Source organism: Armigeres subalbatus, chromosome 3 (assembly GCF_024139115.2).
Source record: "Armigeres subalbatus isolate Guangzhou_Male chromosome 3, GZ_Asu_2, whole genome shotgun sequence".
Lineage (NCBI taxonomy): Eukaryota > Metazoa > Arthropoda > Insecta > Diptera > Culicidae > Armigeres > Armigeres subalbatus.
The window spans coordinates 246,962,650-247,106,828 of NC_085141.1; the positions used below are offsets into that span (position 1 = coordinate 246,962,650).

Here is a 144,179-nt window from a genome sequence, read left to right on the forward strand (position 1 = left end):
CAATTTTCTTGAATTTTATGATCCCAGAAAACCAATTGTTGTAGTCTCTGATGCTTCTGGCTATGGTCTTGGCGGAGTTATTGCGCATTCTTTTGACGGAGTAGAGAAACCCATTTGTTTCACGTCTTTTTCACTAAATTCTGCTCAGAAGAAATATCCGATTCTTCATTTAGAAGCGCTGGCACTAGTATGCACAATTAAAAAGTTTCATAAGTATCTGTATGGACAAAAGTTTACGGTATTTACCGACCATAAACCTCTAGTTGGAATATTCGGAAAAGAAGGTAAAAATGCGATACTTGTGACAAGGCTTCAGCGTTATATACTTGAGTTGTCGATATATGATTTCGATATCCAGTACAGGCCGTCTGCAAAAATGGGTAATGCTGATTTTTGTTCGCGATTCCCATTGGAGCAGTCGGTCCCAAAAGAGCTTGATTTAGATTGCATCAAAAGCATTAATTTTAGCAAAGTTGGTCCAGTTGATTTTACTATTATTGCCAAGCATACAAAAACTGATGGATTCTTACAAAAAATTATGAGTTTCTTGCTCCATGGTTGGCCCAAACGAACTGAAAAACAATTCATGAATATTTTTGCCAATCAGCATGAATTGGAAGTGGTAGACGATTGTTTACTATACCAGGATAGAGTGATAATACCACAACAATTACAAAATGAAATCTTGAAATTGTTGCATGTCAACCATGGTGGAGTCGTATAAATGAAATAGCTGGCAAGATGCTCGGTGTACTGGTACGGAATTAATGCTGATATAGGAATGTTTGTCAGTGCATGTGATGCTTGTGCTGGAATGGCAGTACATCTAAAACAGAAGATAGACACAAAATGGATTCCTTCCACAAGACCCTTTGGTAGAGTACACATAGATTTTTTCTACTTCAAGCATCACGTTTTCTTGTTGATCGTTGATAGCTTCTCAAAATGGGTGGAAGTTGAGTGGATGAAAAATGGAACTACGTGTAAACAAGTTGTAAAAGTATTGTTAGCATATTTTGCTAGATTCGGGTTTCCAGACACTCTAGTGTCAGATAATGGTCCTCCGTTTAATTCTCATGATTTTAAAAACTTTCTTGAGAGGCAAGGAATACGGGTCCTAAACAGTCCTCCATATAATCCTGCTAGTAATGGCCAGGCGGAGAGATTAGTTCGTACTGTTAAAGATGTTTTGAAAAAATTCCTACTTGACCCAGAATATTTGAGTGTAGAACTGGAGGATCTTATAAGTCTATTTTTAATAAATTTTAGAAATAATATGACGACGGATGGGTATTTTCCTTCCGAAAAAGTTTTAGGCTACACACCTAAATTGTTAATCGATTTGATTAATCCTAAACGACACAATAAAAAAGTACCATCAACTAAAAGCAATGATGAAATAACCACTAGATCTAAAATCAATACAGAAAGAGAACCTACTAAAGATCTTTTGGATAGTCTGATGGCGGGTGACGCATTATGGTACAAGAACAGCAATCCTCACCATCAGGCTAAATGGTTGAAAGCGTATTTTCTAAAACGAGTTTGTAAAAATATTCTACAGATTACAACTGGAAACGGAATAACTACCACGGCGCACCGTAGTCAAATTAAGATCATCGACGATGCGGACGGTCGTACGCGGAGACGGATGGTGGTTTATGTCGATCCTATTGTCGATACCGATCCATTACCACCACCACCTAGTACGTATAACGAGGAACCATGCGAGGAGCCCTTCCGGGGATTCTCGGAGAGCGACTTGCGGGGACGAGAAGACGAGATACAAACGGTTAAGCCGAATCGAAAACGAAAGATGGATGAACATTTGGCGCTCGATGGCCTGCCGAGGCGTTCGAAGAGAACGCGGAAGAATTACCATAAAAGTGAATTTCAATATTTTTGAATCGAAATGAATTTTGTTATTATTGTTAATATTTGTTAACTATATTTTTAAAAAATTTGAAATACTATCGAATAACTCCCGAAGAGGGGAGGACTGATGTATATCCTAAAATTGATTATTCCTATCTAAGCGTGTATATGCTATAAATTTATTTATAGCATTCGATATGTCAAAAGATTATAAAATAAACAGACCGATCTCTGTCGGCCTCTTTCGTATCTCAGCATCCAAACGAATAACAGTGATTATTCTAAGCTCCTCCGAAAACCAGTTCAATATCCCGTTATCTACTATACAGTGTCTCGGTAGTTTCACAGTCCGCCTTGTGCTTTACCCCACCCGTACCGTATATAATAAAAACCAAATCGTTGGATGTAAACACGGTGACTCCTTCTCGTTTCACAGTAGCCGGGCAACCAGTGGAGAATGTTGAAAGCTTCCAATATCTTGGTAGCCAAATGGCGTCAGACGGCGGTACCAAGATCGATATAAGCGCACGGATCAAAAAAGCAAGGGCTGCCTTTGCGAGTTTAAGAAATATCTGGAAAAACAGGCAGATAAGTGAACGCACCAAAATACGAATTTTCAACTCTAACGTGAAATCTGTGCTGTTATACGCTAGCGAAACATGGTGTGTATCAGTGGAGAACACTCAACGGCTGCAGGTGTTCATTAACAGATGCTTGCGGTATATAATTCGGGCCTGGTGGCCTCACAACTGGATCTCAAACAACGAGCTCCATCGTCGTTGTCACCAGAGGCCGATAGCAACTGAAATTCGGGATCGGAAGTGGGGCTGGGTGGGCCACACTCTACGTAGGGGCGGAAACGAAATCTGTAAGCAAGCATTAGACTGGAACCCAGCGGGACATCGCAGCAGAGGCAGACCCAGAGGCTCATGGCGGCGAAGCCTCAATAAAGAAATAAAAGAAATCGACCGAAATCTAACCTGGCAACAGGTTAAAGCGATAGCCGGGCATCGCTCAGGATGGAGATCTTTCAAGTCGGCCCTTTGCACCACCGGAGGTGTACAGGATCCATAAGTAAGTAAAAAAGAATTCTTTCAAAAAGATACAATACCAAATATTAATTCGTTTCGTAGTTTATTTTCTTACGGATCGATAACAATAAAAATAACATTTATGTACATTTACAACGTCGATACATCGAATACTACATGGAACATATTACTTTCTCGAATCACAATGAAGTTTTGTAGGATTGCCGTACTTCCAAGAGCGTTTGGCACGTAAAAACGAAACATAGGGTAAAACGAAGCTTGTTCAAAGGATAAACTGTAGGATAGTAACTGAGACTTTGAAATATTAGTACGCAGGGGTGACTTGTATGAGCATGTTAGTAGCACTAAACGTAATAAATAAATAATGATATGCGGCACAATGTAATCGAGTGAATGACGGCTTCGCTATTGAATGGCTGGTGATGGGTAGAAGTTTGCAGAATAAATTATTAAAAATATTAAATAAATAGTTTTGCCTAGGTTCTCCTCAGCGTGGTACAGAGAGAATCATTTACGCTTGGATCTATCGCTTTTTGCACTTGAAGTGGGGTTTCTTCCGTGGAATCCCCGTTGGGCCGTCCGTTAATTCGCATATGTGCAGTCCAATCCGCTTCAATGGGTGACATCGATTTTTAGGATTTCCCCATCTTCCATTGAACTTCAACCATTTTGGATTCCGTGCTGTTCGTCCTGAAAATATAGTGGGCCCAAAACGGAAATCCAAATTTAAAGATCTGGTACTCTTCCGGTCAAACATCTCACCCCTGGAATCGTTTTCGTGGATGATTTCGACACTTTTCCACGTGGTCCACGGTGTTCCGAAACCGTTCACGTCGTACAAACGGGGAACGCGGACATATTTGTGCTTCCCGGGAGCGGTCCACAGGCCGTGGGAACCCTCGGCAGCGAACAGCACCGGGTGATTTCCCGAAGTGATGACCGTCTTCGGAAAGGTTGGCCTCTGTAGTATTCCCTTCCGCGTTTCTTGGCTGCGATACTCGAAAGTCCCCGTTAAGCGTTCGTAGGAGTAATAGGCCCCGGCGTCGTGCGCTGATACATACATTTCCTGAAATATGGATGAACAATGAAGTGAGTAATCTATGATCCATACAGAAAAAAATTGTAGTGTGAAATTCTTGAATACTCTGTATCCCTCGCTCTTTAAGCCCTCTCCTAATTAGTACTAGACTTATGGCTTATTATGAAACGTAATAAGCATAATTCCCCGTGAAAATTTCTTAGTCGTAGTCTGAGTAGCATATTATGTAGAACTGCTCAATAGATATGGTAGGCTTTTAAAATTCAGTAAAAAATTTAGAGGTTTCAAAGTACACAAAACTAGAAGAGTTTCATCAACAAAATTTGTGACCAATCTAAACAATCATATAGAATCTGTGAATTAAAGACAGAATGGTTGGTCTATTGATATATCGATAGATTTCAAACAAATCTGTAAGTGCTTAAGAGTGAAGGTAATACTGACTATACTCCCTTGGGCCCATCATTTCCCCCAGGAACTGTCTCCCAGCATTACTTCTGAGGGATAGGCAGGCAGTACTTACTGTACTCGCTCATTCACGCTCACACAGGCACTCATCCCGTATGAGGATTACTCGGATGCTCATCACTAACATACCATGTGAGTCTAACTTGGGTGCTCACCCTTTACGCACCATCACCATGTGAGACTAACTTGGTTGCTCAGGCTCACCCTGTCGCTTGACACACGCTCTAGCACACCAATTTGAGATTTTTTTGGGTGCTCACACCAGCACAACCTGCCATTCCTCCTGACACATGCTCTGACACATCATATGGGTTCTCTCTTCTGACATGCCATGCGAGGCTGACTTGGGTGCGCACTCTACTCTCCTCTGCAATGCCTCGAGGTGTCGGTAGTGATAGGTACCAACAGTTCTACGCTACGACCATCCTACCTCGGCATGTGCAGTCCATACTCACACCTATGCGCTCACTCTTCTGCCATGCCTCGAGGTGGTGACTGCGGTGGTCAACCGCTGCGACACTCTTACATAATGTGACCAGCAAGCGTCCTGTGAAACGCGGGACGCCTATCTGGATTGTGTCACTAGCTTGAAATTGGATCCTCCGAAAGAGCCTTTTGCATAGATTTCGGCTCAAAAAAAAAAACTGGAAAAATATGTGTAACGTCTGGTCACATTACTCTTACATCGACATGTGCAAATCTCTTATTCACTTCCTCGCGCTCAGCCTGTTTTCGCTCTACCTAACTTATCACAAGTTAGTCATGTAGGCAATCAAGCTGTAGGCAACCTGAGTGGTTGCAGTCGAAACTGCATTCCACTTCTCCACCGCTTGGTACATCCTCTGGATAAGGATATCCGGGATTGTGTCCCGACCGCAAACCGTCGACCGTCCCGACCGCATAGCTCTTCTTTCGACGTCGAAATGATGACGTACGATGTGCTTTGCAGTTTCATCAACACCTGAGCAGTCAGGGTAGACGGGGCCCTCCGCGTGCCTAAACCGGTGGAGGTACTGCCGGAAGCAGCCATCACAGGCACCACAGGGAAAAACTATAGACACAATAGATTCCATAGACGGGTGCAGGCACGGTTGGGTCATTTCGATTGTGTTTTTCCACTTTTTCACAGTGTACCACGTGAATTTGACGTCTCCGTTGAGATGACTCTCCGTTGTTTGGATTGCAATTGTGACGTCATGCTCGTTTGGCTACACTGACGTTAATTTGGCTACACTCGCCTTTGCCTCAGCTCGTCTATGGAACCTATACTGCCGTGAATCGCATATCTGTCCCATCTTTGCTGCGTTTCCTATTCATATGGGACAAATATGCGATTCACGGCAGTATAGTGTCTATAGGAAAAACTGGTTACAGCAACTTTGTAGTAACTAGGGGAAATGACGGCTTTGGCAGGTTTTGTTCTATTATTGTCAGGAGGGTTTTCTAATTATGCTCAAATTTGGCCATAACATTCTTTGCATTTCAAAGAATATTGTGGCCAAATTTCATGACATTTGGTCAACAAAAACCCCCCTGAAAATAATAGAACAAAACTTGACGAAGCCGTCATTTCCCCTATTATAGCCACGTAGAAACACTCCTCGTCTTCGCGGATGACCAGTAGGGTGGCTCAAATTAGTATGGGAAAAACTTTTTTAAATTTTTTTGATGGGCCGCCCTCTTATTCGGCTCTTTTTGATGCCCTGATGCTCTGGACAAAATTTCAGCCAAATCGGTCAACGTTTGGGCGGTGCTAAACTGGTTGGAAGTTTATATGCAAAATTGTATGTAGAAACATCCAAAAACAGTGAATTGCAGTTGGACGGCACAACTTACGATGCAGAACTATGATACTCATTCAGATCTTGAAGAATTTAATACAGAATGTTATGCAGAAAACCGCGAGAAGATTAAAGTTTTCCCGGCTAAGTTATTAGCATTTCTCTGAAGTGGGGTTTGAGCAAATTTCGTTTGAAAAGAAGTTAATTCACCCCTACAACACTCCAGAAAATTCTAATATCATTGTCTAATAAACTCTAATCTTCTCGCGGTTTCCAGCATAACATTCTGTATTTAATTCTACAAGAACTGAAAGAGTATCATGATTCTTGATCGTAAATTGTGCCGTCCAACTGCAAATCACTGTTTTTGGATGTTTCTGCATACATTTTTCCATATAAACTTCCAACGAGTTCAGCACCGCCCAAACGTAGACTGATTTGGCTGAAATTTTGTCCAGAGCATTAGGGCATCAAATAGAACCGAATAAGAGGGCGGCCTATCAAAAAATTCGAAAAAGTGTTTTTTGAGCCACTCTAATGACCAGCCTGACTGGCATCATGCTTGCTATCATGCAGGCTGGATCGTGTGATATCGTGTGGTAGGCAGATATCACTCTGAGACACATCAAGCGGTATGTGCTCTCCACTAGCTTACGTCTACTGGCACACACCTTGGAACTGTTAGAGATCTTGCACACATAGTCGACATGGCTGCCGAATGTCAGCTTGTCGTCTATCAGAATACCAAGGAGCTTCAATTTCCGATTTGATGCGATCGCTGGGACAGAGCCGCCTCGCAGTTCATTCAGCACTCCAACATTTATTAACTGCGAGATTTCTAAGCCAAGTTACCATTTTTGCATTCGTATATCATGAGGCTAATACGATGATACTTTTATGCCCAGGGAAGTCGAGACAATTTCCAATCCGAAAATTGCCTAGACCGGCACTGGGAATTGAACCCAGCCACCCTCAGCATGGTCTTGTTTTGTAGCCGCGCGTCTTACCGCACGGCTAAGGAGGGCCCGGCGGTCTTCACCGCCGAGTGAATAACGTCCCTTACGAAAATCAAACTGATTGCTTGACAGGCCGTCCGTATCTTCTTCGTACGGGGTCAGCATGTTGAGAATGATCGTCTCTTGCAATTTGCCCGTTGTGTCTATAAGACAGCTTGGTCTATACGCCGATGGGTCGGCCTTTTCCATCTTTCGGGGAATCTACACTCATCAAGGCATCTCTGCATAGCTATAGCCTGAACATGTTCGCTACGATTGCTACCTTGAGATAATCGATAATCCTCGCAAACCTCTTCGGGGACTGTTATTGGTGGGTGAAGAGCCCAATTTGGTCTTGGCCATCACTATCCTTCAGGCGTGGCCCTACGGATTCGCATTGGCACCTTCACATACGTTGTCGAAACACGCTCTCTTGCTGTTCTTGATGGTCTTGTTAAAGGCCAGTTTCCCAGCTCGAAACACTTCACGGTGGTTCGCTCTTTCATCTTCGATGCGGGCACGTTGTATCATTGGTCTAGCATTGAGGCAGGTTGTTCGGAGGGGCGCAATAACGGCACTCCGCCAGTATACCGGGTGTCTGCTATTTCCCGGCAGGCCTTTCCTCGGCATGGTGGCGTTGCAAGCATGGCGCGCGGTGAAAACTTCGCTGTCGAAGTGATTGGTCATCCACCCACGGACCTGACAGGGATCCCTGGACCTCGGATGTTGCACGTCATAGTTGATATTGAAGCGAATTGCTAGATAATTACTATGGGTGTAACCCTCATCCACCCTCCAGTCCAAGTCTGGTACCAGACCAGGACTGACAAACGTTACATGCAACCACACATTCACATACATACACTAATGGTCATAGGTGTTCGTCATATTTTCATAGTAATCTATATGAAAACAAGACGAATACTTTTGTCTATGGTTCATGTCCTATTCGATCTAGTGAACTAAATTGGATATGCCCTAAATAGCTGTTCCTCTACAGTTCATCCAAGATTTCCCTGGAGTATGGACCTTGAGGTCTACACGCGTAAAAAAGGATTATTCTTTCTATTTGAAAATGGTACATGTCTTTTTCAATCCATAGAAAAAAAATTGATGCATCTTAAATAACTGTTCCCCTTCAGGTCATCTAAGAATTCCCCTGGAGTATAAGCCTTAAAGCCTATATGCACCATGAAAGGGCTAATGTCTCTTTTTTGAAAATGGTTATGCCCTTTCCAATCCGTAGAATAAAACCATGAACGCCTCCAATAACCGTTTCATCCTAGCTTAAATTCTACACGCGCAACCAAAAAGGTTGTTACCTCTTTTTGAAAATGATCCATGCAATTTTCAATCATGATATACAAATGCAGAAATGGTAATTTGGCTTAGAAATCTTGCAGTTAATAACTGTTGAACCGCTTAATGAATACTAAGCTGCGAGGCAGAAATGTCCCAGTGGGGGAATGCAACACAAAATACAAGAACGTCTGGCTACATAACGTTACGCGTGTTGACTCAAAGGCTTGTACTTTCAATGATCACTAAAAGCATGTTGCATATCTGAAAGCACCAGACAGATCTTTCGTAAGGCGTATTGACCTTCAGGCCTTGTATTCCAGTTCTTGGAATTCTTGGACGGTTTAGAATGTAACAAATGTTGAAAGCATGTCCAATTCGATTAAAGAATTGCAAGGCATATTGATGACCGATGCGAGCATGTACCATATCAAAAATTCCTATAGATATTAGTTTATGCGTGGAGGCTTTAGCCCCACCTAGGGCCAAATTAGCCTCCCCCTAGAAAATTCCAAGTGCAGTTGGTCCTCCACGAGCACCGTCCAGGTCTCGTGTCCGTAGATAACTACCGATCTAATGAGCGTTTTGTAGATAGTAAGTCTGGTACGGCGGTGAACTCTATTCGATCGAATCGACTTGCGGAGTCTAAAGTACGTACGATTTCCTGTCACGATGCGAATTTCTCTGTTGGTATCGTTATCGAAGGTCACACAAATTCTTCAACAACCTTGATTTCGCCTGATGGCTCAGTCTCATATAGGTTTCTTCCATCTTCTCGAAGTTACATGCCGTAATAACAATGACGCGTCATGACGTCGGTGAAACCAAATAGCTGAGCGAACTTCGTGAAAATCGTACCACTCGTGTCAATCCCTGCTATTCGTATTGTTCCCTCCAAAGCGTAACTTTCTGCGCGTTTCAAAGGGACTTGAGAATGCCCCTGAAACTCGAGCTACGCACATCACCCGATCCATCGTCGCCATGATCAACCGTATCAGTTTATCTGGAAATCCGTTATCGTGCATTAGCGGCCATAACTGGTCACGATCGATTGTATCATATGCGGCCTTGAAGTCAATGAATAGATGATTTGTGGGCACGTTGTATTCGCGGCATTTTCGCAATATCTGACGTGCGGCGAACACCTGATCCGTGGTAGAGCGTTCGCCCATTAATCCCGCCTGGTACTGCCCACGAACTCTCTTGCAATTGGTGTCAGTGGACGGGGCATAAAATTTGGACGAGTAGTTTCTAGGGGTCTCCAATAGAGTTGCGGGTAAAGGCGTAGGATTGCCAATCCGGAGATGGCGAGTTCGATTCTTGGTCCGGTTTATGATGTTTTCGGATTGGAAACATTGTCGACTCCCTGGGGATAGTGTATCCATTGTACTTGCCACACAAGATACATACTCATGCAATGGCGGGCATAGAAAAAGCTTTCAATTATTAACTGAGGAAATGCTAATTGAATACTAAGTTGAAAAGCAGGCCATGTTCCAGTTGGAGTGTAGAGTCATTGAAGAAGAAGACCTTGTAGGCGTTCAGCGATGTGATTGCGCGGTAGTTGCTGCACTCCAGCTTATAGCCCTTTTTGTAGATGGGATATCTTCCATTCACGCCTGCGGCAGAACCTCATTCTACCAAATATTGGTAATCACCCAGTGCTGTGCTCTAGCCAGTGACTCACCACCGTGTTTAAACAGCTCTTGTGGTAGTTGGTTTACCCAGGGGCTTTGGTTTTTTTTCAGCCGACCGGTCTCCTCCTTGATTTCCTGGAGATCCGGAGCCGGAAGACGTAAGTCCTGCGCACGTGCTTCGACGGAATCGACGCGTGTTGCACACCGTTGAGAGTTTTGAGCGCATGCATATCGTAACGAGGTAGTGGTCGGAATAAATATTCGCACTGCGGTAGTTGTGGACGCTCATGATGTCGATGAAGAATTTACCGTCGATTAGAACGTGGTCGATTTGCTTTTTCGTTTCTTAGATAAGTGGATGTTTTGGCGAGGGGAATAAAGTGCTTGGAACTATCATTCTGCGGGAGGCTGCAAAGTTTATGTATCGTTGGCCGTTGTCATTCGGTATGGTATGCAGACTGTTCGGTCCGATCACCGGTCTGTACATTTCCTCCCTTCCTATCTAAGCGACGATTTCGACGTCCCGCAGTGGGCATCCATCATAAGTCTGCCCCGCTGTGCATAGAACAATTTTTTCTTGTTTCATCAGTACCCGCTAAGCTGCGGTGGACGACGAAGGTCCTTCGTAGCTTAGTAGGGAAAGCACCTGTCATGCGAACTGGGGTCGTGGGATCAAAGCCCACCGAAGGGGCAGTTACCCTCCAATAACTTTTCCGAACTAAATCTATCACATGTTGTACATATGCATAATCAAGTTTCAGACATAGTAGGAAAATGTTGTTAAGTATCAATTCCAGTCATTTCACGACTAACTTTTGAAAAGGGCTTAATATTTTGACTCTTTTATCAATAATGTATATAAATTTCCAAACGACATCGAATTTTTATTCACAAAATATAAAGAACAAATAGGGAAGAACGTTTATTATAATAGAATATTGAAATTTGTGTTGCCATAATGCACACTAAGGAAAAACAGACAAGTTTTGGAGCACAAGCGTTTTTTTTCAAATCGTGTTTTCTCAAAATGGCGCAAGTTTGCGCAAGCTTTTCCGAATTTGAAAAGTACATATCCCAAATATGATCCCTAACTAAATATCTCCGCGGGGAAATGCGGGGAAAAAAAGTGGCTGACTTTTAAAGTTGAAAATACATCTATTTTTCAGTGTTTTCTCCGTATTTTGATTTTTTAATTTTTTTTCCTACATGATATCACGATTTTCGTTGTTACAATATGAAAGCTCTTTTAATTATCTTTAGTAAGATTCTTTACAATGCTATATGTAAACCTCGGTATCGTATGAGAAAAAAAAAACCTTTCAAAAACTGGTATGAAGTGCAGCAAGATTTTGAAGAGGAAAACCCCGTTTTTTACCTTTTCTCAACTTCGATAACGAATATCTAAAAAAATACACCTCGTAGGGACCTGAAATTTTGGGGTTTTCTTATCTTGTGTATCTACTTTCGAAAGAAAATTGTGAAAAAAATATTGGTGAAAGTGGATTTTCCGATTAAAGTCCGCCTAAATCCCCATAGTGCATTGGTATTACTTATGATTACGGGAAATACCTGCTATTAATGGGATGAGCGACCCAAGGCCTTCCATGAGACTACAGGCAGTGCGTGCTGGCAAACAAGGGCTGTCGTGAGTTTTCGGAAGTTGTGACCGGTTACCGAAAGGCTCAAGCGAGAATGTGACGGAAGAAATAGGTGCTCCTATAAGAAGAGTACCGCCCAGTGCCGCGTTTGATAGATATTTATTCGGTTGTTATGTGAATCAGTATGGGATTGAAAGCTGATGTTTAGATCTTGGTGGCCTACTGCAACAAGCTTTGCAAATGTTGGATGTGGGGGTAAAACGGACAGGGGTCCCGTTTGAGCTAAATCGTTACAAATTTGGCACTCTATCAAGTGGATCTTATTACTTGTTGCAAATTGTGAGTACAACATGTTCTACTACATTCAAATAATAAAAACTATTCTGTATATTAAACACTTAATGTAAATTATGGCTAAAATGCCATGGTGATGTAATTTTTGATGTGCAGTATTTAAGCTTTTAAAAAAGAAATCGGCAAAACTAATCCGCATGATCCTCGAGGATATCAAACTTAGTCTTTTCAAAGATTGTGTACGGGTTGAATTGATGATTTATCTCAAAATTCGATTTGTTGAATTTTTTGATAAATTGGATCATGGTGGTAAAACGGACACGTTCTGGTGTGGGTAATATGGACCATATGAAGTACATAAATTTTTCACCGAAATTTCATTTTGAAAAGCTTGTATTGTTTACCTCCGAAAACACCTAGCATTTATTAGGAAATTTGAATTTCCGAGTTTTGTTCAGACCAATGGCATGTTTAAATGATTTGTAATGATGTAACATGCTTTTTAGGTACCAATATATTAATTATTATCCAACGTTTTCCTTGTGGAAATGACGCGATTCTTCAGGTTGTCCATATTACCCCAAGCCCCGTACACGCTCTCTTGGACCATGATTGTTGATGGAATCAAATCATAAATTCCCAGAAATACTATACCAATAAATAATCAATCAAATTATAAATACTATACCATCAAATGATGATTTTACCTTGCGATTCTTAAGAACTTACTTCCCATCTGGTTAAATCAAGCCTCGTTGAACATCTTCGCATGTTCTACTTACGTTGGCATATATCTGAATGTTCTACTCACGTCAGGTTCTTTCCTTCCTCTAAAGAACAAACTCATATGCTCCCAGTCGCCGACGTGGCTGCCAAACTCCTTTTTCGTTCCCAGACACATGCCGAATATGAGGGGAATCGGCCATGGTCCCAGCGGTCCCAGGTTGACCGTGCATATCACTTTACCCTGAAACAAGACCAAGTTTGCATATGTTGCTTTCCCATGGAACCAACGTTACCTGGCTGTACGGATAAAACATCCAGTAGGTGACATGAAAATGTGGGTACTCGTTCGAGTCCTCTCCGTTCTGAATGGCGATGTCGTCTCGACGCTCGGTGATCGTTTCCCAATCATCCGACTCGTTGTCGCTGCTGCTGTTGTCTTCTTCGTCTGCGTCCTCGGCTCGGCCCTCGATACTGTGATCGAACAACAGCCCCTCCGTGCTGGGGCTGTCGGTGCTGTCCTCAGTGGTTTGCACGCTCGGAGGATCGATAATCGAGATTCCCCGCCGACGTCGTCGTTTTCGTATCAGGCGTATGCTCTTTTCAATTTTGTTGATGTCTGGCTTCAGTTCTGGCTGCAGTTCGAAGATGTTCTTGTGAACTGGCACGTACTGCGGCTGGCGTTTATAACCGATGCGGTCGATTGAATTGTATACGACTTCTGTAAATAGAAAAGAACGGGTTATGTTATAATTGCAATAATTTTGCCCACATATACATAATCTCCTATATTAGTTTTTTTAAAGCCCTGGGTTTACTTTGCTCAGAGTGTTTTAACGCTATGAATACCGAAATCAGAATTGAGGGTGAATATAAAAATCAAATCGATATTTCCGATGACCGATCAGGGATCTCTTACGCATCTAATATACTTTTATTCTAGTGTTTCATTTTTATTTTTTAACAATAGAGAATGCATTCACGTACAACCCAGCACACGTGCTTAATAGTTGCCAAACTACCACATGGAAGTGCATTGGAGAGTGGGACTCCTCCAGTCTGGTAACTGGCCATTAGGGTGGTTCAAAAAATCGATTTTGCTCCACAGTGCTCATCTGATTCTTTATCGTGTTCTGAGTGTCCTCTGAAAATTTGAGCTCATTTGGATTAAAACTGATTTAGCACAAGCCGTTTCAAGTTTGCATGCAAATTAGTATGGGGAAATTTATTTTTTCATTATACTGATAATGACGCTTCCTCATTAAGCGCAGGTTAAAAGAAAACCTACATAGCTAGAAGGAATACTCAACAGCTTTCACCCAACGAAAACCGCATGTTGATTAATCGCCCCAATAATTAGTAATCGATTTTAAGACAGGATGCGAATCTTTAGTCATGATCGTTAAACTTCTTTGAGGGCATCACTGAAATGTGCAGTGCAACATAGTAGCCTGAATTTGTGTGTGCTATCTTTCGCGCCACGAGCAGCAATGTTGCCTGTTGAGGAGTTATGCAATTACCACGGTATACATTAAATTCGATTACTAATTATTGGAACAATTAATTAAGATGCGGTTTTCGTTGAGTGAAAGGTCTTGAGTTTTCCTTTTAGCTAGGTAGGTTTTCTTTTAACCTGCGCTTAATGAGGAAGCGTCATTATCAGTAGAATGAAAAAATAAATTTCCCCATACTAATTTGCATGCAAACTTGAAACGGCTTGTGCTAAATCAGTTTTGATCCAAATGAGTTCAAATTTTCAGAGGACACTCAGAACATGATAAAGAATCAGATGAGCGCTGTGGAGCAAAATCAATTTTTTGAACCACCCTACTGGCCATACCTACTCACCTTGGGCCCCACCATCGTTTCCCAGCATTACTTCTGGGCGATAGGCAGTACTTACTGCACTCACTCATTCACACTTACACAGGCTTACTTGCACTTGCACTTGCACTTACTCTGCACTCCTCTGTCATGCCTCGAGGTGTAGATAGCGATAGTTACCAACAGTTCTACACTATGAGCAGTCCATACTCACACCTATGCGCTTATTCTTCTGCCATGCCTTTAGCTGGCGACTGCGGTTGCCACCCGCTGAGACTCTCTTACCTCGGCATGTGCAGACCACTTATTAACTTCCTCGCGCTAGCCCTTCCGCTTCAATAATAACAAGTTAGTCATGCATGTCGACTGCTCCTCGGCGTGCTAGATATTATGCTGGCTCCAGGCAATCTGAATGGTTGGAGTCGAAACCGCGTTCCACTTCTCCACCGCTTTGCACGACCTCTGGTTGAGGGTACTGGGGTTGTGTCTTGACCGCAAACGTCTATCATTGCCTCCTCCTCGCGTCAAAACGAGGACATCGAACAGTATGTGCTCTGCATTTTCATCATCCCAGGTGGGCAGTCAGGGCAGTCGGGGTTTTGCGCGTGCCTAAACTTGTGGAGGTACTGTCGGAAGCAGCCGTGGCCTAACAGGAATTGTGTCAGATGGAAGTGCGCTTCCCCATGGAGTCCCCCACCCAGCTCGATATGTCGTCTTCCCCTCTTGAACACAAAGCCTTCTTGCACGCAAAGTCGACATGCCTTCCGGTGGTCAGCTTGTCGTCTATTATGACCTCAAGGAGCTTAAAACTCGGTTTTCATGTGATCGCGACTTCACCCACATGAATCACTGCATGTTGAACCGACTTGCGGTTGTTGATGATAACTACCTCCGTCTTATGTTGTGCGAGCTCCAGGCCTCTAGCGCCCATCCAATCCGCCACTGAAACCGACGATTTTGACACCAGGACGGAATTTCAGTTTCACATATATATCGGGCCCAGTATTGAACTTGTGATAGGAACGCTTTTCTGACCGGCATCGGTCTTTTATAATAGTACTCTGTTCTGGAAATAGTTTTCCAAAATCCGGTACGGGCCCACCGGCAGGCTAAGCGGTGTAGCAACAGCGCGCAACAGGCGCTGTTGAATGCATTCTTCACATCCAGTGTCACTAACGCGCAGTATCGAATACCTCGCCTTTTCCGTTGGATCACTATCTCAGCAGTCTTTACCACCAATGTGGATTTATGCTTGCAAAAACTAAATTGATTGCTTGACAGGTCGTCCGTATCCTCTGAGTACGTGGTCAGCCTGTTGAGGATGATCCTCTCCAGCAACTTGCCCGTCATGACAATTAGACAGATTGGTCTGTACGCCGAGGGGTTGCCATGCGGCTTCCCGGCCTTCGGCCTTCCATCTATCGGGAAACGGAAAACTACACTCATCGAGGCATCTCTGCATTGCTAGCCTAAACATGTTCGCTACGATTCCTGCCTTGAGAGCGCTGTTCGGAACTCCATCAGGCCCCGGAGCTTTGTTCGTTACCAGGGATTGGGCCACCGAGGGTAGTTCTGCGTTCGTCACCGGAGCCACCATTTCGGCCGCACCCAAAACACTGTGTGGTGCAGGAGACTAGGGACTTGTGGCTCGGAACGGGAAGAGTACCTCGATAATCCTCGCCAACCTATCTGTGGACCGTTCGGGTGCTGAAGAGCTTTTGGTATTGGTCATCACAATCCTGCGGGTGTCTTTCCATGGATTCGCGTTGGCACCTTTGCATAGGTTGTCGGAACACGCTCTCTTGCTTCTCTTAATGGGCTTGTTATGGGCCAGTTTCGCCGACGGAAGCACTTCACACATCACGTTGCATCCTTCGTCTAGCCTTAAGGTCACTCCTCACGGAATCCAAGTTTCAAAGCACTTTGAAAACGCGAGCACTTTGAAACTTGGATTCCGTGAGGAGTGACCTTAAGGCAGGTTGATCGAAGGGTTGCAATTCCGGACTCCACCAATATACCGGGTGTCTGCCATTACTCGGCAGGGCTTTCCTCGGTATGGTGGCATCTCACGCGCGTGGTAGGACCTGACAGGGATCCCCCGATTTCGGATGCTGCATACCATTCTTGATCTTAAAGCGAATTGCTAAATGACCACTATGTGTGTTGCCCTCATCCACCCTGCAGTTCATATCTAGTGCCAGACCAGGAATAACAAACGTTACGTCTATATACGACTCAACCCCTCGGAATGTGCTAGTGGAACTATCATTGACTTGCACTGCGTCGAGCGTCGCAAGCGCCTCATGTAACGCTTGACCCCTGCGATTGGTGAAGCGGCGCCCAAGCGTTTAAGTCTCCCGCTATGACAAACGGTTTCCGACCCACTATTTCGGACGATGGCCTGTCGATCATTTGGTTGAACTGTTCTAATGGCCACCTTGGTGGGGCATAGCAGCTACAGTACAATACACCATTGATCTTGGCTATCGCGATACCTTCAGCGAAGGAGTGTACCTCTTGGACCGGTTACCGTTTCGTCGTGCAAATATCCGCCCTAGACCCATGCGCACCCCAATTGGCGACACAGGTTGCTACGGTCTGGGCCCTTACAGTCATGGGACTTATGTCCGGACGCTAAGGTCCGATGTCCACGTAGCGGTTTGTCGCGTCCACGCAAGGTACCTAGAATCAAATGGGGTAATTCACACGTATACGTGTGCACGACTGAATTGATAATGGTTACACTGCGTGGACGCGGCGTGCACGCAGCTTGAAAAAACGCTACGTGGGCATCGGCCCTCAGTATCTATAGCACCTATCCACTGACGATGGCTTATTGGGCATACTGACCAACCGATCTTTACCTTCCCTCGCTTCAGAACATTCTTGAGTTCCGCAACCAGTACCCTGAAGTAGGCTACCTGCGTGCCAGAGGGTCTGTCTCTTAGGCGTACAGAGGCTTTATCCACCTCTACACCGCACTGCGATTTGACGGCAGAGGCCAAGTGTCCCAGTGCTGAAAGTTTATCGGCTACTCGCATCGATTAAGGCACAAAGCCTCACCTCTGTCCTTGATTTTCTTTGCGGTTCGAGATGCGTTCGACTTTCGCTTTACCCTACTGACCAGCTTCCAGGGATTTTCGGTCCCTTGTGCCCGGCGACTTATTTATTACCAGCCTAAGGTCGGAGTGGCCTGTGCAATACATAAAAGTCTTCTCCATTCAGCTCGGTCCATGGCTGCACTTCGCCAACCACGCAGTCTGCGGAGGGTCCGAAAATCGTTTTTAATCTGATCGATCCACCTTGCCCGCTGTACACCTCGCCTTCTTGTTCCCGTCGGATCGTTGTTGAGCACCATTTTAACCGGATTACTGTCCGACATTCTGGCTACGTGCCCGGCCCACTGCACTCTTCTGATTTTCGCGGTGTGAACGATGGATAGTTATCCCAACAGCTGATGCAACTCGTACCGTCCGCCATTTGCACCCCACCATAGATGGTACGCAGCACGCATTATTTTCTAGTTAGTTATTTTCTCGGGTTGATGCCTTTCGGGCTCCAATGCACCACGGTCTGCACCGTTCGGATAGCGTTTGGCCTTTATGGTCGCGCGTCATTTGGCTTTGCTTTGATAGCCTACGCCGGATTGCTGCCTGCGCCGTTTCGAGTTAGTCGCAGTTTTTTTCTCGTTGGCTGTCAGGGCGAAACCAATTGCCTCTTGGGCCATAGTAGCACCATCAAGCAGATCTGCGAGCCATCACCGTACCAATCACTATGTCATTCATGGTTACCAAAAATGCATCGCTTTTTCGTTTCGCTTTTTGACATTCCATCATTACACAAGTCTACCGCAGGCAGGTATGGTATGTCATTTAGCGTTAATCTTTCACTCACCTCTACACACAATCACAAATTAGGCAACTGGACACGCCCTTCCAATATTTTCAATTTTGAATGTCCGTCGTATGGCTTCAGTTAGTGAAGAATTATGCTAATAGCAAACAGATAATTCATCAGTCAATCTTTCCCACAGATAGCAAATAATGCATAGCCGAGTATTTGTTTACATTCGGTTCGCATACGAATAAAATCGCAATTGAGTGGTGAGTGAGGATTCGGCAGAAAGGTTCAAAAAAGCTCCGCAAAACGAATCATTGAGTCTAAATTGAATCAAGATCCTGAGTCCAACTCAGTGTTTTCTGCTGCACTCACTACAAATCGGTTCATTCTCATCTCTCGATTCCTTTTCGCATTATCTGTGGTTTCGCTTATTCCTGCTGGGGGCACTCGGTAAGTATGAATCGCTTGTTGGTTCGCTGTTGGGTTGAATAACATTCATTTTGCAATCGTGCATTGCTTTCGTTTTGTCGGAAACATATCAACATATATTGGAATGACTCTCATGGTGATCCATAGCACCATTCAACAACGGTTGTCGTTTGCTGCTACACCGAAAATGCAGTTCACTGTGAGGCTTGCTTGGTGACACGTACTTATGCTGTGTCATGTTGGGGAGTGACATTCAAAATTCAAATTTCAGCTAGGTGACAGTTAGCTAACATTCACGAAAATTTACGGGACTGGCACCAAGGAATTAGAAGACCTCGGTCTATTCTAGTATGTGTTTCATATTTTCACCACTTTAACGGGTGCTCCGGATCTTCACAAGAACCTTCGATAGCAATGCGAAAAAAATCTCGTCTATGTAGGAGTACGTCTGTGTTTTCTATGCTGGGGTACACTTTGCGATTACGAACATCGAAAAGCGTCACGAAATAATTATAGACTTTGTGCGTTAACGGGAAAAAGCACTGCCCTGGGTAATGCCGACGAAACGACGAAAAGACTATTGCTGTTCCTGCAGCAAACAAACCAGTGTAAAGAGAGAGCGAGAGGAAGTGTAAGAAGAAGCGTAGATGATATAGAGAAGATATTACGAGGCAAACAATGCAAAAATGTGAAACAAAAATCCGCATCCAACACGAATGCAGCCTCTGGTGTAAAATGTCGTAAATACACAAACAAACTACTGAAGGGCATGTCATTTCCATTTTTCATCGATTTTGAACGTCATTATCGTGGATCTGACAGAGGTTCAACCTCATACAAAGAAAAATCACTTAAATATCGTTAATTAAAATCCAAAAAGGTACTTGAGTACTCGGCCAGCCACTTAATGGACGACAGGTAATTTGTATTCGCGATGCTCTTGTGTTGCATTTGTAGTTCTCGATCTCTAAAATTGATTGAGAAAAATTCCGAGATTATTTGGTCACAAAGCAGAAAAGGGTTCGTCGCTTTAACAACGTAGAGGTCACTTGCATATTTGCATAATTGTATGGTCATATAAGTTAAAATACTGAGTTATCACGATAACCTAAGTTATTATGATATCTGTCCCCATGCATGTTTTTCAGGCAAAAATGGGCCGCCCAGGGGAAACGGCAGGTCGGGATTTTGAAAACTGTTCAGCAGCATAGAAGCATAAAAGCATATGGAGACGCATGGTACATTTACAGAACATGGTACAGAAAATTTCGGTTTACCAAATTCAATAAGAGTAAAACTTACCGATCATAAGAACTTCATAGCGGGAAGAAACCCATTGTTTACACAAACCCCTCAAGCCCTTGTGTATTATAATGGTTTGTTGCAGATGTTCTAGGTTCGCCAAATTGCTCCGGAGTTCAAATCAATTAATCTACCAGGTCAAGTCCGCCTGGTATCGAACCAAAATCAACCCAGCATGCCCATACAAGCCCATAGATCACTTGCGTATTATGTGTAGTCCAAATTATTCTGATGCAGATGTTTTAGATTCTCCACATTGTTCTGGAATGGTTGACCTCGACGCTCCGGAGACACCGACGTCACCAGCACGGTCGAACAAATCGTTCCCGTCGAACAGTTCAACGTCTTCGGCACCCCGCCGAAGAAACCTACGTCTTCGGCGCCCCGCCGGAAAGCTCACCATCTTCGGCACGTCGCCTGAAAAGTGTGCGTCTTCGGCACCCCGCCGGAAAGCCCTCCGTCTTCGGCACCCGCTGGAATCCCGCCATCGCACAGTGTTTTCTAACCCAGGAATTCGTGATCAAAAAAGTTTTGGCCATGAAAAGTGGATTTTAGAGTCTCAGTGACTTCGGAGAAAAGTTTCAGTATGTTAAGCTCCATATTTTAGAAAAAATTTTTTTTTTGACTAATCCCCCTAAAAGTGAGATAGAACTTCTCTTTCCTCCAAATATGAAGATACATCAGTGGTGTCTTTGAGAAAGTTGTAGAAAAAGTTTCTACGAAAAATTTTGCTATATAAACTTTATTTCTATCTCCTATAGAAGTCTAGATATGGGTCGTTATTTATGAACGACCACCAAAAATCAGGTTTTCCAAGATACTTTCGTCAATATATTTTTTAGATTTTTCAAATGTTCTACAAAGATGTCCGCGGCGATAAAAAAAACATGAACCTTTCAAAGACAGTTTCTTCTTATTTTCAATATTGACGAAGTTATTGACGATTTTCGGTTCAAAAATGAGCATTTTGACATTAACTGCATACATGTAGGGGCAAAATGGGGCAGAATTTTATTTAGGTAATGGAAAGTATAACTCATGCACTAATGGTTGCATTGCAACATATATGTGACATAGCTTGACATAAGTGCCGTATGAACATCTTTTTCTTCTTCTTCTTGTTATATATAAAAATGAATTGGTCTGTATTGTGCATAACTAAGAAACGGCTGGATAGATTTTCTTCATTTCTTCAGCAAATTTGTTTATCAACATGTCCGACGGATTTACAGAATATTTTCTCATGTAAAAATCTCGACTAAAATTGGAAAAAATATGAAAAATTGAAAATAAAATTTGTATGGAAATTTTAAAAAGGTAGATCACAACACGCATTCTCGCCTACTGTGTAGGACAACGTCTGCAGGGTCATATTTAGTCTTTACACTTACGCCAGACCTATGATTTAGCCAAATACAAAATTTTCCAAATGATTATTAGAACAAAAAATGTATTTGCGACCCCAGTGTATTTGGGACAATTGTATGATTTTAGAAATCATTATACAGCCAGGAATGTTGATGAGAGGAACTGCAGTATCGGGTAAATCAGTATTCTTTATTGAATGGAAACTATGGTTAGTGACACCTCAAACATCATAAATTTATGAAAACAATTCGAAGGTACTTGTTTTATCTATTTACTTTTCGAAATATCCCGGAATAATTAAAAGCCGGTTTGCTACGTCTAAAACATCACAATATTGCAAAACAGGTTAAAAGAAAAGTGTTCCAACAATTTTAGTTATTTGGACACTAGTGATACTCATGTTTCTTATGGAATCTTTATCCAGATTGCTATCGGAAATCAAGTTACCCTTGATTCCAATCTAAGATAAAAAATGCATAAGCATGAGGATTACTGCTCCCGGCCACGCCCATCTGTACCGTAACGAGGGATAGGAAAGGAAATGTTGATGTAGAACTTACTTAACGAGAGGCCCCCGACTTGGCGACGCCCTCATAAGTTCTACGGAGTTGGTGGTTGGGTAGGGTAAGGTAGGTCATGAAGTTGCCTCAAGTTGGCAATTCGACCCATAGACTATGTTGTTTACCTGTTTGTCTTGTCTTGTCTTGTCTTAGCACATGCACAGCCAGTATTGAAAAGCATCCTGGAAATGTCGGTTGTATTCCCGAGCATTTTCTTGTCTGCATTAATATTTGCAGCATATCATAAATATGACACAATTATTAAAACGGCCAGGCCCACCGTGCAGGCTTGAATTTGGGAGAAAATCCAGAGCTCCCCGGCAATCAGATTATTTAGTAATAAATAACATGATCAACGAAAAGTTTTGAATCTACGAAAGGAAGAAGCGGGGACAGCCGTACCAACCGTTTCACATTCAGGGGAAAGATGATTGACGAATCGTTGGGAGTGACTTTGCTAAGAAGATTAATGTACACTCCTTTGGTCTTCGACGTCTTGGGATGGGACAAAGTTTTAGTCTAGTGCCCTGGCTTATACACTGATGGGCAAAAGTATTCGCATTAATTCACATAGATTACTATGAAAACATGACGAATACTTATGTACATCAGTGTACATATAGGCCTAGGTTTAAGCGCCATTACTCGCTCTCTGAAACGAGACAATGAAAAAGAAACAAAAGCGATGAAAACCAAGCGAAAACTCAAGACGATAAAATTATACCAAATTTTTACTTACAACATCTCCATATTTTCCGTGCTTGGAGGCGTTTTTTTTTTATTTTCCCGTCAAAGCACAATTTATTGAAATTGCTTACCACAAATTTTCGCAAAAAGTGAATGAGGAATGAAAATGAAGAAACGGAAGAAAAAATAATCAAGAAAGCCGATTTTCCTTTATCTCCCAGGATCATTCAAGAGAAAAAAGGAATGATTCAAAAATGTTTTTCACCACAAATCACGAAACATTCTCCATCGACCAGAAAATTACATTGATACTTCGGCGGTACACTAGTCGAAGAAAACTGACGAAAAACTACGCAGAAAAAACTTTGATCAATTCCTCGTCCGATTCTGCAACTAGGTATGGTGATAGATAACGATGACAGATAAATGACGATAAATCACAGAATCATGATTCAAAATGTTTTTCAATGTAAGCAAAAAAACTACATTACAGTGATCACAGGTATAGAAGAATGATTATTCATTACGCTTTTATCATACATTCTTAAACTTTTTTCTTCTTTTATGTTTTTAGACAATTAAGGGCTTTTCAAAAGTTTTACCGGATTTTTTCCAAAGGCTTCCATAATCTTCAACGATTATATTTATGGAACTATGGCTGAATTTCACAATACGTGAATCATCATCAACATATTTGTCAAGAATGTGTTGTAATGTTCAATGATGAAAATATCTGAATATGCAAAGTATATAAAATTTATTACAAAATAAAAGGAAAGGAGATGAAATTCCAATGTTTGCGTGAGGTATGGATTTTCTCTGACATATCCAAAATTTAACCCTAATTCAATAGTAATGATTTATTATCTCGTCTTGTCTTGTCTTAGCACATGCACTGCTAGTATTGAAAAGCATCCTGCAAATATTTACTCCTCAACACTGAATGATGAAAGCAATGCAACTGTTGTTAGGAATGCCTGTCGCGATTTTTTCCAGCACACATATAGTTCCCATTCCCAAAAATTCAAACAAGCATTATCTTTCTGGTCACACTATGCTCTGCATACAAGAATAAGGATTTTGCTAGAACACATGTGCATGTTAAATGCAGTGCGTCACCGATACAACATTTTATAAGTAAAAAAATTGCCTCGCATTGCGTTAATTCTGGTATTCATATCAGTTAGGTTCGTCACAGCCATCACGCAATGATGCGCCCACATAAACAGTATTAGCTAATGACTAATAGCACTTGTCTTCATTATAAAATTATCCACCTACCTTGCGGGCACTATTCCTTCTAGGAGAAAAAGACTGTATAACTCACCACGATCGTGTAAGAAACTTATCCCCTAGAAAGTAGTCCAACCTGCTCGATAGTCATATTTTCTTGATGGTTTTATTATTTGCATTAATGGAGCCTGAAATGCCAATCCACCGATACACCTGCTCCAGAAACTGCTCAGCATGGCTCGATCCACGTTCCGTTTCATCAATGTGCAATGTCTTCATATAAACGCACTCATTCTTCCTTCTTCGGCTCCAGGCAGTGGCCTAATATTCACAAAGTTCGTTTTTTTATTTTTAGAAAACTAAGTCAAATTAAGGAATACTAAAATTTTCAAAAATTTGGCAGAACGTGGAAACAGTGCGTCCGTCTTCTTATGTAGCTTACTACGATCCCAGACTATGTTGTTTACCTGTTTTTATTTAAACTCTTGCCAGCCGGCTGTCGAAAGAGTATGCTAATATCGATTTTATTTACAGTTTATTCTTTAAATAATTTACATGCGATTTCTTAACCTTAACCTATCAACAACTATCCGTTGAACAAATCTAAATTTACCAAATTTGTACTTTCTGCTCAGTGAGCAAAACGATTCCTCTAGGTTCATCGAATACAAAAATCAACCATGCATTTTAAAGATAATTATACTAAACATTTTACAAAGTTTTATTTGAAGTATTTGACGAAGAAAACGACCTAAAAGGCTCAAAAACCAAATATAGAAAAATGTTTGCCCAAACTTAGTTTGCCCAAATGCCGAAGCGCAATAGCTATAGTCGGGGGGTTGCCTCAAGTGTAACGACCCATACAAACCTTGCGGATAGTTCACACGAATGTGACATAGAGGGGTAGGGGGATTGAAAATAGCCAATTTTTGCGTTAGGTTATTAATGGATCTTCTCTTATAGGAGGAAAAGAATATGAAATGTTACTTGTATGAGCCAGCCGCGCCCATTATGTATAGAAATTAGTGTGGAAAACTATGCATTTCTGAATTTTTGCTCTTGGAGATTAGGGCTGTTCGTGACCCCGAAAGGCTTTGAAAAGACATTGATTAGAAAAAAAAGTAACCCTACTCTTATATAGGTGTATTTGAAATAACAACTGCAAAAAACACATTATTGGGTTGATCTCACCTAAATTGATTCCTTTCCAAAACCAGTCATTTTATGGTCCGACCACCAAGATCCAGGAAACTTATAGAAGTATACACTTCACAGTAGCAGCACATACATTTCTTCTAATCTAAATCTAATCCTCAAAACGCGCGCCACTTGAACACAATAACACTATATGGTTTATCGGAATAATCGCAATCAGAAACGATAAAATATTTGCAAAACACAAATAAATGAAAAATGTAGGATTCTGAGACAGCCGAATGTTCCGAAACTACGCATAGGTCTGGCGTAAGTGTTATGCTCATGAACTAGATGACCCGGCAGACGTTGTCTTGCACAGTAGGTGAGAATGCGTGTTGTGATGTGCCTATACAAAATATCCATACAAATTCTAATTTGAAATTTTCATATTTTTTCAGTTTAAGTCGTGACTTTTACATGAGAAAATATTATGTAAACCCATCGGAAATTGTGATGAAGAAATTTGAACCCAGCCGATTCTCAGTTATGCGGAATACAGACCAATTCATTTTTTATATACAACAAGAAGAAGAAAGCATATCCATACGGTACTTACGGCAAGCTAAGTCACATATATGTTGCAATGCAACCGTTAGTGTTTGAGTTATACTTCCAATCTCCTAATTAAAATTCTACCCCATTTTGCCCCTACATGTATGCAGTTAATGTCAAAATGCTCATTTTTGAACAAAAAATCGTCAATAACTTCGTCAATATTGAAAAAAGAAGAAACTGTCGTGAAAGGTTCATGTTTTTTATCGCGACGGAGATCTTTGTAGAACATTTGAAAAATCTAAAAAATATATTGACGAATGTATCGTGAAAAACCTGTTTTTTGGTGGTCGTTCATAAATAACGACCCATATCTCGACTTCTATAGCAGATAGAAATGAAGTGCATATAGCAAAATTTTTCGTAGAAACTTTTTCTGCAACTTTCTCGAAGACACCAATGATGTATCTTCATAATTGGAGGAAAGAGAATTTCCATCTCAATTTTAGGGGGATAAGACAAAAAATTCGCCTCTAAAATCAACTTTTCAACTCGCTTGATAATAAAACATGTTGAATTAGAAGATCTGGATGCCAATTGATTTTATTTTCAGCCATTCTGTTTAGAACACACTGTTCACATTTTCGTTGGTAGATTGGTTTTTCAGACTTCTATTCCTCTGCGGTAAGTGAGTATTGGGTTGAACGAGCTTAAGTGAGTACGAGGGGCAATAAGGGATAAGCAGAGCGAGTTTGGGTTTCCGTTGGTTTGGCAAGTGGTTTGGAATATTCAGCCAGCAACCGTTCGAGGATTTCCCCTGAGGTATTGTCTCAAGAAAGTCGGGCAAATCAACAGACTGGTGGTCTCTCACACGTGAGAGTGGCGCTATAAGCCACCAAAGTTAATAATAACCTCATACGATTTTGCGAACGGTTACATTGATCTGAATTCCAGAACTATTTGGAGAACCTAGAACATTTGCATCTAATATGGAATATGGTAAATCGAAATGTTCTACATTCTAAATGACAGCATCCGTACTCCAGCTAATCTTTCTAAAAAATGAGGTTCCCTAGAAATATATTAAGCTAGCAAACTTCAGGAAATTAGATAGGTGGATAAGACAACGGTGAAAGAATTGTCACAATCGCTTAGAAGACACCCGGGAAGCATGATTCTAATGATTTCTTGAGCGCAGTATTAGACATTTTAACCAAAAACATGTATTTCGTTCTGGTTTCCCTTAATATAAGTTTCATGCAAATGCTTGCACACTTGTTCATTTTTTTAAATATAAAGCGGATGTGATGATATTTGCATAAAATATTTAGTCACAACATGAATCATCGCACAAATGTACCATGCGTGTCCATATGCTTTTATGCTTATAATATGCTACTGAACAGTTTCCAATATTCCGACCTATCCTGACCCTGAGAGGCCCATTTTTGCCTGTTTTTGCCTGGTTTCAGATATCTGGAGCAAGGTGGGTCATTCAAGCGGAAAACGATTTACGAAACCTGCACCTCCATTTGTTCTAACGTCCGTTTATTCATTGAGGTACGTATATCTAGTTTTCTTCATTAGGTTGTCTTCAAATTCGATTACATGCTCCAGGATTAAACGGAGCGTGATAGTGTGAGAAAACATTTCTGTCGAATCGATCTGGATTATAATAACTGTTTGAGCACTTTCCCTAGGGGCCCTTCTTAGCCGTGCGGTAAGACGCGCGGCTACAACGCACGACCATGCTGAGGGTGGCTGGGTTCGATTCCCGGTGCCGGTCTAGGCAATTTTTGGATTGGAAATTGTCTCGACTTTCCTGGGCATAAAAGTATCATCTAGCCTCATGATATACGAATGCAAAAATGGAAACCTGGCTTAGAAACCTCGCAGTTAATAACTGTGGAAGTGCTTAATGAACACTAAGCTGTTAGGCTGCTCTGTCCCAGTGTGGGGGGATGTAATGCCAATAAGAAGAAGAAGAAGCACTTTCTCTAAGATACCTTGAATCCAGGCGACCGGGAAAGCAACTGCGTCCAGCTAAATAGAAAACACTAGATTTGTTTCACAATTAAAAAAAAAGAATTCTTCAGCGACGAACCCTGTTGGGTAGATTTATATTTCACGAACAAAACAATGCAAATCGTACCCAGCCTTGTGTCTAAAGCTTTTAACCCATTATCATCGCAACATTGTTTCAATGCCACTTTTACTCTCATTTGTAATCTGAAACCAGTCTGAAAAAACTTTTCCCACGTGTGAACGTACTGCTTACACGTGCTCCGTTATAGTAATGTAAGAAGGAGTTCACTAATCGGAGCTATGAGAATCACCTGACTCATCGATCCAACTGCATCACGCCACCACATTTGCGGGGGTACTTTTTTACCTGAGTGCAACGGCCACCATTAGCAACCAGCAGGACCGTTCGATGCGAATTATAGTGCTCACATGCAACTCATGTTGTCTTGTTGTTAGTTTGACTCGACTGGTGGTGGTTGTTGCATTTCATATAGATAGTGTAAACAGTAATGGATGGCTGGCCAGCGAACATGGTCTAATGCAACGGATACCCTTTTTATCGGGGAATTTATTCACCAGACATACGAACTAATTTGACCCAGAAAATGAAAAGGTGAATATATTTTGCTACAATTTGTTCGACTTCAGCGAAATTGACAGATTCATGTTTCATTTTGGCAAACCCTCTTGAGTACCATATGTGTGTTCTTAAGGTTTGATACCTTCAAGATAAAAACTTTTTTTTTAGATTTTGATTATAGAAGCTGAATTAGACACGGTCATTGGATGTAACAATTAGAGGTGAGATTGCGTCATCGCTCTTTTGACAGTCTTTCGGATATCAAAACCATTCAAAAATTCTTAATCTAATATATTTTAGCTACATACATCAATCTAGGAGCAAAAATCCCTGAAGTGGAGGAAACTTTCTTTCGTTAAATTGTTTAATAAGACTTTTTTACATTTCTTTTGGAGAATACATCAGAATCAGGGCATCAATTTCGTACTCTAATTAATATTTTTGCCGCTTACATTGTTGGAAGAATCAAGACTATATCAAAATAAAAATATATTCTCTTATTGGCAAACCACTGAATAAGGATAAGGAATAAAATCAGTAATGATTCCGTTTCATCAGAAATTTTCGAACACTATTCTAGTTTGAATCTTGCGCAAAATAGAACAAGATTGCTGGTTTGTCCAGCAGTGTTCTGTTCAAGTTAGGACAAAATTTCAATTTATTGAAATAATCATATTGCTGCTAACCATAATTACATAGTGCATTGATCCGTAGATAAAATGACGCATTCATACACCAAAATAATTGAAACATGTTTGAATTTAGAGATTCATTTGTAGTTTAAGGAAATCTTTATTAGGGTTATACATTGGATAGGAGTTTGGGAATAAAATTGAAACTGTAAAAATGCCATCTTCAACAGTCGTTGTAGTTTTAAAAATTCGAAAATTTATAACTGGAATACTGCTCAGTTGTATTTTTGCACGAATTTGCAACAGAATTTACTCGAGTTATATTTTGTTCAAAACAAAAGTAGATCACTTTATCAGCTTAAAAAAAATCAGTTTCATCGACATCACAGCAGTTCGACATTTGAATTAGCATCGGAAGTTCATATTTTCGTTTTTCATATAAAACATGTCTGCTAGTTTGTAACTGCTACTGAAGGTACATTTACCGTTTTATACCTTTGAGAGTTGTAATCTGTAAATCGAGGAAAAAGTATAATTTGAACTGTAACATTACTAAGAGTAAAATTCGGGGGTGTCAGTTTGAATAATCTGAAACATAAATTTTCCCAGCAGCTGTTCTAGATTCATTTTTTACACCAGTCAACTGTCAAAAAATCAAAACTGGTATAACGCTCAGTTCTATTCACGAGATTCAAATATTTTTTAATTGTTTTGGGAATTCGTACTCTAGTCGAAATACCTTCCAAAACCTTTAGATGCGTGGAAATGCACTTGGGAAGAGGAAAGAACGACTATCAAATCCACAAGATTTTCTAGATTTCTAATAGATTTTCTCTAAAATGGGACAGAAATTACAAAGTTTCCAAATAGCTCTCCAAAAAATATTTCCTGAAGTTTTCAAATTTGGAAGTGATAATGAAAAAGCAGCTGAAACTTGTTTAATAGTGTACAAACCCGTGTTCCAGATTCCACTTAAAACATTATTCTGAAGCGTTTTCTCCAAAGATTTAGCCAAAGGAATCAAGAATTTTTGGATTCCTCAATAGATTCCATTAGATTCCTCTTGAAGATACTTCTTTAGTGTTTTTCAACTAAAGCTCATTATAGAATTTCTGTTTTCCACAAGCAAAGAGACAAAGGGTCAAAAAACAACAGGTCCAAGGGACACAAGGTCGAAGACAAAATGTCGAAAGACAAAAGGTCAAAAATACAAAGGTCGAAAGGACAGAACGTCGGAAGGAACAAAAGGTTGAAAACGGGAAAAATAGGACTTACTTCTTCCTTCTATTTTCTTCTATCTTTTTCCTTCTTCCTTCTCCCTTCTCCTTTCTCCTTTTATCCTTATTTTTTCTCTCTTGTTTGTTCTCCATTTTTCCCTTTTCCTACTTCCTATTTCTTTCTTTCTTGATCCTTCTACTTTCTTATTTCTTCCTTCTTCTTTCTTCCATATTCCTTCTTCCTTATTCCTTTTTCTGTTTTGCTATTTTCTTCTTTCTTCTTACTTCCTCTTTCTTCTTCTTTTTGCCTTTCTCGTATATAAAGTATACGTAAATGCTATATGTTCGCTCCATAAATTTTTATAGGAGGCTCGGAGACAAAAGTTGGCAAACATTTTAGCTCTTTTTTCAGGCACTTACCTTCAACTGATTTGCTTGTAACAAGTTGCATTTAACGCAGGATCCTGTCCCATTGTTTCCTATTAAAAATTGGTCAGATCGGACTATGGGCTCCGAAATTATAACCAAAAATACATTTTTTACAGGAAAAATGCGTAAATTCACACTTTTTTGGGAGCTTATTTTTCATCGATTTGCACACAACAAGTTGCATTTGACGCGGAATTCTGTTCCATCGTTTTCTATCAAAAATTGACCAGATCGGACTATAGATTAATAAATTATGGCCAAAATATTTTTTTTTATACACAAAATGCATTTCTAAAACTCATTCATTTTTTCCGGCGCTTATCCTCAACCGATTTACTCTCAACAAGTTACAATCATTGTTTTCTGTCAAAAATGAGCCAGATCGGATTGTGGGCTCAGAAGTTATGGGGAAAATACATTTTTTGGAAGGCAAAACACACTTCAAAATGCATAGTGCGAAATGTCTCACTTAGCTTAGCTTATACTGACTGTACATATCAATGGTTGCTACTCCGTGATTGATCCGAGCTTTTGTGAATAAAAACATAAATTCACATGAAAAACTGATTTAGTCATTTATCCTTAACCGTTTTATTGCAACAAGTTGCATTCGATGGTGCTTAGGGTGCCAATGGAATGTATGGGAAAACATTTCATCATTTCAAACATGTCATCGAATTTCAAAAACCGATATTGCTCACAAGTTTCGTTGCCCCAAAATATGACCCCATGCAAAATTTGAGCTCAATCGGACATGATTTAGAGGTGCCTAAAATTCATCAAAATTTTGAAATTTTTACCCATGAAAATTTTCCCAGGAAAAGTCGAAAATCGAATTTTTGTTTTTGATGCCAAATGGCTTAAAATGCATGAAACGTCGAGATCTGATGTAATTTAAAAAAAAAATTGGGAAAATTTTTTTTCTCTTAGAACATTTTTGGATGAGGAAAAAATTTTTCATCGGATTTTAACACCGGACGATACGCAAACGTTTTTGTAGCCAAAAATATCCCCCTATGCAAAATTTGAGCTAAATCTGACATGATTTAGAGGTGCCTAAAATTCATCAAAGTTTTGAAATTTATACCCATGAAAATTTTCCCAAGGGGGACCAAAGAAAATGTTGAAAATCAATTTTTGTTTTTGATGCCAAATTACTTAGAAATGCATGAAACGTCGAGATCTGACGTTACTAAAAAAAATTTTTTTGGAAAAATCGTTTTTTTTTTCTTAGAACATTTTTGGGATTTTTTTTCATCGAACACCGGACGATACGCAAACGTTTTCGTAGCCAAAAAGATCCCCCTATGCAAAATTTGAGCTAAATCAGACATGATTTAGGGGTGCTCAAAATTAATCAAAAAAAATTTTTCTCACAAGGAGGACTCAAAATGAAAAAACTTTGAGAATTATTTTTTTGAAAAAAATCAACTGTCTGTCAATTTCTTATGGCTTTCCGAAGCGAATTGTATCCAGAGCGGTGCCTGACGTGCAATTATACAACAACCCATGTACTGGCCCATGGGGGATCGTTTCCCATGTATCATCTTAGTACCTATAGCTGCCCGGAGCTGTAAAAGACTTCCAACGAATCCGTAGCCTGTCGCATGTCGCTCTTGAAGAATGCTGTGTCAGAGAGATATTCACGGGAAATAGACTGATTCAACTCTATTGGTATATTAGGAGGGTAAGAAAGTTTGGAACAAGGTAAGTGTATTTTCGTAATTTTTACATTATTTAGTAATTTACTTTAACTTGGTTATCACGTGCTAATATGAATTAGAAAACGTATGACCAAGAGAGCTTTCGACTTTTTTTATTATTATTTTTCAATTGAAAACTAACCTCCCTCATATTGGTGTGATCAGAAGGTTCACAGTTCAACACTATGGTTTCATAGAAATAAGGCATGATGAAATAAAATGAATCTGCAAAACAAATTTATTTTATTTCATGGTTGATACAACGTGATAATAAATGGTCGCAAGTGTGAGAAAAGTGTATTTATAACATGTAGAATAATACCTACATATTATCTATTTATAACATATTTATTGTTGCAGTATTATGCGACCCCAATATTTTAATTAAATCGTTGCATGAACGCTGAAATAAAGATGATCAATTCATTAATTCCTCTGATAATGCTACATTGATCAAACTCATCATATTACTCTGTCTCTTACGCGAATGGAACTTGAGGGTGTCAGTTCGAAAATAAAAAAAGTCACCCTGTCGTAACAGTGGTTACCAAGAGCAATAGTACATTTATCTTGCTCTGCGAGCGGAGTTGGTCAATGATTGTTGGACTGTCGCTTATAAGTTTGTATTGTATAGTATTACAATATTGTATATATATATTTAATTGTATATGTTTTGATATTTTTGTCTTAAATGTGATAGTGAAAGGTATTTATGGCGTTAAAAAATGTTATATATTATCAGGAATGTTGGAATTGGTGGAAAGTTTCTATATAAATCAAACTTTTCAATTTACAGGTTTCAAATATAAGAAATGAAAAACAGTGAATTTGACACGCTCTTCCTTAGACAGGTTAAGAAATGAAGTGCCCAACAAGTACTGTAGAGTGGAACCGCATGCATAACATTTTTTACGCCTGGATGGTGGCTGACTACTCATGTAAATTATTAAATATGTATGGTTTGAAAGTAATAATATTAATAATATTATTGTTCGGATTATATTTTCTAAATTCATTATCATTATCATTCATTAGAATGATTATTCTCCTGTAGTTTAGATTGATATATGTTGTCATATTATAGTTCTTTTATTTTGGGGAACATCATAAATTGCACAATGATATACGCAGGAGGAAGCAGTGTATTAACTAAAATTTGAGTTTCCACATAAAAAAAACTGACAAATGAGTTTGAAGTGTGCCTTGATTCGATTCGGACGTTTTTCCTCCCACGTGTCAAATTTTTGATACTTGCATAAGGGAAAAGTTTTTTTTTCATACAAGTGTTCGATCGCTAAATCCAAGGTGAAAAAAGTTCTTGAAATATCCTTTAAGTGCTGAGCATTTTTTCTTGGATCTTGGATTAGTTTTTGAAGAATTCTATACAAGTGCAAGTGCAAGCTTTTTCGTGTTGGACGCAGAACAAGCGAAATGTCCGATTCTGCAGTGCTGGCGAGAAAAATTATAAGAAAATGAAACAATCAGTTTCTTGTGCTTTGTATTTGACATAAAATGATCGCGCGATTATCTAAATGTCCGGTTCTTGTGTGCGAGTGGATACATTAATAAGAATGTGAACAATCAGTGCAGGTTTGTACGTGTTTTGTAGGACGTAGAACGCGTCCTTGTTTTCTTCATTAAGCAGAACGATCAGCCGGTCATCAAAATTGTGTTCTGCTTTGTGCGGTTAGCAGAAAGATCGGCCGGTCACCGAAATTTTGTTCTGCGTAGTGCGGGTGAGTAAAATAATTAGAAAGTTAAAGTCTACATCGCGTCCTGACATGTTTTCTTCAGGAAGCAGAACGATCGGCCGGTCATCGAAACTATGTTCTGCTTTGTGCGGTAAGCAGAACGATCAGCCGGTCACCGAAATTTTGTTCTGCTTTGTGCGGCCTTAAATTAAAATTACTAGTTTTGTTTTTATCGATCAAACTACACGCTATACACGGCATACCGTTTACCAAAACGAACCCTGCCACACTCCCTACCCCATATATCCAACATCCCAGTGATTTCTCGTGGAAGTGCAGATGACTCGTCGGCTTCTATCAAAGCGAGAATCATGTCAACATTCTCCTACCCATTCCTCAATTGACCTGCATTCGGACACGGCCGGCGCTGGTATTGCTTATTTTGGGTCACCAGTTCTTACACATTGAAGATGATGTTAGTCCCAAACTTCATCTGTTGGTTCTCTGTGTAATTACAGCTGACCTGGCAATAACGGAGTAGCAACCGTGGGCGGTCAATCATGCTCATGCTCAATTCATCCTAAAGGCAATTTTTCTAATAAGAAATACCTAAGGGGCAAGGCAGAGTAAACGCGATGTGCGATGCGACGCGACGCGACAGTGCAATTTGACAGCCTGTTGATAATGATTATTATTGTTTTGCGTGTGTCGCGTCACATCCCTCGTCGCGTTTACTCTGGCTTGCCCCAAAATGTTTGTTCAACAAGTATTTGAAGAATGATAGTGGACTTTTTGTTTTCTATCAAAAATTTTCATCGGATAATACCCACAGAATATCGTCCATGATGATGATGATGATGATACTACCATCTATTGTAGCAAGGCACCTGCCGATAGCACTGGTCATATCTGACAAACGATTTGATCATGATTATATTATTGTTTGTATTTCATCAAACTTCTGTATGAAGGGCCAAAATGGGTGGGGTGGTTCCATAAGCAGAGACACTTATGCGAATCCACGGGATGAATAAAGAATCTACTTCCAGAAGAAAGTTAGTACATACAATAATATAACCTAGCCCTCGTTTCCCAGATTGACCCAATAGATGGGGAGAAGAGCCCGCCCTTTATTCACGAGATGTTAACAATAGGAAGTTGGCGATTCCACTCTTCCTATCCAAATCGCTTCAATCGGGTGCCCTGATGGTTATTTATTATTTACGACGTTATTTTAACCCTTTATAAGGCAGTGGCAACTATATTGCCACCAACAAATAATATGTTTTTCTATTTATTAACAAGAGCTCTACCTATTATTTCACATGTAGTGACTTTATTTGCTTCCTAGTAACACCCCAGATGAATTTGAGCCATAAAAAAATTGAAATGTCAATTTGAGAACAGATTTTTTTACGAACAGATTGTAAGTTTCGAGTGGAAGAAGGATTTTCAGTTATAATTCGTTAAAAAAACGACAAAGATATATTTTTTCCCGTTGGTATCAATTATTTTGAATCTCCTGTGTTAGATTACTACGTGATTAGCGTGAAAAAAGCTTTGCCTTTCTGTATATTTGGATTTTTGACGAAATTGTGTTTTTTTTCCCAAAGGTCCCCCCTTGGGAGAAAAAACGCGAAATTTTATTTTTTCACTTATAATGTGTTTTCTGACTAGGACTCTTCACCAAAAAATGTAACGTACCTTGCTTTGACTGGTTCTACGTAAAACCAAATTTTTAAAAATCTTTTTATATTTTTGTTGTTGCCTGTTTTCCCGCTTGCCGGGGAGTGGCAACTATATTGCCACCAATGTTGTCCCGCTTCGCGGGCAGTGGCAACTATATTGCCACCAATGTTTTACCGCTTGGCGGGCAGTGGCAACTATATTGCCACCAATTTTTCAATGTTTCTGAACTGTTTAATGTATAACAAACATACATTTAAGTTTAATACCATGTCAACATTGTGTCCTATTGTTGTTTTTGTTAATTTATTGTTTAGATTCGTCTGCCTTATAAAGGGTTAATATAGTTTTTAATGTAAATGAATAATATATATTGGAATTGGCTCACCAAATTTCCGTTCTGGAGCAGTTGAAAGGCAGAACTAGTGTATCATAAAGGCATAATCAGCTTCAAGGACTTCAGGAAATCGTTGACAATCGCCACAACACACATGCAGGTTGATTGTGAGAATCACATCGTTTCTATCTATACTTATCGTATCTATTATACCCACAGAATATCGTCCAAAGCCTAAAATGTGTTGACATGAATATCTCGTTTTGAAGGAATCATGCGTTGTATTTCTTATTAATAGCATGCCAATAATGATCACCGATTTGCCAAAAAAAAAATCCCCACCCGGTGGTAGCTCATTTTTCTAATAACTTAAAGGTTGTAAGTTAAGTTACAGAATCTGTGTCTCTCGTAACGACCACAATAAGAACATACAGATATAATCATATATATGCTATACCTTATTTTAGGCTGATTCTTATGGTAAAATGATCCGTGGTTTTGATGGCCTCTGTTGAACTTCTTCTAAGATCTAATAATGTTGAAATACTTGGGTCATTCAAGTGAAAGAACCAGATCTGATCCATTCAACTGGCATAATTATTGGGTAAAGATTGCCTTTTACCAACTTGTTTTTTGTTGCATTTCAATTGCAACATCTACCATTACGCATTTGTCATAGCGAAGATATCCCCAGGGATACATGTACCCCATGTTAAGAACCGCTGTCTTAGGGCCAATTTCTTCACCTCCGCTTAACTCTTAAGCGGTGCTTACCCATACGCTTAAACCTGGTTTAAGCACTAAGCGGAGGTGAAGAAATCGGCCCTTTGAGGGTTAATAATGCAATCACCATCATTGAAACGCGAAAGAATAAATCTCAGTTAAGTCCGATTTGCACGGATTTGTAAATCGGTTGTTTCAAAATTCTCGAATCCATCATGACCGTGGCAATGGAACGGATACGTGTAAAATGCGTGTTGAAACTTAAAGTCAACTAACGGTCTCCATGTGATGTATTAAAATATAGACGCGCAGAATCAATGTACGGCAGGCCTTGTAACCACGTTGAAATTGGATAAATTGCAATTACAACACATAACGCGCTGTGACGTGGAAATAATGTCTATTGAGTTTAGAGCTCAACCAAGCTACGCATAAAATCGTAAGTAAATAAACACAGTGTGACTAGAATTACCGTTTTCGATGTGGCTAAAGTGATGCATAGCGGCCGGCGGCGTCGGAAAGGTGGTCGTCGGCGGCTGCAGTGGCACTGTGGACGAGAGAGGCAGCGGTTGCATGGTCACCGTGGACGAAGCGGTGGCGGTGCCATCCAGGGAGGCACTGACGAAGTTGCTGGAGGACGGTGCCGTTCGACACATGCTGACCACCGCATAGATTGGCACATTATGTTTTTGGGGGTTTTGTCCGTGTATGAACGAACTCTTATCGCTCATCAGCTCCTCGATGTCGTTATTGGTGACGAGATACCAATTTTTGGACTCGTTGCCGATCGGCAGGTCGAACAGTCGATCCAACGAAGTGGCCGGGTCGCGAAAGTTACGCTTGTTGCGGTTCCGCGCCTGCCGCACCGTCGGATCGTAGTAGGTCAGCTCGTTCTCGTTGTCATAGTAGTAGGGGTACTGATTCAGTTCGCTCACGTCCGATATCTCGTTACCGGGGTAGACCGTAACGATTTTCGCCTCCTCTGCGTGCACGTGCTCCAAAAACGTGGCCACCGATCCGGGTAAAAACTTTTCGTTCGGGGCAAGCCAAACCAAGGGGGCCCACTTTCTTACGAGTGCTTCCACTGGAAAATGAGGAGACAGAGAAGAGAGAAAAAAACATCAATTAATTATTCAACACTTTTCACTCTTCGCTTCACTAGATTTATCTTCTTCAATGGACAGAAATGCTTGACCTACGACAACAATGCAAATCGCAATTCAACAATGATGGTATTTCACCGTTGTCAGCTGATTGAAATAGCTACGGTGCTGAGCACTTGGTCACATGTCGCTGTTTACGGTCAATTTGGATATTGCTCCACTTGAGCATAAGCATTTACAAGTGTTATGGATATTACCCTGTACGGTAATATTCTTTTAATGGCTTTTCTCGGAAGCTAATATACAGTTAATAATAGCCTTAGCAACGTAATGCAGTCGAAGTAGGTATTAAGGTTGCTGCCTAATTCGAGCAAAATTCATTGGAAGCTTCGTGCTCCAAATATGTACAGAAAGCTGTTTTTCGGCTCAGTAAATCGGACTAGTTTTAAATCGGCACTTAAGAAGCTGAGTATAGCTTCGATGGGCTCCATGAAATTTTACACTGATCTAGATGTGCTCATGAGATACAGTAGAGGATTATATATACGTCAATTAGAAAATAGATTCGAAAATGGTTTATTTTTCAATTCAGAGTAAACAGCTCCTCAGTTCCTTAACAAATAGGGTCAAGGATGTTAACGATCATTCAGTAATTTGCGTTCGATCATTTAGTAGTTTGTCAATAACACATTCCAGAAGCTGAATTTCAAATCATGTTGTATGGTGGACTTCTAGTGCGAAGGTTTTTCTACAACTTTGCCTAATGGTTCGCCCTTTATCGTACCATGTGAGACTGCTCACCTCTTCCATTCAGTTCGCGCTGACACATACTACTCGAGTCATTCGACCTAACACTCCCTCTGACATCCCTTGTGGGACGTTTCGCTTAGGTTCCCACTTTTGACGTACCATGTGAGTCTGACTCACCTCGTTCATGCCATATGAGACTAGCTCAACTCGACTCAACTCATTCCTTTCGTACCATGTGAGACTGACTTGGATGCTCACCCACACTCCTCTGCCACGCCGCGGGGTATCAGTAGTCGTAGGAACAAACATTCCTGCGTTACTCCCAGCGCGGCGTGTGCAGTCCATACATACACCTATTCATTCACACTTCTGCCATGCTTCGAGGTGACGATCTCGGTTGCCACCCACTGCGCCAATACCTCTGCATGGGCAGACCATTCACACACTTCTTCGCGTTCGGCACTTTCGCTCTAACTAACCAATCACAAGTTAGTCATGCTTGTCGATTGTTGCTCGGCTCGCCAGATTCTCTGCAAGCTGCAGGCAATCTGAGTGGTTGCAGTCGAGACTGCGTTCCACTTCTCCACCGCTTGACACATCCTTTGGATAAGATTATCCGGAGTTGTGTCCCGGCCGCAAACGTCTAGCATTGCTCTTCTTTCGACGTCGAAACGAGGACATACGAACAGTATGTGCTCTGCAGTTTCGTCAACACCTGGGCAGTCAGGGCAGATGGGGACCTCCGCGTGCCCAAACCTGTGGAGGTACTGTCGGAAACAGCCATGGCCTGACAGGAATTGTGTCAGATGGAACTGAACTTCCCCATGGGGTCTCCACACCCAGTTTCCTTTTTTTTTTTTTTCCTCGTTTGTCGGGTGAAGATCACTGCGTCCAGATTTTAGGACTATTGTGATATACCCTTTTACTGTGAAATACGCAAGTTATCTCAGTAACATGTTTGTCACTGAGATACCTTGGTATCGACTGAACTCAAGACCATCTATTATTGATGAATAGAGATCCTGAGTTACAGTATGTGACTCCCCCATTCTGGCGAGACTAGCTTTATGAAGCCAACCACGTCCTTGGGGGATAAGATCCATATGTCAGCAGGCCCTTGCTGAGAACTTTGAACCTACGTTGGGTGAGTGCACTGCAATAGCAGAGGATGTGTTCTGATGTTTCTCTCTCCTCGTCACAGAAGCGGCAATTTGAGGTTTGGATTGCTCCGATCTTTGTAGATGGTATCTGCAGGGGCAGTGTCCAGTTATTAGACCGGTGTAGATGTTGAGATCCCTTTTGTTGAGACCTAATAGTTGTTGGGTTTTCTTGGGTTAATCGTTACGAGCCTTTTGGATTGGCTCGTATGGGGAAGTGCATTCCAGTTTGATGTGATTTGACTGACCATATATTTGTTCAGTTCCATTTTTACAGAGCAGTCTGAGATCCCGCAGAAGGGCTCAGGGCCAATGAACCTTTCATTAGATCCATTCCTGGCTAGCTCATCAGCAATCTCGTTTCCCTCTAGACCCGTATGTCCTGGGATCCAATATAGGTAGACTCGATTGCGTATGGATAAGTTTTTCAAAGCCAGAATGCATTCCCACACTAGCTTTGAGTTACAAGTGTAGTTATTAAGCGACTTAAGTGCCGCTTGGCTGTCAGAGAAAATACATATTTTTGCAAATCTATACTTTCTCCTCAGGCATAATAACACGCATTCTAATATTGCATATATTTCCGCCTGAAATACTGTGGGCCACTGTCCTAAGTGGACAGAAATTTTTGTTGTAGGGCCATAGATTCCGGATCCTGTCAGATTATTCATTTTCGAACCATCTGTGAAGAAATTTATAGAGCCTGTTGGAACGTTGGTCCACCTCCTTCCCACTCCTGGCGGGAAGGAATGAACACATCGTAAGGTAAGTCATAATTGACTACCGTTTCCATCCAGTCACTACAAATTCCTATTGCGGGATTTATGGCAAATTCATTCAATATGCTGAGGTGACCCGTAAGGTCTCCAGACAGCAGTGTTTTTGTTCTCTTTAACCTTAGAGCACTTTTTTCCGCTTCCAGCTTTATGAATTGATCTAACCGGGGCAGGTGAAGCATTGCGTCTAGGGCCAAAGTGGGTGTACTACGAACTGCACCAGTGATGGCTATGCAAGCGGTGCGTTGGATTTTGTTGAGCTTAGCCCTTGCAGCAGCCTCATTAGTTTTAGGCCACCAGACAAGGGAAGCGTAAGTTGTCCTGGGACGGACAATGGTTTTATATATCCACATGATCATACTTGGTTTTAGGCCCCATCTTTTACCAAGGGTTTTTGAACAAACCCAAAGTGTATTGAGACCTTTCTGCACAACTGATTGGAGATGAGAGTTCCAATTAAGCTTTGCGTCGAGTATGACACCTAGATATTTTACTTCACTTGAATAAACTAATTGTGTTTGATTCAAGAAAAGGGTTTCAGTTGTACCTTTCTCCGTTTGGTGAAAGGGATAATGGAAGTTTTTGTAGGATTTATGCCTAGTTGATACTTTTGACACCAGGAAAAAGTGTGATTTAGGGCAGATTGCATTCTTTCCACGATAACACTTTCGAATTTGCCTCGTACAATAATGACAACGTCATCAGCATATCCAACCACTTCGAAGCCTCTTCTCTCTAAGCTGTCTAGAAGCTCATCCACCACCAGTGACCACAACAAAGGAGAAAGCACTCCGCCTTGCGGACACCCCTTGTTGCTTTAACAGTGATGTATGAACCGCTAAGCTCAGAGGAGATTTTCCGATTAGCTAGCATAGCATGTACCCAGGTAACAATGCATGGGTCGAATTTTCTCCTCAACATTGCTGACCCTATAGACGAATAAGAAGCGTTATCGAATGCGCCCTCAATATCAAGAAATGCTACAAGAGCAATTTCTTTTGCATTAAGTGTTTTTCGATTTTTGAACTACCGTATGTAGTGCCGAGATCGTAGATTTTCCACTTTGATAAGCGAATTGGTTTTTTGACAAAGGCATTGCTTTCATAAATTTGTGATTTATGTACTCGCATAGTACCTTTTCCATAATTTTGAGCATTACAGAGGATAAACTTATCGGCCTGAATGCTTTGGGGTTGGTTTTATCTCTCTTGCCTGCCTTCGGAATGAAGACAGCCCGGATTTGACGCCAATCGTTAGGTATGTGCCCCAAAATCAGACTCGCCTTAAAAATCTCAACCAAGGGTGGAACCAGTGTTTTCTCCTCTTTTTGGATCAACGCTGGAAATATTCCATCCATGCCAGGAGACTTAAATGGCTCGAAAGATCTCACAGCCCTCTCAACCCTGGCCCGAGTGAAAGCTTCCTTTGCAACCTTTATTGCGTCTTTTTTAGACCCAGAAACCCATGATTGGATCTCTTGATCTCTGAGACAGCAATTCCAGTGCCTTGGTCGCCGATGCTCGACTCAGGGATTGAATCAGGGAAGTGGATCTTTAACAATTCGCTCAGTGTATCGCTAGGCTCTACAGTGAGCGAACCATCCGTCTTTCGGAGGCTACCCACACCATTGGAGTGGTCTTTTGAAAGAGTTTTTTGGAGTCTGGCCACTACGGGTGTATTCTCTATGCTTTCACACATTAGAATCCACGATTTCCGTTTGGCTGACCTTATTTCTTTGTTGTAGTTCGTCAGGGCCTTTCTGTATAGGCTCCAATCGCCGGTTCGCTTAGCACGATTGAACTCCCAACGCGCAGTTTTCCTAAGCTTCTCAAGAGTTTTATTCCACCATGGAACGTCTCTACTCGAACTAGTTGATTTAGTTGGACAGCTCTCTTGGTAGGCGTTGAGGATTTTGGTTTTAATGGATTTGGACGCATCTTCCAATTGTGTTATGGACTTGATGTGACTTTCTATGATGTACTCTTCGGATCGTAGGATAGCTGAGTAGGATTCCCAATCAGTTTTCTTAGGATCTTTAAACGTTTTTTCCATCGTTAGACCCCCTTCCCATTCGAAGATGATGTGTTTATGGTCTGACATTGATATTTCTTCAGAAACATGCCAGTTTTTTATTTTATCAGAGATAGCCCCACCCAGTAGGTCAAAACACTCCTCGTCTTCCCGGATGACCAGCCCGACTGGCATCATACTCGCTATCACGCAGGATGCGTCGCGCGATACCGTGCGGTAGGCCGATATCACCCTGAGACACATCAAGCGGTAGGTGCTCTCCAGTTTCTGCAGGTAACTGGTTACCCCCAGTGCTTTTGCCCAGGACGGGCCGCCGTACCTAAGAATAGATGCGGCAACGCCTGCCAGTAGCCTACGTCTACTGGTGCACACCTTGGAGCTGTTGGACATCATCCTCGATAATGCCGCCACAGCAGTTGAAGCCTTCTTGCACGCATATTCGACATGGCTACCGAAGGTAAGCGTGTCGTCTATGATGACCCCAAGAATCTTCAGACTCCGCTTTGAAGTGATCGCGACGTCTCCCACGTGTACAACTGCATGTTGTGCCGACTTACGGTTGCTGACGATAACCACCTCCGTCTTATGTTGAGCGAGCTCAAGGCCTCTCGCACTCATCCAGTCCACCACAGTGCTGATCGCGTGTTCTGCGGTTAGCTCTACTTCGGGGATTGACTCCCCGTAGACCTCTAGGGTTACATCGTCAGCAAAGCCGACGATCTTCACACCAGGAGGGAACTTTAGCTTCAGAACCCCGTCGTACATCAGGTTCCATAGTACCGGGCCCAGAATTGACCCTTGCGGGACTCCTGCGGTAATAGGAACACTTTTCTGACCGGTATCGGTCTCGTATAGCAGCACACGGTTCTGGAAGTAGCTTTCCAAGATCCGGTACAGTCCCACCGGCAGGCTAAGCCGGTGTAACGAGAGCGCGATGGCATCCCAGCTTGCGCTGTTGAATGCGTTCTTCACGTCCAGTGTCACCAACGCACAGTATCGAATTCCTCGCCTTTCCGTTGGATCGCTACCTCTGCAGTCTTGAGGACTGAATTGATAGCGTCCACCGTGGACTTACCCTTCCAAAAACCAAACTGGTTACTCGACAGGCCATCCGTACCCTCTGCGTACGGGGTGAGCCTGTTGAGGATGATCCTCTCGAGCAGTTTACCCGTCGTGTCGATCAGGCAAATTGGTCTGTACGCCGATGGGGCACCCGGAGGCTTCCCAGCCTTCGGCAGCAGTACCAACTTCTGCCTTTTACATCTCTCAGGGAAACAACACTCATCCAGGCATCTCTGCATAGCTAGCCTGAACATGTTCGGGTTCGCTATGATCGCTGCCTTGAGTGCACTGTTTGGAACTCCATCGGGGCCTGGAGCTTTGTTCATCGCAAGGGTGTTAGCCACTGCGAGTAACTCTTCGTTCGTCACCGGAGCCACCATTTCGGCCACACTCCCAGCGCCTTGCAGCGCAGGAGGAGGCCAGGGACTTGTGGCGCAGGACGGGAAGAGTACTTCGATAATCCTCGCCAACCGGTCCGGTGATCGTTCGGGGGGTGAAGAGCCCCCTTTGGTCTTGGCCATCACGATCCTATAGGCGTCACCCCACGGATTCGCATTGGCACCCTCGCACAGGTTGTCGAAGCACGCTCTCTTGCTGCTCTTAATGGCCTTGCTAAGGGCCAGTCTCGCAGCTTGAAACACTTCCCGGCGGACCGCTCTTTCCTCCTCGGTGCGGGCTCGTTGCGTCCTACGTCTAGCCTTGAGGCAGGCTGATCGTAGGGCTGCAATTTCGGCACTCCACCAGTATACCGGGCGTCTGCCATTTCTTGGCAGGGCTTTCCTCGGCATAGTAGCATCGCACGCGCGTGATAGGACAGCTACCAGCGCATCCCCGCTTAGACTGTCGGTGTTGGCCTCCAGTCCCAGGGTCGCGGTGAAAACTTCGCTGTCGAAGTGATTGGTCTTCCACCCACGGACCTGACAGGGATCACCCGCCCTCAGACGCTGCACACCAAAGTTGATCTTGAAGCGAATTGCTAGGTGATCACTATGGGTGTAGCCCTCGTCTACCCTCCAGTCCAGGTACGAGACCAGACTGGGGCTGACAAACGTTACATCTATCCATGACTCGGCCCCATTCCTACGGAATGTGCTACTGGCTCCGTCATTGACAAGCACTGCGTCGAGTTTTGCAAGTGCCTCGAGTAACGCTTGTCCCCTCTGATTGGTGCAGCGGCTGCCCCATTCCACTGCCCAAGCATTAAAGTCTCCCGCTATAACGAACGGGCTCCGACCTACTAGGTCGGCCGATAGCCTGTCGATCATCTGGTTGAACTGTTCCATTGGCCACCTTGGTGGGGCGTAGCAGCTACAATAGAACACCCCATTGATCTTGGCTATCGCGAGACCTTTGCGGAGGAGTGTACAACCTCTTGAACCGGGTACCTTCCCGTTGTGCAGATTGCCGCCGACCTAGACCCGTCCGAAACCCAAATGCCATTGTTGGCAGGGACGTTGTACGGGTTGGACAGGAGGGCGACATCGATCCTCGACTCCTAGACCGACTGGTTCAGATTCAGCTGTGTTACTTGCACGGCTTTTTTTCCGATTGGCTTCTCCGAAGGGACACGCAGGCCCGCCCAAAGCATGGTTCCGGGCCTGCTTCTTACTGGCGCAGATAAGGCACCTAGGTGCCTTGTCGCATTCCTGCGCCTTGTGTCCCTCCTCATTGCAGCGACGGCACATCTTGCTTCGGTCTGGGCCCTTGCAGTCATAAGACTTGTGCCCGGACTCAAGGCATCGGTAGCACCTGTCCACTGAAGGTGGCTGGAGCACGCTTACTGGCCATTCCGACCAGCCGATCTTCAGCTTCTCTTTCTCAGTGACCTTTTTGGCGTCAGCCACCGGTAGTCTGAGATAGGCTACCTGCGTACCAAAAAATCCCCCTCTTAGTCGTACAGAGGACCGCTCAACCTCTGTGCCGCACTGCTCTTTGATGGCAGAGACGACGTCTTCCGCGGTCGTGACCTCGTCCAGCTGCTTACACTGGAGGGTCACTTCCGCACCCAACGACCTGACCTGAGCGCCGTCACCCAAGACCTCCTGGGCAAGCTTTTTGTAAGCCACCCCGCTGGATTGCGCGCCACGCTTCAGTACCAAGATCATTTCACCGTTCTTGGTACGTCTAACGCTGCGCACGTCCTGGCCCAGGGCCGATAGGCTATCGGCCGCTCGCAGCGATTTCAGGACATCGGCGTATTTGTCCTTGTCGGTTTTCACCAACAAGGCCTCGCCTCTGTCTCTCACCTTCTTCGTGGGTCGAGGGGTGTTTGACTTCCGCACCCTACTGACCAGTTGCCAAGGATTCGCATCCCCTTCGGCGGGTACCGATGGCTGGCTGGGGCCTGCTTGTGGCTCAGCAACTTGTGCCTGTCTAGTGCCTTTTGCCTTCTTGGGCACACGCCCTTCAGGCTCCGGTGCACCATCCAGACGACGCTTCGCCTTAATGGTAGCGCGTTTGGGTCGCTTCGAACTTGGCGTTTTCTTACCCTCACTGGCCGTAAGGGCGGTCGCCTCTTTCACCGTAGTAACACCGCTAGGGGAGGAGAGGGCCTTGGTCTGCGTACCTTTGGCTACCTTCTCTGCTGCCGCTACACGCCTGATATAAGCGTCCTGTTCTTGTCATGCGACACGAACAGCTTGCCGGAAAACCAACAGGCTCTGCTTAAGCTCCTTGTTGGTGTTCTGTCTGCCGCTTACGAACTCGGTGATCTCATCCAGTTGCTCGGCTACCACCCGTATCCCTGGTAGTGGCTCGTCATCCGTGCAGGCAGGGCTACTCCCCACCACCACTGGAGATTCTTCGGTACTGCCAGTAGCAGCCACCGTCACTCCACTCGCCCCCTCTTTAATAGGGGACCTCGCTAGACCACTTTTGGCAAAGGGGTCCGTCACCTCCAACTCCAAAGACTGATTGCGTTCAATGCTCATTGCTGTATGGGTCCCCCTTGCGGCTGCCGCCGAATCCTACTGGAGTAGTCGCCTTTAGTGATCCCATGGTTATCTATGCCTGCCTTGCGGCAAGCAGGGAGGCCATGCGAGGGTTGACACTTGCGTGTTCAGAGCCAGATCAGCGCAAGTCAGGAAAGGGCATCTGAGCCTACTCCCACCCAGTAGGCAAAACTGGATGGCAGTATTGGGCAGCGTGCTACAAGGCCCGCCACGGTTTTATGGGACGGAAGACAGCCTAGCCATTAGCCCACTCGCCGTTTCGAGTCGGTGTCACCCGCGAGTCGGTGTCAGCCCTCGCTTCACAATATAACAATATCTCCAGTAGCACTCCCTGGGCTTGTGCTTTTGAAGCGGCACACAGTCGCTTTGATAGAGTCTGATTACGGGCACTTGTGGTTTTTTGGGAGGGATTTTAGCAGAGCCCACTGCTAAATCCCACCACGCCCTAGGCAGTTCTCCCTGACCCACAGACAGCTGGGGAGGGGTCGTCAAGCCCTTGGACATGGTCCCTGCTGCCCCCAGTGTCCATTTATCCGGAACTGTGTAAACTCCGATCAATATCACCGGAAACATGGCCTTTTATTAACAATGATCCATGTCTCGAAAACTATATGAACTTTGTAATCGGTAACACAAAAAGGAACCAAAATTTCAAAAAATGGGGTCAGGCCAAGGCTGGTCTAAACCAATTTTTGGTTTGGAAACTGTCTCGACTTCCCTAGGCATAAAAGTATCAAATGGAAAAAAGAAAAAACATAGAAATCTCGCAGTTAATAACTGTGGAAGCGCTTAATGAACACTATGCTGATAGGCCGAATGGGGGGTGGGGGGGGGGGGGGGGGGTGTAGTGTGTAATGCCAATGAACAAGAAGAAGGGGAAGTAAAACTGGCCATTTTTTACCACACTACTCTTTTCTGATGACACTCTTTTATACTAAGCATCTGGACGTTCCATATTGAAAGTCTTCAGGTGTCGGAAAATCAATTTTAATGCGCTGTATTTTTTTCCTTTTTAGTCTATGGCTTCATTGATAATCTAAATATGACTAAAAGTAAACTAATTATCTGAAATTAGCGTCAACTCAAGGGATCCTGACATTAATTAGCCAAGTATCATTTTAAGTTTTATAACGCTCTTGAAGACCATAATTTACTCTACAGGAGCTTAGCTTAGCTTAGACTGACTGTACATATCAATGGTTGCTACTCCGTGATTGATCAGAACTGGTGCACATTGCACTACCGTAGTCTACGATCCAAGTGAATAGTGGTTGGGATTTACCAACTATTCTCGAAGTGCACGTTTCAGCAGCTCGAAAATGTTGATCAATAACGGCGCCGGCCAAGTCCTTACAGTCAGTTGGGAAAGGGAGGGAATGTGAGTGTGTGGTAATTGATGGTACTAGAGACCGAGAATACCTCTGCATCACCACAATTACCACGGGAAGGAAGTAGTGTTAGTTGGGTGGGGTAATCAGTAACATAGATCGGGATTCACCATGGAAAGTGATGTGACCTATGCAACCTACAAAGCAGTATTACAGGCCTGGTAGCGGGTCACTTTTTAGTGACTTGGTCACTTTTTTTCGGGCTAGTCACTAAAAAGTCTCTTTTTTCGACCTCAAGTCACTAAAGTCACTTATTCTCACAAAAAGTCACTATTTTCAACTATTTTGAAACTATTGACCAAGTTTTTTTTTTATAAAGCTTTATGTATCCATCGGATGATGCTTTGTTCATGGCGGAAATGAAATTACGGATCTTGGAAAAACGATCGCTCTGAAACTTCGCGATCCATTTAACTCGCTGCTCTTATTGGCATTTCACCATTTCATTATTTATTGAAGGTGTTTTACGTCACAATTTATAAATTGGTATACAGTCATGCAAGCAGGAGACCTGTCGATTTCAAGTTTTTTTTAAACTCAATCTTTATACAGTAGTGGGGAGACTTGACCCCTTGCGAGACATGATTCTCCCCTGTTTTACCAAGAACTAAAGTAGTCGACGGAGGTCCTTCGTAGCTTAGTTGGTTAAAGCACCAGTCTAGCGTACTGTAGGGTCATGGGTTCGAGTCCCATCGAAGGGAAAGTGGTTACCTCCAATACATTTTCCAAATCAATATCTTCCACATAACGTACATATTCACATATGAGTTTTCATAACATTGTAAATTAACGTCCAAGTCGGGTGGTTTAATCCCCGGAAATAGGCAATTACCTTTGATTGAACTAAAGTAGTATTGTTATAATAGCGTATTTTTTAAATAGATCCTCTAGACAAATGATCGTTATGTGGCGAGTTATTTTTTTGATAGACAACCTCATTAACTCTATTATTTACTGTGTTTTGTTCCTCCGAAAGATGTTTTTTAGTGGCCCCGCAAAATTTGAACAAAATGCTATCATTTTTTCACAGCACAAATCCATAAATATGCTTAATGGAGAGATAAAAATGCCAACATTCCACCACAATTTCAGGATTTTTGGATTTTGAGTTATTGCCTCTCAATTTGAGGAGACTTGATCCCTCATTAGTCATCCATATATAATATAATATAAAAATTTGTCTAAAAATTTCAAGAAAATATAATTTATTCTCAATTTTTTATAATTGGACAGATGTAATGAAGGGTTTGCTGTAAAAAAATATTTATTAAGTAGATATTATAGAAAGGAGATCAAGTCTCCTCAATTTTGAAGATTGCATGTACCGTCGAATTTCATAGCAAACATCGTCCATGAATACGCACAGCAAGTCGGAAAATCTACGTATTTTGGAGGAAAAATATTTAAAAGTTCAGAGAGCATGGTCCTCATTACAAGCAGGAGGTCGAGCGTTCAATCCCAGGCTCGTTGTACATGAATCTCCATGATTTTTGTTTCGTTGTCTACCAAAACGATCTGTACTGTTCTGCCCATGATCCCATAGTTGACGTAACAATCATTCAAAATTTTCCCGAATTTGATTTACCACGCGTTAACAACGGTAATTCAACTACTGGAAAATCGATAGGTGGCATGTTTCAACCCTCATTCAAGTGTCAACGGATTAGAATGTTTCATTCCTTCCTTTATTTGTTAGGCACTCTGTGTTACTTAACCGCTACTGTGCCGAGATCTACTGTGGTATTCTGCTGTACAGAATCCACACAGAATCTATTTTTAGATTTCCATTACCATTATCGTTGTCGTTGCCAGTCCATCTCATCGTGAGTCCATTGTATCCGTTTGTCCATGTCGTTCATCCAATGATCGTTGCATTGTTCGGTTGCCATTTATCCGGGTACGGTGGAGGAATGCCTCCGAGAAGAACAAGTTGTCAGTCGTCATCAGGCAGCCGTGACGATAAGGCGCGTCTCCCAATACGCTACCGTATGGGCTGCGCATCCGACGACTAACGAGGGTTTGGTGGAGAGGCTGGGAATCGAACCCATGACCATTCTCTTGTAAGGCGAACGTGTAGTCAACTACGCTACGAGACCCAGTGGGCAGTGTTGTTCCCGTCGCACTAAAAATTACAAAAACTTCCGTAGCACCAGAGACAAATCGTACTCTGCATCTTTCTAAAGCAGGTGTTCAGCTAATCCAATGATCGTAATTTTCACTCAATTTTAAAGGAAGAAGAAAATGCTCATTCACGCAGATTTTCGCCGGGAAATCATTTTCGGGAAAGAAAAACAGGTGTTATGAGTGATAACCATATTCCGCTCACTTCCAGTGGCGTAAAAATTTGATTTGCTTGCAAGACTACTCATAAGTTTGAGTAGTCCTGCTTTCGACTGATATTGAGTAAAATTTTCGTGGGGTTAAAAGAGAGGGTACTACAATTTTTCTTAGTCACTGAGTGGATAAAAGTTAGCGTGTACGATTTTCGTTTCTCTTCTGAGTTTGTTCTAAGAGAAAAGAGTGGTGAGTGAAAGAAGTTTTTCGCTACAAATTATTCTCCTTCGACCCAAAAACGCTTGATTTTGTCTCATTGAGCTTGCAACTGAAATTGGAAGTCACTATTTGGTCACTTTTTCTGCAACTGAAAGTCACTATTTGGTCCCTTTTTTCGTCAGCTTTGGTCACTAAAGTCACTATTTTGAGTGGCTTCGGTCGCTACCAGCTCTGGTATTAGCATTTCCTTAACTTGTTCAATTGTTCATTCTTCGCGAGAATAAACAATCAATCGCTCATAGTGAGCGATTGTTCATTTGAATTTCGGATTAGGCGCCCGCGTCTTTAACGTTAGAAAAGTAAAAAATAAAAGGGATTAAAATTGAAAATAGTTGATAGTAATCGGAAAGCTAATGTCATTCAGAAAGCCTTATTTTATCTCTATTTGAGGTTGAATAAGAATGTAAATTTACGTTCATTTTACATGCCGTTTATTTTGCATTACTTTCGCGCGCGTGTGTGTGTCGCTTGCCGTGACTAGTATACCGTAATCAGGATCTCACTGGTATTAATCCTGATGTGCCGGTTGGCACTCGTGTTGGGCTTGTGCGCTTTGAGCGGCACACGGTCGCTTCCCAGTCTACATAAAATCGCACATGGTGCCATACAAGATGCTAAATTGGAGACGATATACATACATGTTGTGTGGAGAAGTACTCCTATTGCCTGCACTTCAGCATCCTACACGACACCATATACGTTCATGTGTTGACTGGGTTTGATAGGGCCTGCTTATAAACACATGCAGCTTTTTGTAGAGGTTTAATAGAGCCCACTGTCAAACCCCACCACATCCTAGATAGGCCCCTTAACTCGCAGTGGCCATGGGGAGGGGTCGTCAAGCCCTTAAACATAGTCCCTGCTGCCCCTGTTAAAATTACTAACCAGATGAATCGAACTAAAGTCCCCAGAGTGAGAGCCGTCCATGTACGCCAATCAGCCATTCCCATATCTTGATCATAATTTACTCTACAAGAGTGTTATAAAACCAGTATAAAACCGAAACGTTACTAGGATATTATACCCTGGTTAAAAATGGGGAGAAATGGGACTTGAATATACATATGTTTCTATTTTCTAACTAAAATTCCCATAAAAACACAAATCGTTGCACCTCATCTGAAATTCCACTGAATTGGCTAACAATTTTGCAGGACCTTTATTGTCAATGATGCTATAGAAAATGTGAGAGCTGGGATTTCAAAAATGTGTGAATAAATCTGGAGGTGAATTTACCAACTACGAGATAGGCAATATCACCATACCAAGTGGATAAATCAGGGTATTTCAAATGCAAATGATAAAAAACATGTTTTGCCTGACTCTCTGAGTCAAAGCCGAAAGCCCAATCCGCAGTTTAGGTTCAGTAAAATATGTAATGCAATTACGGCGGTTACCAATAGTAGTTATCAGCAGGGGCAAAAACCCAGCTAATGGTTAAACAAATATTCATTCGATAATTTTAAGTGGCATCGATTTTCAACTCCACAAAATAAGATTGACTGAAAAAAAAAATGCTTGACCACCAACTTGCTTCGAACGCAAAGCGTGCAATCAAACGGTGTGGCGGCGCGTCAGTTCCATTGCCGTGAGTACAATTTTAGATTAGTTGTTTCAAAACCGAACCGTAAAGTGCGGGGCTCGGCACTGATGCAGTTAGCTGAAGGAAAGGTTTTTGAATGGAGCGGTTTAACTGCTTCGGATAGAGATGCACAGAATGAATAAACGGTGAAAATGGTAACCTTCAAAAAATGACCGTATCGATTCAAGGTATGTGGTAGCATACGGTAGGCGGGAAAATATGTGAAGGTAAATCCGTACACCCAACCAGCGTTTGGCAGATTTTCTTACTATTCGGTATAATTCTAAGGTTAGATTAGGTAAGAGAATTGAGCCAGTCGCTTGACTTGAACGCGAATTTAACGTCTAAATACCTTTGGAGAACTCACTCGAACGAATAGAAAGCTGAGCATTTCAAATACTGACTGACTGACTGATTCACGTAGCATTTAACAATTCAAGTAGCCCCCTTCCGGGTAAAATAACAAATCTTATTAAAGCATATTGTGGCAACGTACTTAAAATAACTACGGAGCCACTAGCGTTCTAAGATAAAAAAAAATCATAGCTATTTTAAATGGTTCATCCTTAATATCTTCCTTACTGGAAACCATAGAAATATTAGAATTAGACCGCTTGAAAATAATTTCGAACGTTAATGTTAGTTAATTAAGTCAGGACAGTATTTGGGTAATCTTATTGATTTTTTTTTATTTTTTCAATTATCTTCCATGAACATGTAGGCGACCTTCATAGAATGTTAAGGAATGGTTTTTATTACACAAATACATTGAAACGCTCGTTAGAATTTAGTTTTCTGCTGAGAAACAAATGTCTCATTTATCAATGTTTCTTCATTAAACCTTATTTTATTTTCCTAACAACCTTGTACGATGGAGGTCATTTCTTCAACATTATCTTCTATTATGATAGGTATTGATAACATATTTGGTTGTAAACACTAGATGCATCAAATTGTTAATATAGAAAAAAAAAACGCTTAGAAATTTCAGTGACCGATTAATATCAGCGGCCATCTCATACACTGCACCAACCTTGTCCTTAATCATAACATGTACAGAAAACATTGTCTACTAGTGCTCCAGCATATCTCTAGCAAGTTTGTTGATATTTTGGTTTATTGCAAACTTAACGTTTCAACTATTCACGCAAGTTCAATCAAAGTTCAGAACATCGTAAGATAATGACCATAATCACGAAAATCGACTATAAAATACCCACTTTGAGCGTTCCTACGGCGGTACACTTTGAGCTAACTTTCTGAAATCAGTATGGAGAAATGCATCCAAAGTGGAATTTCTCTAAATTGAACACCTTTATCAAAAAGCATATGGTAGGCGTAGTAGCGGACATCTTCCTGCATAACTGGTACCAAATATGTTTTCGCAAAAAGTTCGTACTTTCGAGAAAATCCTTGTTAGATGTCTTTTCTGGCGGGTAACTCATGCTGGATATTTTCGCATATACATTAGCGCCTGGATGTTGACATCGGTGGGTGGAAAACCAGCCACTGTATGTGATTCATTAACTTTGATTGAACTGAACTTGAGGTGCGTGCTCTTATCTACGCAATCCAGCTTTCCACGCTCGCCATAATGGCGGATGCTATAAAACTTTTGACGTAAACTGCTTCCCGACACTGAACTGAAATTTTCGTCTCAGTAAGCGTTGATGTCTTTCGCTACCAATGACAACCCAAAGTTTGTTATTTTCTGTCAACAAGAGGAAATCTTATCTTTGAAAAATACTTTTGTTGCTAAATATTTTCTAACAAATATTTTTTATTTCAGATGGTATGGAATTGGAATTGCAATAGAATTGGTGCTCAGGTAGTACCTGTCTTTTAAGGGCTGTGATTGCCGCGTAATTTACCGAATCGTGATGTGGCCAAACACTGAATTTACTCACAACTGGCATATGTATATTCAACAAGATCTGTTCTGATACGCATTCTACTGCACTATAGTTCTGTAGTAACAACTTCATTAATATGTTCATCGGTTCCGTTTCACATTCCATTTTTGTTAAAGGTAACATTCGAATATGCGTGTCAATGAAAAACTAGGATGTCTGTAGACTTTTTCCAGTGGGCGTTTTCTTATTTACATTTGAATGCTGGTTGAAACGGAAGAAGATTGGCATTATCGTTAACGTCAACGGTGGTCAACGGATCTTGAAATGATAGTTTCCGCTTTTTTTGCCGAAAATAAGAAATATTTTGCATATGGTTTTTCGTTTATTAGCTGCATTTGTTTTTTTTTATCCGTGAATTTGCAGTCCATTAGAAAAAGAATACATAGCAGGAAAGTCTATACTGCCGCTAATCGCAAGTCAAACTTATCTATATATGGACGCCATATCCAGATAAGTCTGACTTGCGGTTAGCGGCAGTATAGTACATCGATGAAATTTTCACTAAGCAGCAGAATGCGATGTGATGATTTCGAAGCATCAAGCGGAGGGAATCATATTTTTCTTTCAGATGAATTTTCCATTTTACCAGCTACTAATCCATAGTACTTTTTCCTTTATGCTCAAATACCGAGCTACAGTACTTGAAACCTTGGTGTACTGAACTTCTCCATAGTTTGCCGGTATAACTAATCATTAACTTTCGCAACATATATAAAAACATCTTGGAGGTTACAATATTTATTAGAATGACCGTCTTTTTCTGAAAAGAAGTAACATATTAATTAAAAGAAATGAATATATTCTTATTTTGAATGATAAAAATTAACCACTTTGATTATGCACAGACTTCTTGTTGACAGAAAATAACAAACCTTGGGCTGTCATTAGTAACGAATTTTCTTCGCTTACTGAGACGAAAATTTCAGTTCAGTGTCGGGAAGCAGTTTACGTCAAAAATATTATAGCATCCGCCATTATGGCGAGCGTGGAAAGCTGGATACGGTCGGGCCTGAGCGCTGGAACGGATATGAACTAGAAATATGACTGTGTCGAGCAGAGTGTAAAATAATCGAAAATTTTTAGTGAAGATTATTTTTTTTTCATTTGTCAGTTCACTTCCGACACATTCATAGTCGGCTCTGGACAGTCAATATTCAGTTGAATATTAGTCATTGAATATTCATGCACATTTTACAAATTGATAAATTATCTGAAATCTGAATACGTTTCAAATGAGTAAAGTGATTTATCACACAGGACTGAATCCGATTTTCATCCGCGAGGCACTTTCAGTGGTAAACATCAACATAAACAATGCTAATTATGTTTTTTTCTATATATTTTTACATAGTAAACACATTCAGTGACAGTCGAATGAATGAGTTCGTGGAGTAGTCGTCTGACTATGTCATTCTATGTTTTGAATATTCATGCGATGTTTGTCAAAATTCGGACCGAAGTTGCTTCATGAAGATGAATATTTTAAGCTCTGGTGTCGAGAGACTGATGATCTTCCTACGTTTCTGACACGTCTTGGATCAGCTGTTCAAGCAGCAATCGGTGTGGTTCAGATAGACGCCGACAGATGATGCGTGAAGTAGTTTCAAGTATGCAGAATGCCTGATGATGCATTTCAACTTGTTCTACACAGCTGTAGGATCCCCAATACTAAATGAGCGAGAACATAGCAGAGAATCATTACTTCTCTGTGGGGGCTGCCTATCCGATTCTGTTTTTTCGCACTTGTATACAAGTTTGCTCAATTTGTTATCATGGCTTGTTATGATTCGGAATAGTTTTTGCTTTTTTTTTATCGTTGTTCGTTATTTATTGCGAGCGTCGTCTTTGTCGCGTCTACTCTGACTTCCTCCATAGGATTACCACCAAACGCCTCTGATAGCCCAGCTTTCACGATGGGCTTTTTCTGTAATGATGAGCCACCGAGGTTTTAGACTGACTTAGTGGCGGGTGCTTAGTCTCTGTTCCAGATTGCGTCGGTGGTTGGCTATCAGCCAGGGGTTTTTTTTTATTCCTTTCTTTATTTGGTAGGGACTCCGCTACTGTGCCGAGATCTACTGTGGTTTTCTGCTGTACAGAATCCACACAGAATCTATTTTTAGATTTCCATTACCATTATTGTTATCGTTGCCAGTCCATCTCATCGTCAGTCCATTGTGTCCGTTTGTCCATGTCGTGTATCCGATGATCGTTGCATTGTTCGGTTGCCATTTGTCCGGGTAACGTTGGAGGAATGCCTCCGAGAAGATCATGTTGTCAGTCGTCATCAGGCAGCCGTAACGGTAAAGTAAGACGGTAAGACGCCACCGTATGGGCTGCGGATCAGGCGACTGGTGAGGGTTTTAGTGGAGCTGGGAATCGAACCCATGACCATCCGCTTGTAAGGCGAACGTGTAGCCAACTACGCTACGGAACCCCCCAATAAGCCAGGGTTGTGCTGAATCATTCGCATACGATAATTATTGGAATTATCATTTGATAACTTCTCAGATGTTAAAAGTAGGCGAGTTGTCATCGGCGATAATTTTTCAAATTTCGGAATCGATTGATAACAAACACAAAATTATTATCTTAATGTAAACCTTACTAATACCAAGTTAATTTCAACAATGAAGTTCAATCGGATGTTTGGCATTGTGTTTTGGTGTAATGTAGGAAAATAAGTTCAGAAGTAGCATTTACCAATGCTTCGAATCGAGATATAATTATCGAACGATTCTTACTCTCTACTAGTTTTTATTAATTGATAATTCGGATATGTGATCGCTTGAGAGTGTTGTTCAACCTCGATTATTTGAAAAAAAAAAATATCATCCTTTTCAAATGTTGGTCTAAAAATTATATACCAAACCAGGGTTCGTAATGCTCACTCAATCTCAGGAGCACAGGATAAATAACGAAAACAGATTCACCCTGGGCTTGAAAAAACGCTTGCTTTGGTCTCATCGAACAGAATAGTCGAAAACATGTACATTACATACAGCTACGTTGTTCAACGTCACCTTTGCGTACAACCCGATTGGGCTGTACCTTTGAGTTTTTGTTAAGGTCACTCCTGACGGAATCCAAGATTAAAAGTGCTCGTGTTTTCGGGGGCACACCACTCGGTACGGAAGCAACGCACAACTGTCATTTTTATTTTTTCACGCGTGCTGCGACGCAGCAAAGCTAAATCAACAAATATGACAGTTGTGCGCCGCCTCTGAATCGAGTGGTGTGCCCTCGAAAACGCGAGCACTTTTAATCTTGGATTCCGTCAGGAGTGACCTTAAGTCTCGTGTATGCAGCAGTTTCGATATTTCCTTCATTCCTTATAATTGACTGCCAATTAATACTATTTAATCTTAGTTTAATTTTTTTCATAGTCTGCTAAATGGTATTCAAAGACTTCCTCGTACTCAAAGTCGTTGGGTCTTTGGTGGGCGTGATGATGAGAGAATATTCGATTGCTGTGTGAAACGCTTCATTTTTCCACAATTGATTAAATGATTCAGTCACACAGAAATCTTCATATATGTTAGTTAATAAAAAGTCTAAATAGCATTGCTGTTGGGGGCTCCTCCATTGGGGCCCTCCTTAGCCGTGCGGTAAGATGCGCGGCTACAAAGCAATACTATGCTGAGGGTGTCTGGGTTCGATTCCCGGTGCCGGTCTAGACAATTTTCGGATTGGAAATTGTCTCGAATTCCCTGGACATAAAAGTATCATCGTGTTAGCCTCATGATATACAAATGTAAAAATGGTAATTTGGCTTAGAAACCTCGCAGTTAATAACTGTGGAAGTGCTTAATGAACACTAAGCGGCGAGGTGGCTCTGTCCCAGTGTGGGGATGTAATGCCAATAAGAAGAAGAAGAAGCCTTGGCTGTTTGTTTTTGATATGATTAATTTAATTAAGTAAAAATTTCGAAGTTGAGTCGAAAATAAAATGCAATGTTTCAATCGGCATTACGTTGGTTAAAGTCACTGTAGATGTGAACTTAAACCTCTGGAGTTGTGATAAAATTTGTTCATCACATTGGAGTAAAAAACCTTCATATGTGGTTTTATGAGCATGGTCAGGTGGAAAATACACTGAGACAAACACGTGTATTACACCTGCTAAGTATGATTTTGCCCAAACATGCTCAAATTCTTTAGATTTTGAAGTAGGAATCATTTCTTCCAACTTCCAAAAACTTCTTCACTTTTTACGCTTACATCCCAGCTAGTTTCGGTAGTCATAATGCCCGAAATAGAGGTGCTTAGATTTTTTTTATAAGTTTCCTTCATTTCAGCTGGGCTTTTCATTGACAATATATCAAAACCTGAGTCACATTCTGTTTAAATGCTGAAGAAGTTTTTGGGAGCCCATTAATCCAACTAAAAATCACAAATGGAATTACAACCGTCTAACGCTAATACTAGAATAGAATTTGACCAGCTTTGATAGTCACTGCCAGTATACTGCCAGTGCCTTATTTATACGGAGAAATTAAGCACGGACGTCGTACAGTCTAAATAATATTTTATTCATATTGAATAAAGCTTTTTGGATCTCAAGTTCAAATTTTATTTTTCTTCATTTAAGTTCATGTGTCAACGTTTGGTAATATATTTCAAATTTTGTTAAAATCGGTCAAGGGGTTCAGAAGTTACACTAATTTAATTGATAATTAACCCCTCCCCCTTTACTACCTCCCTTTTTCTAATGACTCTTCCATCCCAACTATGATAATTTCTTTGACAAAGAAAATATGTGTTCCAAATTCGGTGTAAATCGATCAAGGGGCTCGGAAGTTAAACTAAATTGTTCGTTTCTAAAGAATAAATTTGCTGATCTAAAATTATACAATACCTATGTTTGAATGGTACAAAACCAAAGAACAGTTGTTTTGGAATAAGTGTTTGACAACACTGCCCAACTCCAGCTCTTGGGTTACCATTTCAAGCGTCTGGTTGGGAATTTCCGTTTGTAAAAAGAGTCTCAGGAAATTATAGATGAAATTGTCCAATTTCGAATGGATCGTAATTAAGGTTACAGAGATATTAAATCTTTTGCAAATAGATTGAAATTTGAACAGGTTCCTGCCTAAAGTGTGGCCAAAACTAAGATTCATAATTTTATAGATTTTGTAACATTTATGTCTAGTTTCATGATTTGAGAATGGAAAGTAAAACAATAGTGCAGTGCTCATAAACCTTGTTTTCATTCACTACCGGGAAAAACATGCTGAATGTGCTGTTATATTCATATTCAATCATCCCCATATTAGATCAAGAGGAATAGCAATGCCATAGGATGGTTGGTTATGAACTTGACTTTGACCACCGCATATAAACAACTCCCGTCGAGCAAAGCTGTTAGTAAACGAGCCCCTCTTTCGGAGGTTAGTGATGGTAAACCTGTTATAACCAGTGCAAACTATGGTCACTTAACTATAGTCTGGTGGATAGGATGACGCGATCCAATTGAACTTCCATTTTTAGGATGTTATAGAATATGGCACCACAAAGTGGGTCATGTAAGAAAGTTTTAGAACGAAATAGGGTGCAAAATAAATTAATAATAGAGTCGTAGTTTTGGTATGAACATCACGAAAAAAAGCAAAAATATTATCATGAGTAGCTGGAAAAAATTATCTATTCGTGCTTCCGATGCCGTTGACGTTTTAAAACACTGCAAGAGTCGTTTACACATATTGCTATGATGGTTGTGTTCCAAAATTGATCGAATTGTATCTGCCAGACTATAGTGACTATAGAAGTGACTATAGTGCAAACTGCCGCGAGCAGTCTAAATGAGCTAACCAAACACGCGAACGAGAGAAAGTGGATAAGCCTCATTTGGACTTGGTTGGAGATTGTCCCATGAATGTTGACACCAACCGAAGGGTTGCCTATGCAGTCTAGTCTAGGGGAAGTCGGTCCATTATACCCTCCTAAAGCTTTTTCGATGTTTTAATCAATATGAACTGGAATAGGACATCATTTCTACGTGTAAATACAATATTTACAAAACTTTGTTGAGTTGTTGTACAGTCGGTTGTACAGGTATGGACTGCTAAAGTGCTGATTCGCCCCCTCAGGATGTTGCAGAAAAATACGTTGTCAGCAATCTTGTTGGTGCTACTGATGGTCTTGAAGTCAACCAATGAGCAGATATTTCCATACACCAGTAGCTTACAGGTGAAGTGAAATACAGCAAATGGCTGAATTTCGGTTAAAATAATGTAAAATCCAACATTTCTGTACAACTCGATAATGAAAAAAAGTAAAATTGAGTTGTAGTGAAAATATTCACTCAGAAATGTAGAATAACTGATTTTACGGGTGATGTTGTGTGTTAGACCATTATGCCCCGTGGGGACATTTTACATTATTCTCCCCATATATGACCATAGGTGAATGGCACGTGTTTCCTGGTGTCTATTTGGTATAGGCGAGCGAATGTTTGAAGCGTAAGTGAAATGCTATTGGCTATGTATACGCATAAGGTTTTAGTATAACGAAATGACGCACTTGGATCATTATGGTGACGTAATCTACGAATAACAACATGTAACTCGGGCTGTATTATGTAACTCCATGACGATGTGTAATGTCCTTTCATGTAAACATAAATTGTCCTACTGTTATGGTGTTGTCGATTATTGTAAACATAATATTGTGGTAAACATAATGTTGTATATTGTATGATATACAAAGAATCTTCTTATCGAATTTTAACTGAGAGTTCTGACAACAAAACCAGCCATAGCTTCTATCCCTTTTTCTTGTGCAAAAATGTGCAAACTACGTCTAACGAGAAGACTCGGATACATGGTGTTAATAGCGCCTTTATTTTTCGATGGATTTATGAGATTTATATATCAACCGACTCGAAAATTTCAACCTTGTTTTCCAATTTTATTGAAACTTTTGATTATCAACGTTAAACTAATAAAAATTTCAATTCTTTCCGAGCTCAGTAAAAAATTAAAACCAACCGGTTCGTATATCCCTAACACGGTCATCAGTTTAATGTGAGTTTCGGGTCTTTTGGTTCAATGCTTCTTTTTCTTTGTGCATAAAAATACCCGTGTTTCGGGCGCACGTGCTGTGCTATCTAACTAACTAACTAACTATCTTCCCCTAATAAACCCTCAAACAAAACAATAAATTCTCTCTTTCCCGAATCATCGACAAGATCTCCTCCCCAGTTCTTTGATGGGCGATTTCAAAGCACACTCTACACGATGGAGAAACCTAAAATACCTGCATTATACAAGTGGCACAATAGTCATAGAAGAAAAGTGGGTAAAACCGACACCTTAAACTACTTTACAGCTCTCCATTCTATGGAGCAATTTTCCGGTCTAGAAATTTCATACAACCATGATTTTGCCCTTTATGCATCAGTCCATGAGGTCTCACGACAATATTTCTCGATAGAATCTGATTTCTAACGAAAACGCGAACAGTCCATTTTCAAGCCGAAATGGCTGGAGTGCTGGTAAGATCGACACCCTGTGAGGGTGAAAACAAACCAAGTCGGGATGGAATCGAACAACAAAACAATTTCAAATTAAGTTACAATATAATTGAAAATGTTTAATAACAGTTTTTTAGATATTTATGCTTGAATTTCATATTTAGGGGTCACTCATAAACGATGGGCGAACAAAATTGTGTATATTTTAAACCATCGGTGTATCATATTTTCTTTAGTTTCTTTAATAGTTTGGATGAAACAATAACAAGTATATAAAGAAACGAATTTACTAATCAATGTAAATATTGATCTACATTTCAATTTGTATTATTTTAAAAAGTTGTTTATAACAGCGATTTAAAATTAAATGCGTATGGTGAGTAATAACAAGAAATGAAAATGAGCAGTTCAGTATAGGTGACAAGCTTCATGTCATTGGGGTGAAAAATGGATCACGAAAGTACAACACAAGAGAACGGATTGAGCAAAAAATCTAAAAAATACGGTTTTTTAGCGCTTTTGTCGACCTGCAGATTATCCTTGATGACTTAATAGTACACTAGACCTGTCACGCCCAATGATCTATTATACATAGCATAATCCATCTATGCTCCAGCTCTTATTACCTTGTTTCACCAATACTTGAATTACATTATGCGACTAATGAGTCCAGTAAAACAGAGGATTTCTTGCAATTCGAGGGCAGGTGCCGAACTTACCTCAATGAATCGCCTGTTTTTAGCGTGCTTACAGCGGCACACTAGGAGTTAACTTCCTGAAATCAGTATGGCGAAAGGTGCGATTTCTCAAAATTAATCACCTTTGTCGAAAAAATATTTGGTAGGCGGTAGTAGCTGACACCTTCCTACATAACCGGTACCAAATATTTTTCCATGAAAAGTTTCTAATTTTGAGAAAACCCGCGTTAGATGTCTTTCGCCATACACATTTCTGGCGGTTAACTCTTGCTGGCTATTTTGCACATATACTATGGCGCCTGGATGTGACAGCGGCGGGTAGAAAATCAGCCACTGCCAATAATTCATTCATTGGTAACATAATAATGTTGAGCTATATGTGGATGTTCATAATTAGAAAAATCAACTGTTTTCCCACAACATGTACAAAATGATGTTCAATTATGGATCAAAGATGTATTACATACTTCAAATCAACAAATTATTGTCGAATTAGCTAATAAACCGATACCAACATTTTAGATAACTCATCTCGTCAATGGTGACCAATGCTATTTTTGGTATATTTCGACTGTTACGCATCTCCGCCTGTTACAAAATGGCTAAAAATACAAGAAATCGAAATATTACAAGGCTCCCACACACTTCCTGATTTATATGAAGTCCCTGTTCAAAAACATTCCTCCCCAAATTTACATTTTAAACTACACGCAAAAAAAAGCGTTCATGAATTCGTGAACTAACGAGTTCACGGTGTATTTTTTCGGGAACAACAGTCACGGACTCGGGAATACAATCACGTTTTCTGGAACGTTCTGGTGTTCCAGAATCCATGAATTAAATCACGGTGTATTTTTGCTGGTTTACGAATTCGGGAATGCTTTTTTTTTGCGTGTATGCCGATGACAGCATAATCCTTTCCTTCCATAACTTCAAATCACTCGCCAGAAAGAGAATCCAATCCGCCGTTAATACTATATCCGAATGGGCCGATAAACACGGCTTCACAATATCTCCCGAAAAATCACAACTCCTCAACATCAGCATGAACAGAAAAGAAGTAAGTTACCCGATATCACCCTGAAAAGCTATTTCATAAAATACTAGACATCCCTCACAATCCTTGGAATTCCGATGTTAGAATGTCAAATGGTGCTATGCAATGAAATTCATTATAATTTGTGTTATTTATTTCATGGATGTTCCGGAATTTTCGGAAGGCCACGACATGTATTAGAAACAACATCAAGTGCATCTGAAGTGCTTAACGATAAAATTCTGAAGAATATCCTTCGATATCTCTAAAATACTACCGTTGAAATTCTGAGTAAATTTCCTTAAAAAGAAGACAGGATCACCATCTTTGACCAGAAGTCGCACAGACTAAACACTTAACAGTGAACCAGCGGAGCGTTTTCCGCTTCACGAAATGTTTTCTCCTTACTAGGGCGGGAACCAAACTCACACTCCATGGCTTGCAAATACGCTTAGACGACTAACGCCACTAACAACATGGCCACGAAGCCCACCATCAGCAAATTCCAGAAATTTTCCCGGGTAAATTATAAAGAATTTCCTTTGGGAATCTCAAAGAATTACCTGCGGAAATTTCCAAGGATTTCCTGTTGAAATCCACAGAATTTCACGTTGAAATCAAATGTTTTGACGGGGAAGGGCCGTTTGTTGTTTGACCGAATATGTCATTAATCTGAAACATGGCTGGCATTTGGCCGATAATGTTGTTCTGCCGAACAGGTCATTTGGCTGTAAAGTCGTCTAATCGAATAGGTCATTTAGCCAAAAAGGCCTAGATGGTCGTTTGGCATAAAAGGGCCATTTGGCCGAAATGAAGATATGGCCGAAAGTGTTGTCTGCCCGAGCTGCCGAAAATGCTGCTTGGCCGGACGAGTCGTCTAATCGAATAGGTCATTTAGCAAAAAGGCCTAGATGGTCGTTTGGCATAAAAGGGCCATTTGGCCGAAATGAAGATATGGCCGAAAGTGTTGTCTGCCCGAGCTGCCGAAAATGCTGCTTGGAGGGACGAGGACGAACAATTTTTTTTCTACATAAAAATCGACGCGAAAATTTTATTTGACCTTTTTTAAAGTGTCATAACATGGTGTGATTGATGATGAGCTTGATGAGCTTGATGAGCTTGATGACCGCACAATTCGTAGTTGCTACTCCGTGATTGACCAGAACAATCGAAATTGCACAGGGAACCAACAGTTGGGGCTTGGGATTAGCTTTCCAACCTCAATGTGCACAGATCGAGAGTTCAGTAATTAAAGGATCAATAACGGCGCCGGCCACGTCCTTACGGTCATCTGGGAAGGGAAGGAATAGTTGGTGTTACATCTGTTGCAAGGATGTTATCGATCATTTAGTAATCTGCCTTCGATCATTTAGTACTTTGTCAATAACTCATTCCAGAGGCTGAATTTCAAAATGTGTTGTATGGTGGACTTTTAGAGCGAAGGTTTTTCTACAACTGTCCTGAACAGGTCGATGTTCGAATTCCACTGCTAAAGGAGTTACGGTGCTAGTTGCTATACTTATACTAAATGATAACAAAATATGCAATCATTTAGTCTAAGTTACTGCTACTAGCGCTATAGCTCCGTTATTAGTGAAATTCAAACAACGAACTGTTAGGCAGAGTTGTTATAAACCTTCACATTGGAAGTCCACCATACAACACATTTTGAAATTTAGCCTCTGAAATAAGTTATTGAAAATCTACTACATGATCGAAGGCAGATTCCTAAATGATCGATAACATCCTTGATCTGTTGTTACTAGAGACCGAGATCACCTCTGCATCTCCACAGTTGCCACAGGAGGGATTCTTATTAGTGGGCGGGGTAGGTAGTTACACGGATCAGGATTCACCTTGGTAAGTGATGCGATCCATGCAACTTCGATAATATGAAAAAAAAAATGCTTTTTATTATTTTGACCGGGATATTAATGCCAACATAAGTCGTCACCTACTATGACGAACTCTTATTGAAAATTAACTGACTGAATGGCACTAAGATACCTGTGGTAGTAGACCTTTAGAGTGTGAACAAAATTATCATTCCACTAAGCACAGCCTATCACGATTCAAGTGCCCCATGCGTGTTATGTTAGCAGATTGCAAATGCACAATATGAGCAGTTAATCAGTTTGAAACAGTTTTTATTCATTTTTGTGAGCTCAATTAACTCAGGGAAAATATATTAATCACATAACGCGGATTTTGGCCTTTTTCAACACGCTATATAAAGCATCATTGAATTTTGTCTGAATCGTTAGCTACTTACTTGATACTTGATGGGCTACAGCTCTTCGATGAACCTACGCCGAATGGAGTATCCTTCTCCACTGGACTCGATCCTGGGTCAATCGCTTTCAGTCGCCCTCAGGTCCTCTTCAACTGCAAAAAGCCATCGTGTACACGGCCTTCCACGAAGCCTGCGGCGTCTTCCGGGTTCTCTACTAAATATTATCTTCGCTTGACGTTCTTCCGGCATACGAACAACGTCACCAGCCCACCGTAGTGTGCCGTGTTGTATAAGCTTAATAATATCCAGCCCTTTATACACCTGGTACAATTCGTGATTCATGCGACGCCGCCAGATACCGTTCTCCTGTTTACCGCCGAGTATTGTCCGCAGCACCTTACGCTCAAACACTCCGAGAGCTCTACGATCAGCCTCCTTTAACGTCCATGTCTCATGGCCGTATAAAGCCACCGGAAGAATCAGAGTAGTATACAGCGCGAGTTTTGTTTTCGTTTGCAGACTACGGGATTTAAGCTGGTTACGAAGTCAGTAATAAGCCCTATTTGCAGCTGCAATACGCCTTTTCACCTCGCGGGTAACATCATTATCACACGTCACTAATGTTCCAAGATACACAAATTCTTCTACCACTTCAAATTTTTCACCATCCAGCACTATTTCGCTACCACCACCACTAATGAACCCTCGTTGATTGCCAGCGACCATGTACTTCGTTTTGCTGGTATTGATCGTGAGTCCAATCCTCGCTGTCTCCCTCTTAAAAGGCGCAAAAGCCTCTTCCACGGCACGGCGATCAATTCCGATAATATCGATATCGTCCGCAAATCCCAGGAGCATATGCGATTTTGTGATAATGGTACCGCTTCTTTGCACACCAGCTCTCCTAATCGCTCCCTTGAGCGCTATATTGAACAGTAGGTTCGAGACGTTAGTTAAGCGTACGTAATCCATAAAAAGTACATATGTCTACTAAACCTTTTCCAATCTTTGATGAATGAGCAAAAAACTCTAGCTTTCAGTGAGGTATAGATCCATTATGCCAATACTGTATTGTGCTGTACAGATATAAAACACAAAAATATAGGTATAGTATACAATAAAAACAATAAAAATACATCCTTGCGTTCGATCCGTTGGTCTTGTTAGTTTTGTTTAACAAATAGCTTCATGTTATGTTCTTCATCGGCTGGCAACACACATTCTTCTAACTTATTATCACATTTTAAAAGTAATCCATCTTCCGGGGAACGCCCAAATAAAAAGCAGCCCAGTCAAAAAGCGCCCAGTTAGCGAACTGTTGCTGTTTTTCAATTGTATATATGGTTAAAATATTAACTGAATAATCCAAATAAATTAACAAAAACCTGCCAAAGTGTCTATTTTCTCTACTTAATCAGAAGTAACATAAAGAAGCATAAGAAGACATGAATAAGGCAATATCCAATATATCAAAATACGCTTGCCTCAAGCAGGCGCTAAGTCAAGCCATCCCGGGTAGACGATAATGGCTCATTGACAGTAAAACGTGATATTGATAACAAAACACGACACTAACCCGTCCGAAACAAGAATAAAAATAACAAGCGAAAACAACAAAAAATTGAACCGAAATATCACAAAAATATCAGGTCTTGCCATTAACAAGAACTTATCAATCTCTTGAGCTATTAGTTTGTTCCTCCTAATGGCAAACCCCGACACTTCCATGACACCCCGGTGCAGCCTCCTGCTATTCCCGCCAGTCACCCCCACTTCTACCTCAAACAAGTCAATATCACGGTTTCTACCCGAGATAGCACCGCAATAATTCAGGTCCTGCCATTATACATGATATTATACAATTAGAAAACATAGCATGAAACGGACTCACAAAATATGGGTTATGCCTTTGATGATAAATCTTTCTTCAGTACCCGCTCCATTGTCTTGAAAACACCTTGGTCCTTGTTAAAATTTCTGGACACTAACAGTTTATTTTAGTTTATTTTATTTCGTCAACCAACGTAGACTAGTACATATACATATACATGTTTGTTTTTGTAATGCTATAGTATAATTAAATAATAGGTTTTTTTAGTAAAGTGATGTATAATTTTGATTTTGAATTTATATTGCTGAATTTGTAATGTTTGTTCTTTGGAAATACTGTCTAATGTTATGCCGAGACATTGTTAAGTCAATAGTTTCGCAGTGTTGATTGTAAACGGCCATCATTCGGTTGAGAGGCCCAAATTTGGCGTAATTTGTTCGGCAGTGGTTGGTTAAAAATAATGTTCTATGTCGAAGTAGCCGAGAAGGTATGTAAAAGTTAAATTTCGATAAAATTTCAGTTGAATCAACACGTTGAGAAACTATATCGTTAACAAATGAAACCGTTGCACATTCTCGACGCTCTTTCAAAGTTTGTATATTTATAAGCATGCAACGTGCTTCATAAGATGGAAGAGGAAATGACGTCCAACCTAATTTACGAAGAGCGTATAATAGAAATTGTTTTGTACTGACTCTATTCTTTCTTCATGTGTGGTTGTATAAGGCGACCATACAATGCTACAATATTCCAGTATAGATCGTACATATGAAATATATAGTGTTTTGATTGTGTAGGGATCCTGAAAGTTGAAGCAAAAACGCTTGATAAAGCCTAGCATATTATTAGCTTTGTGGATGATTGTGTTATAGTGATCAACAAGAGTTAGTTTCGAATCTAAAATCACTCCTAAATCCCTAACTCTTTCGTGTCTTTCTACAGTATTGTTCCCTAATACAATTTGTGTATTTGGTGTAATTCTTTTTCTGCTGAATGATATTATGTTGCATTTCTTAACATTCAGTTGTAATAGGCTTTTTCTGCACCATGTATAGAACATGTGTATTTCATTCTGGAATATGATTATGTCGTCTTCATTTTTTATTTCCATAAATAGCTTTATGTCATCGGCATAAATTAAAATCTTTATATTTTTGAGAATGAAGGTAATGTCATTTACATATAATATAAATAAAAGAGGGCCAAGATGAGAGCCTTGTGGAACTCCTGAAGTGACTTGAATGGGATTGGATTTCTTTCCGTTAAATTTTATTATTTGTTGCCGGTCTGTGAGATAAGATTCAAGCCATCTAAGGAGTCCTGGCTCAATTCCAATGTTTTGCAATTTGAAGAGTAACATTGGAATGTCAATACGATCAAACGCCTTGCTAAAGTCAGTGTATAGAGCTTCCACGTAGTTACCATTATCCATTGCATTAAGAGAATAGTCAATGAATTCTATTAAATTTGTAGCGGTAGAGCGACCTTTGAAAAATCCATGCTGCTTATTCGTAATTCTGTTTTTAAGTTGTGAAAATAATTTTCATTGATAATGGATTCAAAAAGTTTGGGAATGTAAGAGATAATGGCTATTCCACGGTAATTACGAATGTCAGATTTTTGCCTGATTTGAAGATAGGCACAAGATAGGAGCTTTTCCATACCCTGGGAAAATTTCCGGATTCAATGACAATCTGAAGAGCCAAAACAAAGGTGCAGTCAGCTTTTTAGCCAGACTCTTCATAAATATCGGTGGAATACCATCAGGACCAGGGCCTTTAGATGCATCTAAGTTTTTTAAAGCGTTTAGAATATCGTTCACCATGATCTGATTAACACCAATATCCCTAGCGAATTCTGGGATAGGCGCAAAAAATCTAGGTCGCGATCTTGTTCCGAAAAGGTGGTGTATATTTCTTGGAAGAAATCTCCAAAAAGATTACAGATATCTTCCGAGCAATTACCGACGCGTTCGTCTAAATACATGGTTGACGGAAAATTGTCTGATTTTAATTTAGATTTTACGTAATTGAAGAAGTTCTTTGGACATGACTTTATTTCGTTTTCTGTTTTCGTGTTGTGTTCTTCAAATGCTACATCAATTGCTAATTTTAATTGATCGCAGATGTTCAAATATTTTTCCAAATTTTCATTCGTCTTGTCTAGCTTGTAAGTTTTATGTAATTTTTGTTTGCGATTCTTTAAATTTTTATTTGCCTATTGTACCAAATTGGATATTTTGAATTTCCGCTCCGTCGTTTTCTTCTTTTTGGGACCTCGTCAATAATAATATCAAAAATAATGTTATAAAAGACATCAACGGAAGATTCAATATTACCTTCATTCTCTAAAATTTGCTTCCAGTTAAATCTACTTAGCTTATGTCTTATGTTGTCATAGTTTGCTTTGTTGTATTCAAGGACTTCTTCAAAGTCACAGTCGCTGGGTTTTTTATATTCATGAACGAACACAGAGTATTCGATTGCCGTGTGGAATGTTTCGTTTTTCCATAAGGGATTCAATGATTTAGTCACACAGAAATCTTCTTGAATATTGGTTAGTAGGAGATCAAGGTAACAGTTCTGTTGATTTTTAATGTGATTGATTTGGTTAAGTCCTAGGCTAGCAGTTCTGTCAAATATAAACATAAGTGTTTCATTTTCCCCAGCGACTGGAAGTAGAATTTGTTCGTTCTCTGAATCCGGAATAAAGTCAACGGTGCGTTGGTTAAAGTCTCCGTAAATATGTACTTTGACTTCAGGTGGAAGTATATATAAAATTTCTTCTGCAGTTTTTAATAAACTTTCATAAGATAAAGTTGTTTGCGCATGTTCCGGTGGGAAATACACAGAGGAGAAAACATGGGTTTCTCCTGCAATGTTAGATTTCACCCAAACATGCTCAAAGTTCTTATATTTTTGTAGTTATTATTTCTGAATCAAAATTGCTAGAGATTGCGATTAGAACTCCACCGCCAGACTTTTTTTGGATTCTAAGAAATCGCGATCGTCCCTGAATACGTTAAAGCTGCTTCCAAAAGTTCTTCACTATTCACGCTTTCATCCCAGCTGGTTTCAGTTGCCAAAATAACCGAGAAGGACGAGCTTAAGATGTTAATATGAATTTCCTTCATTTTAGCTGGGCTTTTCATGCGATTGAAATTTTGACAGTAAATCAAAACTTCAGTGGCATTCTGTTTTGATGAAGAACTTGTTGGAAGCACGTTGGTTGTTAAAATATTTACCCCGTTGGTCGATAAGATAGTGCTATTTTCTTCAGCCGAAGAAGGCGTCCTTATTTGCGAAAATTTCCGGGGGAAGGAGAGTGGTACCTCGTTGTGCTCTCCCGTAGTTGCTGCAGGCGATGTGTCCGCTCGCTGGACAGGTATTGTCGGTATGACTGTAGATCAGCTGCAGCTTCTGCTGGCCCAATTCCGTATTCCTGATGTACTTGAATGAATATTTGATGTGGATGTTCTGGTGCCGTCGGCAGTCCTTCAGATGCAAGGAGCATCTTGATGTTCGTTGGAGTTATTCCTTCGACGTATACATTAGCAGACTGGTCCTTCATGTATGCCAAAAACAACCAGACAACCTTCATAATCCTCGGGTCACGTAGTCTGGCTTTAAGGAAACGGCCGTCTCCTTCGGTGGATTGCTGAGTCAGACGGACGATGGGTGGTCTCATCGGATCTAACTCAAATTGGCTGTCAGGATTCGGTAGTTGTGTTTCCTGTTGTTGTTGTTGTTGCTGATATATTTGGTGTTGTTGATGATTTTGTTCTTGTTGTTGTCGTAGATGCTGTTGTTGTTGTTGCTGGTGCTGTTTCTGAAGGCTTTGCAGATTTCCGATATTTGGTTCACTCTGTTGGTTGAGGATTGGTGGAGGTGTGGGTTTTGTTTTTTTGGCCGGGTTTATCGTTTCACCTTTTTTGAAATTGATGAACGATTTTGCAGCAGGAGCAGAGAGAGCTGCAATTGGGTGGTCTGTAGATGCTGGGGGTCCGGAAAATTGATGCTTTGCCATTACGAGCAGCTGTTTGTCTGTAGATTTGTTGTTATTGTTGTTGTTTTTGCTGGTGTAGGAAGTTGTAACGTTGTTTTTGCTTCTTATTGGTGGAGCTTTTTGTTTATGATGTCTTTTACTGGTAGTCGCCTTTTCATTCAGTGGATTATTGGTGAGGGTGTTTCTGGAGATTTCATGCTTCCGGTATTCTTCCAGTTTTTTCCAGTCTGGGCTCCAGCTGCATTTTTTTCCTGGCAGAAAGCATTTCCAACCAGCTTTATTAAGGTGTCTAACACAACTTCCCTTTACTTGCGCCATTGTTGCGCGTCGCTCAGCGAAAAGCTCTGCAATGGCATCACGCGAAATTTTCTGCCGGGCAGGAGATGGGTTTGGTTGGTGCTGTTTTACTTTGATGTTGAGTGGAGATTGTGGATTGTGAGCCCCAGCAACTAAATTATTTTCAGTGGAGTTTTTGTCTTGGGATTCCTCTGCTAGTTCATCCGCCAAAGTCTTGTTTGCGAGCGTTGAGATTTTGTCAGTACTGCAGTTAATATTGGAAATAGCAGCAGAAACTGACCTGACCTCCTCTAAAAGCTGCTCACTCAAAGAAATTAAGTGAGGGAAGTCTCCAGTTGTGCTTCGTTTTGCTACTGCTGATGTAATTTCAGTTATTGCCGCAGTCACAGCTGACTTGGTTAAAGTTACCAAGTCGCTTTTGACTGCATTCATGAGGTCCGGCAGCAAGTCTGTTGAGTGTTCTGCTTCCGTTGTTGTTGTTGTTGCTGTTGTTGTTGCAGCTGCTGCCGAATTGGCGGTCTTTTCCACAGTCGTACAGGTGAATGCTGAAGGTGTGTCAAGTAGGGCTGATAATTTATTTTTTATTTCCGTAGCACTATTTTTGCTGCTGTTGGCGACGTTAGAAATGTTTTGCTTAATAGTACCAAACATCTTTTCTACGCGTTCAAGCGTTTCGTCATGAGTAGCAGCTAAGCTTTCGTAGTTAGAAAGCAGTTTATGGTTTGCAGACAAAGTGCGCTCAATGTCTTCTTTGATATTAAAGAAGGATTCTGCTAAATGTTGCAGGTTTTGTTCAAAGGTGAACTTTTCCTGACAGTCTTGACATAGTGGGAGCATGAAAGTCCGCAATACTTCCTCGTGATTGCGCTGTACTCCTACGCATGCTGCGTGAAATGTACGTCTGCAACTGCCGTGACATCGCCAAAGAAAACGATTATCGTTTTGTGCACAGTTCACCATTCCACACTTCATTGTCACACGCGGGTACTTACTTACGAGAAAAAAAAACGAACGCGGAGGTCGCGCGCGGTCAGTTAATAATATTTATAAAAAAAGTCAAAATAATAAAATTATATACACGAGCGCTAAAAAAGCGCGTCCGAACTCAAAGGTGGTTCAGAATAGTGTGACACACGCGATCTTCCGAACTGGAACTAGGATCACCACATTTTCACCACATCAGCCGAGTGAAAAAACGGGACAGAAAAAAAACGTGACAGGAATGAAAACAGCAGCTATTCACGCGCACAGCCTGCTCTTTTTTTTTCAATAGGCCATTAAAAACCGTTTGTTACTCAAAGTGCGATAATCAAAAGCTTTGAAAAAACACGCTCTTCTTTGATGAGTTTTATGAATTGGGCATGGATATTCCATATCTTCCGGAGGGACACCAGATTGTCGAAAATCCAGAAAATGTTATGATCCATGCAAATACACAATGGGTAATTTTTATTAGGATTACAAAAAATTGTGAGTATTTTCATAATTCCAAATCACGCTAAATTGGACTAAGTCTCTATGTTCCTTTGCAATTGATTCCTAGGAACTCACCCAACCGGCGGATGTTAGATTTTCTAACAATTCTGTATAATAATCTACCAAAACCTGTATAAGAACTGGGCATATGCGAAATTGTTAGATTCTTATACAAGTATTGTATAAGAATCTAACAATTTTGTAAGCTTTTCTAACAATATTTGTTTGAGAGCTTACATTTTTTGTATATTTGTAATTGTTAAAAAATCTAACAAGCGTCGGTTGGGTGTAGAATGGCCAAAAAACATATAAAGTTTAAAATAAAAAGAAGACTGGAATGTCCAAACTGCAAAAATAAGTCCGTAACGACATCCGAGAAATCCATACCTTCAATTTGGTTAAAAAGATTCAAAATTGGTTCGAAAATAAACGTTTGGGAGCGAATTGAAGTTGGGGTCATTTTTGCACAATGTGTCACTTTTTTAATGCACTAGGAAGAATACTGAAGCAACGAGCAGCTGTCACACTTGCTGCGACGCAGCAAAGCTAAAATAAAAAGATGACAGTTGTTCGTTGGCTCATTGTTGAGATTGGTGCCTCTGAATATGCGAGGTGAAAATTATTTGGGTTGTGAACAGTTTCACCTTATCATGTTGAGAATGTTGAGAAGCCATTGTTCAATACACTTTACTAATCTCGAATCACTACTCGAAGATCTTTGAAGCGGATTCGATGTTGATGGGTTTGAAAAAAAACAACGAAACTAGTTAGACATTAGTTGACACCTTTGCTACTGAAACTGAGTTAAAAAAAAAAATTCATTAGTATGAGCAGTTCTTAAGGACAATCCTTACGGAATCCAAAACTAAATGTAGGTACCACCTCGACTGTCATTGCTTTTGTATTGAGTGGTGTGCCCTTGAAATCGATTATTTACTTATCATTTATCAATTGTTCAAAAAATCAGAGTGTAAAATAATCGAAAATTTTTAGTGAAGACCATTTTTCTTCATTTGTCAGTTCACTTCCGACACATTCATAGTCGGCTCTGGACAGTCAATATTCACTTGAATATTAGTCATTGAATATTTATGCACATTTTATAAATTGATAAATTATCTGAAATCTGAACACGTTTCAAATGAGTAAAGTGGTTTATCACACAGGACTGAATCCGATTTTCATCCGCGAGGCACTTTCAGTGGTAAACATCAACATAAACAATGCTAATTATGTTTTTTTCTGCACATAGTAAACACATTCAGTGACAGTCGAATGAATGAGTTCGTGGAATAGTCGTCTGACTATGTCATTCTATGTTTTGAATATTCATGCGATGTTTGTCAAAATTCGGACCGAAGTTGCTTCATGAAGATGAATATTTTAAGCTCTGCAAAAAATATTTATAAAAAATGCTGACTAAAAATAGTAACATGACAGAGCATTTGTGCTCTTAGCATGTATGCACTTCAATAGCATATGCCCAAAACCACAATCCTTAAAAACACATTTATTATTCAATTATTTAGTCTTCGCTTTTAAAGCTACTTACCAACTTCTCTTTCCGACAGGGCCGATAAATCATCCGTATTTGCAGAGTGGCATTTTCGGGTGGCGAGCAGTATCAGGGAAATTACAATACTCAGCCGAATCGAGTTCCGCAAGCTCATGTTCCTCTTTCCACCTGACCTGCGGCACCTGCGCGTGGCCTAATCGTACAGGTTCGTCGCCTATCCAAACTCGCTGACGTTGAAGTTGCCGACTGCAGCGCAGCCGATTGCGCGGACAGACTTTCTCTGTTCTGTGGCAGTGTCTGCCACTACTCTAGAGCGCTGTTTGGTTCTGGATCTTCACATATTTACACGGATTTCTTCATTTTTAGCAACATGCTGCACATTTCACCACACTCGAGTAGATAGTCTGTATGGATACACTTTTTCTTCGCTTTCGCACCCTCATTGATTTATCCTGCAATTGGGTCACAACATATTTTAGAAGGCATGTAGGTTGAGAATGCTTTTCTTTATAGCCCTCATATGAGGGTTTACTGGAACGAATCAAGGGATAACACTGCAGAAGAACCCATTCGGTGATGGATCGATATAAATGGAAAACTCATAACCTGCGTTTTCGGTTTACGTTTATGCAGCCAAGGTAATCATTCAGCTCTTAGCCTAATTTTGGATGCATCAGTTGCATGTACCGTTCCACATATGTTTCTCGTAATACCGCTGCGCTGCTGTTAGGCAGCAATGAAACGTGAAAGCAAAATAAAAACAAAACATTATTCCGCATATGTTTGCGAAAATAATTATTCCTACATTTATCCATTGACTCCATCAAAAGTAACCGAAGCGGTAATTGAAATTTAACGGAGAACTCGGGCATGTGATTGGATAACAGGCGTTAAACAAGCTTTTGCAGGTAACAGGTGGATTAGATAGATTAAATAAATTAGAGAGATTACGTAGGTTGCAGTTATTTTAAATCAAGATTAATTTGGGTGACATTATAGGAAGGAACATCACAAAAGAAAGAAATACATCATCAATCTGGCCACTTTTTCTTTGCTATCATACTGTTCACTGCTAAAAAAACACAAAAATAAGAAACAAATCATTTTCCTTTCCAATGCTTAGTGTTTTATGGGATAAACGTGCGAGCTATGAGCTGAAGGTCAGGAGCAGTAACCCTAATCAAGGCTTTTCAACAATATCGAATGTTTTAAAGGAGACCCTAATGTAAACGCTTTCTACATAACATTCCAAATAAAATATACCCGAAAGATGCAATTGAAAGTGGAAAATTTCCATTCATTCCCCTTTGCAAGTCGACTGTGCATTATGCATTTATCACCATTTATAAGTTCACGGATTAGTAAATATCTTATGCTTGATTAACACATTTCTTCTTGTTTGTTTTGTCAATTTGAGGTTGAATGAGAAATATTTCTCAGTACCCATAAAAACTTCCCATTGACGATCCACTAAATGCTTTCAGTGATTTATCAACAAAGTAATAACAATCTTGATGAGCTCCGCAGAATAGTTTGAGAAATTTTTGTGGGAATTCCGAAACGAGGAATTCTTGGAAAAAGAAATCGGGGGAACTTTTAGGGGGATTTCTGCAGGATCTTTTGCAGTAATTTCCAGGGAAATCCTTGACGGAATTTTTGGGAAACCTCATCTAGAAGTTTCTGGAAGAGAAAGTGGGAAAATTTCTACAAAAAAACATGAGTATCACTAGTGTCCAATCTACGAAGTACACCGTGACTATGCTATGCTAAAAAGTGGGAAAATTTCTACAAGAATTTCCGGGGTTTTAAGATATTTCTACGAATTCTTGGGAAAAAATCTCGGAAAATCCTGAAGAGCTTTTGGATGATTTTTTTTTGTAAAAATTTGGGGGAAGTACCAGCAGACATTTTGAGAATTCCGACAGGAACTTCCGGGAGAATTCCTTAAATAATTTTCAGAGGGGAATTTTTGGAGGTTATCCCGAAAGTGTTTTGACGGAATTTCCACCCCGAAAACATTCTAGACCGGAACGAGAATCGAACTCGGCATTTCCGGATTGGCAATCCTACGCCTTTGCTCACAAGGCTACTGGAGATCAGGTGGAGTGTATATTTTGAAATCATATATTACGTATACTGCCGTTATACGCATAATTGTCCCATGTATATAGGGAATCCCAGCAAACATGGGACAAATATGCGTATGACGGCAGTACAGATCTGTGCTAAAGAGTAATGGAATCAAAAGTTTCATTTTTAATGTTTTGATAAAACTTTTTTGCCTAGTTTTTCGCTATTGAAAATTGGCCCGATCGGGTCTCTTTGAGAAAAAAAAAATCATTACAAAAGCTTGTTTTATATCTAGAGCTACTCACCCAACCAGAGATTGCAACATTTTATTGCAATCTTGCATTAGTTTCGCTTATAGTTTGCCATAATTTGCGACATAAGCACAGATTGTATTAAGTACATCCAATATTTTTTTTACACCGTTGGTATTCTTTAATTTCCCGGTTAACCTGATTTTTCACAGCTTTTCAAATACCACCTGAATTTTCTTTGATTTTTTTGTGAATTTTTTCATAAGGTTAACTAATAATTTCATTAACGCTGAAAATCCTAATCGACTAAAACCCATCTGTGTAAAAAAATAACTGGGTGTAAACAGCAGGCCCTTGCATTAGGTCTCCGGTCACGAGAAAATAAGAACTGGTTATGTGTTAGTGTCTACATTGAATCTAATTTTACACTCCCCCGTCGAGAGGTGAAATGCTGTATACTTCGACAACCTCAGCAACCATACAAAAAATCGGTCAAAGACGGGAATCGAACCCGGACCCGGACACTTAGCACATCTAGACTGACGCGCTAACCATCTGGACTGTTTACCAGATGAGGAACGACGCGACCAAAGGCAATCATAATCCACGTCTCATGCTATGCGGATCCCAAGTAGCACATGTAACAACACTTTAATATAAAAAATAAATGAAAGGTTGGATTTAGGATGCTTGAAACATTCCAAGTCACGGTCGATTGCATTTGGGTCATGTGACAAGTGGAAGGGTAACAGGGATAGCAAGGAGTGATACGAGTGGAATAAGCACCATGCATATTTTTTTTCGTCTGTCAAAAAATTTCTTCCACACTTTCGTCGGAATTACAAAATAAGAAAATTTTGAAAATCTTTTCGGGAATTTCTTTTCTTTTTTGACCGGAATTGGGCTGCTGGTGCCTTGAAATAAATTATCCGAGGTTCGAGAAGAATTTTTATAGCGTTCCGAACAGAAGGTCTCCGAGTTAAGAGTTGTCCGAGTTTCAAGAAGCAAAATATCTGGATCGAGATGTAAATTTTTAGAGTTATGAGGTACAAGTTTTCGAGTTCCGAGAAGAATTTACACATCGTTCCATTGAGAACTCTAATATTCCGTGTTTCGAAATAACCAAGATCCGCAAAAGAATTGTTAGAATTTTAAAAAGCAATATGTCATAGTTCCGAAATGTAAGTTTTCTGTGTAAGTGTATCTGGGAAACAATTGAATGAATAATCATTAACTTGATTGTAGGTGATAAAGGATACCTAAAAGATTATATAAATGATATGAATAGGGGGCCATCCAGAAACCACGTGGTCATATTTTTGATGATTTTCAACCCCCCCTCCCCCCATGTGGTCTATCGTGGTCATTCGGCAGACCCCCCCCCTTTGACCACGTGGTTTTTTTTCAAGTACAAAAATTTAAGAAAAACCCTATGTAACTAAAACATATGGTTAATCCGATCAATTTTGAAGATGGACAATTTCAACTGATTCAAAATCAAACTAAACCCAGCATGGAAATTATAAATTTTCATTAATTCGAAAATGTTGATGATGTTATCATGTTGTAATGTGTATCAGGTATTAGGATATCTAGAACTCGCATACCTTCGATGCATCAGGAGGATACAAAAAAATGCGGACTCGCGAATATGTTATAAAAATTTCGAGAAAAATTTGTAATGGTTTAGAAATTTTCAAAAATATCCCTTTTTTTTTTTAATTTCTTTATTGGTGATTTTTTTAAATACATAATTGCATTTTTTACTTTTACAAGTGCTAATTTATTATTGTTTTGTGGGAAATTTTCAACTGTTTATGGAAATTTTGCATTATTTGTAGTAATTCTATGTTTATTTAATACTCATACCCTAATTTCTTCATTGGCAATTTCCTATTCTATTATGGAAAATTTATATTTTTTCTCTAATAAATAGATTTTCAATCTAGAGCTGACTCATCTCTCAAAATTTCTAATTCTCCATTGAAATTTTATTTTGATATTGACTCGTGGAATCCAATGATGCCATACTAAAAATATTTTCTCTGTCACTATGATGTCTTTCGAATAAGGAACTTCTATTCCACATCTCGAATATGCTTCAGTCAATGGTCCTTTCATAAGCGACTCATAGAGGAATGAATGTATTATAGATCAATTATCATTTTGGAGTTCGGATCATTCGATTTGTCCAATTAACCAAATTATGAATGATGTATGATATAATATCCCATTAGGTCCATTGGGTTGATATGACATTTATTATTTATACAAGCTACTACAGACTTTTTAGTTAAAAAAAATATTTTGAGCTTTTTAATGGAATGTCTTTACTTGTCATAAGACGAGTTTGTACCTTCCCATTTAATTCCACCACTTGATTGTACCTTGACAGATACGTATTTCGACCTCAACAGTAAGGTCGTCTTCAGTGTTTCGTACTTGACTCGACTTAGGTTATACAAAACTTTTAGGTTTTAAAAAACGTCCTGGAAGTCGTAATGTTTGAACTACTTAATCATTCAAGTCCGTGAACCCAGTGCTTCTAAGGCCCTACAGAAAATAAAATCAAAATTTTAAAGATTTTCTGATGTGAAAATTCCTTAAAATTTCTAAATCATTTCTTGTGCTTCTTTGCATGGTAAAGATTAAAAGCAATGTTTAGCTGAACCTACAAAGAAATCAAAATGAATTTCCGAAGAAGAATGAATTCCCGATGAAATTTTGGAAGAATTTATGGTGCAAATTCAAAAAAACATGAACCTTGAGAATTCTAGAGATTTATTCTTTGAAAATCCAAAGTATTTTTTGAAGATAATCCATAGACTCTTCCGTTGAAATTCTAAATAATAGGAAAATAATAGGAAAATAAAATTAAATTAAATAATAGGAAAATAATAGGAAAACGAAATTTTGAAATCTACATTTTTATTTTCTACAATTGGATCAATTAGGAGTAAAATAAGTGGTTGGAAAATATTGAGTATTCTGAAAAATAAATGGGAGGCTTTTGAAAAATTATCAATCATGAACCTACGGCTTCCAAACAGTATAAATCGTTAGTTTTCTGTGCAGTGAGCCGGGAACCGGGTCCATAGGCCCAAGTAGTGATTACCTACCTCGAATAAAAAAATACTTGGAAAATTTAAAAAAAATTGATAGAATTCACAAAGAGCATAAAAATTTTCATTTCAAAATTCCAAATTTGAAAAAAAAAATCCAAAAACAAAAAATCAACGGTAATATCAAAGTGCTTCATGTGACATTGGCTATTTAATTTCTCATGAAAATTCAGAAGATTTTTTCTTGAAAAATTTAGAAGACTTCTTCTTCTTCTATGGCTTCATGTTCCAACTGGAAGTTAGTCTGCTTTTCAACTTAGTTTATTCTATCAGCATTTCCTCAGTTATAAATTGAAAGTTTTAAATGCCAGCCATTGCACGATTATATATCTTGTGTAGCAAGTACGATGGATACATTATACCTAGGGTGTCGACAATGTTTCCCACCTGAAAACATCCTAGACAGGAACGAGAATCGAACTCGTCATCTCCGGATTGGTAATCCTACGCCTTTGCTCGTAAGGCTAACTGGAGACTGAACATTTTGAAGTGCACTCCCTAGAATGTTCGAAAAACTTATTTTGGAAATGAAAAAGAATTTCTGGTGAAGATTTTGAAGAACTTGTCGAATAAATTCATTGGAATGTAAAAAAATATATAAATATATGAAAATAAGAACATTTTTTTTCACCGAAAATTATGTGTATTTCCCACGAGACTGTTTTGAATCTGTCTGAAAATTCACATGATTTTTTTTTCGGAATTTACACTGGAGATGTTTTGTTTTTTTTTTTATAATCAATCTATAGCAAAATTTCCAGGCAAAATTTTCCAGAGAGAATTGTTCAAAAAACATTCTAAATGCTAGCACTTTATCAGGATTGTATGAAGTAAGGTCAAAGTTTTTACAAAAAATTTCTTTACTGGATTTTTCCTGAATATCCACGAGAAATTCTTTTGAAGATTTTTCTTGAATTATTGTAAAAACATGAACAGTTTTTAAAATTGTAGCTGCAGTCCGCTGATGCAAAAGTGTCGGCGGCGTGATGCCAAAAACCATCTCCGGCGGAATTTAAAAAATATATTTTTTAATTTTTCTTTCCCAAATTTTTTTTGGTGGAAATTGAGACTGAATCGCAACCTGTTTTTTCGTTTATTTTTTTATGGAAATAGGATCTAAGGCTAAGTTGGTCAAATAACGCAGATATGCATCGGCGTTGCGACCGACGCTGCGTTACCGGTTTTTCTCGATGCACACCTACGTCTTTTTAACGCTGAGATGAAAAGACGCTACGTGGGCATCGGCCCTAAGATGCGCTTTGCGTTTAATGATTAAATCATTAAATTTTAATGATTTGTATTTTTTACACCGCTATTGTTATTCACCAAAAGTTTTTCGTGTAAAAAAAAACCACGTGGTTCGAGAGCAACACCCCCCTCCCCCCATGTGGCTTATCGTGGTCATTTTCCAAACCCCCCCCCCTCCCCCCATATATGACCACGTGGTTTCTGGACGGCCCCTAGTGGAATATGACATTTAAATTGGCCAATATATCTAAAATAAGCACTGCTATTATTTCAAACAATTTGACCTAGTAGTACCTACCAGTACTGGAAAAGGTCGTGATCGTCATAAGACAGAAAGCAAAGCGCCTTTTTTCTATTTCAGTCGACCAAATGAAAGAATCGTGGGTTCTTTGATCAATTTCGCATGAAAGGCAGTCATGAAAGGATGATGTGCTTTATATTAAAATTAATATTTCTAAATTAGTCGTAGACTAGTCGATAAATTAATCATATTCCTTTAATTCACCGAATTCAAAGTGATAATAAATACAAAAATAAGCAGATATTGCACACTTTCATGCCCTGTCACGGGGCAAATATTTTTGTGAGATTTTTGTAGCATGCCATGTTCGAGCGATGACGAAGTACCGGGGTAAAATTAAAACGAGGGAGATACTTTCCAGTTCACGTGTATTTCAAGACTAAAACTATGTACACAAACGTGTCCTATTTATATTCCACTCTTCCCTATTCTACTTCTAAGAACCCTTCTAGAATTGTATTCAATTATTATTAGCTAAGTCTATTGTGTACAAGCTCTATTGTATACAAGCTGCTCGCCTATGCATAAAGTGTAACCTTGCTTGAATGTTCTAGAAACGTCAAGAACTATTATTCAATGTTTATAAACAATGTGAGTATCTCGAATGTACGATGGTAAGTAGTATAGAGTAATTTCTGTAATAATTCATAAGTAATCATAATGTTTTCTTCTTTCTAGGTACATTTTATGATGCTCCAAATGCGGAGAAAGGTATGAATAGAAAAAGGTAAGTATTTCATGCAATATTGGTGATGAATTGATGACCTGTTGGGGCCTCGGCATGAGGAATGCCATCCACCGGCTCGATGCGAATAAATCACCCCGGTGGCTTGCTGATGGCCGCAACATGCCATTCATTCTTCGCATTTCTATACCTATACATTGAAAGAGGCAGATATGTAACATCGTGACATCTCTCATAAAAAATGAGAAATTACATTACTGCTTCCTACATCTCGATGTTCTATATCTCGATATATCCAGTGCTGCAAAGTGTCACCGTACAAGTCACGCAAAGCCTGACAATAACAAAATCCAGGTCATGTGTCAAGTACTCAATTGTGATGCTCAATGTGGATCTCACATGCTTGGTGTAACGATCACCATGAAAGTGACATTTTAGCAACTAGCGTTGGGTCACTCACCATGTCTTCACTTCTTCTGCCTGTGATCACCAGCATGAATGATAGGAAAACTTTCCTGATGTTGTGGTTGTCATATCCGTGTCATCTTGACTATCGTGATGATCACTTGACCTATGCGGTGTTTGGTTCGAAATCAACGCTCGTCAGCAATGGAATAATCCACTTAGGCTGTGAACCATTCCACCGATTCGTTTAACTTTTAGTTAAAATTTGACAGTTCGATGGTTATTTCGCCGTGGTTAAAAATAACCCTCCTCCGGAGCATGGTTAGATTTGACAGTTCGATAGTTAAACTTTGTTCGCGAGAAAATTGGCGCCAAATCCATTTCGCTCCAAATAACTTTCAATCTGTCAAAACTCAAATGGGTCGGCTTCGGAGTAAAATTTTAACCACGATGGGAAAATAACCATTGAACTGTCAAATTTTAACTAAAAGTTAAACGAATCGGTGGAATGGTTCACAGCCTTAGCGGAAATTACTAGATTTTTGCTGTAATAAAAATGCATGAAGCCAAAATAGAACTTTTGGGAACATTCAAGTGTTCTTATGGTTTTTGTTGACTTTTTGTTCAATATTTTAAGAGGTGCTGTAAAAAGAAAAGTACATACATAGTTTTACCATATTCGATCCAGCCTATCTTTGGAAAAAGGCCAAATTTTTTATTGATTTTTTCAAATGGATGCGATCAAAAAACGACGCTGTCGTAACCGGACCTAAAATAGATGCTGATATCAACTGAAAGCATCCGGATGGAGAATGCTCCGTTCCGACGCGGGTAAGCGGGTGGCACCGCCCCTGCTAGTCGGAACGTGGGAGCTACAGAACAACCGTTCTGTGCTGGAGGATTGCTCCGTTCCGACGCGGGTAAGCGGGTGGCACCGCCCCTGCTAGTCGGAACGTGGGAGCTACAGAACAACCGTTCTGTGCTGGAGGATTGCTCCGTTCCGACGCGAGTAAGCGGGTGGCACCGCCCCTGCTAGTCGGAATGTGGGAGCTACAGAACAACCGTTCTGTACTGGAGGATTGCTCCGTTCCGATGCGGGTAAGCGGGTGGCACCGCCCCTGCTAGTCGGAACGTGGGAGCTACAGAACATCCGTTCTGTGCTGAAGGATTGCTCCGTTCCGACGCGGGTAAGTGGGTGGCACCGCCCCTGCTAGTTGGAACGTGGAAGCCAACAAACAATTATAACAGCTGAACGGTCCGGTTACGACAGACGCATCCTACAAAAAAATGTTGTATGGGTGACTATCGCAAAATCAGTCAAAGTTTCTAATAAAGATATTGGAAACAATTCAAATTGAGCCATACACTGAAAAAATCAGTTTTAAAATTAAAACTCGATTTGCGAAAAACCGCCCTTTTTGATTTGAATGATACATCGCAAGCTTGACACTTTTAAGGGAAAAAAGTTTTTCTAACATTTTTTTTTCTTGTCGGAATTCAGTGTCAAGGAGTATCAGTGGATTTAACATATACATACATAAATATATTAAAATATTCCTGTACAGTCAAGCAGAGTACAATGTTTAGGTCGTAACTGGTCGCAACGGATGAAAATACACTGAACATAATTCCGACAAGAGAAAGTTTTTGTTAGAAAAACTTTTTTCCTTCAAAGTGCTCAGCTGGCGATGTATGGACGGTAGGTAGGGAACATAATCACCTTTCGTGAGACACAATTTCATTCAAATCAAAAAGCGTGTTTCTTCACAAATCGAGTTTTAATTTTTAAGACTGATTTTTCCAGTGTAGGGCTCATTTTGAATTGTTTCCAATATCTTTATCAGAAAATTTGACTGATTATGCGATAGTCACCCATACAACACTTTTTTGTAGGATGCGTTGTTTTTCGATTATATCCATTTGAAAAATTCAGCAAAACAAAATTTGGCCCTTTTCAAAAGATAGTCTAGATTGAATTTGGAAAAACTCAGTTAAGGGCCATTCACAAATTACATAACGCTTTAGGGGGTGGGAGGGTGTCTGTCCGAGCGTTACGGCCCATACAAATTTTAGAACCCTTCCATACAAAATACGTTACGAGAGGGTGGGTGGGGGCTGAAAATGCTCCATTTTAGCATTATGTAATTTGTGAATGAACTCTTAATTTATCTATTGATTTATCAATGGACCAATCAATAAGCAAAAACTGCCGCTATGAAATGAGCAGATCGCGCCACCGTAGACATGTTCTGTCAAACACACATGAATAGAAATATGCGTATACTCCATTGCACAGTGACGTCACGCACGACTTTTGACAGGTACTGGTCCTGTTATTTACAGACGATTAAATTTTAATTTTGATATAATTCTATCATTCTTTGGTTTATCTGATCGATTATTACCTAAACTTATCGATAATTACCATTATTTGAATGCGGAATTTACAAAATGTCTTCAACATCGTGAAATATGCAGATTTAATTTGGATCAAAAAAATTCTAAGTCCGAAACGTAAACAACAGGACCAGTACCTGTCAAAATAGTGAGGTTAGGTTTGCCGCGTGCAATGACCTATACAGTGTCGCCGTTGTTTTGATGCGGTGAGTGCAAAATGAGTTACCTTGATTGATCCATTAAAAACGACGTCAGTCCAATCAAACGACACAAAATCAATCAATATTTAACGGTGCTCACCTGCACCTTTGACAGCTGACCGACCTGATGCTCTTCATGGCTCTCAGCTTGTGGTTGTCAATCAGGGTGTCACGCTTAAGCTACACACGTGTCAGCTTCTACATGTCACGATGCGCTTGCAGTGATTGTCAGTAAAGAACATCGTTTAAAAGCGTGGTGGTTTTTATTTTCATATCTGATCATCTGGTGATGGTCACGACATTTTGCAAGACTGGATATATCTACCTATGACGATGATTTTTTCGGTCCCATCAATCTACATACATTTTTGCTTTTTACTTCTCGATAACCTCCATATCTCGATATCTCTGTATCTCGTTCTGGTCATATTTTGTTCAGGGTTCTCTCTCCCTATCAGAGCATAAAATAATCACCTTCACGAAGCAACTTCGGACCGAATATTGACAAACGTCGCATGACTATTCAAAACATAGAATGACTTACTCAGTTTTCTTCTTCACATATTCATTCAGTTGATTGGTACTGAGAATGGTCACTGCGTTTAAAAAAACATAATTGGCCTTGATTATGTTGACTTTTGGCACTAAAATTTCCCCTCGGGTGTGTTTAGTTTTACAGTAATTCATTAGTTTACAAAAACTAAATAAATATTCACTAACTGATAATTGATCGGAAATTGTCAATGTTCAGCCGAATATGAATATGTACGAAATGAGAATGACAAAGAAGGCCGATGGGCTTCACCAAAAATCTTCGATTATTTTAAGCTCTGCTCACTATGTCGATATAATCAAATTTCTAGGCTACTAGACCATTTTTTGTCGATAAAAACACATCGAGAACAAGAAATGCCTATTTCCGTAGCAACGAACCTTTTTCGATCTATAGGGGAAGGGGGGGCAAAATGCCCTAGCTAAGCAAACACTGATTTATTGTCTTATTTGTAACGCTATTCATGGGTATTTTTACATTATGCAACAGTTAAACAAGATAGCTAGTTAATGCCATTAAAAAATTGTCAAAATTCTCAATCATATTGATAATATTCACATTTCAAAAAAGTGGTGATATTCTGTTACCGGAAAACTAATGAGGCAAAACGCCTTTTAGCTGGCAACTACTAGGGAACAAAGTACCATGCGTCGGCGAATCAGCATTCTGGTATGGATAGTGCGTGGAGACGCAAGTAGGGGAAGAGGCCCCAAAACGCCCCCCCGATGCAAAACGCCTTTTGTGGTTTCCGTCATATTTACCGTCATTAAGATGGCCGTAACAAAACTAGATCTAAAATTATGTAGGCTAGGCGAAAAAAGTTTCAAAATAGTTTATGGAAAGGTCGGAAAAACCGAAAATTTCCACATTTTGAAGAAACATCTAACATTTTGGCGAGGCAAAACGCCCTAGTGGTGCTAACCTACAATGTACTTGCGTCTCCACGCACTATCCATACCAGAATGCTGATTCGCCGACGCATGGTACTTTGTTCCTAGTAGTTGCCAGCTAAAAGGCGTTTTGCCTCATTAGTTTTCCGGTAACAGAATATCACCACTTTTTTGAAATGTGAATATTATCAATATGATTGAGAATTTTGACAATTTTTTAATGGCATTAACTAGCTATCTTGTTTAACTGTTGCATAATGTAAAAATACCCATGAATAGCGTTACAAATAAGACAATAAATCAGTGTTTGCTTAGCTAGGGCATTTTGCCCCCCCTTCCCCTACATTGTAGGTTAGCACCACTAGGGCGTTTTGCCTCGCCAAAATGTTAGATGTTTCTTCAAAATGTGGAAATTTTCGGTTTTTCCGACCTTTCCATAAACTATTTTGAAACTTTTTTCGCCTAGCCTACATAATTTTAGATCTAGTTTTGTTACGGCCATCTTAATGACGGTAAATATGACGGAAACCCCAAAAGGCGTTTTGCATCGGGGGGGCGTTTTGGGGCCTCTTCCCCTACATTCCTCGATCTCTCCTTATCTCGATGGTAATTTCAATATCGAGATGGCGAGAGGCGGAGAGGCGACTGTATGTCATTTTTCAACAGGCGGTTCAATAAACTTGATATTTAATGTATATCAATTTCAACATATTTGTAGTTCACTGTCGGTCATCGGGGAACAAAGTTACAGCATGTCAAAGTTGCTATTTTGTATGAAAATCGGCCTTTGCGGCTATTATTCCGAACATCACTGGATGTGCAAGATTAGCCGGTCCTGAAAGAAGAGGCAGACAAAAAAAAACAATGGTCGATCTGTTCAGTTAGAAATGTGTAATGCAGAATGTGTAATGCAAAAAATATGGTAGAATTCGCATATCTACTAAAACTAGATTAAACAATAATGAGCTTACTATTTTGCGCCATTACATTACAACAAGACGTTGAAAATCATTGACAACACATTTCACCCAGATATTGATGACCCACATGATGACTGTTACATACGCTTCGTTGATCATAAACATAATAAGCGCGAGGCATCTATAAATGATATCATAAATCGATGAATACATTAGTGCTCAATGTTGCGTTATCACTTGATTCGTTCCACCATTATTCGTTCGCAATAAACGGAAAGTCATATGTTTTGCGCGATTTTTCTTCTTTTCCACTAGGATTCTTTGCATTCACGTTTGTGAAACATGAAGAAATCTTCCTTTCAGATTTTCAAACCACTTCAACTCCAACGCGAACCATTTTTGAGTTATTTTTTTGCTTCTCCCGTCCCACATGGCGTGTTCACCCATTTGGCCATTGTCAGTGGCTAACAGACAACGGACCGGACGGCACGGCATTGCTTCCTTTCGCGTGTTCCCGCACCGACCGACCGACCGCCGCTCGCCCGAAAGGCAAAGAAAATTTCACTTTCTCGTAATCGAATTCGTCCAAGCAAGCTATCATTCACCGCTGACTAGCTGACGCAGATGCCATGGCATGCTATTTTTTTCCTTCACATTCCAACTAAGGCCGAGGCTGCTTCAATGGAACTACCCCCGATTATGTTCGCCCTGATAAGAAATTCGTTTCACTCCAAATTCGATTCCGTCACACGCACATTGTCCAAACACTTCCTTTGTTATTGGTCCTAAAATCTCCAAACCCGGACCAGGCCCACATTAGATAATCACCATAAAAACAGCGCAAACGCATCAGATTAACAACGGTGGATCATTTCTCCTCTCCTGCAGTGTAGCTCCAGACACCGGTAGCCGAAATTCACGAAATTCACGACGCCCAAAGCACGCGTTGACTTCGATCGATTTCAAACCGCCACCGAGAGAACTGCGCACATTCACGCGAATTTTGAACACGTCGCCGATATGTACGTCCGTTTCGGGGCACAATAGTGCAGAAACTGGAATCACGCGGTCGGCCAACGTCTGGTAAACTTTCATTCGGCCTTTTTTTCACTCCGGCCACTTCTCGACAACAACGCTGCTGCTTCGCTTGGTGGAGTCGACATCAACAGCATAGACCGCCGCAAGAGACCGCATGGTGCGAATCCGCTCTCGCAGTTTATGCCGCGCGGCGAATGCAAGCGAAACTCTCGGAGACGACGAGTCGAGTCGGTGTTTACTTTTGCTCAGTCGGTGTGGGAGGAAAGTTTGTTTTTATAATAGCGAATAAGCAATTTATTGATCATTATCCAATTTACGAATGGAATTGACACACATTCTATGGATCGTTAATACATTTACTTCAACGGATGAAGTGTTCTGCTGGAAAGTCTGTTCGGAGTGTTCTGCTGGAAATACAATGTGGTTTGACGACAAAAGACTTAAATGACAGAAGGAAATAATAAGGAGCGAACTTCTCATGTTTCTAAAAAATCTCAGGAGGCATGATCATATTTTTGTCACTGTGGTCGCGGTTCTGCTAAATTGGATAAATTATATATCACTACATTTTCCACCAAATTTGTCCAAATTAGCAGTTCCAAATGATCACCAATCCCGAGCAGGAGCGACGACCTCGATAACAGAATTTGGTATGAACTTGCCTTGCATGAGAGGAAAAATAGGGTAAGACGACGCACATAGGGGTATTTCGTCATTCTAGCCGGAATAAAGTTAAATTTTCAAAATTGTCCTAGAGCAGTCTAAATATGTCTCAAACTTCTCTGAATAGTAGACGAGCCACTCCTAGTACTAGGTTTTCTATTTAGACTTAAAGTTTTATTACTACACTTCTAGAAAGTTAGAGGTTTTTTATTGAGGAAATTTCCGGTTTTCTCTGTTGAAATTGATTACGTTCGGTATGTTCTATTGTGGTCAAATATTTGTCACTTCAATCCACAGATCAGTACATACCATGAAAAAGTAGACAAAATAGTATCATGTAAACGTGTTTTTGACAAGAATAAATGATTCTGAATAGAAATATAAAAGAGTAATTCGAAGTCGATTTTCGAGCTAAAACTAGTTAATGTTCCTCATATTTTCAATAAGCATAAAACACTTATTCGATGATATTCGGTAATATTTCAGTATAGAGAGGACGCATTTATGTCTATTTTTAGGATCCCGAAGAAAAATCTTGCGCAAATTTGCGCCATTTTGAAAGCGGATGTTTTTAGTTTGGTACTGTATTTAAGGCATTTATGACCTATATCATACATTCAACATCCCTATGAAAAGAGGAAGAGTCATACAGCAGTTTCCTTGACACCATCTTTTAGCTCTATGTTTCCCCTTGCAAACAAATAGAGTTGAACTGATTTCGGTAGCAGCAATGGCGAGAACGAATTCATTGAAATTATTAATGTTTTTCAGGGTTGTAAAGGGTAAAGCACATGGGTCAAAAAGTGAAAATTAAGAAAACTGATATTTCAGCTAAATTATCATCACAGTATCATAAAATAAGGTGAAATATAGCAATTTGAGAGATAAAATAATTTATTCCGGCTAGATTGCGAAAATACCCCTATGTGCGTATAAAGTTGAGAGAGAGTGTGTAGAATGAAGCGCACGTAAGATATATCGATCCTGTGCGAACAGTAAAAACGGTTGTTTTTCTCTGTGTTTAAATTATCTACGCTCGCTTGAAGTGATATTCTAGTGCTCTAGTTTCGTGGACCCTACAAATTACACCACGATCGCCGACATTTGTCGCTAAATTAGTGATATTTTATCACCCGGCTTTTGTGTTCCATTACAAAAGACAGTTTATTCGAGTGGTCCTGTGAGTGTGTAGAATCCCGCCATGACAGACAAAGAACATGCAACACGACTTCGTAGTAACTCACTCGTTAAAACTGGGGCGAAGAGTGATGGTGAGATGACCGTTGCTGAGCTTGCTAACCTCATGCAATCACAACTCGCTTCCTACCAACGAACAACGAAGGAAGATTTCAAAAAACTGGGAGACTCTCTTTCATCAATATCATCGGAAATGAGTAAACTGCGAACGGACCTCGCCTCGGACATCGACAAATTACGTGAAGAAAATAATCAATCATTCACTAAATTGTCCACCTCGGTTGTAAAGGTCAGAGAGGAAACATCAATAGCTTTGGATAGATCAGCTCGTGTAAATGACTTGGTGGTGAGCGGAGTTCCTTTTGTGGATGGAGAAGACCTTCTCTCCTACTTTCACACATGGTGCAGATCGTTTGGTTACACAGAAAGCAATTTTCCATTGGTTGACATTCGTCGTCTCTCGAAGGGGACCACCACAGCTGGAAATGTCTATATGATCATGATACAGTTCGCAATTACTGTCCAACGCAACGATTTTTACTTCCGCTATCTTCGATCCCGTTCTTTATCGCTCACTGGAATTGGATTTACGATTGAGAAACGAATTTACATTAACGAAAACATAGGACCTCACATCCGTGATCTGCGAGCCAAGGCGCTGAAGCTTAAAAAGGATGGGAAACTGCGAGAGGTGTTTACACGTAATGGCGTGCTCTACGTGAAAAAAGCTGGGGAGGAAAAAGTTACTGCTATTATTACTGAGAGTGAGCTCAATCTGCCGTCATCAACCCGATCCTAAAAAGTTTCTGTTTATCCTTCCTCTCCTTCCTATTAATCCCATGATTCCACTCCTAAAAGTCTGTTGCTGCTGTTGCTGTTGTATGCTGGATGCTGGGCGCTCAATGGCGCAGGTAATTCGCAAAAAAATTGATGCTGTTTAATAGCTTAGTCCTGGGCGCTAAATGGCGCTGATTATGCTGCTACTTCGATGTCATGCTGCTATCGGAGTGTTGAATGCGCTCGATATAGTACTTCAGCTGGTATAATAATGCTTAACGTTTTTACTGTTTGTTTTTTGTATGTATTAAAATTTAAAAGTTTGTATATTATGAATACTGTTATGTTTGAAGAAATGCTCATACTCCATCCTCTTTTAATTGCTGTATATTATTTTCTCTGTAATGGCTAATAATTCTAGTTCCTACATCTCGACGAACTGGTGCATTCCCGGCACCGTTATGAAATCCGCTTTAATTGGAGATAAGTTGTCCGTGTGTTGTATGAATAGTCAGAGTTTATGTGCTCGTAAACTATGCAAAATTGAGGAATTACGAAAAATTGTTGAAGTGAGTAGTGTCGATGTAATATGTGTATGTGAGACATGGTTGAACGATACAATTGATGACTCTATCGTAGCTATTGCAGGATATGAGTCAGTAAGACATGACAGGGTAGGTCGTCTAGGAGGAGGCTTATTGCTATATATTAAAAAAGTTTAGCCTACAATTTTATTGCTAAATCAAACAACCAGATCGGATCTATAATTACTGAATTTATTGCTGTAGAACTGTTTTTGCCAAAAGGAAAAATCTTATTAACAGTAGTTTACAACCCTCCAGAAGTTGACTGCACAACATCATTAGAATATTTACTATCGTCTTTCGGTTTTATTTATGAACAAATTTTTCTGTTAGGAGATTTCAATACTAATATGCTAGTCAACACATCAAAATCGGAGAAGCTTCGGAATGTATTGTACTCACATTCACTACAATGTGTGGGAAGTGAACCAACATTTTTCCATAGGAATGGTTCATCACAACTGGACTTATTACTTACAAATGATCCATCAAAAGTTCTAAGATTTAATCAAATTGAAGCTCCTGTGTTTTCCAATCATGATCTACTATTTGCGTCTCTTGACTTCAATACAATTTGCTTGCCAAAGATCATTGAGTTTCATGATTATAAATCGATCGAAATTGATCCATTAGTAAGTGCTTTCAATTCAATTGACTGGATTGACTATTATCGAAATATTGACTCTAATTATTTACTAAATTTTTTGGACTCAGTGTTGATAGATTTACATGACTCTTTTGTTCCGATTCGCACTATATCGGCTGATAAGAAAGTGAATCCTTGGTTTGACTCATCTATATGTAGAGCAATTGTTAACAGGGATTTATTATTTAAAAAATGGAAATCAAGTAAGATTCAATCCGACCATTTGGCGTTCAAAATAGCTAGAAATCGTGTTAATACTCTGATAAGAACTGCCAAACAACGCCACTATGAGAAAAAGCTTAACCATAAACTTCCGTCAAAACAGTTGTGGCAAAACATAAAAGTATTGGAATTGGAAAAACAGAAACTCCTGTAATTAACAATTTCACTGCTGATGAAATTAATAACTTTTTGTGATAACTTTTCCTCTAACAGTACTATTGTGAATCATTCAACTGTCGATCATAGAATAAATGAGGATTCCTTTTACTTCAACCATATCAATGAAACTGATGTTGTTCATGCTATGTATTCTATCAAATCGAATGCAGTAGGACTGGATAGGATTCCAATTCAATTTTTGAAAAATATTTCCCCCATACTGATTAAACCTATAACACATCTATTCAATTCAATAATTACTACAAGCGTTTATCCTGATAAATGGAAACTATCGAAAGTTTTACCTATAAAAAAGAAGCAGAATTGTAACTCGTTGGATAATCTGCGGCCTATCAGCATATTGTGTGCACTGTCTAAAATGTTCGAAAAAATCGTTCAAAAAGATATGCGTGGGTACGTAGAGAGAAATAATCTTCTAAATAAAGTTCAATCTGGTTACCGTTCAAAACACAGTACCAAAACAGCGATGCTTAAAATTATAGACGATATTGGAATAGTTCTTGATAATGGTCGCCCTGTAATTCTCATTCTACTGGATTTTTCAAAGGCTTTCGACACAGTGTCACACTGTGTTATGTGTAACAAACTAAAAACAAAATTTAATTTTTCGGAGCAAGCAGTAAATTTAGTGAAATCATATTTAACATCTCGAGCTCAGACAGTTTTTTACAATGGCACTTACTCCAATTTTTCACCGATTTTATCAGGAGTACCTCAGGGCTCGATTTTGGGACCGCTTCTATTCTCTTTGTATATAAATGACTTAACCGATGCAGTTCGAAACGGTAAAATTCATTTATTTGCAGATGATGCCCAACTATATTACGATTGCTTAAATACTAGTGCCATGGAAATATCAAGGAATATCAATGAAGATCTACAACGAATTCATGAATGGTCTTCTAGTAACATGCTAGCGCTCAATTCAAAGAAAACAAAAGCTATATTTATAAGCAAATGTTCTTTTCATGAAACACTAAAACCACTTCTATTTTTAAATCAAGAACCTATTGAATATGTTCAAAATGCTGCAAGTTTGGGTATACATATTCAATCCAATTTTGAATGGGATAAATTTGCGTTGTCGTAAACTATTTTCGCTAGTTTGCGTTCACTTTATGGAACAGCATGTTTTCTGAGAACCGATATTAAAACAAAATTGTTTAAAAGTCTTATACTTCCACATTTTATGGCGTGTGACTTTTTACTAGATGAACTTTCTTGGTTTTCTTTCAATAAGCTTAGAGTTGCTCTTAATACATGTGTACGTTATGTCTTCAATTTGAACAGGTTTTCAAGCGTTTCTCACCTTCAGCATTTGCTAATTGGGTGTCGATTTGAAAACTTCAGTAAACTTCGTTCTTGTTTATTTCTGCATGGTCTACAGAGTACAAAGCAACCAGATTATTTATATGAAAAACTACAAATTTCTAGAAGCAATCGATTTAGAAAATTCGTTTTGCCGCGACACCGCACGTCTAAGTATGGGAACTCATTTTTCGTTCGAGGTGTAGTTCACTGGAACACATTGCCTAATAGTTTATCAAAAGAAATATCTTTCACGGCATTTAAAAGAGGTTGCATGCAGCATTTCAAATAATAGGAATTATATTCATTTAATAAGTAAAATAGTAAAAATATCAGCAAAACCAAAATAATAAAAGCGCTTATTCTACTAGTAATAATCAATGTAACATAAAAAAGACTGTCAGTCTTAGGTTACGAAATTTTGGTCAATAAATAAATAAATAAATAAATAACTAATTAAGGGTCAAAATCAGTTGGTACCTATGAGTATTTGTAAACCCATCGTACTATGTGAATGTGGAAGTATTTTTGTATTACACAATGAAAATAATAGCAAAATACAAAAAGTTACAGTTTTGATGTAACTTTTTATGTTTGTTAGCTCAACATTCTGGAGCGACTCTGACATACTGTCCACAAAACTTGCACTGGAACACTCAGTTGGGCAACAAAATAACTTTTCTCAGTGGTTAATATGATATAAAATAGCTTCCATCTTCAAAAATGTAACGATTTTCGAAAACAAACGCCAAAACGCCCCAGTGTAGGCAGGACGATATGCCCTTACCAATTGGACACAAGCGCAGCGAGCCTGCAGCAGTTGCTTCCAAATTGTATGGAAAATATTGAAATGTAATTCACACCTGCTTAAATGGACCTATGTTGGTTTTTTAATGTCAAGCGCATAAGGATTTGTAACCTTTTTATTATGGGATTGATAAAATACTAATGAAGGGCTATGAAACATCTTTGGCTAAGGTGGGGCGTATTGCCCAGGCACTTGTTGAAATCCCTTTTTTCGCGACTTTTCAAAAAAGCTTTAATACGTGTTATCTGTAATATTTTTTTATGAAAACTCACGGCCAATGCATTTGCGACTTCCTGGACTACCAAATAACACAAAGTTTGTATAAATTGCGTTGAAAAGTAAAAAGTTATCAAGGAGTTGCCTTAGGGGGGGCATATTATACCGTCTTACCCTACCAAAAAATAATACCAAACACCAATATACAAAACACTTCAGATATAACATGCTGAGGTATTTTAATACCAAACATGTAGGGTATCTGTTCCATTATTAATGACCTGCTCCTATATCAATAACATTCGCAAAGCAGGCAATTTAGGCTCAATTTGTGTCGTGTTTTGTTGTTATCCGGCGTGCTCACTGCTGGAAAAAATCACAAAAATGAGAAATAAAACAATTTGCGCACCAATTCTTTGTTTTCGAATGGTATTGATTTGGGTACATGGTATGAATTCAATGAGCAGTTCCCCTGATAATTTGTTATGCGTTTGGTATTATTATAACATAGTATGTTATGCCTGAAGTATTTTGCATATTAATCTCTGGCATTTCCCGTAACACAGTATTTTTCCACAACTAACCTAATACTATAGAATGATTCATTCTAAAATATTTCTAATTTCTTACACGGAAAATTAAAATTAAGCCCATAAATTTTGAAATTTCCACAGCTTCTAAATTTTATCACAAAGGTTTTTGACATGTCACGTTTTGCAAGCATGATCTGGTTAGCCATACAGATACAACGTATTACAGTATTAGATACAGATACAACGATATTGAAGCACGCAGCAGCAGCCCAGCACCGTCCGGTAGTATTGGAGCGTATTGTTGCGGAGGTTTTCGTCGGAGCTCCATGGACTAAATCTCAACGATTATCGGAGTAGATCCACCGCCGACTAGTGCAAGTAGATCGTTAGGCTTGAACGCATCGTTCTCGAGTCTTCGGATCCAGTATAATTGAACCGGACGCTATCTCCACCCGGAATATTTGGATTGACTTAGGCACTCGACCGGTCACCTGTTGATGCGGATCATCGTTTGTGGGGGAGCTTCCGACATCGGGGAACTCTCCGTCAGAGTAGAATTGATCCACCTCCCGATACTAATCGAGTATTCGCGATCGAGGCGGGAGCTGAATAGCCCGAAATGCACGAAGAGTTTACATTCCGCAGTATAGTATCGAAAGATAGTTCCGACAGGACCTAGACTGAAGCATAAGGTTTCTGTAAGGTGGGGGAGACTTGGGGGAATGAACTGTGTACTCAGTCCAGACCGCATCGTGCTTTCGTGCTGTGCGGTTCTTTCTCTCTTTGCGGAAGGAAGTTTTTAATACTACCCGAAGCTATTTTAATTTCAACAGTGCTTTCTCAGCGCTATTTGTACCCACTGATCCCGTTACGATCTTTGCAAGGACCCGTGCCTTCGTTTTACGTTGGACCCGTTTGCGGAAGTAAAATTCCTACAAGCGGTGGTAATCCTGCAGGGACACCGTTCTGGGAAAAAACCTCTTAGAAGGTCACGTCTCCACGCCCAGCAATTAGTATTAATAAAAACAAGAGGAAGAGAGTCTCTGAATTCTCCACTTCCTTAAAAAAAACAAAGTTTTAAGACCGGCCTACCAAAGCGCGGAAAAATAGAAGGAAGCTGGAGAATTCAGATATTCCTTCAAACTCTAATGTCGGAAATAATTTTCTCCTATCGAACTGAGCACTCAGTTCGATTTGATTAATGATGATATTGATCAAATCGAATCTAGCCCAGGTGATTCGATTCATGCGAAAAGCAAAGGATTCCGCCGATTGTGGTATCTGTTGCCGAGTTTTCTGGCTTTAGGAATGAGATTTTGAGTAACCTTCAGGGGATCAAGGTTTCATTTCAGATTGCTAGGAAGGGTGACTGTCGCGTTTTGCCGGGATCCTTTGACGATCGCAAACGTCTTCTTCAGTATTTAACTGAGAAGCGTCATAAATTCTTCACATACGACGACAAAACTGAGCGATTGTTCAAAGTCGTCTTGAAAGGTCTCCCCAGTGATGACAAATCACTGGATGAGATTAAAATTGAAATTTCTCAATTACTTGGATTTTCACCAGTCCAAGTAATTAAGATGAAAAAGAAATCCCATTCTGGTACTTCCCAGAGGGGCATTTCTCAAGAATTTTATTTAGTTCATTTTAACAAAAGTGAACTAAATAATATGAAAAGTTTGGAAAAGGCCTGTATTATGTCCCATGTCCGTGTTACATGGGAACATTTCCGCAGGCCTGAGGGAAATTTCCAAAACCCCACCCAGTGCCGTAAGTGCCAAAAGTGGGGTCATGGAACCAAACATTGTCACATGGATGCTAAATGCATGATTTGTGGTGGAACCTCTCACGCCAAGGACGCATGTCCTGTGAGAGAAGATTCCAATAAATTTAAATGTGCAAATTGTGGGGGCAATCATAAATCCAATTTCTGGGAATGCCCTTCACGCAAAAAGTTTTGAATTCCCGTGCAAAATTGATGACAGGAAAGTCCAATGGGATCCCAGATTCGACGGGTAGAAATTTTTCAAACGCACAAATGTCGCAACGGGTTACCGGTCGAGCAGGTCATACCCACCACAATTCACAAACAAATTTTGCCGCTCGTCAACGGGTAGCAAGCACTTCAGTAAATTCCAATCTCTCCAATCTACCTACTTATGCAAACAGCGCGGCTGGTAGACAAAACATCTCTTCTCAAAATGAGGTGTATACCCATGTCCCAACGGAAAAGAACGGTCATGTTGCCGATTCAGGTAGCAGGACTGCTTCCGATTTTGATTTTTAACTGAACAATTGCATCACATGATTGATGCAATGTTCAAAGCAAATACCATTCCTGAAGCTGTTCAGGTTGGTATAAAGTACACACAAAAAATTGTTATCGGACTCCGTTTCAATGGATCTAAATAATTGTGTGAAAGTTCTAAATTGGAATGCCCGCTCTCTAAAGGGTAAGGAAGATGAATTATTCAACTTCCTTTCAGTTCATAATGTGCATATTGCCATTATAACTGAAACGTATTTAAAACCAGGACTCTCCATTAAAAGAAATCCAAACTATTTTATCTACAGAAATGATCGTCTTGACAGCGCCTGTGGTGGGGTCGCCATTGTCATTAATAGACGTATCAAACATAAATTATTTTCTTCGTTTGAAACCAAAGTTTTTGAAACCTTGGGAGTTTCTGTTGAAACAAATTTTGGACAATTTTCCTTCATTGCAGCCTACTTGCCTTTTCAATGCAATTGGCAGCAAAAGAATTTGTTGAAAGCTGATCTTCAAATTCTGACTCGCAACAAATCAAAATTCTTCGTAATTGGTGACTTCAATGCCAAACACCGTTCATGGAATAATGCTCAAAGCAATTCCAATGGTAAAATTTTATTTGAAGATTGTTCTGCGGGATATTATACTATTCATTATCCCAATGGACCAACTTGTTTTTCTTCCAGTCGAAATCCTTCTACAATTGATTTAGTTTTAACGGATTCAAGTCAGCTGTGTGGCCAATTGGTAACTCATGCTGACTTTGACTCTGATCATCTTCCTGTGACATTTGAAATCTCACAAGAGGCCCTTTATAATCCAATCGGCTCTACTTTTAATTCTCATCGTGCTGATTGGGCTTTCTCAAAACGTATATCGATAGGAATTTTGATGTTGATATTCCTCTCGATACCAAAAGTGATATTGATAATGCTCTCGTATCTTTGACAAATTTAATTGTCGAAGCCAGAGGCATTGCAATTCCTAAATGTGAAATTAAATTCAACTCCATTATTATTGACGACGATCTTCAGCTACTGATCCGTCTTAAAAATGTGAGAAGAAGGCAATACCAAAGAACTCGCGATCCCGCGTTGAAAGTTATTTGGCGAGATTTGCAAAATGAAATTAAAAACGTTTCGCTATTCTGAGAAATACCAACTTTGAGAATAATGTCTCGAAGTTGGATCCCAGTTCGAAACCCTTTTGGAAATTAACAAAATTCTTAAAAACCTCAAAAGCCAATTCCAGCGCTTAAAGAGGGAAATAAAATTTTATTAACAAATGGCGAAAAGGCTCAAAAACTTGCTCAGCAGTTCGAGAGTGCCCATAATTTTAGTCTAGGTCTCACTAGTCCAATTGAGGATCAGGTTACACGGAGCTTCGAAGACATTCTCAATCAAGAGAATGTTTTTGACCCTTCGTTGGGAACTAATTTGGATGAAGTGAGATCTATTACTAGAAAATTTAAAATATGAAAGCCCCAGGTGATGATGGTATTTTCTACATACTTATCAAAAAACTTCCTGAGAGCTCTTTATCTTTTTGGTTAATTTATTTAACAAATGTTTTCAATTGGCATACTTTCCAGATAAATGGAAAAACGCCAAAGTTGTTCCAATTTTGAAGCCGGACAAAAATCCAGCTGAGGCTTCTCTTCAATAAGCAAACTGTTTGAAAAGATTATTTTAAATAGAATGATGGTTCATATTAATGACAATTCTATTTTTGCTGATGAGCAATTTGGTTTTCGCCATGGGCATTCAACCACCCATCAGTTATTAAGAGTTACGAACTTAATTCGGCTCAACAAATCTGAAGGATATTCGACTGGAGTTGCTCTTCTTGATATAGAGAAAGCATTTGACAGTGTTTGGCATGAAGGTTTGATTGTAAAATTGATGAATTTTAATTTTCCTCTGTACATCATTAAACTGATCCAAAATTATTTATCAGATCGCTCACTGCAGGTAAGCTATCAGAATACTAAATCTGATAGATTACCTGTAAGGGCTGGTGTCCCCCAAGGCAGCATACTGGGGCCCATATTGTATAACATTTTTACTTCTGACTTACCTGATTTACCACCAGGGTGTCAAAAATCTTTGTTTGCGGATGACACGGGCCTTTCAGCCAAAGGGCGAAGCCTTCGTGTCATTTGTAGTAGATTGCAAAAAAGTTTGGATATTTTCTTCACTTACTTGCAAAAATGGAAAATTTCCCCGAATGCTTCCAAAACTCAGCTTATTATTTTCCCACATAAGCCGAGAGCTTCTTATTTGAAACCTTCTAGCAGACATATTGTCACTATGAATGGGGTTCCAATTAATTGGTCTAGCGAAGCTAAATATTTAGGACTTCTGCTAGATCAAAAATTAACTTTTAAAAATCACATTGAAGGCCTTCAAGCCAAATGTAACAAATATATTAAGTGTCTATATCCACTTATAAACAGAAAATCAAAACTTTGTCTTAAGAACAAACTTTTGATTTACAAACAAATTTTTAGACCTGCCATGTTGTATGCTGTGCCAATATGGACTAGTTGCTGCAATACCAGAAAGAAGGCACTCCAGAGGATTAAAAATATAATTTTGAAAATGATTCTGAAGTTGCCTCCGTGGTATAGTACCAATGAACTTCATAGAATTTCTAATATTGAGACATTGCAACAAATGTCCAACAAAATAATTTCCAATTTTAGACAAAAGTCGTTGCAATCTTCTATTGCAACGATTAGCTCCTTGTACCCTTAGTATAAATTAGGTTAAGTTTAGTTTAAGTAGAAAACATTGTAATTCCTACATGGTTTAATTCAACCAGAGGAAATATCCTAACTGCCAGAGGCAATTGAAATGTATTAATAATAACTAAAAAGTAACATAGCAAATAAGGATGATAGTGTTAAGAAAACACGGAACACCTAGTCTAAGAGATGAATGCATGTATTAGATAATTAGCAAATAAAATTAGTTAAAAAAAAAAAAAAAAAAAAAAAACTGTGTACTCAGATGCCCTGTTGTCAAGTCTTGCAAAATTATGTGGTTTGAAATTACGCAAGCTGCGTTTTCCCAGAACATCTGTAACCGAGTTTTGGAGATCCAAACATTCAGTTTTCATTTCCAGAATGATAAATAAAAACGCTTGCATCATTATTGTCAGCATTTACCACTAATTATCTACAAGTAAAAGAAAGATTGCCTATTTCGACCCCATTTTACTTAGGGATCCCCGAGAAGTCCGTACCTTTGAAGCCAATCATTAAGATATAGAGTATAATACAGTTCTTCACTAAATTTCATACAAGTTGGTTGCAAAATAAGATAACTGTGCAGTGGCGTAGCTAGCAATTTGGTCAGAGGGGGTTTTTTGAATTGCGTTCGATGAAACAATTTTTATTATTTCTTATCTGAAAATAATCATGAATTTTGTTTCTGTGCCACTTTATGTCTCACGTCATACAAATGCAGTGACGCAGAATTTTTGCGATTTCTTGCTTTCTAGCAAATAAAATATTGAGTGCAGGGGATCGTCCCAACCGGTATAGTGCATGATCATCGCTGGTTTATTAGAATGTCCTAAAAGTGAATCACTTCAAAAAATCTTAACTTTATTTACATGGGTACAGATTTTGGGTTTTTCGCTCGATCCGGCCAAAACTAGCATAGAAAGCACTAAAAAGGTGTTGAAATATGTTTTTCGGATGTCTTAGGCCGTCCAAATTGTTCTGGAGTATATATCCTCGAATGCACCTAAAAATATCTCAAGAAACAACATGTTCAAAGCTGAGAATATGTCGTATAATATGAATTAACGTAACCTATTTCCGGGTCTCCAAAACGACCTGGGGTTCAGACGATATGATCTACCCGGTCAACCAAGCCCTGAGCGATGTATTCGTGAATCGTTAAACAGCACAACATGTCCATTGAGCCAATAGGATTCCACTCATTACTTTTACAACCAACTAAACGCCTTTCTGGTTCTTCAAAACGTCATGGAGTTCAAAACATGTAGTCTACATGATCAACCAAGTCCTGAACAACGTATCCGCGCAACGCTAAACATCCCAGCAGGTCCATTGAGCCGATAGAATTTCACTCATTATGTTTACTAGGTACTACAAGGTTTTCCAAAACGCTCGGGAAATCAAATCATGCGATCCACCCGATCAACCAAGTCCACAAAGATATATATGTGCATCTAAACATCCCTGAAGGACTTTTGGAAGCAAATGATGCCATACTAAACATATTTTCCCGGTTACTCTGATGGTTTTTTCAAACAATTTTCCAATGAACTTCTATTCCACATTCCAGTCAATGGTCCTACTTGATCATCTAAGTCCGTGAACGCAGAACAAATCGCAGGTTAACCTAAACGTTGTTGTGCATTTTGACTCAAGACCATTTTAGAGTATCTTGGACATTAGATCTCATGTTCATGGATATAAGGATCATATGCTTATTACACCGGATTGGGTAAATACCGATGATGAGGATATTGCGAAAGTCTTAATTGATCAGGTAGATAGTATGAACTAAACTCAAGCATATTTTGGAGTACTTTGAAGATCTAGTATTCAAATTGGGAAATTGGGTTAGCATGATGCGTATATACCTATTGAACAGGATTGGGTGTATACCGATGATGAGGACATTGCAAAAACCTTGGTTGGTCCGGTAGATACCGTGGGTTGAACTTTAGAACGTTTTGGAGTACCTTGAGCATCTCGAATTTGTGTGGTATGTATCAGTCTATGAAAGCCCTTGTACATCCTGTGCATGTAAGGTACAGCCATAACTGCTGGTAGTTGTAAGGAAGGTTCTAAAGTGCAAGGACATCGAGCTGTATTGGGTTATTCTCTGTTGGAGTCAAAGCTACATATTTGGCGATCCTGCCAGGAGTTTAATTCTATTTATTGTTGCAAAAATGCACAAGCTCGCGATGATTGTGTAAAAGGGATTTTCCTACACATAAAAAACAAACATGGTTTCACAGAATGTTTTGCACTTTCTTCTTGAAAAGTGCTTGATTTTCTTAAAATTAAAAATGAAATTAGTCTCGTTAAAAATTACTTTTTTATTTGAGAGTTTTTTTTCTTCGTTTACCGACGATAAATAAAAGTTCTCCCATTCAACCTAAAAATTATTAAACTGTCATACACAAAATGATAAACTAGATGGGTAAAAAGAGGAAAGAAAATATCATGCTATTTATTTCATCTATCTATTCCTTTTCCTCTCAGTGCAACAACGACAATAAAAAAACAGCAGCGATTGAAGTCAGCCGCCACTGCCACTGCACAGTGTTGCTTTTTGCCGATTTCGTGCGCTTTTTTAATAGCATCGTTTCTGTTGATTTTTTCGCTATAGTTTGTTTGGTGAGGACGTTAGATATGAAAAGAGCCTTTTTTCGAGAAAATCTGTAAAATGATTAATTCACCTAAACGTGAGATAAAAATGTTGCTTAACCATCGAAACCAGATATGAGCCTAGTGTCCTCAGGTAAGTTGTAGCGGATGGTATTTCAAGCCACTTTGCCAAAGAGACCCCATACCTGTGACTTATATAGTACGAGGTATGTGACATTTTCTGTGGAAGGTCACTGAAATCAGTTTTTTAAGCGTAACTTTTTTCTATGTTTCAGGCATTTTTACCACTTTCTTTACCACACATACAGACATCAGCTTAGTTCATCGTGTTGTAATATACTATGGGCCTATTGGTCAACTATCAAAGGTTAATTTTTATTGTGATCGTATAGCATTTACATAAACTTAGTGTACAAGTAGAGCAAAAAGTGGGACATTTGAAATCTATATAACTCACGTGTAATTTCGTGTAAACACAAGCTTCAACCGCGAGATAAGAGTAGACATACAGCAGTTTCAGTGTACTAAAAAGTTGTGTGCGCCATTTTGCGCCGGAACAAGTTATACAATTCTAAAACACTAGAAAATACACATTTTTTCAAATAACTTCTCAATTTTAAGAGATAGAGCTTAACAATGTTCTACAAAAACGTGTATTTTTGTTAACTAAACAACTTTGTAGAAGGTGGTAAAAATGCCTGAAACATCGAAAAAAAGTTATGCTCAAAAAACTGATTTCAGGGACCTTCCACAGAAAATGTCACATATCTCGAAACTGAAACTGCCGTCTTCAGTGTCTCGTACTTGACTCGACTTCGGACTTCGAAGTCGAGTCAAGTACGAGACACTGAAGACGACCACACAGTTGTGGTCGAAATACGTATCTGCAAAGTTATCAAAATAATTGGTGGAATTAAATGGAGAGTACTAAACTCGTCTTAAATTAAGTATGGTGCAATTTGTTACATTGATCAAGTACATCATTTTTGGTCGATGGGATGGATGCTGAGACTGATCGGGGTGAAGTGGTATAGAGCATAGTTTTTAAGAGGTCGGGCTGGATTGAGGAATTGTTATTGCTCCCTTTGGGGCCAACATAGACATTTACAGAGTGTTGGCGTATTGGTGTACGTTACTATAGGAACGGCCTTTCCAAATAGATGTTATTGTTTGTTTGTTTTTATAATGGGGATTTCAGGTGAATTGAAGAATTGAGTTTGCGATTGGACCTTGCTGATTGGAATTGTTATAGGGTTGTGAATGGTTAAAGTTACTGCATGCAACTTTGTGACTAGTAAAGAATCTATATGAAGGCTTAATGGATTTGTTGGAAGCGGATCAGGATAACCGCGCAATGAAGTGACGGAAGCGGATCGGGATGACCACGTAATGGAATGTAGGAAGCGGATCGGGATGACCGCGCAATGAAATGTAGGAAGCGGATCGGGATGACCGCGCAATGAAATTTAGGAAGCGGATCGGGATGACCACGCAATGGAATCTAGGAAGCGGATCGGAATGATCGCGCAAAGAAATTTAGAAAGCGGATCGGGATGACCGCGCAATGAAATTTATAAAGCGGATCGGGATGACTGTGCAATGGAATCTAGGTAGCGGATCGGGATGATCGCACGATGAAATTTGGGAAGTGGATCTAGAGGACCGCGCAATGTAATGTAGGCAGCGGATTGGAATGACCGCGTAATTAAATTTAGAAAGCAGATTGGTATGACCGCGCAATGGAAAGTTGGAAACGGATCGGGGTGGAGCAATGCAGAGTATGTGGATAGACGAGGTCTCGAATAGTGATTTCTGCGGTGTGCTGCTGTGAGAACTAAGCAGTGATCTGATTTCAATATTTAAATTCGGTCAGATAATTCAAATTATATTTAACTTACTAAGTTATTTGTGGGTCATGTGCACACCAATTGATGTAAAGCACCGGAAGATCTGCATCCTGGACGATGCCCAGCTATCGCCTTAATATGTGCCAGGTTAAATTTCGTTCGACTTCTTTTATTTCTTTATGGAGGCTACTGCCCTCTGGTAACAAGGAGGATGGTGCTCGGTGTTTGAGAGCTTATTGTGAGGCTACCAGCACCGTTGATGAATACCTATAGCCGCTGACTGTCTCCTGATGCACACCATGTTTCACTAGCGTACAGTAGCACAGATATCACACATTACTTAAACTTACAAAGCAGTCCGTGCCCTCCTTATCCGTGCGCCTATATCGATCTTGGAACCGTCGTCTGACGCCATTTGGCTTCCAAGAAGATTTCAACATTTCCACTAATTTTCCGGCCACTATAAAGTTGGCAGCGGTCATCGTGTTCGCATTCAACGATTTGGTTTTGTTAACGTTGTTGACTAAGTCTGTCGATTAGGAATGTAAAGCAGTTCGACGATCTTAATCTGCATATCAGATAGCCGTTAAGCTAGACGTGCAACGTTTTCAGCCAAATCGAAGTCGTTCAGGTGCTGTCTGGAGGTTCGTGGTTTGGAACACGAACAATAACACCGTCGTTTACTGTGCAGCATGGTGATGATAAGATATATCTTTGCCTCACCAGCTGCGACCCGGTTGACGTCGAACAGGTTCCCGTTGTGCTTCACTCTGTATGAAAGGGCCTCTTGCTTTGCCTTGATTAGGTTGATGATTTGCTAACAAACCGTTTTGCGTCTCATTGTGATTAAGTCGGTTGAAAGATTTCTCGAAGTCAATGGGAACCAAATTGGAAGACTCTTGGAATCCGTTGACCGGCTCCAGAATGATAAGGAGCCTGACAATATGGACATAGGATCCTCCCGCATACAACCCGACCCACTGCTTTCGGAGATTCACATCGATCTTCTCCTGGATTCGTTCTGGGATCACTTTGCATGGAACCTTGAAGACAAGCATTATACAGCAGCATGATGCCTCGCCACTTGCCGCATCAGTCTTTCTCAGTTTTGGGCGCTTTCACAGAGATACCATGCATCCGGTCGTCCGGGAAACTTGTTATGTCCCAGTTATTGCGGAGTAGACGATGCAACAGTTGAGCGAATGTTATGGAATCGGCGTCTCGCCCCTGGGACTTTGTTCGATTTCATGGTTGTTTGGATCGCTAGCAGTGATGAATCTTCGGTACTAACGCGTGGTATACGCCGGAACACAGGCAGATCATGCCAAGGTGGTGGTGGCCTGGCTGACACTTAAAGTTGTTCGAATAACTTGAACCTCCTTTTCAGCAGGCCAATTGAGTCGGTCAATAGCTGACCAATAGCGTATGTCATAGGAATCGTTGCATTCATCTTCGCCCCGGTTGCTGTGGCTTTTTCATCTTTGTTGGCAAGAGATTCCGCCCACTCTCGCATGTCCCGTCGACTTGAGTGCTTTACTTTATTTTTCAGAGCCGAGTGTCGTTGATGGGCTAAAATTCCGTCTCCTTTGGTTTTTGTTCGTGGTTTTGGCTTCTCTTCATTACTCAATATTCCTTCAAGTCTCATCGGTGATGCATAGTTTTATCTGGGTGATGTGAGAAAGTTTGGTAGCAAGCCTCGATAGAATCTACTGTATTGTCGTGTCCATATTTTCTATTGAGAGTAATAAGTTCGATTGTGAATGGTTTCATGTTTTTTCCCGAAATGCATAATAGTTGGAATTGAAAAATTACCGAATGAGTAAGTTTACAAGCCAGTTGACATGATTTTTGCCTTTCGTGTATACTAAGTATACGTAAAGGCTATAGGATCACTCCAAAACCGAATTTTTGATAGAAGGCTCGGAGACCCATAGTGTTATATACCAATCGAATCAGCTCGACGAATTGAGGTGATGTCTGTATGTGTGTTTTTTTTTTTCTTTCTAAAGGTAGCCTCACACCTCGGGAATTTGGTTCGCGGATTTTTTCCCCATGCATTTTTGCATATGCGATGTTTTCGGAATTTGGACACGGAAAATCAAAATCCCGGCCCCATTTAAAATACACGGGGCTCAAAATCCGCTGGAAAATTTTCCCGAGGTGTGAGGCAGCCTTAAGCAATGGAGGGGGAATCTGCTCAACAGACATCCTGGGTTGTCCAGGAAGTGCGGGGTTAGGGGCCACCTCCAACAAGGGTGGCAGGACTGCATCCCCGACCCGCTAAACCGTTTCCATTGCCGCCAAGCCCATCGTCCCTTCGGTACAACCAGAAAGTGATGCTTCAAAGGGGGGGCCAGTGCATAACGCACCCTCGAGGTTAGCTGCGTGTCCTTGCAGCATCGAACATCGTGACTCGCTTTTTTAGAAGAACACCATGGTATCGTGCCAGCGCATTGTCGGCTTTCCAGGTGGCCTTACCACGTCCTATGTCCTCGGAAGGTGGGAAGGGTCGACTTCGCGCCTGCTTCCCTCTGCACGACTGGTATCAAGAATGATGATGCCGCGTGCACCCCAAATTGACCTCTCTGCGATAGGGCCTATTCGCCAGCACACAGAGGGACTTGCCGACGCGGTGCCTACGCCTGCCCCAGCCTTGACGAGGACCCCTTTCCGTCCTCGGGCTCGGAACCCGCCCGGTTGACCGACGCCGCGAAAGCGACTATACCATGTTGTTCTTCACGCGGCCACTTGTTCGATAAAAGGATCGAGTTCGACCACAGGGCACCGGTATGACCCATGAAGCCGACTCCGAACCCTTGGACCACCTCTTATTTGCGCCTGAACTAGCCATTCCTCGAGTCCACGCGCCACCTTCTGTGCAGCTCCGAGACGATTTGGACGATAGCCGATAAAACGGCGTTCCAGCCAACTTCATCTTTACACATCCTCCGGACTAGGTTGTCCGGGGTAGTGTCCAGACCACATGTGGCAAGCATGTGGTCACGCATTGTGCGAAAACGCGGGCACACGAACAACACGTGTTCCGCCGTTTCCTCTAAACCAACGCACACCGGACACTCGGGCGATGCCGAGTGTCCGAACCGGTGTAGGTACTGTCTGAAGCAACCATGGCCTGTAAGGACCTGGGTCAGGTAAAAAGTGATTTCCCCATGGCGCCTATCAACCTATGTGTCCATCTACCCTTAGTGGAACTGTCCCACGCACGCTGCCATTTGACCATTGAGGCCAACCTGACAGTCCTACGGATGCCTCTCGTGCCGCGCATTTCGAAGCACTCTATGTCTTCACCGATAACGATGTCAATAGGCATCATACCGGTGATGACGCAAAGTGCATCGTGCGACACGGTACGGTACGCGCTCGCAACTCTTAGGCACATGAGCCTATACGTACTTTCTAACTTCATTCTGTAGCAGTTAATCATCCGGACATCATCCGGGACAATGCCACTATAGCTGTGGAGGCACGCTTGCAGGCGTAATTGACGTGGCTACCAAAGGTGAGCTTATCGTCGATCATTACCCCCAAGAGTTTGATGGAGCGTTCAGAGGTGATCGTGCAGTTGCCTGCCCTTATCACCGCTTGCTGCTCCGACTTTCGGTTGTTAACAACAACCACCTCAGTCTTGTGGTGAGCCAGTTCTAACTTCCTGGAACTCATCCACTCCTCCACAATTGCGATCGAGTGGGCTGCAGTCAACTCCACCTCTTCGATCGATTCGCCGTAGACCTCCAGCGTAATATCGTCAGCGAAGCCGATGATTACCACGCCCACCGGGAACTTCAACCTCAAGACACCGTCGTACATGACGTTCCATAACACCGGACCCAGTATGGAACCTTGCGGAACCCCTGAGGTTATGTCAACGCACTTCCGACCCGCCTCCGTGTCGTATACCAGTACTCGATTCTGGAAGTAGCCACCGAGAATCTTGTACAGGTACTCGGGAATTCCAAGACGCAGGAGCGCATCTGCAATAGCTGCCCAACTGGCACTATTGAAAGCGTTTTTCACGTCGAGAGTCACTACTGCACAATAGCGAACTCCCCTCCTCTTACGCTGGATAGCTATCTCCGCGGATTTGGTAACCGACAAGATAGCGTCTACGGTCGACTTACCCTTTCGGAAGCCCAACTGGTTACTCGATAGACCATCCGCACCCTCGTGCGTATCAACAACCTGTTGAGGATGATCTTCTCGAGCACCTTCCCCACCGTATCAAGCAGGCATATTGGTCTATATGCCGACGGATCCCCCGGTGGTTTTCCCGCCTTTGGCAATAGGACCAAGCTCTGCCTTTTCCATGCTTCAGGGAAGACTCCCTCGTCCAGGCATCTCTGCATGACAGATCTGAACATCTCGGGAGCCTCAGCAATGGCCGCTTTGAAGGCCAGGTTCGGAATACCATCCGGTCCTGGCGTCTTACCTACACTAAGGGACTGTGCAATCCCCGCAAGTTCCGCCACCGTTACTTTTCCCTCGTCGGCCACCCTGGCCCGTGGCAGCTCCACAAAGGGAGGCCAGGGACTTGGGTCGTGACGTGGGAAGAGCCCCGCGTTGATCCTCTCTAGCATCTCTGGAGGCCGCTCTGTAGGGGCCATCGCCCCACGTGTCTTGGCCATTACGACCCTATAGGCGTCACCCCATGAATTCGCGTTGGCACTTTGACAAAGGTCCTCGAAGCAGGTTTTTTGCTTGATCTAATCTCAGATTTCAGAGTGGCTCTAGTAGCTACCAACGCCACCCGTCGTTCCACAGTCCACACGCTCCTCTTCTGTGCGTGCTCGCTGCATCCGCCTCCAAGCCAGTAGGTAGGCGCGGCGCAGGTTCACAATTGCTTGAGTCCACCAGTAAGCCGGTGGCCTCCCATTCCTAGAGTGGACTTTCCTAGGCATGGTGGCATCGCATGCACGCGAGAGTACTGTTACCAGCTGCTCGCCGCTCAGACCGAGAGTATTGTGCTCGCGGCGGAGCGCTTCCTTAAACACCTCGTCGTCGAAGTATGATGTCTTCCGCATACGAGGGCTAGGCCTCGCCCCTTCTTCCGTCCGCTGAATGCTGGTCGTATAGTCGTATGTATGTGTGTATGTATGTATGTATGTATGTGTGTGTACAAAAAAATGTGAGACACACTTTTTTGTACTTACCCTTATCCGATTTGCTTGCAACAGGTTTCATTCGACGCAGAATCTTGCCTAATTTTTCGCTATTGAAAATTGGCCCAATCGGCCATTGCGTTCCGGAGTTATTAAAAAACATTTTTTTTTTCATTTTTCCCATGGAAAGAAAAAAATTCAAAATCGAAAAAAAAATTCAAAAACTGTAGCAATGCATCCAAATGAACGCAAATATATGTGAATTGTTGGAAAAAGCTGAATCTATCTCCCTAAAGTGCAATTTTAACCTCTCTTATGTGCTTTTCTTGTAATTCTTATGTGTTTTCTTGTTTTATAATACACGCTAGGTGGATTATTCTGTTTTTTTTTATATGTCTCTACTCTATTAAATGGTATTGCTTATTACATTCCGGTTTGAATATTTTTTTTCGTTTTTGTTGTTAGATGTTTATGAATGATTTCGTTTTATGCACTGATTATGAGAGAAGAGAGAAGATGTATGGTATGTATCAGTCTATGAAAGCCCTTGCACACCCTGTGCAATGCACAGTGTGCATGTAAGGTACAGCCATAACTGCTGGCAGTTATAAGGAAGATTCTCTGTTGGAGTCAAAGCTACCTAGAATTCATTAAAATATGATTTGCATTATGTGCATATGCCTATTGAACCGGATTGGGTGTATGCCGGCGATGAGGACATTGCAAAATCCCGAACGTTCCTGAACTCTAGAACGTTTTGGAGTACCTTGAGCATCTCATATTCCTGGAAATTAATCACAGGCATAACGTTCAGTATGGCTCAACTTGTCTGAGTATTCAGAATTATAAAACAACTAGCTTTATGTACCCGGCCTTGCTCGGAATTGCCAGTTTGGTTTTCAGTTTTTTACAATCAGAAAAAAAGGTAAAACCAATTGGCCAACAGAGTAATTGTGTTAACTTATAGATACTTCGTCATTTGACTAATAGAAGGCTTTTGGAAGCATTGATTGATCTAGAAAAAGGGATCGTTGGTTTGAATAGGCTTATTCCTGGCAAACGTCAATTGCTAAAGAAGGAAAAACATCCACAACCTCACACAACCCTACTTCATTGAGCGCCGTTGCTGATGAAGCAAGTGTGTAAGAGCCGGACAATACTAAATACTCATCCTACTTGGTTGACATGATGTGTACAAAAATACATTTGAGAGAGTTAGTTCTGAAAATGTATTGCGAGAGATCGGCTGGTACCTGGTGCTGGGAATTTGGTTTCATCAGTACCCGCTAAGCTGCGGTGGACGACGGAGGTCCTTCGTAGCTTAGTAGGGAAAGCACCTGTCATGCGAACTGGGGTCGTGGGATCAAACCCCACCGAAGGGGCGGTTACCCTCCAATACCTTTTCCGAACTAAATCTATCACATGTTGTACATATGCATAATCATGTTTCAGACATAGTAATTAATTTCCACTCCGGGTGGCTTAATACCCGGCATATAGGCAATTAACTTTGAATGTACTGATCCACCGATGCTTTATTCCGGGCAAACGCCCATTATTAAAAAAGGGATCACACTCACCATTGCCTTATTGCGGGCAAATGCCTACTTTTATTGAAGTAATCACATCCACCATCCAGAAGGAAACACATTAATTATTGCTTTTCACTGGGCAAACCATGATTCCGATGAAGGGTAACAATAATCATTGCTCTATACCCAGCAAATGCATGCTGCTGGACATCGGTAAATGGGTTCAAAAGTTATGCTGAATTGATCGATAACTAAACAATACCCCTCTCACACCATCCCCTTTTAAAATTACCTACCCACTTCCACTTAAGTTGTTTCCTTAGGACATACAATATTTGATACAAATTTAGTTCAAATCGATCATTGGATTCAAGACTTACATTTAGTTGATCGATTGCTGAACAATACCCCTCCCTCCATACCCTCCCTTTTTCAAAGAGCATCCCTAATATGAAGAATGTGTGTTCCAAATTTGGATGAAAACGGCCAATGGGTTCAGAAGTTACACTGAGTTGATCAATAACTTAGCAATACACCTCCCCCCACACCCTCCCCCTTTTCCAAAGAGCATCCCTAACCCCCTCTATCGTCGTCTCCTCAAGACAAAGAATGTGTGTTCCAAATTTGGTAGAAATCGACCAAGGGGCTCAAATGGTACACTGAGTTGATCAATAACTTAGCAATACACCTCCCCCACACCCTCCCTCTTTTCCAAAGAGCATCCCTAACCCATTTATCGTCATCTCCTAAAGATAAAGAATGTGTGTTCCAAATTTTGTAGAAATCGGCCAAGGGGTTCAAAAGGTACACTGAGCAATACCCCTCCCCCCACACCCTCCCCCTTTTCCAAAAAGCATCCATAACCCCCTAACGTCGTCTCCTTAAGATAAAGAATGTGGTTCCAAATTTGGATGAAATCGGCCAAGGGGTTCAGAGGCTACACTGAGTTGATTAATAACTAAGCAATACCCCTCCCCGCACATCCTCCCCCTTTTCCAAAGAGCATGTTTAGCCCCCCTCCATTGTCGTCTTCTTAAGATAAAGAATGTGTGTTCCAAATTTGGTTGAAATCGGCCAAGGGGTTCAGTAGTTACACTGAGTTGATCGATAACTAAGCAATACCCCTTCCCTCACACCCTCCCCCTTTTCCAAAGAGCATCCCTAACACCCCTATCGTCGTTTCCTTAAGATAAAGTATGTGTGTTCCAAATTTGGTTGAAATCGGTCAATGGGTTCAGAAGTTATGCTGGAACATACATACAAACATACATACAAACGGGTCTGGGTCATTTGGCATAAAGTCATTTGGCATAACGCCATTTGGCATAAGGTCATTTGGCATAAAGGCCATTTGGCATAATGGTCATTTGGCATAACGGACATTTGGCATAATTTAGAACTGCAAGAAAAGAGTGGGTCATTTGGCATAATTTTGAACTGTAAAAGCGAAAGGGATATTTCATGTAATGTTTAGCGTAGATTAAGTAGGTCGAGGCTGTTTTCTGATAAATTTAGACTGATGGTAGAGATTTTCCGGAAGAATGAAAACAAAACGGCAGAATTGCTTCTGAGGGAGGGATCACATCCATCATTAACTTATTCCGGCCACATGCCTACTTTTAAAGAAGGGATCGCATCCATCCGTTTCCTTAATCTGGCAAGCGCCTAATTTTAAAAACTCAAGCAATACACTTGTCGTAGACGAGTTACTAAAACCAATCAAGTCACATATGAGTAACTGCCACCAAATCAATCTGAATTGTGCTACTCGGGGAAGAGATCACATCAACCATTGATTTATTCCCGGTAAGCGCCTACTTATAAAGAAGGAGTCACATCCACCATTTGCCACAATCCGAGCAGGGCCTACTTTCAAAGAAGGGATCACATCTACCATTGCCACAATTTGGGCCACACACCTGCTTTTAAAGAAGGGATTACATCTACCATTGCTTCAATCCGGGCAAGCGCCTACTTTCAAAGAACGAATCAAACCCTCCATTGCCATAATCCGTGCAAGCGCTTATTTTTAAAGAAGGGATCACATCCACCATTGCCTCAATCCGGGCATGCGACTTCTTTTAAAGAAGGAATCACATCCACCATTTTCATAATCTGGACAAGCGCCTACTTTTAAAGAAGGGATCACAGCCACCATTGCCTCAATCCGGGCAAGCGCCTACTTTTAAAGAAGGGATCACATCCTCCATTGCCATAATCCATGCAAGCGTTTACTTTTAAAGAAGGGATCGCATCTACCATGGCCTTAATCCGAGCATCCGCCTACTTTTAAAGAAGGGATCACATCCACCATTGTCTCAATCCGGGCAAGCGCCTACTTTTAAAGAAGGGATCACATCCGCCATTGCCACAATCCATGCAAGCGCCGTCTTTTAAAGAAGGGATCGCATCCACCATGACCTTAATCCGGGCAAGCGCCTTCTTTTAAAGAAGAGATCATATCCTCCATTGCATAATCCGGGCTAGCATCTACTTTTAAAGAAGGGATCACATCCTTCATTGCTATAATACGGCCACACGCCTACTTTTGAAGAAGGTATCATATCCTCCTTTTCCATAATCCGGCCACACACCTACTTCTGAAGAAGTGATTACATCCACCATTGCCCTAATCGGGGCATGGCCTACTTTTGCATTGCATTGCAAATGCATTCTTTCCACGAGAGGATAATGTCTTTTTAATATTGTTATCGACGGGTGTTATATTTACTATTCCGGAGTGCTTCCTGCACCACTTAGTCACCATTCAGCGAACGCAAAGAAAAGTTATGCCAAAAGACCCTTACCCCTGGTTACAATTATGCCAAATGGCCTTTATGCCAAATGACCGTTATGCCAAATGGCCTTTACGCCAAATGACCTTATGCCAAATGGCGTTATGCCAAATGACTTTATGCCAAATGGCCCGCTCCCCATACAAACATACAAACATTGAGTTTTATATATATATATATATATATATATATATATATATATATATATATATATATATATATATATATATATATATATATATATATATATATATATATATATATATATATATAGAAGATAGAAGATAGAAGATAGAAGATAGATAGATGTGATTTAGGATTCAAACATGTTGGATTCATTTGCATGCTATTAGAAGCGAAATCTTCCCAAGGTTTCGTATATCTGGGTATTCAGGTTATAATCAAACTTGATCCAAGATATTTTTCCTGCAAAGCCAACATTCTGGTGAACAGTTTTGCTGAAGACCTACATATTTCTCTTCTGTGATTTAATACAGCCAATCTAAAACGATGGGCATATATGATCCATCCGTCCTGAAAGGGTTAAACAAAATGACATAAATCCTTTCGATTTTATCGACACAATGCAACAATCAGCTAACAATATACGAAGCATAAGAAATTCTGATCTTTAAATAAATTAAAACTTGCTTAACCATTGTGAAAGGCACATCATCGGAGCAAGTACATTGTTGTACACAACATGGGTCAGCTTACGATGCTCAGCATAATGTGAGAATCAGAAGGTCAAATACACATGTTCAAAACAGAATAAATATTGATGATAATTTATATTTTAAGGGAAGTTATTTAAAATACATTTATCATCCACAACATGACTGTAACTTTGCAGATACGTATTTTCACCTTGAAACTGCAAAAGATGCAGTACCGTCGTCGGGGGTGACAATGGGTCAGATGGGGGTGAGAATGGGTCACTGTTTCAGCTACTTAGAATGCTTGTAGAATAGATTGAATGTATTTGAGGGCAAGAAGACTAAAATATAAGAGACCTTTTTGAACGATTTTCCTCTACGACCTCTAGGCTGCCGGTGAGAGCGATGACCCATTCTCACCCCCCAGACCCATTGTCACCCCCCGATGACGGTAGCTGTATTGCAGATGCATCTTAAATGTCGTAATGATCGATGCTTATATATTGAAAACGCATTTCATCTGAAATCTTACTCCGTGGATGGCGTTGAAATGCAGCCTCCTAAAAAGCTATCGCCTCAAAAATGGCTCTTCTAAATTGGAACATCCGTTTCCACCAGTCATTATTCGAAAGACTTAGAAAGGCACTAACTATGCGGTTCAAACCGTCAATTAGAAAACTATCTGCACCCATGCGGGTTTTTTCCATCTTTCTCCATTTCTAGCAGCTGCATTTCAACGCCGCAGCGCCGTTTCGAGTCTGGCTGAACCGAACCTGCACAAAAAGTCACTCCTCTTTTGGAGTGAGTTGTGGATTTCATATATGAACACCCCGTTGCATCCCCAACAGCATTAGTGTCTGGCCGTTGCCGTTGGCACCTGTTTCTCGTGGCTACCAAGTGGACAAGACCCCCAGGGGTCACCCGCGATCAATCACCCTTCCGAACAAACGGATATCAAAGACTGGCCGTGACAGCAACACAACGAGCTTATCGGAGTCTGAAATAACCCCACACTTGTCACCCTCATTCACACCAACTTTTTTTGCCTTTCATAATTACGCTGAACATGCGGCCGGCGTCAAATCAAACCGGACTAAATGCTTTCTTTTATAACGAGAAAACATCACCAATGTTTGCTTTAGGAGTGATTCTTTATTGACTACATATGAAATTATGATTATTCAACATTTGACCTCGCCTTATTTTTGTATACTTTAAACATTCTCATAAGGAATGAGTCATTGAATTTTTTTTAATTATAAATGAAAAATAAAACCTTGTGCAATGATCAAACTAGAAAATGCCACCAAACACCTACACGTTTGTCACAAGATAGTAGAGAAATCTGGGCCAAGTTTCCGAAATACTCGTTAATGAAGAATAGGAAAAATAATATAAAGCTTAACCTTCCGGGCTTCCGAATAGAATATTTATCTTGAAGGGCTATCATAAATATATTTCAGAACAAAAGACAAAACGGGTCAAAATAGAAAATCAATAGAAATCGAAGGACAACACTAACAAAGCTTTAGCGGCCATTCCTTCGGAAGGAATGTTTTTTTAACTTAGGCGTTTGTACTTTATTTTAAAGCAAAGCTACACCTGTGCTTCAATGTTAAACGTAGGCATAAACATCTAAAATGCAAAAGTTGGACATATAAAAGAGCTCCGATCTTGACTTGGAAGAATGAAGAATAAATTGTCGCTAATCTGTTTTAAAAGTCATTGTCACTGTTTTTAAAAAAAGCTGGCATATTTATTCGCTTGAATTTGATCGCAAAGCGTCTGAGATGCTTCGATTCTGCATGCAGCTGAATGGAAGTGCAACCTCGATTGATGGCCAAATAAATGCCAAGGTTACAATCGGCGCCCCCTCGAAGGCTATATACAACCGGCTATGGGCGACCGTGTTTTGATTGAATATAATTTTATGCACTTCATGACGTAGCCAACGCGCGCAGCCGGGCAAAAAACATGCGAGAGCGCCGGCCAGGTGTGTGGCTCCTCTAGAGACAGACTGATGATGCTGACCTACGGAATTGGGAAACTCTCAGACGATTAGACCTTGTCATTGAGGGGTGGTGTACGTTCAGTTGCAAACGACGAGACAGCCCGAAAGAAACTCAAACAATCCGGTTTAACGAGCACCGTGGTCACCCAAAGTTCACTGGTGGTTTATTTTTAATTGTAATGGTATATTGCTTGCTCTGTACTTATGCTAAGTAGTAAATGTGGAAAGGTTGTAGAATCAAACAAAAATTGTGCAAACAATGCAGTATACGTTTTCAAAGTTTCATTGCGGAAGTAAAGGGTGACCTACATCAAATTGCATCACAAAGTAAGCGCTGTAGAAAATTGTCTATCCTTTTCAAACTTTCAGACAGTAAAATATAATCCATTAGTAAGCATTTGGCATATTTATTTCAGTCAACTACAATTCCATAACCGTACGCTCAAATCCACTCATCAGGTTCGGCTGCCTCCGTCCCGGTAAACAACTTTTTGCAGTCCTTAATGGACTTATGTTGGTTTTTTAATGTCAAGCACATAAGGATTTGTAACCTTTTTATTATGGGATTGATAAAATACTTATGAAGGGCTATGAAACGTCTTTGGTTAAGGTGGTTATACAACAAGGCCACAAATCGGCCATCTTGGAAACCACGTGCTTTTTCTAGGGATTTTTCAAGAGCACGAATTGAGAGAACCAAAACGCCAATGGGGTTGAAACATCCGTAGATCGTTCGCTTACATATGCTAAACAATCGACTTTAATTTCAGCATTGTACCAAAATAATTACGCTAGATTTGAACTTTTGATAATAGGAGTAGAAAACCGTGTGGTGAATTTGAAATTCACCACTTGGCTTGATTGTATAATCACCTTAAGGTGGGGCGTATTGCCCAGGCACTTTTTGAAATCCTTTTTTTCACAACTTTTCAAAAAAGCTTTATTACGTGTTGTCTGTAATATTTTTATATGACTACTCACTAGGGTGGCTCAAAAAACACCTTTTCAAATTTTTTGATGGACGGCACAATTTACGATCAAGAACCATGATACTCATTCAATTCTTGTAGAATTTAATACAGAATGTTATGCTAAAAACCGCGAGAAGATTAGAGTTTATTAGGCAAAGATATTAGCATTTTCTTGGAGTGTTGTAGGGGTGAATTTATTTCTTTTCAAAGGTAAAAGAAACGAAATTTGCTCAAACCCCACTTCAGAGCAATGCCAATAACTCTAACGAAAACTCTAATCTTCTCGCGGTTTTCTGCATAACATTCTGTATTAAATTCTTTAAAATCTGAATGAGTATCATGGTTCTTGATCGTAAATTGTGCCGTCCAACTGCAACTCACTGTTTTTGGATGTTTCTGCATACATTTTTGCATATAAACTTCCAACGAGTTTAGCACCACCCAAACGTTGACCGATTTGGCTGAAATTTTGTCCAGAGCATCAGGGCATCAAATAGAATTGAACAAGAGGGCCCATCAAAAAAGTTGAAAAAAGTTTATCTCGTACTAATTTTAGCCACCCTACTACTCGCGGACAATGCATTTGCGACTTCATGGACTACCAAATAACAAAAATTTTGCATAAAATGCGTTGAAAAGTAAAAAGTTATCAAGGAGTTGCCCTTACCGTCTTACCCTAAGTTGTAAAATAGACAGTTTACCCGCAATGTGTGTTTAGTTGACAGATGCAATAATCTCTCGTAGTAGGCCATGACTTTACTCCTCCAAATCCTGCCAAACTGTTCTTAATAGGAACAAATTAAGTTAGAGGTAGCCTGGGTGATTCGTTTTTCACCGGTTTCGGCTTGTAATGTCGAAGGCGCTCTAGAAGAGCGTCGGATTGATTGTTGAGTTTTTCATCGGTTTGTGTTTTTGCATCGGTGTCGGTGTTTTTGTCAGTCGTCTTAGCACATTTGCGTGCCATGGAGTGTGGGGTTCGATGAAAACTTTTCGTAAAGCGGAAAATTCTCCACTGGTACACTGGTCGTTGTGTGACTGTCCTTGTCCGTTGTCTAAGCTATGTGTTAAGTCTTCTCTTTTCAAAAGTATCATATTGTGTTACTAAGTTCAACAATTTTCCTAACATACCTAGGCTGTTACGAACTTCGTTCAGGATTTAATAACTAAATTTCTAACAAAACTTTGAAACATAACCAATTCTTTTTTAATTGTGTTTAAAAAATTACAAAAGAATATCATAATTCAGTTATATTGACGGTTGTTATAAATAAATGATTTTGTTACAATTGTGTAATAATTGAAAACCAATTCTATTGGTTTTGGCAATAGAGGTAATTAACTATAGATGACGATTGTCGCTGTGGTTCCCTTTGTTATCGTCCCCAAACATGTTGGGTACCTATCTGTCAAAACGTACTGATTGTTCCTTCGTTAACATTTAGTGCCCTATCCTCGCCAGCAAAAGATGTTTCGCCAGTGACGACAGCGACAATCTTCCTCTATAGTTTACTACCTCTATTTTTTTTTGGCGATCCAGATTCGAACCTTGATTGATTTGAACCTTCCGAAGTAGGCCTTGTGTGAACTTCAACTGAGAGCCACATCAATAGTAATCGAAGCAATCGAGGCAAGTAGTTGACAGTTATATGAGGTGAGCCATCATAGCCAGGAGACTCCCGCTTACCTTATTTTATTATTTATTCAGACTAAGGCCGAAGTGCCCTGTGCGATATATAAGAGTCTTCTCCATTCGGCTCGGTCCATGGCTACACGTCGCCAATCACGCAGTCTACGGAGGATTCGCAAGTCATCTTCCACCTGATCGATCCACCTTGCCCGCTGCGCACCTCGCCTTCTTGTGCCCGTCGAATCGTTGTCGAGAACAGTACTGAGATTTTCATTTTCATTGAGAGAGGTCACGCGATATTTACACTTTATTCTCTCCCGCTTTCATAGAAAACATAAACAATGAAAGGAATTCTGCCAAATTTTCACAGATTTTTATTTCATGAAAGCGCATCAAACTAGTGTAAACAAGCTGTTTCTTCTTCAATAATGTTACTTCTAACTGGAAAATCAAAAACAATACAATCATTGTATCTATTAGTCATCGTTATTTGCACAGATCTATTAAAACTATTCAGGAATTTAGATTTCAAAACAAAGCACATTCCCATCATGACTGCTTGTAATGTGACAGGTGACCGGGAGACGGCTACATTTTCATTTGGTCTCTTGAAAATGAAAATGCATCTGTTTTCGCTTTCACATGACAGTCACGAAAACTAGCAGTACTGGTCGAGAACCATTTTCTCCGGGTAACTGTCCGACATTCTGGCTACGTGTTCGGCCAACCGCAGTCGTCCGATTTTCGCGGTGTGAACGATGGATGGTTCTCCCAGCAGTTCATACAACTCGTGGTTCATTCGCCTCCTCCACGTACCGTCCACCATCTGCACCCCACCATAGATGGTACGCAGCACTTTCCTTTCGAAAACTCTAAGTGCGCGTTGGCCCTACACGAGCATCGTCCAGGACTACCGGTCTAATGAGCGTTTTGTAGATTGTCAGTTTGGTACGGCGGTGAACTCTATTCGATCTTGCGGAGTCCAAAGTATGTACGATTTCCAGCCACTATGCGTCTCCGAATTTCTCTGCTGGTATCATTTTCGGCAGTCACCAGTGAGCCCAAGTAGAGTAGAGTGGGGCAAGAGTACGCACTTAGTTTTCAATCGATCATGTGGCCCTTATGAAGCAAGCTTCTGCATATCAAATCAGTGTCAATGATTCATATACTCTTCCTTTATGTTACCCAGTGGAAAAAATATTGAAATTATTGAGATTCGTTTTAGTAGAACCCTTATTGCAAGACAAGTGAAAAACGCACTCTTACCCCACCGGTGGGGTAAAAGTGCCCATCGGGTGGGGTAAGAGTACGCATTTATCCAATCATGTGCTTTAAGTATATATTAACCCAAATAAGAGTTAATAACATTTAATTGATGTTTGATGAGCATATATTAGGGAATATTCAAAGATTACGCAACTCTTAAAGGGGGAGGGGTCCTAAAAATGTGCACTTTCATACGAAAAACCATTATTTTTAATATATACAAAAAACTACAAAGGTAAAAATATATATCAGGTTTCGCGTGGCGTATACAAAGGCATTTTCCTTAAAGAAAGTCCACCAAACACGTAACATAAAATTTGGCTATTTCATCCCCCCTTACTATTTCATCATCACTTACACTGTTTGTATGAATCTTCTAAAAATTATATGGATCTCCACACATCTCGCAACCCCTCCCAGCTAAACGTTGCGTAATTTATGAATGTTTCTTTTGATTAAATGAAATTATCATTTTGATGAAATTGTGTTTTCGTACTATGTTTAGTTGTACAACAAGTCATAATACAATTTCATTATTTTGCTTCAGTGCTTTGTTCGCTAAGTCCTTTCTAACACCGAATTATTTCAACTTTTCAGGGTTGGTCATTTCTCACACTTCGTCTTGAAATGTGTAGAGAATTTACAACAAAAGAGAAGTGTATTGATTTACACTCGAGAGCGTTCACACGTACGTGTGATTGAAGCCAAGAGAAACATCCTCGATAAAGAGTGAGAATATTTTCGGTCGCGTATGTTTTGATATTGTGTACAAAATGGTCTATGTTTAGGCGCTCACGACAGCGTATTTACATGGAAGATTTAGAATAAAGCCTAAATGTATGCATTTTGGTAAACAGCAAATAACCATTTTCCTGTACTCTTTACACTTGTGGACTTGTGCGACGAAGAGTGGATACTACGCACGCTCCTTCATACAAAGATAAAGTGTATTTCTGCACAATACACTCGGATAACAGATCGAGAAAAGAGAAGTTTCTACACCTTCTCTTGAACACTCCTCAGAGCGAACAAACCCTGCAACTTATCCTAAAAATTTGTGATAATTTCGAATTCTGTCCCTTTTTTCTTACGCTTTGGAAGAAGTCTTATTTCGGCCGGAGATACGGGTTTGACATCATAACTTGAAGATTCATATGCGTACTCTTGCCCCACCGGTTCCTGCGTACTTTTACCCCACAGTCCCAAAAATTATTCAAGAAATGGTTTTGTCTTCTTGGAAAACCAACCGGATTGGTGTTCTGTACCATAAAGTACGCTATACAATAGGTTATCGAAATGGTATAATGTTCACCTGATTTAACGTATATATGGTAATGAAATACTAGTTGCGGAAACCCAATTATGTTTAGCAAAATGACCAAAAAGTTATCTAACCACATATCTCCCTTGTTGTTTATTCAAATCGTTTACAATTACACATGATAATAGTTGGCCAGAATACCTGTCAAACTGATGCAGTGCTGCTAGTTTATCTTTTTTTATTACTTCAAAAAATCGAAAACGTACTCTTACCCCACGCGCACTCTTGCCCCACTCTACTCTACACATATTCTTCTAACACCTCGATTTCGTCACCACCGATGTAAACTCGATGTGGGTGGCTCACATTGTCTTCTCTTGAACCCCTTCCTATCATGTACTTCGTCTTTGACGTGTTGACGACTAGTCCGATCCGCTTAGCTTCTCTCTTCAGTCTGATGTAGGCTCCCTCCAGCTTCTCAAAGTTACGTGCCATAATATCTATGTTGTCGGCGAAGCCAAATAGCTGGACGGACTTATTGAAAATTGTACTACTCGTGTTAATCCCTGCTCTTCGTATTACTTCTTCCAAAGCGATGTTGAACAGCAGACACGAAAGACCATCATCTTGCCGTAACCCTCTGCGCGTTTCGAAGGGACTCGAGAATGCCCCTGAAACTCGAAATACGCACATCACCCGATCCATCGGCGCTTTGATCAACCGTGTCAGTTTATCCGGAAATCCGTGTTCGTGCATTAGCTGCCATAGCTGGCCCCGATCTATTGTATCATATGCAGCTTTGAAGTCGATGAATAGATGATGTGTGGGAACGTTGTATTCGCGGCATTTCTGCAGTACTTGGCGAATGGCGAACATCTGGTCCGTGGTGGAGCGTTCGCCCATAAAACCCGCCAGGTACTGCCCCACGAACTTCCTTGCAATTGGTTCTAGTCGACGGCATAAAATTTGGGAGAGTACCTTGTAGGCGGCGTTCAGCAATGTGATTGCGCGGTAGTTGCTACAATCCAGCTTGTCGCCCTTTTTGTAGATGGGACACAAGACACCTTCCATCCACTCCTGCGGTAAAACTTCCTCCTCCCAAATCTTGATAATGACCCAGTGCAGCGCTCTAACCAGTGCCCCACCACCGTGTTTAAATAGCTCTCCTGGTAGTTGGTCAACCCCAGGGGCTTTGTTGTTCTTCAGCAGGCCAATCTCCCCCTGGATTTCCTGGAGATCCGGAGCCGGTAAAATAATGTCCTGCGGGCGTTCTCTCAGGTTCATCACCATACCGCCATCTTCGTCTGTCACATCGCCATTCAGGTGTTCTTCGTAGTGCTGCTGCCACCTTTGGATCACCTCACGCTCGTTCGTAAGAAGGTTCTCGTTTATGTCCTTACCAGGGTTTGCAGAAATAGCTCTCAATAGATAACGAACAACGATAAAAGAGAGGCAAAAACTGTTCCGAATCATAACAAGCCATGATGACAAATTTATCAAACTTGTATACAAGTGCGAAAAAACAAAATCGGATAGGCAGCTCCCACAGAAAAATGGTGATTCTCGCTTTGTTTTCGCTCCTTTCGTGTTGGTTACTGCACAGCTGTGATCGAATATCTCTCCAGCCATCTTTAAGAGACGCTACGCCTAGCTGCTCATCCGTTGGGAGTGCCACTTCCAGCTGCTGCGCGTATCCTTGGGCTAGTCTACCGTCTTGTAGCCGCCCAATGTTAAGCCGCGGCGTCCAACTTCGACGCATATTGTACACCGTCGAGAGTTTTGAACGCAGGCATACTGCAACGAGGTAGTGGTCGGATTTAATATTCGCACTGCGGTTAGTGCGGACGTTCGTGATGTCGGAGAAGAATTTACCGTCGAATGTGGTCGATTTGGTTTTCCGTTTCTTGGTTAGGTGATCTCCATGTGGCGTTGTGGATATTTTTGCAGGCAAAGAAGGTGCTTTGGACTACCATTCCGCGGGAGGCTGCGAAGTTTATTCATCGTTGGCCGTTGTCATTTAATACGGTGTGCAGAGTATCCGGTCCGATGACCGCTCTATACATTTCCTCCCTTCCTACTTGTGCGTGCATGTCGCCGATGACGATTTTGACGTCACGCAGTGGGCATCCATCTTTTGTCTGCTCCAGCTGTGCGTAGAACGCTTCTTTCTCTCCCTTCGTGTAGGCAGTGCACGTTGATGATGCTATAGTTGAAGAAACGGCCTTTAATCCTCAGCTTGCACATCATTGCGTTCATTCCCAAGTAGCACACGTTATCACAATTCAGTTACCGTAATCAGTTTGTGACATATTCTCAAGTAAAATCTAAAGAACCGTAACTATTTATATAACACCAGTGTAACCAAAAAAGCGCAATATCTGAACCAACTATGTAACAAACCACGGTTACATTATAAGTTACTCAGTAATCTTTTAACAACATTTTTTTGTTACAATAAGATTACTAAGTAACTGAAATATCCGGTTGCTTAAACGTTACACTGCAACTATAAATGAGCTACAAAATGTTGCCTGAATGGTTACTATTAAACCATATTTTTTTAATAAGATCAACACAACAAAATCCACTGAAATGAAATGTCAAAAATCGGAAAGATTACAAAATTTAATCTCAAATAACAAACAGTAAATAGAAATGTGAAAATTGTTATTTTGCATATATCTTGGGCAGATTTTAATGTGCGGAATCAATTTTACTGTGAAAACTATGATTTTAGTTTGATAAAAATCGCGCGCCCTTGCTAATTTCACTTATTTTATTTTTTTTTCTTATATTTTTATGGATTTTGCTCTAAGAAATTTTTATTTTTAACAAACAATTTTAGATACTATAGAATTAAATTTGAAAAAAAAAATCATTTAAACGCGAAATAAAGTTTAATATTGTTAATATTCAATATATCAATATATATTTTTTTATTAACTATAATATTTTTATAATGGCCGTACATAGTCGTTCAAAAGAATTTGTATTAGCATCCTTGCTACTCATATAAATAAAATTATGTTCTATATATTGATGTGTAGATGAGTAACGCCAAAGTTCTGATGGATGCTATTTCACTCAAAACATTATTTTATATTTATTCAGAATGGTCGATTATAGAAGAAATTTCCCCGTATCTCTCCCCTAATAAATCATTCCCAGTTCTTTCTGCTAGCATGCGTGGTTCCGGCTGAAAAAAAATGAAAAAAATACCCAAACCAAATTGCATTTAATTTCTTGTTTTGATAAGATGAAGCTGGAAGCAGAATAGTTACCATACCATACCACTGGTGAAGCTATAGGGTGGAAGGTGGAAGGTATCGTCGCCATACTTAAGAACAACTATTCAGTAGAAAACCTAACTTCAGGAAGTGGTGCGCTGTTTTAATTTGGTGATGCGCTATACAGCGCACCACTTCCGAAATTAGATTTAACGTATGGATTGTGAGAAAAATACAACTACGCTGGCGGTTAATTCGGTTTTCTACTGAATTGATAATATTTTTAAATAAATAAATAAAAGGCAGGTGGATGGCATTGATGTGCCAAAAGATTCCTTTCTTGCACCTTAGAACAAATGGGAAAACCGCAATCAAATTCGTGTTAGTGCCTCCAGAATAGGAACGCATGTACCAGTTGTGGCAATATTCTTAATTTTTGGTTCCTTTTATGGCAAATCCCTTTGTTCTCTTATGGCCATAATGGGTCCACAAGTGTGGACGAAGGACGCCAAAACTTAAGCAAAATCATTTTTTACAATAATGTTTTGTTTGTTTGGAAGGAGATTAAAGGTGTTATTTCAGACCACCCGAAAACATCCCAGCCCGAACGTAGAATCAAACTCGCCATTTCCGGTATGGCAATTCTTCTCCTTTACACGCAAGGCTAACTGTAGAAACAATTATTAGTATTAGTATCATGGATTAAAACCCATGAGAAGAAGACGATATCATTTGAATATCGCATATTTCAACTATTCATATCAAGTTAAGACGCTCCATATTTGGTTATTTTTCGAAAGGTAACCGCTACATTCTAACTTAACTGAAACTCGATATAACGCCATAGTTATACATTTCCAATTACAAATATTAGAAAATGAAAACTCCTAGAAAATTTGGAAACAGTTTCATTTTTAAACTTTCTGTTTTCTTTTTCATAATTTTTGCGCGATCGACTATCCATACTTTACCCGATTAGACTTCTAGGCTTTATCCTCGTGTATCGTAAGATATAATAATCATCTGGGCTATTTTAATGCATTTTAAAAATTGAAATCAATATTGTCATTTTTGATGGTACATTGGTACAGAAACTTGAGTCTTCTTACCAATTAATATTAATAACATATATTAATAAAACCTCCATCCAAAATACAGTATTGTTGTGAAAAAATGTATTAACATACTAATATATCATGTTGTCACTCAGGCAAATGAACATACGAAATACATAAGGCAGAAATTATGAATCTACAAGATTGTTGAAAATCTTTGAAACATAAGTCTCTCATGCTTTTCATACTGAGCTCTTCACATTCCATTATTGTGACTTACGTTGTTCATTCGTTGCATGTAACGAATTTCATAAGACACCTTTTGGTATTTTGTTCAAAGTTGATTTGAAGGAAATCATAAGATATTATATGAAATACATAAAGCCCACTTTAAGTTAACCTAATTGGAAGGAAAGAGCTTAAATCAAGAGAATCATCTTCTCACACATTGTAAAGGTTTTCAAATCGTGCGGTTGAATTTTTCATCGAGGGAGTGTGGATTCAGTTGAAGTGTTTTCAAGTGCCAACGGGGAATAATAAGTGTTTAACAGCAAATTAATAATTGCGCTAATAATTTCAAATGAACAGTTTTTATTCATATGAGATGAGTATTTTTTCTTAGATTCGAAGACATTTTACTAGAATGCGTTCGACACCACTTATTTATTCATACTCCCTCGATGCCCTCGATTCAACCGAAAAATGAATTGAAAATCACCGCATGTATGCATAAGCATGAATGAACAAAACATGTTTATTATTTTCTGCCATTAAGCACATGGTCATAATTCGAGAAAAAAATCAATATGCTTGATTTAGGAATTCATAATTCAGCATTATGAATCGATTAATATATAGGGAAATGCAATAATAAATTCATAAATCTGCATTATGAATTAAATAAGATGCTTCTTAAAGATTACGAAATTCATAAGGGGTTGTTATGGGCTCCAAATGCTACTTCTGTAATTCATAAGGTTGAGTTCAAGACAAAATTTTCAAAACGACTTATCTGCTTTTGTAAACAAAGATTCAAACGTCGATTTGACGAATCTGATTGCACTCCCACGCAAACCAACACCATCAATAGGTAGCTGAAGGTTTCCGCTACCTGTTGGTGGTGTTCATTTGCGTGGGGATGCTATCATATTCGTCAAATCAACGTTTTAATCTTTGTTTACAAAAGCAGATAAGTCGTTTTGAAAGTTTTGTCTTGAGTTATGGTTTAATTCATGTCAAGCGTACAGTGTTCTAGTGTTCATAATGCATCATTGTAATTTCATAAATGTGCCTTAAGAAAATGTTATGCTTTGTATTGACCATGAAAATTTATTTCATAATGAGTCCTTTTGAATTTCAAATCCAAAACTTGTGGCAAATTTCCAAAAGGCAGAATTATGATATTCGATAGCCAATTTGCCTGAGTGTACGATATAGACATAAACATTCAACAAGCAGTGTTAATCGAATAAATCAATCATCACAAACTGGTGACATTCTCGTTACAGGTAACCTTATGGCATTGCCACATTTCTTATAAACCATATACATGTTACACTGTTACTAGAACGCCACTAGATTTGGTTGCAGTGCAACAATCAGATTCGTTGAAACACTAGTGCGACTGTCATAACTTTGTTTTAATTACGCTGTAACCTGTTTTATTGCCAAAAGAGTTCCAGTGTAACACGATTTGTTTGACATAGACAAAAGTAAACAAAGTTCGGGAAAACACTTCTTTTACATTCGTCTGTGCAGTTCATATTTTTTAATTTTTTTTTTTTTTTATCTTTCGTTTATTTGGAAGGCTCATTTGCCGTGAAGCGTTACGGAGCCGGAATCAAGTTTAACAATACATTTCTTGATTCTTATACATAGTGTTAGTTTTGGGGAACCGAAAGACTCGCGGTTTAGTCGAGGTTAGGGAATACAATAATACAGTAGGAAAGGAAAGGATTTTAGGGTGCTTAAGTAATTACTATGCTGATGTTCACAAAGTTGACATTCCTCGCATTTTACATCTGTAACGGGACAAACAAACTTTTTGGGAGACAACGACGAGAGGAAGACATACGGAAGGATTAACGACAGACATGGAAATGTACAACAAGAGGAAGACATTCGATATGGGGTACGACAGACAAGGGAATGGGCAGACAATGATTACAGTTTTACATCAGCAACTTTCAAAAATTGGTGGACCAGGGACATGTACTCGAGATCAAGGCCCGACAACACTTCCCTAATAGGCTTTGGTTGTTTTCCTCGGACCCGGAGATGTTCAGTTAGCGCAGATCTGGGGCCACGATGCTCCTCGCACGCCCACACGACATGATCGATGTCCTGATAATCCTCGCCGCAAACACAGAGATTTCCTTCCGAGAGCCCCACTCTGAAAATATGTGCATTTAGAGTGTAGTGATTGGACATTAGACGACACATGGTTCGAATGAAGTCTCGTCCCATATTCAATTTTTTGAACCATGGACGCTTCGACACCTGCGGGCGAATTGAATACAGCCATCTACCCAACTCCCCATTTGTCCATTTCTGTTGCCAGCTGTTCAAGGTTTCCTGACGAACTAATGTGAAAAATTCATCGAAGGTGATTTTCCGATCGTAAATATCACCTTCCATAGCGCCCACCTTAGCCAAAGAGTCCGCTTTCTCATTTCCCGGGATCGAGCAATGAGAAGGGACCCAAGCCATGGTGATTGTGTAAGACCGTTGTGATAAGGCACTCAAAGCTTTCCGTATCCCATTTAGAAGATACGCTGAGTGCTTAACCGGTTTCATTGACCGAACAGCCTCCAAGGAACTTAGACTGTCGGTGAAGATGAAAAAGTGGTCAGGAGGTAGGGATGCGATTTGATCGTGTGAATAGTTTATAGCTGCTAGCTCAGCAGTATACACGGAACAAGGCTCTTTGAGCTTAAAGTAGGCGCTATGAAAAACGTTGAAAACACCGAAACCAGTGGAGTCATCAATTTTTGACCCGTCTGTAAAAAGCTTCTCTCCTCACTGGCGTGCCCGTATTTGCTTGCAAATAATGGAGGTATGACCTCCGCACACAGAAAGTCTGGTATTCCATGAACCTCCTGCTTCATGGACAGATCAAAAGTAACAGAGGAACTGTAAGAGTCTAAGAAGTTAGCACGATTGGTATCTACCGAAGAAGGGCTTACCTCCAGCGTTATGTACCAGTGGTAAATACTCATGAATCGAGATTGAGGGTTTTGTTCGAGCAGCTTCTCGAAGTTATCAATGACCAATGGATTGAGAACCTCACAGCGGATGAGGAACCGGAGCGATAATTCCGCGAAACGATCTGTTAGTGGCAGTACTCCCGCAAGTACTTCCAAGCTCATTGTATGTGTCGAATTCATACATCCTAACGCGATACGGAGACAGCATGTGTGTTTTAGCCGCGGACTGGAAGCAGAAACTACCGTATTCGAGGACCGACAAAATGGTTGTTCTATACAACGTCATAAGATCTTCGGGATGCGCTCCCCACCATGTTCCGGTTATTGATCGCATGAAGTTGATCCGTTTCTGGCATTTTTGTGTCAGATACACAATGTGCTTCCCGAAGGTACATTTCGAGTCGAACCAGACCCCGAGGTATTTAGAAGATATGCTATGAGTGATTGTCTTACCCATCAGTTGGAGCAGGAACTTTGCCGGCTTATGTTTTTTGAAAAGACAACCATCTCAGTTTTCTCCGGAGAGAATTCGATACCCAGCTTCGTAGCCCAAGTGGACAAATTTTCCAGAGTATCTTGCAACGGTCCTTGCAGATCAACCGATGTTGGCCCCAGAAACGGATACAGCACAATCATCTGCAAGCTGTCTTAACGAGCAATTCGGCATGAGACATTCATCAATGTCTCTGACGTAAAAATTGTAAAATAGGGGGATCAAACATGACCCCTGGGGAAGACCCATGTAGCTAATTCGTGAAGTTGCCGAGTCACCAAGAGAAAAACTCATACGCTTCTCTGAAAATAAATTGTACAAACAGTTGTTCAAAATTGGTGAAAGTCCACACTCGTGGATTTTGTCAGATAAGACATCGACGCAAACTGAATCAAAAGCCTCCTTAATGTCCAAAAACACTGAGCCCATTTGCTCTTTTTTAGCGAAAGTAAGCTGAATTTCTGAAGAAAGCAACGCAAGACAGTCGTTCGTTCACTTGCCCCTGCGGAAACCAAATTGTGTATCTGACAACAAACTATTCGATTCAACCCATTTGTCTAGCCGGAAGAGAATCATCTTCTCCAACAGCTTCCGAAGACATGACAGCATCGCGATGGGGCGATACGAGTTACAATCCGACGCGGGTTTTCCGGGCTTCTGGATGGCTATCACCCTCACTTCCCTCCAATCATCCGGAACAATGTTGCACTCCAGTAACTGATTGAACAAGTTCAATAAGCGCCTCTTCGCGACGTCTGGGAGGTTTTGAGCAAATTGAACCTGATTCTATCCATCCCTGGAGCGGAATTGTTACATGAAAGGAGAGCAAGTGAGAATTCAATCATCGAAAAGGGACGATCCATATCATCCCTGTCAGCAAAAGCATCACGTAGCTCTTGCCTCACCGGTACCGAATCCGGACAAACTTTCTTTGCGAAGTCAAGTATCCACCGCGACGAGCTTTCACGATCTTCGTTTACGGACGACGCGTTGCGCATTCTTCTCCCGACGGTCCACAGAGTTTTCATTGAAGTCTCGCGCGATAAACCTTCAACAAAAGTGCGCCAATATCCGCGCTTCTTCACTTTGACCAGTTTCTTGAACTGGATTTCGAGCGCGGTGTATCGTTTGTGAAGAACGATCGCCCCGTGTTTCCGAAATTCTTTGAACGCGGCGGATTTCTCGCGATAAAGTTGCGTACACTCGATGTCCCACCACGGGCTGTAGGGTTTCCTACGAACCGAAGCTCCTGGCACCGGCCGACGTTGTGCCTGAAGAGCGCTTTCAAGAATCAACTGCGATAGAAACTTGTACTCTTCCCGCGGGGAAGTGCTTCTATCGACTGTATGCCATCGCTGATGGCGTCCGCATATTTGCCCCAATCGATGTGCTTCGTGAGGTCATATGAAAGATCGATGGAAGCAGATTGCTTATGTCCATTGGAAATCGAAACTTCGATCGGCAAATGATCACTACCATGGGGATCTTGGACCACCTTCCAAGTACAGTCCAACGATAATGAGCTCGAACAAATGGAAAGATCTAGACGGCTATCTCTTGCTGGAGGAGCCACTCGTGTAACTTCTCCTGTATTCAAAATTGACATATTGAAGTCGTCGCAGAGGTCGTATATCATTGATGAACGGTTGTCGTCGTACAGTTCCCCCCAGCCTGTTCCGTGGGAGTTAAAATCTCCCAGGAGCAACCGTGGCTCGGGCATAACCGAGCAGATGTGCGAGAGATCTCTTCGAGATATCGCGGTGTTTGGAGGAAGATATATCGAGGCGATACTGAGGTCTTTTCCTCGAATAGTCACCTGACATGCGACAGCTTCGGTGCCAGACATCGGCGCAAGATCGACTCTATAGAAGGAGTGCTGTTTTTTGATCCCTAAAAGCACCCCTCCATATCGATTTGCCCGATCGCGGCGGATTATGTTGAAATCAGGAAAATGAAGGTTCACATCTGGTGTTAGGCATGTTTCACATAAAGCAAAAGCATCGCATTGTAATTTGTTAACTAAAAATTTAAAAATATCTAATTTTGGAAGAATACTTCGACAGTTCCACTGTAGAATCTAAATCATGTTACCCTTATTGACTAAGTTAGCCATCGAAGGATACAAATGACTCGAGGAGGGGCATTTTCGAAGCCAGCTGCTTCAGGAGAGGAGTCAGAATAGGAAGAACAGTTTTGACCATGTTCTTCACGGGGTCGGAAGCATCAAAGAAGTTGATGATGAGCTCCACGATGCCAGAAAGTGTGAACATTGGAGCGCTCGGGAGTTCTTCTGCTCGCTCTGTATGCTCTCTTTCTGGCTGAGAAATCGCAAAAAATGGGGTATCTGGGATTTTAGATGTTCCCGGAAGCGGTGGAAACTCTCGATCATCCCGATGTGAAACCACAAAAGTTGATCGTTTTTGAGTATTTCCTCCCGCTTTGAATTTGACCATGTTGGATTGGGGCTCACTTTGAGGCTGTTTTCTAGGCTTTTTCGAGGGTCGCTGGCTCTGTTTTATTCTCTTCCTCGTTGAGCCATTGAAAACAAAGGGAACCCCATTTCCAACCTCGGAGTCAGAGCTACCTTGATCGTCCAAAGGAAGAGACGAGTAGATGGTGTCAGAAACGAGTGGAGGAGCTGCCTTCCTCAACATTTCGGCGTAACTTCGCCGAGAACGTTGCTGAAGAGACCGCTTCTGGTGGATTCGCTGCTGTATGTACGTTGGGCAAGCTTCAAGAGCATGTGGAGGGCTTTCGTTACAATAGACACATTTCGGTGTCGTCTTGCACGCTCCCTCCACATGCTTCTCTCCGCATGATGCACAGCGCGGTTTATTGCAACAGTACTGAGCGGTGTGGCCCAGCTGCTTGCAATTAACACAATTCATCACCTTCGGTACATACAGCCGAACAGGTAGACGAAGTTTGCCAATCACTACGTAGTCAGGCAGTGCGGACCCGGAAAAAGTGACGCAGAAAGAGTCAGACGGGGAATAACTCCGCTTCTCTCCCTCCTGCGACACCGAATACATTTGTTTGCAATCCAGTATCGCAACAGGAGGCAAAGAAACGTTCTTGAAACGACCGAAACCTTGTTTCAAATCGTCGCATGTCATACTTCCCTCCGTCACCACCCCCGCGATCTCACACACTGCAGACGGTAAATACACCCTATATTCGAGAGTGAAAAGCTCACAGGTGAGGTGACAATCTCGTTGGCCTGTTTGCGATCACTGACCGTGACACGGAGTTTACTGGACCCAACCATGTCAATGGTCGTGACAGACGAAAATCGCTTTTCCAGATCTTTGCTAATCTGGCTGATATTCAAACGTTTGCCTTTGGGTCGAAAGAAAACAACATACGGCCCACTAGAGTCGTGAGGGTAGACCTTGGGACGGGGGCTCGTAGAGGAAATTTTAGCGTTGCTGGTGTCCATTTCGATTTGGTTTGGAACACCCGAATGCAACGAGACATCTGACATGGAATACGAAGTACCCCCGCCAACTTCGCCTTCGCGCATTGCGGACACGAAATGCGCCGCTGCAGCGAGGCACAGTCACTTTTAAAACTAAACAATTATCACAAGGGCGTATTTTTTTTTTTTAATTCGCGTTCCTTTTATCGTAATGTCGTTTTGCATTGTACAAACCCGAAAATCAAAAAGGGCTTTGCCCTCATTGACTGCAGTACCCACAAACTGGGTACAGGACAAAAGTGTTTTCTGGCCGCCAAGTAACTTGGTGTCTCTTTCACAATGTAAGGATTCGGTACCAGACAAACAAATCTGGAAGAAGCAGGCATGTAAACTGCTCGGGAAAGCCAATTCCTATCATCAGGCTGAAGAGCTGATCAGCATGTTGGACAAGATGACCGATTCCGAGGATGCTCTGCAAATGGATCGTGGAACAAGGGCAAATCCAGCAAAAAAGCGACCAAAATTCCAATCAAAAAGTTATCAATTGGTAATCTTGAACATTATTTGCAGCTATGAAGTATGAAATAATACCTTTAATTTCATTCAAGGCTCCACCAGCGCCTGTTCCAGGGCCTTCGGGTAACGTGATTATGAAACAAGGATCATCAGAAATAAGCTCAAATTCAAAGAAAACGCACAAACAACCTGAGCAACTGTATTCAGAACCATTTGAATCCCTCACCATTTGAATCCCCCACCCATTTGAATCCCATCCCTCATCAATCTTCCGAATCCAGTGATTCATCATGTGATCCAGCCACCGGAAACCACTGATTCTCCCGAGCAGCACAAGTCAACCAGAAATGGTTGCAGCAACTTGATTGTGACCAAATCTGGTCACATATCAGTTGCAGTAACCTACGTGGAACATGTGTGCTGCTAGGGGTGTGGTCCAACCTACATTATTATCATGTAACTAAGTCCAACCGAGTAACCTGAATGGGATCGATAATACCAACGATAAGGTAGTTATAATTGATAATATAATGAGACTCAATTCGGACTGACAATACGATTCAAATTTCATTGTTCTAGATTTGTGGGGAAGAATTTGAACTGTTTATTGGTAGCGACGGAAAGCAATACGATGAGCTAAGTAACGGAACCTTCATGGAAATAACGACTAAGTCAGAGTCCACCAATGAAACAGATCCGGCTGAAACCCACGAAGAACTCAGTGCAGCAACTATCGATTTGGAAAGTTACATGACAGATTAGACACTATTGAAGGGATTTTGAGCAAGTTATTGAACTTTATGGCAAATTTCGAAAAGTTTATGCAAATGCGGCATAAAGGTGAAACCCTCTCTTGTCAGCCAGCCGAAGATTTATCCGAATTGAAGGATTAGGAAAGATTAATACTGTGGACTCGCTGGAAGCTTTGGAACAAAGCTTAGCGAATCAATCATTCGCGGACAAGTATTTCAGATACTTCCATACTATGTTCAGCTTGAATGGAAAGAAGGAGAGTGCACCGTTGTTCCGTAAGATTATTCGCACCCTTGTAACACTTGTTGTATTTCTCCCATATTCATGGAAAGGAAACAAACGTGCAAGCAAAAACTCACCAGGCGCCGGAAAAAATCATATCAGCTTCGAAACATCGTTTCCGGAATTCATTAAATTCGTATATCGCGTGGTATATGCCGCTGACTTTTCCCATACCAAAGAGTACAACGATAAGTTATTTAAGGATTATTTGAGTACAAGCGGTTCCAGGAAGGATATGGGGATCAACGAGCTTCAAGTACTAGGAAGAGAAAGCAATCAAAAGTTCTCAAGGCTAACAAAGCACAGGAGATTTCACCTAAGCGTCAACGCTCGTCATCTCAAGAAAGTAAAAGTACTTCGTCCGAAAGCTGCGATGGATCTCTGACTTCACTTACATCTTGAGATCTCCGTTTTAATCCCTGAATAATAGTTATATGAAATCAAAAGAAATTTGTTCGGTTTGTTTGAATATATTTTGTTCTTCATATGTACGTATGTGATCTTCTCTGCAAACATGTTTCGATTATGATAAGTTTCAATAAAAATATCATTACTTCATTACATATTTATTCCTTAACCATCAATAAATATTCCTGAGATACAATATCACTTAACGTATAATAATAATTACTTCAGTGTGTGAATGAGTGGAAAGAAAACGGATTCGGGTAAACTTGCATCTTGACAATCAATTTTCACCAATTTGCAGAATATTTCGTCAAGCTTGTACTTCTGAAACTCATTTTCGTAATCTTTGTTAGATCCGTATATGTATAATGCTGATGAAACAATAGGTTTCAAGAATAAATCAAATAAATCAATGATAGTTTTTCCAATCAGTGAAATAGAATTTGATGATGTATGTTCTACGATGTATCTAACTGAAACCACTTTCATACTACTAGTAAGAATCCATTGATCAACATCTGATTGCGTATCTATACAAAACCCTTCCAGATCAATGAATGAATACGCTTCAGATTTTTCTCCAACCATTTCAACCAAGAAAGGATCCGTAAACTTGTCTTTTGAAATTTTTCTTTTTAAAATCGGAATTTTTGTGGATATGAGATTACGAGATTTTTTCATGGATACGTGTCCTTGTATTTCACTTATCCTCCGAGCAACTTGTGCCAAGGGCAATTTTCCACTTCTAATCAGTCTTTTCAAGCCAAATAACTTAGACTCGAAGGGATATGCGTCAAATGTTCCCAGGGGTCCGAATCTTATTACGTCATCAACCAAATGCGACAAGTTATGCATGTTGCTGCAAAAGAGTTGATCTCCATACAATATTTTCACACCTTTAAGGAAATCAATAATCATATTACGTGCAATTTCAAGGTTTTGTGAGCTCTGATTACGCCTCATGCAGATTTGAATTGCACAGTAGAAATTCAAAAAATGATCAGTAACATCTTAGTTCTGTACCTTTCCAGCGCGAAAGGTGTTCCAATCCCCTAACTGGGCGCCGAAATTCACGAGGTAATTTGCATGAATTCAGAAAAACTGATATATCATCTTGTTGCTTCCCTGACCATTTTGCGTTATACACCCAACCGGCGGTTGTTAGATTTTCTAATAATTCTGTATAAGAATCTACCAAAACCTATATAAGAACTGGGCATTTGCGAAATTGCTAGACTCTTATACAAGTATTGTATAAGAATCTAACAATTTTGTTAGCTTTTCTTACAATATTTGTTTGAGAGCTTACGTTTTTTGTATAAGAATCTAACAATTTCGCATATGCCCAGTTCTTATACAGGTTTTGGTAGTTTCTTATACAGAATTGTTAGAAAATCTAACAACCGCCGGTTGGGTGTAGTTGTTAAGTGTCCCTGACTTCCAACCGTTCAATAACCGTTTAGTGATACCCAAATCAATTAGATGTAACGAATCGCCGATAGGGAAATCCTTCACCATGTCCAATCCTTCTATATGCTCTAGGATGCTATCGAATTTATGATGACCTTCATAAGTTCTGGACCGAAAATCTTGGTCCGTTCTTAAATGTGCATCGATTTCCGGGAAAATCATAGTATGAAATGTATGAGAGTACTCTCCTTCGGTTACACATTTAAGGCAAGAGTTGTATCCATTGTGGCCTATTACACCTAAAAAACGTTTATATTGTTTAGCGCTTTGAAATTATTTACTACTAGTTGACCCGGCAGACGTTGTCCTGCATAGTAGGCGAGAATGTGCGTTCCGAACTGCCCATGCAAAGTTCGCATAGGAATCACAATTTTAGTTTTTCACGGTTTGCTCAATTTTACTCGTAATTTTTGCATTAGGAAATATCATATAAACCCGTCGGAAACTATAACGAATGTTTCTGCTGAAGAAATGAAAAAAATCCATCCAGCCGTTTTCGAGTTATGCGGATACGAACACAGACCATTTCATTTTTATATATAAGATTAGCTACTGACCTCGAAGCATTGACCGTGCCGGCGTGTCACAGATGAAGCAACGTAATTTGAGCGATATTCTGTTGATCTTAATCTGAAGTCCGTTACGAAGAATCTCATTAAGCTCATTAACAAATGGAGCTAAAAAAGCATTTATATCCTTTGGCTTAGCTAGAAAGAATAATAGTTTAACTCGATTTTAGAAACAACCAAATGCTAACATTCGCCACAGAAGATTCCAACTACCAATGGAGATACGTGCTGGGTCATTTCATGGACATTTACAAGAATTGGCCAGAAAGAACAAGTTGAGCTTTTAAAAGTGGGCAATCCATCGATGTTGATATTTAGTGATATTTCTGATGGAATATTGTCGAACTGAAAGGGGGGTCCCGTAGCGTAGTTGGCTACACGTTCGCCTTACAAGCGAATGGTCATGGGTTCGATTCCCAGCCCCCCACAAACCCTCGTCAGTCGCCGTATCCGCAGCCCATACGGTGGCGTTTGGGGTACGCGCCTTACCGTCACGGCTGCCTGATGACGACTGACAACTTGTTCTTCTCGGAGGCATTCCTCCAACGTTACCCGGATAAATGGCAACCGAACAATGCAACGATCTAATGGATACACGACATGGACAAACGGACACAATGGACTCACGACGAGATGGACTGGCACCGACAACAATAATGGTAATGGAAATCTAAAAATAGATTCTGTGTGGATTCTGTACAGCAGAATACCACAGTAGATCGCGGCACAGTAGCGGTTAAGTAACACAGAGTGCCTAACAAATAAATAAAGGAATAAAAAAAAAATTGTCGAACTGAGTCAATGTGTCTTCGAGGACCTTTTGTAATCCGTAATGCCAATATTCTCCGCCGAGATTATCGGACTTTACTTCGGTATTACGAGGTGTGGAGACTAATGTTCTTGCATCTTTTGGGAGAACATTATCCGGAACAGGAGATTTCAGAATAATGAGTAATGCATTCAATGCCGTATGCTTTATCTGAAAGGTTAAAGCCCAACTCTTCAGCTCTTCTCGGAATGACAGCATATCTTGTTTCTCGAGATTTTCAAAACTATCGTCACTTTCACACTCAATTTCATCTGAACGATTGCAGAAAACTTCGACATTTTCGTAAGAGTTTACACGATGTTCAAGGCTTTGAAGTGGCTCCTGGATTACGAAATTACGAAATGTTGTTGAGGTAGCATTTTCGGTATTAAATGCACTGGTTTCAATTGTATTTACTCTGAACTTTTTCGCCTGTTGCATTAAGGCTTTTTTCTTTTTTGAAAAATTTCCATTTCGTTTGATTTTTTTCCACAATTCTTTATCTTTTTCTTGAACTACTGTTTCAGGATTCATCATTATTTTATAGTTGAAGTTTAATAAAGCAAAGCCAACAGCATCCGCTTGAACTTTCAGGATGAAGACAAGATTGATTATTGTCAAAACTTATAGGAAGTAACAATGTAACGGAATAGAAACTATGTTATGACTTCAATAATAATGCCTAAATTATGGACTGGTTTTATTTTGATCATTCGGCAACTAATCATTCAATAGTCTTTTTGTAATCAATTTGCAACTGTATTGTGACATCAGTATCAGTAACATTTTTTATGATCAGGTTGCAGTTAAATTACCTGGTAACCGCATAGCAACCATTTGTAATATCAGTTTCAGAAAGACTGAAAAGTAACCAATATTTATCCCATTGTAACCTAACATGTTCCAAGTGTCTGAAATGTAACCATTGTGTAACCTTTCGAATTATTCATATGATGCTCGATGGTTACAAGTGCTACTTGGGTTGGCTGCCACCCAATCACACGTTGGCGCATCTTACCCAGCACTATGAAGCCGGTTCCCAGCTCGTTGGTGGTGCTACAGATTTAGCAAAAGGTAGCCGCTAGATGCCCGCTTTTGCACACTTTTCCAGCAAATCTCCTGCAGCGCTACGACGTCAAAGTTGCGGGGATGTAATTCATCGTAGATCATCCTGTCGCAGGCTGCGAAACCTAGCGACTTGCTGTTCCATGTTCCAAGCTTCCAATCGTGATCCTTTATTCGTCGCCTAGGTCTTTGCCGATTATATCGAGTCGTATGATTTCTTATATTGCTCGTAATTATTGATTTTCCAGGCGGCTTATTGGGCCTGCGCAAACCTCCTATCTCGTCGGAGGGCCGTCGTGTCAGGTCTGTTTTGTGAGTGGCACACGGTCGCTTTGATGGGACCTACTTGCGGATACATGCAGCTTTTTATAGGAATTTAACAGGGCCCACTGTCAAACCCCCACATCCTAGGCAAGACCCACAACTCGCAGATAGCCTGGGGAGGGATCGTCAAGTCCTTGGACATAGTCCCTGCTACCCGTACTCCCGCTTACCTATCATCATAATAAACTCCACAGATTCCAATCCACATAACCTGCCACCGATGTGGCCATGCGTGTGGCATCGTAGAGGAGACTCCAGCAGAGCACGTGGTATTCGATTGTCCGAGGTTTGATGTTGAGGTCCAAGAGTGAATAATATCGCAGAGCAAATATGTCACGAGGAAGACACGTGGAATGCAGAAAGCAGAGTCGTGACATAAATACTGTCGGAACTGCAGCGTACATGAAGACAGGATCAGCGAATAAGCGTCGGTTCGGGGGAGTATCCAGCACAGTGAGCAGTGTTTGTATTCGGGTCGTCGGGGCGCAGGTGAACCGGAAGTTTTCTGCCACCCTGAATCGTCGGACCGACCTCGGCACTCGAATATCCAACTTGCTGAAGATGGAAAAAGAATAAGAAAGCGCTTCGGGTATGTAGGGCTCCACCAGTGCGGACGTCATCCACCATTCGAACTGTCAGACCACCTCCGCAACTCGAAGACGAAGTCGGCGTAATATGTGAATGCGTCCCGTGCAGTAGACACCGGTGGTCGGGAACTGGTGGACCATCCTCGACGCCGGAGGAAGTCAAGAGTTGCATGACCACCGCGAAGGAATCGAGATAACGTAGCAGTGGGGTCCGGAATTTTAGAAGAAGTGCATGAGCACGCCTCCCCCTTTTCCCCCGTGGTGTAAGTATTCCGTAATTCTAAGGGACATCGAGACAAGGAGGATAAGGGATCCGTATTCGTATTTTGTATTTTTTGCCAGAATACGTATTTTTGGACGAGGATTTAGAATGAAAATCTCATTCAAGCCAAAAATGTCACATATTCGGTTCCCCAAACAAATGGTTCAATTAGGTAATAAATTTCTCTCATTGCTCACATTATCATACTTCACCGTATCTTATGTTAAATATCAGAAAAATGTCCTAGGCTATGGCGGGGTAGACACTAGCCAAACGTGAAAGATTCAAATTATTTCGCAAGAAAAGGACTTCCAACACTCTAAGTGAACTGATGCAGGTTTGATACTTTTTATTCGCTCACGTAGCTTTCCCTTTTCGTAACGGAGGACGGCTCTTTATGCAGATGCTGCCTTGTACGAACGGGCTCTCAACATAACTCATACGTGTACGAAGAGACGCTTAAAACCAAAGTGCAAGTCAATTGCAATTGCAATTCAACCATTTAACCAGCCCACCATCCATCCGAACCGTCCTCAGGGTCTGTGCGTTCAGAGTCATGTCGAAGGCCTTTTTAACATGGTACCGAGCTGCATGTGTTGTTAGTAAGCGCTGATGAATGCTACTTGCTCGTATGTGCATCGAAATGTGGTTGTCCCTACAAGTTGCATTTCTCAAGTTGCCTTTTGGATAATTTCTTTTCGCTCAAATCAGTTGAAGGTAAATGCGTTGTGACTTGAAGGCTGCCAATGGAATTCCATATAGGTATGCCGTGGTCAACTATGAAAGTATTGCTACATTTGATCGGAAACACTGATCAACTTACCAAGTACGTTTTTGCCTGTATTGTCTTTTTGTTAAGTTTTTTTTACATATAATGGAATCATAAATCATTAGCCAGTGTTATAAATGGAATAACATTAACAGAAAAATGTGACTTTCGATCATGTAATTTAATTAACATTGAAATACAGCGGGCACTTATTACGTAATTACAATTACAAACATGCCTCATCCGTCAACTATAGTTCAAAGTGGAAATTGCTATAATTAAAAAAAAACTCGACCTTAGACAAATCATTTCCCCTTGGCTTTTTATGCAACGAACCGTCGGTGCAATGCAAAACAAGTAAAAGACTTGGTTGCGTTTAATTCCGACTCTATGCCGTAATCATCTTTCCCTTACAGTAGAAAGAGTAGTCAGCCAGTTATTTGTATCGCATTTCACAACATCATCAACGGTCGGGTGGTTCATGCATTTGCATCCACTGGATATGGAACCGATTAGCATGATTAAAATGTATGCATTTGCGGGAAATTTCACCAATTAAAAAGCAACATGTCATAGATGTGAAGAAAAGCCTATTACTGCAATCTTCTTCTTCTTCTTCAATGGCTTTACATTGCTACAGGAACTTGGCCCGCTTTTCAACAAGCTTCTCTATGCACATCAATTGAGACCTACAGCGACGTTCATGATTGTAAACGATAGTGTATCTGTCAAACATACAAGAACCGATATTATTTAAATTCTGTTAATTTTTAGTGTCAGTAAAAATGCTATTATTGTGCTTAAGCATTTTAAGACATATTTCGGGCTGAGTAACTGCTGTTACATTTTTATTGGCAAAAATCTAAAGAAATTAACAAATAAATTTTATGTGTGCTATAGGAGAATCCACATAAAGGTTAATAGTTAATAAGGGTTATGTGTGTTTCCACATATATGCTATGCGAATTCACATAGCCGTTTTGTAAATGGAAAATGCTATAGTCAAAATTTATGTGTGCCACACATAATGGATATGATTGGATTTTTGTCACGCCCAAGTAACAATTGAGGTTGTATCAGAGTTTTATAGCGTTCTTCAAAACCTTCCATGCAGTCCTTGCAGTTTCCACAACCTCCTGTAGATTTCTATATAACCATGTTACAGCCAGTTGGCCCAGTTTTATTGCAATCATTAAAACCAAATATGCGTTCCAGTTCAGAACCAATAATATACTTCAAGTCTCACATAAGACATGCAACATAAAACCTCCCCCAGACTTGGTGGTTTTGAGAACCACTATATAACAATAATATAACCACTTCATGACTATGATACAACAAATAAGCCGATAATTTAACAGTTGTCAACTCTCAGGTTGGATTATTTGTTTATTGTTTGTACTCGAATAAAAATGTGTTTTTCTTCCTGCAATGCATGGATTACATGTCAACAACAGAAATTTCAGCCATGTTATTTCAGCCATGTTCAATAAAAGTTCATATCTGGCTTTAAGTGTTCTATTTATGCATGTTTGAAGGCATGCCAGGGATTTTTTATGGTGAAACCATGATAAATAATCAGTATTTTAACAATGCGCTTCGTTAATTTGTTATTATTTAGAATTTTTCAAGTTTCATTAATTGCCTTAGTCAATTACTTTCGAAATAATGTCAATGAATAACCACTTTGTTTAATCAAATAATCAAAGCATTACTCTTAAAACTTATTAGGGTGACCAATTTTACCGTTTAAAAAGTGAAACTTTAATATGCATGATATTTCGATTATGAAATTCATTTTTTTTTATATCGGCGACGTTGTTTCGGATAAAATTTTGATTGCATAAAATATCCCAAGTAACATTTTAAATTTTATAACGCTCTTGAAGACCATAATTAACTCTTCAAGAGAGTTATAAAACCAGCATAGACCCAAAATGTTACTAGGGTATGCCTCTACAACCATTACTCCTGAACTGGCCCTATCTTGGCATTTCAAACAACTAGAGGTTTTATCTCGGCCTTTCTCAAGACCGTGTTACGACTAGCAAGTTTTATCTTGGTCAAACTAAAAGCTTGGTAGTTTTATGTATATTTAATGACAACATGACAACGTAGTAAAACAGATATAAAAAAATCATAAACAAACTTTTTCTGTAAGTAAGTATTTTAATTAAAAAGCATATAGTGACAATTGTTAAATGGTATATTTTGTACCATAAAAGTGTTTTACTCGTGTTAAATTGGCAAAGCATGGATTAAATACATATTTTCATCGGCAAATGCTGTTTGAACAGTTTTTTCGACGACTTAAATATATAAGGGAACTGCTCCTGGATTTCATCTCATGGCTCCGATGTTCATCCCATTGAAAGCAGAGAAATGGAAAGGTATTTGATTTGTGATTTTTTCAGCAGGAGTACGCATGTTGACGAAAAGAATCGACGAAATTGGTGCCGTATTTATTTGCTTCCCGATAAGAT

At 40.4% G+C, this 144,179-nt stretch overlaps 2 protein-coding genes across 3 annotated transcripts; one reads left to right on the forward strand and one right to left on the reverse strand.

Annotated features, from left to right (window-relative positions):
- Nucleotides 1-2,996: 2,996 nt before the first annotated feature.
- Nucleotides 2,997-88,651, reverse strand: LOC134223208 (uncharacterized). 2 transcript variants are annotated; one of them, XM_062702347.1, is made up of 7 exons: nucleotides 88,415-88,651; nucleotides 74,581-74,996; nucleotides 37,189-37,800; nucleotides 13,058-13,482; nucleotides 12,850-13,005; nucleotides 3,690-3,993; nucleotides 2,997-3,617 (listed from the first exon to the last, which is right to left on the reverse strand). In XM_062702347.1, exons 2-7 carry the CDS (start codon nucleotides 74,696-74,698, stop codon nucleotides 3,451-3,453), a joined length of 1,782 nt encoding a protein of 593 aa, XP_062558331.1. In that variant the 5' UTR covers nucleotides 74,699-74,996; nucleotides 88,415-88,651; the 3' UTR covers nucleotides 2,997-3,450. The 2 variants fall into 2 exon arrangements, with proteins under 2 accessions (XP_062558331.1, XP_062558333.1); XM_062702349.1 differs by having other exon boundaries at nucleotides 88,402-88,651.
- A 45,421-nt stretch (nucleotides 88,652-134,072) lies between these two features.
- On the forward strand, nucleotides 134,073-134,667 carry LOC134227764 (uncharacterized). The gene is made up of 2 exons (XM_062709439.1): nucleotides 134,073-134,430; nucleotides 134,492-134,667. Exons 1-2 carry the CDS (start codon nucleotides 134,095-134,097, stop codon nucleotides 134,630-134,632), a joined length of 477 nt encoding a protein of 158 aa, XP_062565423.1. The 5' UTR covers nucleotides 134,073-134,094; the 3' UTR covers nucleotides 134,633-134,667.
- The last annotated feature ends 9,512 nt before the right edge of the window (nucleotides 134,668-144,179 follow it).

Bases quoted from the DNA above. Each gene is read 5' to 3' on its own strand.
- LOC134223208 (XM_062702347.1), bottom strand. From the start codon at position 74,698: ATGAGCTTGCGGAACTCGATTCGGCTGAGTATTGTAATTTCCCTGATA. The intron at 37,801-74,580 runs GTAAGTAGCTTT...CTCATTTTCCAG, and splicing joins CCTGTCGGAAAGAGAAGTTG to TGGAAGCACTCGTAAGAAAG. The intron at 13,483-37,188 runs GTAATTCTAGTC...TTCTATTTACAG, and splicing joins CTTTAGCCACATCGAAAACG to AAGTCGTATACAATTCAATC.
- LOC134227764 (XM_062709439.1), top strand. From the start codon at position 134,095: ATGTCGTTTTGCATTGTACAAACCCGAAAATCAAAAAGGGCTTTGCCC. The intron at 134,431-134,491 runs GTAATCTTGAAC...ATTTCATTCAAG, and splicing joins AATCAAAAAGTTATCAATTG to GCTCCACCAGCGCCTGTTCC.